This window comes from Macrotis lagotis, chromosome X, assembly GCF_037893015.1.
Source record: "Macrotis lagotis isolate mMagLag1 chromosome X, bilby.v1.9.chrom.fasta, whole genome shotgun sequence".
NCBI classification, from domain to species: domain Eukaryota; kingdom Metazoa; phylum Chordata; class Mammalia; order Peramelemorphia; family Peramelidae; genus Macrotis; species Macrotis lagotis.
In genome coordinates, this window is record NC_133666.1 from 189,067,488 (window position 1) to 189,211,666 (window position 144,179).

General features: G+C 35.0%; 2 protein-coding genes across 2 annotated transcripts in view; both read left to right on the top strand.

The window, feature by feature from the left end:
• Positions 1–9,960: 9,960 nt before the first annotated feature.
• LOC141502949 (stimulated by retinoic acid gene 6 protein-like) lies at positions 9,961–103,790 on the top strand. Its single transcript, XM_074207967.1, has 22 exons — positions 9,961–10,157; positions 37,377–37,452; positions 39,836–39,936; positions 41,627–41,757; positions 43,573–43,693; positions 45,333–45,378; positions 48,554–48,682; positions 52,142–52,212; positions 54,383–54,494; positions 58,414–58,567; positions 61,769–61,844; positions 70,967–71,048; positions 73,124–73,172; positions 74,556–74,673; positions 75,679–75,798; positions 78,187–78,350; positions 79,358–79,504; positions 96,238–96,293; positions 97,849–98,089; positions 98,871–99,070; positions 100,026–100,139; positions 103,385–103,790. Exons 1-22 carry the CDS (start codon positions 10,138–10,140, stop codon positions 103,739–103,741), a joined length of 2,685 nt encoding a protein of 894 aa, XP_074064068.1. The 5' UTR covers positions 9,961–10,137; the 3' UTR covers positions 103,742–103,790.
• Positions 103,791–136,222: 32,432 nt separating this feature from the next.
• Positions 136,223–144,179, top strand: part of LOC141497890 (perilipin-3-like) — an 11,874-nt gene continuing 3,917 nt past the window's right edge. The window contains exons 1-5 of the mRNA XM_074200734.1: positions 136,223–136,240; positions 136,783–136,853; positions 140,797–140,852; positions 142,574–142,814; positions 143,388–143,587. Coding sequence (XP_074056835.1) covers positions 136,850–136,853; positions 140,797–140,852; positions 142,574–142,814; positions 143,388–143,587 — 501 coding nt within the window. The 5' untranslated portion in view covers positions 136,223–136,240; positions 136,783–136,849. The remainder of the gene's footprint in view (positions 136,241–136,782; positions 136,854–140,796; positions 140,853–142,573; positions 142,815–143,387; positions 143,588–144,179) is intronic.

Below are 144,179 nucleotides of genomic sequence, written 5' to 3' on the forward strand. Positions count from 1 at the left end.
TTTAACGATTCTCTACTTTAATGCTGCCAACACCCTGGTGCATGTCCTCCTCACCTCTGGATTATGGCAATAGACTTTTGGTTGGTCTCCCCAGCTCATCTCTCCCCACTCATCAGTTCTTCACTTGACTGTCAAAGTGATCTTCCTAAAGCACAAATCTCCCCTATTGCTTGCAGGCAAATATAAACATAAAATCCTCTGGTTTTAAAAGTCCTTCATAATCTGTAACCTTTTTACCTTTCTAGTCTTCCTGCACCTTCTTCCTGCTCTTCACCTCTTCCCAAGTACTCTGTGATTCAACAACACTGGATTCTTTAGTGTTCTCAGATGAAATACTCCATCTCCTGATTTGGGGCATTTTCTTTTCTTTTCTAAACTGTTATCTTACTTCTTTCAATTACATGCAAAGATAGCTTTTAACATTCATCTTTTTTATAAGCCTTTGAGTTCTACATTTTTCTGTCTCTCTCCTTTCCTTCCCCATGACATCAAGTAATCTGATATAGATTATACATGTATAATCATGATCAGCACATTGCCATATTAGTCATGTTGTAAAGGAAGAATCAGGGGTGGCTAGGTGGCGTAGTGGATAAAGCACCAGCCTTGGAGTCAGGAGTACCTGGATTCAAATCCGGGCTCAGACACTTAATAATTACCTAGCTGTGTGGCCTTGGGCAAGCCACTTAACCCCATTTGCCCTGCCAAAAAACTTAAAAAAAAAAAAAAAGAATCAGATCTAAAAGGAAACAATTAGAAAAAGAAAAAAATCATAAAAAGATTTTTTTAAAAGTGAAAATAGTATGCTTTGGTCATCATTCAAACTCCATAGCTTTTTCCTCTGGATGTAGATGGCTTTTACCATCTCAAGTCCTTTAGAATTGACCTTGCTCACAAAAGGATTGAGAAGAACTAAATCCTTCCTAGTTGATGATCACACAATGCTGTTGATGTGTACAATGTTCTCCTGGTTCTGCTTCCTTCACTCACATCAGTTCTTGCAAAATTTACAGCCTTTTCCAAAGTCCTCTCCATTTTCAATGTCTATTCCCCAAGCCTGGAATAATCTTTCTCATTTCTACCTCCTGACTTCCCTGGCAATCTCCAATTTTCAGTTTCACATTGAAGTAGAAACATATCCTGATACCCTTTAATTCTAGTGTTTTCCTCTCTTATCATTTTGAATTTTATCCTGTAAGAAGCTCTTAACAGGGGCAGCTAGGTGGTGCAGTGGATAGAGTACCAAATCTGGAGTCTGGAAGACTTGAGTTCAAATATGACCTCAGATACTTAATAATTACTGAGCTGTGTGACCTTGGGCAAGTCACTTAACTCTATTATCTTGCCAAAAAAAAGAAGCCCTTAACTTATTTTTCATCCTAGCTTTTTATATGTTATTCTTCCCATTAGATTGCAAGCTCCTTGGGAGCAGGGACTGTCTTTCATCTCTCTTTGCATATCCAAAGCACTCCCCCTAGGGCTGCATATAGCAGACACTTAATAAATGTTTATTGATAGATGGATGGATACTCATAACAACAGGCAAACCAGTCTAACTAAGCATGAAACTTCCCTGAGAGACAAAAGGCAGGATATGCCAGTCAAGTCAAGTAACCACTTCCTTGACCATCCTCCCTCATTCAATGACAAAGAGATTGACCAGGACTCTAAAAAGACAACAGAATCTGGAATAATACTTCTAAACCTCTTCCCATAGCCACAAACCTGAGAAACAGGACCATTTTTAGGGTATGCTGGGCATACCTGGAGAAATATATTTTAGGGGCATGGGGTGTTCCTATCTATATAAATGATTTGGTTAAAATACATTAAAAATAATGGACCCAGGTGAATTATATTGATTTATCAGAATAACTAACTTCCAACATTTACTTTTTCATTTGAAGTTCTGTAACTTAAAACCCTGAACTTTATGGAACTGGAATGATTTGGATTGCCATTGTAGTCCATGGACCACTCCTTATAGTTGTGATATAATAGACACTGAGAGTTTTTGGTTGTTGTTGTTTTTGAAAGGCAATGTGGTTGAGTGGCTTGCCCAAGGTCGCACAGCTAGGCAATTATTAAGCTTCTGAGGCCGGATTTTTGAGCTCAGGTCCTCCTGATTACAGGGTCAGTGCTCTATCCACTGTGCCATATAACTGCCCCAATAACTGAAAATTAAAGAAGGAATCTCCACTCACTGATCCATTATCCCAGCTACTTGAAATACTATTCTTTTGATATTCCCGGAAAGTAGTTTATACTTTAATAGTTTGCCTCACTCTTAAATTGCCAGCAGTCCCCAACTTGCCATAAATATCTGCAATTTTGCATTAGGTGTTCTCATCACCATTGACACCTTTCATTTTTTAGAAGTTCATGACATCATTGAGTGAGGAGGTGCTGTGTTAAGTTACCAACTTCACTTTCTCTTCGAGAGTCAGCTGTCTGGTGGTCAGATATGAATCAGGACAACTGGAAATGACCCTGGATGTGAGGCAGTCAGGGTTAAGTGACTTGCCCAAGAACACAATTGCTAGTAAGTATCCAGGTCTGGATTTGAACTTGGGTTCTCCTGACTTTAGGACTGGCCCTCTACCCACTGAGCCATCTAGTTGTCCTTTCTCTAACCTAGAAGTTAGAATACATCAAACAGACTCTTGTCTCTCTTCAATAATATATATTCCTAGTAAAATTGAAAATCTTGCTCTTTTGCTGACAGTGTAGTGTGTGTATCAACAAATAAAACAAGAATTCTTTTGGTATGTTTTATGTGAAAAAAGGCCCTTTATAGAAGCTCCTAATAGTACTAGTTTCCATGAAAGAGATAATTTTATATATAATTTTTTGAGTCAAAAATTTACATTGTTATTTTAAAATAATTTTATTTTTTGTAGTACAAATAAAGTAGAGAATGTTCTATTGATATAGTGCCCTGTTTTTTGAAATCTCAGACCCAAACATAAAAGTGGTCACATATTAGAAAACTTTGCTCAGCAAACAGAAGGGCAATTATGAACATCACTCAGAGAATTACTACTTGCATCTTATCTCATTGAGACAGTAACCCACTTAAAGAACATAACATCCCACAGGAATTAAACTTTTTTCTAAAATGAATTATCACCTAGAGAAGCTAGGGCAATTCTATTGACTACAGTAACCCCATACATTAAAGGGTTCTTAACCTGGAGTCTATGGATAGATTCCAGTAGTAGGTGTAGGGGGCTTGGGGAGAAAGGGTGTGAACTTAGGTGAGAATTTTTTTTTTATTTTTCATTTATTTACAACTGAAAGTTAGCATTGCCTTTAATTGTGATGGTGGGCAACAAAACATTATCCCAAAAAGGGGTCCATAAGGTTTATCAGACTGCGGCGACACTACCTATCACATATACAAATACACACACACACACACACACACACACACACACACACACACACACACACACACACACACACACAATCTTCCTGTCTATATACAAAGTAAATGAGCCTTGTTGCCTGAAAGAGAGCTCCATCTTGTGGGAAATAGTGGTTTAACACTAGAAAAATTCAACAACATTTCTATGACAACAGTGTAAGTCTAACTAGCACCCTGATGATGGAAATCATCATTGGATTTTCTCATTGTCTACTATTTGACCACTTATTTCTATTATATTTCAGCATTCACTTACCTGGGTTCAGGCCATTATCACCTCTTATAAGAACTAAAACCTATGAATTGTTCTTCTTTTTACTAGTCTCAGTCCTCTCCATTTTGTTCAGTTGATTTTCAGTTCTTTCTATCCCATGTGGAGTTTTCTTGGCAAAGATATTTGATTGGTTTGCCATTTCTTCTCCATTTTACAGATGAGGAAATTGAGTCAAACTGGGTTAAATGACTTGCCGAGGGTCACACAGCTAATAAATGTTTAGGTCAGATTTGAACTTACAAAGACAAGTCTTCCTGACTCCATTCCTGGAACTCTATCCACTGTACTGCTCAGCCACCAGCCCTGCTCACACTGGCACTCAAATACTGAATTACTCCTGTCCTCCATAGTACAGACTGGACTGTTGTCATTATCCAGGGACTTATCAAAGGTAGACCTATTTCCCTTTCCCATTCTGACAGTCCAAGGTTCAGAGGCAGGTTTCAGTGGCTTGTAACTCTTATGTTCAGAGGGCTGGCTAGCTTCAGGCCCCACCTTCATCCTAGTTCATGCCTATCTTTTTTTTTTTCATGTCAATGGGGTTAAGTTTACTAAGATTACTCAGGTAGGTAATTATTAAGATCCTGAGGTCACATTTGAACTCAGGTCCTCAGTGAAATCTTGTAGTATTGGAATATATGTTGATTCAATATGGAAGGTTATTCATGGAATTTCTATACTGGTTTGAATATGGATATTGTCATGCAATCTCCAGTTGTCACAGTTTTTTAAGTCCCTTTCCTTTTTCCTATCAAATGAGCCATTCCTTGTACCAAAGAATAAAAAAGAAAGAAGAAAACTGCAGTTTGGTTAAGATATCTGATGAAAGATAAGATGAACAACTGTATCATTAAATAATATTTATTGTTGCCTTTGAATGTAAGAAAAAACCACTTAACCAATTGCTTTTTATTTGTCTCTCCAAAGCAAATGACCCCATCATTTCATTTATCTATAGGTTTTCCTTTATCATCTGGTTTCTTGTAGCAAAAATATCAGGATTCATACAATTTAATTCCTCCATTTATGTGTTCATGGTTCAATGGGAAAAGATCTCACATTATAGTGCCAATAATTAGGTAAAGTTTATAGTGACCTAAAAACTGCAATTTTCAGCACAAACAAAAGCAATGTATTTAGTATTGGAATGGGAAGAATGACCTGGGGAAATAATCTTTGTGGCAAATTTCTCTCATAAATTTCTCACTTATCTAAGAGATTTAGGGAACTGATACATTGAAACGTACCTATTCCCCCAAAGCCCAGGATCAAAGAATATGTTCAGAGAGTTCTCAAAAGAAGAAATGCAGACTATACCCTATAAAATACTCTAAATCATGATGAATATGTGAAATGTAAATTAAAATGTAATACATCCATCAATTTGCAAGGAAGACAAAAAAAGAAAATGACAATTAATGGAGAGGCTGCAGAAGAACAAGGTATACTAATGCATTATTATTGGCTGAGTTATGTATTAATTCAACCATTCTGGAAATAGCTTGGAACAATGCAGAAAAAGTCAACAAATTGTTCATCCTTTGAGTTTGTAATACAAGAATTAGGTATATATCCCTAAAGACAACAAAAATAGAGGGAAAAGACCTTTCTGTGCCAAAATGCATTTATAGTAGCATCTTCTGTTGTAACAAAGAACTGGAAGCAAAATGGTTGCCTATTAAATATGAAACAACTACACAAAATATAATACATAAATTCAATGAAGTAGTATAAGAAATTATGAAAAGGATTTATTCAGAGAAAAGACCTGTATAAAATGATAAAATAAGCAAAACAAAGAGGATAATTTATACAATGATTACCATGCAACGAAAGAAGATAACTTTCAAAGACTTAAGAATTCTTTTTTTTTTATAGGTTTTTGCAAGGTAAATGGGGTGAAGTGGATTGCCCAAGGCCACACAGCTAGGTGATTATTAAGTGTCTGAGGCCAGATTTGAACTCAGGTAACTCCTGACTCCAGGGCCAGTGCTCTATCCACTGTGCCACCTAGCTGCCCCAAGAATTCTGATCAATGTAGTGATAGTCACAACTCTAGAAGACAAATGATGGGGTATTCTTCCTTCCTCATGATAAAAAAAAGAGGTGGAATGCCAGAGATTCAGATGTCATTTTCAGCCATAATCAACATGTTCCTACATGTGAGTTTGTTTTGTTTCAACATAATTATTTGTTACAATGAAAGGTTTTTATTTGGGAGGAGTTAGGAAGTGGTAGTGTTAGTGATACCCAAAAAAAAAGACTATCAATGAAACATAACCATTATACTTATTTGTTACAAAGGAAGGCTTTTTACTTGGGAGAAGTTAGGAAGTGGTAGTGATAGGATTCCCACTCCCCAAAAAAGATGATCAGATTTATGAATATATATATATATATATATATATATGTATGTATATATAAACTTTTGTTCTTTGGGCCAGCTACAGCTCATATCTGACTTCAGACACTTAATAATTACCTAGCTATATGACCTTGGGTAAATTATTTAACCCCATTGCCTTGCCAAAAAAAATGATCATCATTAATGTATCAATATTTTATTTTAAGGTTTACAAATGTATTTATGCATGTTAAATCATTTCATCTTCACAACAACCTTGTGAGTGAAGTATTATTATCTCCATTTTATAGATAAGGAAACTAAAGTTCTGAGAGGTTAAATGACTTGCTCAGAGTCAACCAACTAAGAAGTATAAAAGGCAGGATTTTAACTCAGGTTTTCCTGACTTTATATCCTGCTCTCTATCAGGTACTTGGCTTCTTGCTATTTACATTTAATTCAATTTAATTTACATTTAATTCAATGAATACATGTACATATACATATATGTATGTATCCTTTTCTCATTTTTCAAGCACAACAACTTAAAAGATAGAATCTTTTAAGAAGGAAGAAAAACATTCTATAACCCTAACATACTACAACTAGGCTAAAATTAATGAAAATAATGAATCCTGTTGTAAAGTGTCTTCATTATCTGAATTCATTATCTGAATTCATTAACTGAATTCCTTTGAGTTGGAACCAACCACCATATTTGACATAATTATAACTTCAAATAGTGCAAACTTAAATTGGGACCAACCTATACATAAATGTGAGTGATGATATTATTGCCCTCAAGGAGAAAATAATTAAAATTTAATTCAGTATTTCAAGGGGTGTGGGAGAAAATAGAACAATTGCACTTTGAAGCTGGTTTCAAATCCTGTAGTCTAGATGTGAGTGTCTAGGAAAGAAGACACTTGTGCAGTCCCTAGAAATGGGAGAAAATTCTTATGAGCAAAAACCAATCCCTGAGCTCAAGAAAAGAGTCAATTATAACTGCAGGAGCTTCAAGAAATACTTGTAATTCAGAGAACTGAGAGAACTGATGGGGTCCTTATTTAAAAGGTCCTAAGTGGACCATCTAGTCCAACTCTCTTATTTTACAGATGCGAAAAAGTGAAATACATAAGGTTTTGGCTATTTGTACAAAGCCATACCAGTAGTGAGCATCAAAGGGATAACTGAAAGTCAGATGCTCTGGTTCTAGAGATAACAGTCTTTCCACTATACTGCAATGCCTCCTAGAGAGAATATCTGGGTCGTTTCTTTTCAGCCAAAAGTACCCTGAATTATGTGGATTACCAGAAGGAAAAATGTCTAGTAGTAGGCACCAGGCCAGTCATTGGAGGCCTGGTGACTTATTTTGGTAGATTTGTGTCAAAATGAGATTTAATGGTACAGTCAAGCTTCAAGTTGTAGTCATGATTGTATAGGATAGGATAGAGATCAAAATTGAGCAAAATCAGAGGCAGAACTGAAGCTAAGGTCTTGTGTATATATGAGGGTCATAACAGGACTGGTCAATACAACAATCTGGATTATTGAATGGGATGAAGACAGAATCAAGAAGTCAGAGCTAGAGCAGCAGACAATGGAATCTTGGACACTGGTTTTTGGAAGTACTCACTGGCATCTCCATTGGGGCTTGTGGCTTTCAGGGATTTTTCTTGGACAGTGCTAGTCCTGATATTCCTCCCTCAAAGTGTTTCTCTTGTAATCGGAGCTATTGAGTTAGCTCCTGATTTCTAAGGAAGAAGCTGCATTCCTTTTCTTCCAGGAAAGCCTAGTATCCATATTAGGTGGAAGTCAATATAAGATTAACCTGATTTTGCCTCTACATTTCAGCTGCTTTCCCCTTTGATCCCTGACCTCTTTTTATTTTGGTTTTTGCAAGGCATGGGGTTAAGTGACTTGCCCAAGGTCGCATAGGTAGGTAATTATTAAATATCTGAGGTAATATTTGAACTTAGTTCCTTCTGACTCCAGGGCCAGTGTTCTATCCACTGCGCACCTAGTTGCCCCCTCTGCCATCCCTTTCTCTCAATGATAACTTGTGTGTGTGTGTGTGTGTGTGTGTGTGTGTGTGTGTGTGTGTGTGTGTGATGGTCTTTATGTTTATCCTCAGCACTCAGCAAAGTGCTTAGCTTATTTTTTTTTTTTTTGCAGTTCAGTCATTTCAGTGCCTTACTCTTCATGATCCTATTTGAGATTTTCTTGGGAAAGACACTGGAGAAATTTTCCATTTTTTTCTCTAGTTCATTTTACATATGGGGAAACTGAGGCAAGCAGAATTAAGTGACTTGCCTAAATTCACACAGCTACTATGTGTCTGAGGTCAAATTTGAACTCAGGTCCTCCTGACTCAAGGTCTGGTATTCTCTCCACTGTGACACCTACCTGCCCTATATTCTATTATATCATACCCTTAAATATAATTTTTTAAAATACTACATACATGATTTCATTGTTATAAGGAGTTCCAGGAAAGAAAATTCCTCTATTCACTTTCCTTCATTTGCTTTGTCTTAGAGATAATCCAGAGTACTAAAAAGTTAAGTTAAAGCATTTACTATCAACTAGACACTGTGATAAGAAGGCAAAATCCCTCAAGTAGCTTACAATAAAAGCAGGATAGTTTAAGTGACTTGCCTCAGGGACACAGAGTTAGTAAATATTTGAGATAGGATTTGAAATCAGAACTTTAGCCCCAGTGGCTCCCACTGAGCCACTTAATAAATTAAGAGTTTATTTGCACGGGGACAGCTAGATGGCGCAGTGGATAGAGCACAGACCAGGAGTCAGGAAAACCTGAGTTCAAATACTTAGCTGTGTGACCATAGGCAAGTCATTTAACCCCATTGTCTTGAAGAAAAAAAAAATAGTTTAATGCTCCACTCGTATGGAAATGTCAACATTATGGAGAATCCAGAAAAAAAAAACATAAGTACCTCTATAAAGCAAAGAGTCCTATCTACAATTTTTGAAGATCCTGAAGGGGAAAAAAACAAACAACTAACAAAAAAAAATAATTACCCTGCCATCATCTTCTCTGGCTTCTCATTTCATTTCCAGGTAGGGTGAGACTATTTCTAAGTATGGCTATTGAGCAAATTTTAGAGAAAGTGTTTTGATCTGAGTCATTGTCTATACTAAGATGGTTCTCAATACTCAGGCTCAGTGTAATAGGTAATTCTCTTTTTTTTTTCATGCCATCCCACGTTTAGAGTTGGCAAGGACTAGAGAGTTCAATTAACTCCACATTCTCATTTCAAAGAGGAGGAAACTGAAGCCCATAGAGGTGTCTATAACTATTAAGTGATAGAATCAAGATTAGAAATGAGGTTCGAGGGGTGGCTAGGTGGTGCAGTGGATAAAGCACCAGCTCTGGAGTCAGGAGTACCTGGGTTCAAATTCGGTCTCAGACACTTAATAATTACCTAACTGTGTGGCCTTGGGCAAGCTACTTAACCCCATTTGCCTTGCAAGAACCTAAAAAAAAATGAGGTTCTAAATCTAGGCTCATTCCCTCACAACAGAAAGGAAATCTTTGGATATCAACCATAGCTTCATTTTGGACTATGTAATAAAGGAGGAGAATCAGTTGAAGTTTCTGATTTTCCAATAGGAAAATGAGGAAAAACCTGAAAAAAAAGTAAGCATTGTTACTTAAGGTACAGCTAGGTGGCACAGAGTACCAGCCCTGTAGTCTGAAGGACCTGAGTTCAAATTCTACCTCAGACACTTAATACGATCTAGCTGTGTGACCTTGGGCAAGTCACTTATTCCTCATTGCCTTGCAAAAACCAAAAAAAAAAAAGCATTGTTACTTAATCAGGAAGAAGTCATATGATCTCATTTCACTGGTAAATGTTTGACTTTATATTTGTCTTTTGTCACTGAAGAGAATATGATTTGAGAGCTGGGTTACTTGGAACACATGGAAACAGTTCTAGCTCACCAAACTGAGAGAGGACCCAGGAAGAGGCAGATGAACTCCCATTTGAGTTGATTTATTCTCAAGGTTGCAGCTAAGGAGTAGCTGCTATTTGAGAGTGGAAAACTCTCTCTTCTTAAGGAATCAAGATGCTTTCCACATATGTATGGTAAGTTCTCATGCAGAACCTGAAATATAATTATTAAGTCTAGTCTCTCACTATTTATGTTTTTGAATTAACTGATTTATGAATATGTGAAGGGGATTATTTGGTCATTATGTTTTTATATAAGTCTTTGGGAAATATTTGAGTATTTTTTTTCTCTTTAACTTCTCACAGCTAAATTCTCTAAATTGAAAGTCTGAAACTAAGTAGTCATTAATCTAAGAAAGAAAACTCTCTTGTAAACTTTATGTTAGGGTGGAAGAATGTGGCTCTTCTTCCTTTCTCAACATACAAAATATACTGTCAAAGTCAAAGAAATAACCTTAAACTATTCCCTTCTATTTCAGAGGAAAGTGGCAGATAATTTTTTTTTTGTAATCAGTCTTAGGCATTCAGAGTAAATAACCTGGGATCCTTTTGTGATTGAGCTAGGAATCTAAAGATTGGAGTTGCTTATATTCTTGAAGTGTCCTTGGGATTTTTTTCTTTGAATTTCTCAAAGACAAATTCTCTGACCTACATGTTCAAGGCTGAGTAGTCCTAAATTGTAAGAGGAAAATACTATGAAGGTTTAAAGAAAGGATTGTCTAAAAGAAAGCTAATCCATTTCTTCAGCATGGTAGAATATTTAGATTAAGATGAATGAAGTACACAAATATAAAAGGAATAGAGTAAATAATTGAATCAATTAAAACTAATGAAACTGTTAATTGTTCATATTCAAATTTTGAGACGATTAGAAGAAAGCAAAAGTAATTTTCACAGGATTAGAGCTGGAGGGGATCTCAGAGAGCATTTTACTCAACCCCTTCCTTTTACAGAGAGAAAAATCAAGGCCAGAGTAAAGTGACTGCTCAACATTACAAAGACCAGATTGGAATTTAGATCCTATGTCTCCAAATGTAGCCTTCTTTCCCCCATAATACCATCATAATGAACCCAGAAAAAGATTCTTAGTTCTTTTCCATCTAATTATTCAAGACAGATCCCTTTATCCTTTTTTTTGGTAATGGAATGGGTTTAAGCAACTTGCCCAAGTTCACACAGCTGATTAAGTATTAAGTGTGTATCTGAGACAGGATTTGAACTTAGGTCCTCCTAACTCCAGGGCCAGTGCTCTATCCAAAGCACCACTTAATTGCCCCAGATCACTTTATACCTTGAAATACTATTGCTGGTCAATGACTTGATTCTAGTCTTACTGGAAATCTATGTTGGTACTGGGTTCCTAAAAATCAACAATTTCCTTATATCTAGAGAAGAAAAATTACATTCGCTTATGATTTTCAATTATCACCAAAAGTCATCAGTGGCAACACAATAAAGATTAAGTGTTTGAGTTTTACAAAGACATTCACATTTCCAGTTTAAATTTTTAAGCAGAATTCAACTTCATCCAACTATAATAATCAAGGCACATTATATTAGCAAATTATTCACCTATAAAGCAGAACTTAACAGAATTAGTTATATTTATTTCCCAGTTATATTTATCTAGAAGTATGTGCATCTTAAGCCACCTGAGCACAGTGGGTAGAGCTCTGGATTCTAAGTCAGGAAGTTAGAGTTCAAATATTGTCTCAAATACTTTTCTAGTGTGTAATCCTAGTTAAACTGCTTAATCTCTCTGAGCCTCAGTTTCCTCAAATACAAAATGAGGAAAAAATTATCTCAGAAAAAGTTTTAAGAACCCAGTGAGAGAGTATGTATGTATGTATGTATGCATGTATGCATGTGTATATATGTATATATATATATATATATATATATAAGTAATCTTTACAAATCTTAAAACTTTTTTTTTATAGGTATGAGAAAGTGTATGCCTAATTTGCATCATGAAATAATCTGTTATTTCCTTCCCTGCTTCCTCTACCCACAATGTTGGTGTTCACTAAGATTCTTGTCCTTAGCTTCACTTTGGGTTCACATCCACCTTCTTCTTCCATCCCATATTTTCAATTTCCTATTAGGCATCTCCAATTTGATATCCTAATCATACCACAAATTCAACAAATCTAAAACCAAATTCCTTTCTCCTCCTCATTCACCAAACCAATTCCTCTTCTTGGCTTCCCAGGATTCTCTGAGTAACTCATGCACTAAACTTCAAATCATCTATTACCCTTTCCTTTTCTTTGTACCCCAAATAAAATCAGTTTCAAAATCCTATGCTCTCTATGAATCTTCTTATTCTGGAAGTGGGGGAAGTGGGGGAGAAGAGAAGGGCTAATGAATTGGACATTGCCAAATCTCAGAATCCATTTCACCAACTGGAGGGCTTTTTTTCAAAGAACTGCCAGTTACCCCCTGGATAGGGTCAAAAAAAGTGATTCAATGACCTATTTGTTCTACAACTGGCTTAACTGGTTGAACTTAGCAGACTTCCACATTGCTTAATTCATTGGTGAAACTGAACTTACTTCCTTCAGTTAAAGGCATAACAATCCTTTGGGGTTCTCGTTTATGTTTATACATACATATATTACATATATACATACACACACATATATATATGTATATATATATACACAAGGTGTTCTAAAAACTTTAGTGAAGTTTTAATCTTTAATTATCATATAGATAAGTTATATTAATATGTAAATATATATTTAGATAGAGATAGAAATAATAATAGAGATATGATATGGATATAGGTATTTTAACACATTTAAAAGGGAGCATGACAGAATGGATAGGCACTGGATTTAAAAGTCAGAAAAACTTGGTCTCGAGTCTTACCTGAGAACTTATTAGCAGTATGACCCTTCTCAATCCAAAGCCATTATCCTATGAAAGTTCTCCAAGAGTAGATGTTAATACAGTGTTGGCCATTCCCAAGTGCAAAGCAAGACTTCCACTAAAGCACTAATGGGTCATGATTTTCCAGTTCTGTAGCTACTGTGAGTAAAAATTGTGAACTTTCAGAGGCCTATCTTATTTCTCTTCTTTAGTTTTTTTGCCTTGCATTGATTGCTTGTCTGGATCCCCAATGAGAACCCATCTCTCAATAAAATCCTTATCCTCTTGGATTCATAATTTTGCAAATTTATATGGCCAATAGAGCACTCTGGAGCTTGAAATAGAGCAATAGTACTCATAAATGCTGATTAAGGAGGCAATGAAACATCTGAGATCAAGAAAGGTTGGGAAATCTAGTAGTGAAATAGAGAGCATTGAAAAATTGCCACAGGCAATATATATATATATATATATATATATATATGATACCATTATAATTAAATCTATTAGCAGGAAGATATCACTAATGTGGAAAATTTCTCATAAAACCTTTATTCACATTTGATAGGAGGTCAGAGGTCCCCAGAATAGTTTGGGAGATGCTGTCCTAATCCTTCAATGCATAAGTCAAAAGAAAATAGTTTAGCTATAGTAAATAACAACAAAAGTAAGGGTCATATATAAGTAAAAGGCAACTTCATTGTTTTACCAAGAAAAATAGGAAATATCCTCATTTTTTTATTAACATCCAAGCCAATACATTGAGCACCCATCAAATATCTACTGTATACAAGGTACTGTGTTTAATTATAAAAAGAGAAAATATAGGACTCCAGTTAATAAAAAATAGCAATTATACTTCAATTCTATATTAGAACTAGTTAAAGGGAAATAGAAGGCAAATGAAGGAAAAACAAGAAAAGGAAGGAGACAGAGAAAAAGAAAAACAAGTGGAATGAGATAGGGATAGACAGAAAATGGAAAAACAAAGATGATGATTTTGATGGTGAGAGAGAGAGAGAGAGAACAGAAAAATATCAAAACAGAGACAAAAAAAGGTTTAAAAAATTATTAGGAAGTGACATACAGATACAGAGAGAAAATGAGAATGACAAATGACTAGAGATGGAGCAAAATAGAGAGAGCCATGGAAAAAAGGGGCACACAGGCAACCTCAGTAATACCCCAAATAAAATCAGATGCAAAATCCTATGCTCTTTGAATCTTCTTATTTTTGAAATGGGGTAAATTGTATCCCTTGGGTTTTGAGTATCGCAGTCTTTACCATGTTGCCACCTTCCACAGCCTTTCTAAAAAGCAAAAGCTTTTGACCTCCAAATTTTATTTTCTGACATAGGCATCTCTTTCACTATGAAATTCTTAAGGTTGTGCAAAGGTATGAACAAAAGATTTAGACTTAAAAATTTCACTTTGAACCTTAAAAATGTTGATTAATTTAAAAGTCTGTGTTTGAAAGTTCCCCTATCTTTATTCTTTCTGTTTGACTATCTCATTCTACCAAACTAGAAAGCTACACTGAAAACAGAATTTCTCTTCACAGATTTTTCAAATGGGAAGGGACATTACATAAAATCTCACCTATAACCTTACTTTAACAAATGAGATAGGGGAATTGGGAAGACTTGCCTAACATCATACAAATTATAAAGAGATTTAGTCAAGACTTGAACCTGGCTAGAACCTAGATTTCTTTGTTCTTCAATCATTATAGTATACAATTATTGATTTATTTCATTATGCTGAACCTTTTTCAAGCAGAATGCAGACTGTTGCCACATCTATCTTCTAGAGGGTGAGGGTGAATAATAGAAGTCCATTCCATTGTGTTGTCTAAATTCTTGAGGGATACAGTGCCCTAAATGTCATAAATGGGTGAGAAAAGAAAAACTAGTGGTGCATAAAAGCATGAAAAGTGAAGTAGAGAGAGGTAGGTTATGTATATAGCATATGAGATCAAAAAGTGACATGGAAAGATTTAAGAGAAGTAAATTTTGTGATGTATGCTCATTTTCTCTATTCTGTTCCCTTGGACTATTGGCATAAGAATGCAAGAAGGGTCAGAAGTATATTCAATCATATTGCTCCCTGCTCAGAAACCTACAAGGTAAACTGATCTGATCTATCAGATATGCTTTCCCCCATGCCTAGAATGATCTTTATCTCCACCTCCTGACTTTCCTTAGCTTCCTTCATGTCCTAAGTAAAATGTTACTTTCTTCTCTCTTCGTTCTACTGTGTTCTCTGTCTGTTCTTTATTCCCTGTTTATCCTAGATATAGCTTATTTATACAATCTGTTTGCTTGGAGTCTCTCCCATTCAACTGAGTCCCTTGAGGGCTGTCTTTTACCTATCTTTGCCACCCCTACACTTGGCACAATTTCAATCACAATAGTAAGCACTTAATAAATGCTCATTGACTTATTGATAACAAAGTGAGAAGATAGAAGGGATTTATATTCCTGACATACCCAACAAAACAACAGAATATGTTAAAGAGAAGGAAAAAAAATCAATAACAATAATAATAGCTAGTATTTATATAGAACTTAAAGCTTTGTAAAGCTTTGTGTTTGTTATATTATTTAATTCAAAGTAATATATTTAAAGTGTTTTGCAAACTTAAAACACTATATAAATGCTATTTTTAGAATCATAATCCAATTATGAGTCCCATCCTACCAGGTCTCAGAGATTACTATGCAACAAGTTTAATTTCTTGTGTTATTATCTCTAGTTAATTCATTTCCTTTGTATAGTTACATGTAGATATTTGAAGCCTTCAGTTTTATTGATTTCTATCTTGTTAGATATTGTCCTTAATATCTACCTCATGGGCAAATCCATAATTAGAGTTGACTAGATGTTTTGAATCAGGGTGCTGAATTTTAATATACACTGAGAGTACTTTTTTAGTACTTAAAAATAATTACATAAAATAGGAAGCTACCAGATGCTGCTGCTTCCTTCTATCATAGACTGTACCCCTGTGACTTTGTGGTATCTCAATTCTATTTTTTAGATAGTAAACTTATCAAATTTATAGCAGACCTACAGTTATCAAAGATAGCAAATTTCCTGAATGACAAAATGATAACAAAAATGCCAACATACTGGAATAGTGAACTAAAACTAACAAAACATAAATAATATATATTCCTTCACTTGAATTCAAAAAAATGAGAGACATAAAAATGTTTGGTAAGAGTTTTATTTGATGATAATGTTAGCATCACATAACTAAAGCAGTATATAGGGGGGGAATGGAAGGAGGAAAATGAGAGCATTAGACCACACCTGCAATATTGGGTTTAGTTCTGGGTATTAATTTTTTTCATTTTAATAGCAATTCCCCAATAATGGCATTCTTCAGATTTCCATACTTAGACACCTCACAGACAATTCTTTACTCATAGGGGACAGTGTCCCTGTGTTTGTTTCCCCTTCAATGAGGGTCTTGGGTCCCAAAGCCTGAAGTCAAGGTTGTTCACAAGTGAAACTGTCTTAAAAAGTTGATTTGAGGCTACATTTTGTCTGTTTTGTGGTGTGTACCCTAAGTGTTATTTGTAATTCTTCTCATGGGATCAAAAGAGATCATATCATATCAAGAGAGATCATAAGATGCTTAATAATGCTTAATAATAATAAAAACCTAGGGGGTGGCTAGGTGGCACAGTGGATAGAGCACCAGCCCTGGAGTCAGGAATACCTGAGTTCAAATCCGGCCTCAGACACTATTTAATAATTACCTAGTTGTGTGGCCTTGGGCAAGCTACTTAACCCCACTGCCTTGCAAAAAAACTAGAAAATAATAATAATAATAAAAACCTTAAAGTACTATATAGGTACAATGAACATTAAGTAATTGTTCATAATTTTTCATCGTTGTGATATCAGATATCACATCTAAAACATAATAAATTTTTTTAAAAATCCACTTATTCATCCATTCATTTAATGTCCATTTAAAAACTAATTACACCTGAAGCCCTCAGGTTCAGAAAGAGATAGTTACTTAAATATTATCATAAATATTTAATTATGTGAATTTTCTCTCTGAGTTTACAGAGAAATCTCTTTAATGTACTAAAAAAAAATCCTATTTCCTCATGACTTTTGTTTGCTATGAAAGGGAAAAAATGTTAGAAAGTTTTTCAGAGTGAAAAGATAAATTATTTTCAATATTTGCTGTCCATGCTACTTTTGGGGACTAAATTCCTCAAGAATATTAATCCAACTATCTGTAACTTTCCTAAACTATAAGATCCATGAAAACAAAAACATCTAAACTATATTTCTCCCCATGTCTACTATAATACTCATATATAGTATTTAATAAATTTGTTTTGGAGGATGGATGAATCTCTTTGGGAAGGAATTAATTCTTACCATTTCAGGTAGTTTAAGAAGGTTATAGTGGGGATGGAAGGGGAAAAGTGAAAGAAAGGAAAGAAGTCACAATGTTGGTATTTAATCATTTGATTTGAATTTCAACATGTTAGAAATTGATTTTTGCTCTTTATTTACTTTTCCCAATTTAAGGAAGATGTCACCAGCTTGTACCACAATTACTTGATTCAAGATAAAATTATATGTGCTTCCTAAGTTTCAGGATGTAACTTTTTACCCATTCTCCCTAGGAATAACAATGAGTTGTATATATAAATAACTAATATATGGAACTTATTTATATTTATAATTTTTAATTAAATTAGTTAAATGTAACCAACCTTAAACCACTGCTATGTTTAGAGAAGATAATTTTCAAACCCAATCAAGTCTTTAGGCATATATTTATATGTATGCATATTTGTGTGTATGTTTGTGCATATGTTTACTCATTGATATCTGATAAATTAATTTTTAATTTCTAATACTTCCTCCCTATCACCCTTTCAACCCTGAATTCAATTCAAAGAAGAAGTCTTTGAATATTAGAATTGGCAAGGCTTTGGGAACAAAGATTACAAAACTTCTCTGAGGTTCCTCAGCTAACTAGTGGAAGAATTAGATTTAGAAGTCAGGTTTCCTGACCAGTCCAGTGTTCTTTTTGCTCTTTTTTCTTTGATTTACACCCATGTAATGAAATTTTTTATATCTTCTTAGAAAATTGCTTTTGAACCTCTGGGCTTTGAACTTGTTCTGAATAAAAACCCCTCCAGTTTTTCTCCTAGCCAAAACTGTGTCTTCTAGTTTTTTCTTTTAGCTACCATAAAGTTGAAAGTCATAAGATTATAACATCATGGATAGAGAAGTGAATGAAAATTTAAAGATAGTATCAAACTCAATATAATAGGAGACCAATAAACTATTATTATTGTTCAGTAGTTCAGTCGTGTTTGAGTCTATGTGCTCCCATGAACTCTGGTCCATGGTAAAGATACTGGAGTGGTTTGCCATTTCCTTCTCCAATGTGGTCCCATTTTACAGATTGAGGAACTGAGGCAAATAGTGATTGAGGATTACACTGCTATTACATGTCTGAGGTCAGATTTAAATTCAAGAAGATGAGTCTTCTTTGTTCCAAGAATGATACTCTATCCATTACACTACCTAACTGCCCCAATAAACCCTGTGAACTACATTTTGAATTAGAAAATCACATGTTAATATTATCTATATTTTATTATATATGTTTTTATTTTGTTAAATACTTCCAAATTATATTTTAATATGGATCAGATTGCCCTGAGGGGTGTTACTGACTGCATTTATGGCATCTGTTAGTCCACCCCCCTCATTTTACAAATGAGGAAACTGAGGACTGTGATTGTTCAAGTTCACTAGGGTAATAAGTATCAGAGTTAAGATTTAAAGTCAAATAGATACTCAAAACAATTTATTTTAGGAACAACTTTGAAAGACTAAGCCATTTGACTATTATAAACACCCAAAATAATTACAAAGGACATAATAAATGAAGATACTTTCTATAAGCAGAGGAAGAACAATTTTACCCACTTGTGTTTAATGGTAACCATTTCTAGGGTGGGGGAGGGAACAAAAATATAATTTACATGATATATTTCATTTATTTATTTATGGTTTTGCAAGGCATTGGGGTTAAGTGACTTGCTCAAGATCACACAGCTAGGTAATTATTAAGTGTCTGTGACTGAATTTGAACTCAGATCCCCCTGTCTCTAGGGCTGATATGCTATCTACTCAACACCTAGCTGACCCTAAAATTTATTATATATTTAAAACAAATAGCAAATTGTAAATAATAGATTTTTCTATTTCATGTGCAATCATTTTTATCATTCTACTATGTTATAGAAATTCTTGTTTTAGTTCATAAATTAAAAATAAAATAAACCAAATGAAAAAGAAATCAAATCCTGTAATACCAGTCACTTTAGAGAGGAAGGCCTCTTTGAAAAGGTGACATTAGAGCTGAATCTTCAAAGAAGAGGTGAGATGAGGGAAGAGAGCACTCTAGGCATGAGAGTGATCCAGGGTAAAAGCCCAGAGATTGCAGAAATGGAATATGATAGGTAAGGAATAACAATGAGACCAATATGGCTAGTTGTGTCCCAGAACGTTTGATCAAAACAAAGTCTAAGAAGATTGGAAAGTCAGGAAGGATCTAAGATGTAGAAAAATTTAAGTGGTCATGGTATTTTAAATTCTACCTTAAGTCTGCTCTCTGACCATTGTCCTTTTTTAGTATCTTTTGTGAAAACATCCATTATTCTGAAAGCATGTTCAGTCATCATCATCATGATCATAGAAGCTAGATTTATATGATACTTGAAGGTTTTTAAAGCACATATATAGATGGATAGAAACAATAGAGATAGCTATAGATAGATATAATTATAGATGATACAGAGACAAAGAGAAAGAAAGATACACACACTCATATATATGGATATACAGATGACAGACATGATAGATAGACAGACAGATAATAGGTATAAGTATTGATGTAAGTTTATATAAGGATAATATAAATATACCTATGACATATATGGACATACAGATGATATTGATATAAATGATATGTACAAAATTCCATTTTTATACTCAAAATAACTCTGTGAAGTGGGTGTTTATTATTAAACTGGTTTTCTCAGGATCATACCAACTAGGAAGTATCTAAGGAAAAATTCAAATTCAAGTTTTTTTAACTCCAAGTCCAGCACTCCATCTACTTGCAGAAGTTAATACCTGAGCCCTCAGAATGACCCATTATGTCAGTCAGAGAGAAGACAAAGTATTACAGGACTGAGGAATGGCTTTTATGAAAGCACATAGAAGGAAGATGAAGCAATAAATCCAAAGAACAAATCCAAGAATTCTGGAAATTTATTGTTAGAAACAGTCCTAGACTAGAATCAAAAGATCTAGATTTTTTTTTTAGATTTTTGCAAGGCAATGATTGGGTTAAGTGGCTTGCCCAAGGCCACACAGCTAGGTAATTGTTAAGTGTCTGAAGCCGGATTTGAACTCAGGTATTCCTGACTCCAGGGCCGGTGCTCTATCCACTGCATCACTTAGCCTCCCCCAAAAGACCTGGATTTTAAAAATCCTTTTTGTGATCCTTAACATTCATCCCTAAGGGTAGGGGATCAATTCAGGAAGTCTGTCAAATCAATCTTTCCCAGATTGTGAGAAGTGAGATGTTAAACTCTAATTCACTGATCAAGTGAGATAATATATTTTCCCTGAATGTGCATCAGATTGAATACCTCCCTAGGTACTACAGGTAGTTTGTTTGGATTAGCTAAGGGTTTCAGAAATACCCTTTGGAGACCTGTGTAAAACCATTATATTAGAACAGGAAATTCCAATAAATAGCAAGCCAAGAGAGAAAATTTTAGCCAAACCCCTGAGAAGGAAACATTTGAGAATGAAGTAAAAGAAAATGACCTCAGACTTGTCCTTGGCCTCCTCGTCCCATCTTGATTGTAGGAAAATTTCATGTTTCCAATGGTCCAGAAGATTTTGAACTTCTCATTGACACCTTAGCAATACTCCCAGAGTAGATTCTACACCAGGAATTAAAGACAATTAGATAAGATGTGTAAAACAGATTCAAGACCCTACAAAATCCCAGCAGAGAAGCTACATCATACCTAAAGGGAATATCTTGAGAACTCTTAAAAATAAAATGATTTCCAGGAGTAATGGTATTATATATTCTCTAAGCTTGAGCTCAATTTTCCCCTGAATGCTCTATGTACTGATGGGAAAGTGTGGCATAGACTTTAGAGGAATGTCTTTTACAGTTTTTGTTATACTACCTCAATAAATACCACATTCAAAAGTGAATTAAATCTGTATCTAATTGATATCAGATAGTATTCATCTGAGGATGTATACCTATAGGGATTTTTGTTGTTGTGGTTGTTGAGTCATTTCTCTTGTGTCTGACTTTTCATGACCCCATTGGAGTTTTCTTAGCAAAGATACTGGAGATGGTTTACCATTTCCTTTTCCAGTTTATTTACTGATGAGGAAACTGGGGTAAGCAGGGTTAAAAGACATGGCCAAAGTCACACAGCTAGTAAGTATCTAAGGTCAAATACTAGTCAGGTCTTTCCTGACTTTGAGCAATTTTACCTTTCTCCCATAAAATCAGGGAGTTGGACTCAATAGCTTCTAACTTCACTTCCAGATCTAAATCTATGGTTATATGAATGTCCTCATGTTGGGGATGAAGAAATTGAGGTCACTTAAGTAACAAGGTCAAACAACAAACATTCATTAAGCACCTGAACATCTACTCCATATGGCATTAGGTGCTATGGTAGATAGTTGTATAGACATGTTATCTAACCTTAGTGAGTTCATAATCCAGTGGAGAAAACAAACTATGTGAAATAATCTTAAATAATAAAAGACAATATTATGGGGGAGAGTGCTTAATTAATTCCAAAGAAGTGATCCATGAGGGCTCAAACAGTAAGAATAGACAAAAGGAAGTCCCTTGAAAAGTGAATAGGATTTAGGGGAGGCTAGGTGATACAGTGGATAGAGCACTGGCCCTGGAGTCAGGAGTACCTGAGTTCAAATCCGACCTCAGACACTTAATAATTACCTAGCTGTGTGGCCTTGGGCAAGCCACTTTATTCCATTTGCCTTGCAAAAAACCTAAAAAAAGTGAATAGGATTTGAGTAGAACAAGAGAAGGAAGTACATTCAAAATGAGAACAACAAGGTGCTTGGCTATCTTGTCCTTAGTAACTGGTTTTTATTACAAACTGTAACAGAAGGTATATATCCATCAGATACTGATAGATTGTTTTGAATAGAAAAATAATAGTAAATAAAAACTCCTTTGGATTTAACCATGAATTAAAATTAAGCCTTTTTTAAAAAAAGTGAGTTCTTTTAGAACTGGAATTAGTGCTTTTTTTATCGTTACATGCCAATTTGACATATACTTATGCAAAATAAAATTCTTAATAAATATTTGTTGAATTGAAATAGGGAAGAAAGGATACAGTAAAATGATCAAAAGGGTATGTGGAAAGAATTGGCAGTCCCTGGAAAGACTAAGTTGAGAGTAATCTTACAAAGAGCTGCTGAGTGGAACTAGGGGTAGGAGGAGGGCAAAGAGGCAAAGAGCAATATTGTTTTTTATACCTGATCTTTTGTTTTATTTTAAGGTAGAAGAATAATGTGACTAGCCATCCTCAAAAACTTAATTGGCTATGTGTATCAGGGAGAAGAAAAGACAAAGTGAAAATAATAAAGTATAATATATTACAGTATTTAAAGGGCAATTAATTGGAAGAATAATTAAACTTACTCTGCTTGGGAGAAAAACAGGAAAAAAGAGGAAGATGCCATCAATCCAACTCTAGTACTATAAGTCACCTGAGGTAGATTAACACAATTGTACACAATTAAGGTTCTTACAATTCTCACTATCCCAAATGAGTGAATTTCCAGATACTGGAAGTATTCTACCAGCGACTTAATGACTATCTATCTCTCAGGGTTTTTGTAACTGGATCCATGCTTTCAGCAGGATTTGATCAAATGACCTCTAACGTACCCAGCTACTTCTGAGATTCTGTGAGGCTGCAAAAATAGTATCTTTTTTTGGAATGTTATTTTATTTTGTTTTTTTCCCAATTTCTTGCAAAGATAGTCTTCAACATTCATCATTTTGTAAAGTTTTGAGTTCCACATTTTCCTACCTCCCTCCTTTCTCTCCTCCCTCCCCATGACAATGAATAATCTGATATAGTTTACACATGTACAATCATATTTAACATATTACCATAATAGTCATTTTGTCAAAGAAGAATTAAAACTAAGGGAAAAAGCCATGAGAAAGAAAAAAACTTAAAAGATTTAAAAAGTGAAAACAGTTGCTTTCATCTGCATTCAGACTCCATAGTTTTTCCTCTGGTTATGGATAGCATTTTCCATCACAAGTCTTTCCATCACAAGTATCCTAAGATACTCTTACATTTGCGTTAAGTGGGAAAATTTTTTAAAAGAGGTTTTCCATTAAATTACAGGAAATAAGGGAAACTCTAAACAAAGAAATACTGTATTCTTTCTGATAAGATGCAAACACAGGTCTGATAACAAACTCAGGAGATTAAAGGGACATGAGCCTGACCTTTGTTTCTGTGGTTGGCTATTAATTAACTAGAGTTATGTTGATGAGTAATGAATACTGTTGCAAGAAAAAAAATCCACTTAAGAAAAAAATATATTCTCTGCAACTTTAGATTGACTTATGACATCATGGCTTGGCATTCCCAGGAATAATAACCAGAAATTAGTCTTCTAGTTAACCTGCCTGATACATCAGTCTCTGTGCTATTCACTTCTAGCTCCTAAAAGTTTTCCCCTAGGTACCTCAGCCTCTTTGGTGGCAAGAATCACCCAAGGCAGGAAAAAAAGATAATGTATATATTCTATTCAAGTCTTCTTGCCCTCAGAGCAATGACAACCTGAAAATGCCCCTAATATTTGACATATATCAAACAATGTGAAACTAGCAATGTGGAAATAATTCCTTTGGTTAGTGCTTGAACATCAGCCTATCACAAAGCTGGAAAAGTAACTGTATATCTTACCATGCCAGTAAGTCATTCATACTGAGGGAAATAAGTGTTAGTTTATAGTTATATACCAGACTGAAAAACTTGTATTTTATATTAAAGAGTCCCTCAAAAAATAACTAAGGTAAATAGAGGTTAACTGACTTATCCAAGGTCATATGGCTTGCAAGTATCTGTGGGAAGATTTGAACTTAAGTTTTTCTGACTCCAGATCCACTGCTCTATCCACTGTACCACTTAGCTGTCTCTTGTGTTCAGTTCTGGGTGCCATATTTTAGAAAGGCCACTAACAAAAAGAGGTGTGCCCCAGTCAGAATGACTAGACTCTTAGAACCTGGGGATCGTGAACCTTCAGAGATCATGTAATCTAACCCTTACCTAGCTAGAAAGTCACTCTTGGGTGGTCAGCTGGTTACTGATAGGAAACCCACTCCCTATCAAGGAAATCAATATCACTTTAGAATAGTTAAAACCAATAACTAATAATTAATAATTATTTGAAAGGGATTTTTTTGCTTTTGTTGTAGCAAACTGCATTATGCTTGGAGACCATTGTTCCTCTTTTGTCCTTGTTGCTTGGTCATGTCTGACTTTTTATGACTTCATTTGAGGTTTATTAACAAGGGTAATGGAATGGTTTTCTACTTCTTTCTCCAATTTATTATATCAAGGAGAAATTGAGGCAAACAGGGCTAAGTGACTCGCCCAAGGTCAGACAGCTATTAAGTGTCTAAGACTAGATTTAAACTAAAGAGGGTAAGTTTTCCTGATTCCAAGCCCAGTGCTCTGTCCACTGTACGCTGCCCCAAATAATCTGTTAACTAACTGGTTTATTTGTTGTCCCTCACTTATTTCATTCCATTTCCTGACTACATTTGCAATGGTCATCCCCCTTGCCTTGAATGTTCACCAATCTTATCTCTGACCCCTAGTTTCCCTGCTTTCTTTCAAAGACCCCCTCAAATTTCACCTTCTGTAAGAGGCCTTTTCCAGTCCATTTCACTCATCAGTTCCCAATCTCTGAGATTTCCTTCCATTTATACTGTATATCCTATGTAAGATACATGTTGTTTCATGCCACAAGATATATATACAACTTTGCACAATTTTGTGTAACTGTCTCATTTCTACCTCATTTCAAGCTTGAGCACATCATCCTATGATATCATTGGTCTACTTTGAAAACATTATTATATATCTTATAATTATATCTTATAATCTTATCTTAACATGGTTATTTGTATGTTGTCTGCTCATTAAAATAAAGCTCCTTGAGATCTGGAAACTTGGTTCCCCCCCTTTCCTGTATCCCACCCCCCACAATGTTCCACACAATATTTAACATACCATAAATGCTAGTTAACTGATTGAAACATACATTTCTAAACTAGTTCATAATTGCCAGCTAGTATTCACCACTGTCCTGCTGTTGGCTTTAAAAGTTCCAATAGTTGGTTATACATCATCACAGTAATATTAGAATTTCTACTAAGATGTGATACCTAGAATTGAGTATAATGTTCAAAATGTGATCTGACCAAAGAAGAATACCATAGAACTATTACCTTCTCCTTGATAACATCATTCCTCTATTAATTCAGTCCAAATCAATTTGTAGTTTTTTGAGCTATTAGGTAACAGTTTATCCTGAAGTCCAATAAACCCTGTTAACTTTAATGCAGATTGTTTTCTTTTTTTTTTTTGCAAGGCAATGGGGTTAAGTGGCTTACCCAAGGCCACACAGCTAGGTAATTATTAAATGTCCGAACTCAGGTACTCCTGACTCCAGGGCCAGTGCTCTATCCACTGATCCACCTAGCTACCCCAATGCAGATTGTTTTCTATCCATAGTACTCCATCTAGCACTTGTGTAAATAATTTCTAGATCTCAAATCTATATTATCATTCGATGTCATGTTGTGAGATTTGCCTCATTTTTCTACCTTTTGGATTCTGACTCTATAATTTAATATATTTGGTATCTTCAACTTTGTGTCATTTCAAAAATTGCTAAGTATGACATCTCTGCTTTCATCCAAATCATTAAAAAAAAAAAGTTAAACCATCTAGCACCATGGACAGATTCCCAGGGTCTTAACTTGCTCCTAAGACATCAGTCAAATATTAATTAAGCACCTACTTTGTGCTTAGCACTGTGTGCTGGAGATACCAAAAAAAGGCAAAAAGATATTCCTTGCCCTCAAGGACCTATGAACCTAATAGAAATTAGAAGAAAAGATACAGATAAAGAGTAATATTTGCATTAAATATTTCTAAATAAAGTCTTAGATACAATATTTGTAGGGAGTTGCCATATAAAATTAAGAATCATTCCCCTATAGATGAATTGTGAAAAGATATGAACAAAAATAAAAATACAAGCTGCCAATAATAACCTGAAAAAATATTCACAATCACTATAGTCCAAAACAAGGGGAAATGCACATTGTAATAAATAAAAAGTATCACTTTATATCTAACAAGTTAGTAAAGATTGGAAAAGATGGGGCTGCAGGAAAACAGACACACTAATTCACTTTTGGTAGAGCTGTGAATTGATTCAACTATTTGAGGAAACAATTTGGAATTATGCAAGTAAGAAAAGTAACTAAGATTCCCCTATTATGTACCAACAATAGCTATATACTAAGAATGTTTTTATCAGCAGGAAAAAACTACATAAACAAAAGACATCTTGTAATACTAAAACACAATTGTTTGTGATATCAAAAAAGGTAGAAATAAAACTTGTAATCAACAACTAGAAAATGATATAATAATTATAGTAAATTAATATAATGGAAGACTATACCATAAGTGATTATAAATGCAAAGAATTCAAAACAAATAAAATGACGCAGATTGAAGAAAATGGAGCTTAAAAAACAATATACACAATGACTATAAGTCAATATGGAGAGAATAAATCTCTGGTCAAATACAATAGACATTGTTAAAACCCAAAATGTCAAAGTTGAAGGACACATCTTTCTTTTCTTTTAACAATTTATAAGCTAACTTTTCCACAATATGTCCTAGGGAAAAGGAAGTAGAAAGACTTTCATTTTTGTCTTTGTACCCACAGTGCAGTGTCTTGCAAATGGAAGGCACTTATACTATTGTTCATTTCTGTTAGACAGATGACCATTAAACATTCCTCAATGAGTCACTATCTCCTCTCATCTTTATTACTTCAAACAATATTGCAAAACAGCGTGTTGGTGATGGCTCTGGGATCCACATCACCATTTCTTAGAGCAGAAGAAATTATTTCCCCCTGAGAGTACTCTAGGAGTGCTACGTTTAACGTCCATGGGAAGATCACTATGCCTACTATAGAGCTCCAAAAATCCAATGGTTTTCCCTTCTGTTTCACATTGTTTTATCAAAACTCCAATCTTCAGTCATTCTATCCTGAGATGGAGTCCCCTATAAATAAAACCTGAAAGTCAACTTTCAGTTCTTAGGAGTAACTAAAAAGTAGTTCAACACTGGAGTGGAAAAAGCCTTGAAACTCCAGGAAATAGGGAGGGTAAGGGTAATTTTGTAGTGATCTGTGGAGATTAAGCTAAATTTATGACTCTATTAAGGCCAAGTAACAACTATGTGGGAACATGACAACCATCTTCAAGTACATAAGAGCAGACATATGGAAGAGTGATTAGATTAATTTTGTTTGTCTCTGAGAGACAGAAATAAGAATAAGGAGAAACTAAAGAGGGGAAGATTTTGGCTCATTCATTTATTTAACAAGCATTTATTAGGCTCCTGATGAAGTAAATTGCAGGCTCTGATCTGGACAATGGGGTTTAAAAAATCAAGTCCTACAGAAAAAGGAGCTAATACTTTATTAGGGAAAATAACATAAATGCAGATAAATAAAATCAAAAAATACATAACAAATACAAAATCATTCCCCCTAGGAACTGAGGTCATCAAGATAGGTTCATGTAAAAGATGGCACATTAATTCAAACTGAAAGAAACTAGATAAATTACTATAAGGCAGAGGAAAGAAGAATTAGAATATAGTCATGGGGACAACTTGCATCAAATTATGAAAAAGGAAATGGAGTGTTGGGTTTGGAATGTTGTGCACAAGAAACAGAAAATAGATCACTTTGTATAGAATTTAGGACTAGTGAAAAAAGAATGACGTGTGGTATGCCTAGAAAGATTGGCTTGAAGAAGGTTGAGAAGTATTTTAAGTGTCAGTGCAATTTGCCAATGTGTGACTGATGAGTAAAATTACAAGTCATGGGAACAGAATAGGCTGATAAACTAAGAGGATAGGATGTTTGAAGGGAAATTATTCCTTCAATATTCCCATTTCTGAGGTTCCAATGTATAAAGTGGGGATGGATCAAAAGAGTAGAGGAGCTATGGTGAGTGCTTAACTCATTAAGAAAGGAGAATGAATGATCTGGGGTTAAAGGATCTCTGCCAACAGGTTCTGGAAGGGGCAGTATATCTAGATGAAATGAGCTTTGAGGGATGAAAGGTTTCTGAGTGGTGGCAGAAGAAGGAAGATCTGAAAGAGGTAATGGGAAATAAGAAATATGCCCACTCCTACACTAAAGTTGGGGTAGAATATGAGAGAAAGTACATTCAGTACTTGGGGGTAATTGGAAGTTTGAGGAGGCCTTGAGTGCCAGAAAGTGGAAGAAATTGAAAAGAAAAGACAATCAAAGATAAAGGGAAGTTTGTTGACAATAGAATAGAAGCTCCAGAGAGTACAATGATAGTGAGTCAGATCTAGATTGAGACTTAGGAGGGGTGAGGCTTTAGTTGGATGGAGGAAGATGAGAAAACAAGAAGTGGTGGCAGAGAAAGGAAGTGGTTTTTTGCTTAAACTGTCAGTCATTCTAGAATGCCAAGATTAGAAAAACAAGGAGGTGAGCGATTCCTAGTCATAGTTTCCTGGTCAATAGAATATAGCAATTTGTACATCACCCCCAAGAGTCCTATGAATGTCATATCAAGCCATCAGATCTCCTTAAACATGAGAGGGGGTTGGTGGGGAGAGAAGAAAGATTTGGTCTGGTTTCAAGAACTCTTATCAGAGTTGAGACCCTCGTGGTAAGAGGTCTAGAACTTAAGTTTCATATACTGGGTTGCTTCCTGAAGGTGACTGAGATTGAGCCTCTCTTCCTGGGTTAGGTTCAAACTAACAACCAGTTTTCATGAGGAAAAATTTTTCTAAAAACAAGTTTTAAAGTAGAATAGACTAACTTTGCAGAGTGTGAGGGAGAATGATTATAAAGTACTGTTCATTGAAGGTACTTCAAATAGAAACTAAATGACAACTCCTCAGTAATATTAGGGAGGAAAATCTGATCTGAAATAAATTGAACCAAATAGACTCTCAAATCTTAAGATAGATTCTGAGATAATAATTGCATATTTCCCTTAAAGGATTGTGGTAAGAAAAGCACTTTATAGCTGTAAATCATCATATATGTATATTCTTATTATTGTTATTGGAAATTTTTTGATATATCATGAGATGTAACATGGTATAGTGGATAAAGAATTCTCAAAACCTGTACTGCACTATAATGCATGAGATAAAGATGAAGAAACTGTAATAACTTAGAATGAGGGAATATCGAGGATCAAATATTGCTTCTGACACAGAATGGCTATACAACCCAAAGCAAGTCACTTAATCTCTCAATGTCCCTAGGCAACTCTATAAGAATATGTTACAGTTAATTGCCAGTGTTCATTAATTCATTTCTGAGAAGCAGCCAATTTTGTCCTCCTCCCAACTAACAAGATTATTTTCTCTTCTGCCATTTAGACAGTATTTTAATTCCTAGAATTTATCATCCCATTTCTACAAAGAGAATAAATAGCTTTGACATAAAAGCAAAGTTATTGCTAATAATTAGTAACTTTTGTCAATCTTGTCCCTTTCATTGCATAAATTGGGCCTCTTTGACATCTGCCTCTATACCTACAGGGCAGGACTCTGGGAAGTTATTGTGAGCTTTCCCTGGAAAAACTTCATACATTTGACAGAGGGAAAATAGATTTGAATGGGAATTTAAAAAAACAAAACAGCTCTGGGGCATTGCTAAAGGCACACACATTGACACACACCTCTTTCCTCTTCCTTAACCATAAGTATTGATTTATAAAAAGCATCTAGTTTTTCCTCTTTTCTCTAAAGCAAATTTTCCCTTCTTACTAAATCTGTAGATGTCTTACCAATGAATACTTTGGACCCAAAATGAAATCAGAACAGCAAATACCTTCACCTCTAAGCTTTTTCCTGTACTTTCCCAATTAAGAGTAATAAAAACAAAACTCTTGAGTTTATAGATATTATGATCTCTTGGTTCCCTTCTAATTCTAAAATACTATCATCCTTGGGGTGAAACCAAGATGGCACAGTAAAGGCAGGGACTCTCCTGAGCTCTCCTCAAACCATTCTAAAAAACCTTTAAATAATGATTCTAACCAAATTCAGAGTGGCGAAACCCACAAAAAAGACTGAGTGAAACAATTTTCCAGCCCAAGATAACTGGGAAGATCTGGGGAAGGATCTGTTACACTGCAGTTTGTGAAAGAACCTGCAGTGAAGCCCACCACAAAGTGAACCTGCCCCAGTCATCCAGGAATAGATCATGGTGTACCAGGTTAGTGGCAGCAGTGATGGTTTCTAGACATCTCAGCCCAAGGACTGCCAAAGACAACTTGGAAAGTTAGTAGCAAAACTCTGCTGAACCCAGGTGAGATTAGAACACAGTCCAGCATAGAACTCAGCAGCAGAGAGCTCTTGGACTGTCTCTTTGTTATCCCTGAGATAGGACTCCATTATTTTGCCATACTCAGGTCCAGGTTGTAGCCTGGGACCCCAGTCTCAATAAAGGAGTAGAAGTACAACAGAGCTTACTGCCTTAGGTTGATCAGGGGTTCTCATACTTCCAGGGAAGAGGGGAGTGCTTGTGGTCACTCATGGACCAGACGCAGGCCTGAAGAGTAGTCAGAGCCTCTCATAAGACCCGAGAGGAATTGAGAACTTGCAGGTCTGTGGGGGTATCTCTGAACACAGCTGCAAAAATTCTCAAAAGTTTGGAACATTGTGTCTTCCACCCTGGAAGCAGAGTCCCATCTTAACAAAGAATTAAAATCACATCATAGGTTGGGGGAATGAGTAAGCACAGAAGAAGAAAAAAATCTGACCATAGACAACTACTTTGGTCCTATGGAAGATCAAAATACACACTCAGAAGATGATAAGAAAGTCAAAGTTTCTGCACCTAAAGCCTCCAAGAAAAATATGAATTGGTCTCAAGTCATGGAATAGCCCCCAAAATATTTTGAAATTCAAATAAGGGCAGTGGAAGAAAAATTGGGAAGAGAAATGAGTGATGTGGAAAACCATGAAAACCAAGGCAGCAGCTTGGTGAAGGAGATACCAAAAAATACTGAAGAAAATAACATCTTAAAAACTAGATTTGGTCAAATGGAAAAAGTGGTCCAAAAGGTCATTGAGAAGAAGAATGCCTCAAAAAAGCAAATTGAAAAGTTATTCGTATTGACTATAATCAAATGAGCAAAATCTAGAACCAGATCTCTCTTGTACTCAAATAATAGATGTTTTGAGGCAGCAATATTAATCATCCTAAATATATATATATATATATATATATATATATATTAACTTGTAAGCCAATAAATATTAAATGATCCATTAAAAAAAAGCAGAATTGGTCAAATGGAAAAAGAGATACAAAAATTCAATGAAGTAAATAATTCCTTAAAATATAAAATGGTGCAGAGGGAAGCTGATGACTTTGTGAAAAATCAAGAAACAATAAAACAAAACCAAAAGAATGAAAAACTAGAAGAAAATGGGTAATATCTCTTTGGAAAACCAACTGACCTCGAAAAACAGATGCAGTAAAGATAATTTTAAAGTTATTGGAGTACCTGAAAGACATGACCAAATATAAAACCTAAACATTATTTTTCAAGACATTATTCAAGAAAACTGCTCTAATATTCCAGAAGCAGAGGGCAAAAATAGATATTGAAAAAAAATCTACCAATCACTACCTTAAAGAGATTCCAAAATGAAACCTACCAGGAATATAATAGCCAAATTTCATAACTTCCAAATTAAGGAGAAAATTCAAGAAGCCTGAAAGAAACAATTCAAATATTGCAGAGCCAAGGTAAGGATAAAACAAGATTTAGCAACTTCTACATTAAGGGATCATAAGGCTTGGAATATGATATTCTGGAAGGCAAAGGAGCTTTTGTTACAATCAAGAATCAACTACCCAGCAAAACTGAACATACTCTTTCAGGGGAAAAGGAGGCCATTCAATGAAATAGGGGACTTTCAAATTTTCCTTATGAAACAACCACAGCTGAACAGAAAATTTGACCTTCAAATATAATACTCAAGTGAAGCATAAAAAAGGAAAACAGGAAAGACAAATCATAAAGGACTTAATGATGTTGAACTACTTATATTCCTGCATGGGAAAATGATATTGATAAATCTTAAGAACTTTATAATTTAGTAGGGCAGTTAGAAGGAACATATAGAGACTTGGCACAGGTGGGAGTTGAATTTAAAGGTATGGAATTAATAATGGAGTCAATGGGCGAGAGAGAAATGTACTAGGAGAAAGGAAATGCAGAGCTGGAATGGGATAAGTTATTCCACATAAAAGAGGCAAGAAAAAGCTTTGCAATGGAGTGAAAGAAGGGGAAGATGAGAGGGAGTGAGTAAGCCTTACTCTCACTGGAAGTGACTCAGAGAGGGAATAATACACACACTCAATTGGGTATAGAAATCTCTCTTATCCTAGAGGAAAGGAGAAAAGGAAAAGGGTGGGAGAAGGGGGTGAGGGAAAGTAAGTAATAGGAGGCAGGGAAGATTGTGGAGGGGGTAGTCTGATGCAAAACACTTTTGAGGAGGTAAAGGGTGAAGGAGAGAAAATAGAATAAATTAGAGTGGAGAAATAGAATGGAGGGAAATACAGTTAGCAATAGTAACTGTGGGAAAAAAATATTGAAACAAGTTTCTATGATAAAGACCTCATTTCTCAAACATAGAAAAATGAGTCAAATTTATAAAAAATAAGAACCATTCCCCAATTGATAAATGATCAAGAGATATGAACAGTTTTCAGATGAGGTTATCAATGCAATATACTTAAATCAGTTTTTTTTAAATGTCCTAATACTATTGATAGGAAAAATGCAGTGTGGAACACTTCTGAGATACAACATTATACTCATTGCTAATAGGGCAAAAGGAGAAAATGACAAATATTGGAAGGGAAATTGAGACATTGATGCACTAGATTGGAGAAGTTGTAAAAGGATTCAACAATTCTGTAAACCATTCGAAACCATGCCCAAAGGGCTATGAAATCATGCCTACCTCTTAGCCTAGCCATGCTACTACTAGGTCTATATTCCAAAAGAAAAAAACAAGAAGGAAAATGATCTATATGTATAGGGATATTTATTACCTTTTAGGCATCTTGAATTGGATGCTCTATAGTCATCTTAAATCCAGTGCTTCCAAAATAGAACTCATTATCTTTCCTGCCCTAAAATTTCTCATTTCTCATTTTCCTGAACTCTGTATCACTGTCTGGAGAACCATCATCCTCCCAAACTCACACCCAAGAAGTCGCCTTCAACTCACATCCAATATTTTGCCAAGTCTTATTGGTTCTACCTTTGCAACATCTCTTGTATCATTTCCTCTTCTGATATTACCTCTATCCTGACAAAGGCTCTCAACATCTTATACCCAAACTTCTGTAATAACTTCAGTTCATCTTCCTGCTACAAGTCTCTCTTAACTCTTCTCTATCCTCTACTTAGCTGTCATAGGAACCTTTCTAAACATCTGACCATGTCATTCCCCTTATTCAAAAAATTTCAGTGGCTCACTCTTACCTCTAAGATCAAATATTCAATCTTCTGTTTAACTTTTAAAGCCCTTAATAAATTGGTCCTTTCCTAATTTACCAGTATTCTTATACTTTATTCTCCTCTACATACTCTCCAATCCAGTGACTTTGGCCTTCTTGTTGGTCCTAATGAAAAATGTTCCATGTCACAAATCCGTGATTTTCCCTGGCTGTCCTTCTGTCTTCCCCCTAGCCTCAAACCTGGAATGTCCTTCTTCATCTCCATTTCCTTGCTTCCCAGAAGTTTTAGTTAAAAACTAACCTTTTACCAGGAGCCTTTCCCCAGTCTCCATAAACAAGAAGGAAGTTAAGGAGGTAAATAGAATGTTAGAAAACCTAAACATGATAGACTTTTGGAGAAAGTTGAATGGCAATAGCAAGGAATGTACTTTTTTTCCTGCAGTACATGGCATTTACACAAAACTTGACCATGTACTAGGGCATAAAAACCTTATAATCAAATGCAGAAAGGCAGAAATAGTGAATACATCCTTCTCAGATCATAATGCAATAAAAATCACATGCAATATTGGGCCAGGGAGAGATAGACCTAAAACTAATTGGAAACTAAACTAAACCTCAAATTGAGTAAATGTCCATCAATTGGGGAATGGTTGAACAAAATTGTGGTATATGTATGTTGTGGAACACTACTATTCTATTAGAAACCAGGAAGGATGGGAATTCAGAGAAGCCTGGAAATATGAACTGATGAACTGATGCTGAGCTAGATGAGCAGAACCAGAAGAACATTGTACACTCTGACAGCAACAAAAGGGTGATGGTCAACCTTAATGGACTTGCTCATTTCATCAGTGGAACAATCAGGGACAATTTTAGGGTATCTGTGATACAGAATACCTTCTGTCTCCAAAGAAAGAATTGTGGAATGTAAACAAAGACCAAGGACAATTACCTTTAATTTACAAAAATGTAACTTATTTATGTAATTTTACTATCTCTTATATTTTATTTTTTCCTTCAGGATATGATTTCTCTAAACATTCAATTTTGATCAATGTATATATTGTGGAAACAATGTAAAGACTATCTGCCTTCTGTGGGGGTGGGAAGAAGGAAGCAAGGTTTGGGGGAAAATTTTAAAATTAAAAATGTTTTTTTAAATGGTCTTACATTTCAGCCCTTATTAAGTGGAAATCCAATCACCCAACTACTTCTACAGAAATAATCAAAACATCAGGTTTAAAATTTAAAAAAGGAAAAAGAAAGTTTCCAAAATTTCACCATTGTAAATAATTCTAGCTTTTAATTTTAGATACATTTTAGCTAAAATTTTTTATCATTATAAATGGTCTTTCTCTGCTTATTAAGTGTGATTTGCATTTATTGATTTAATTATTTGGAGTTTGGTATACTTTTATTTTTAATATAGGTTAATGGTATCATAGAATCATAGAATTGGAGCTTGAAGGGATCTAAGAAGCCATATTGTCAAACTCCAACATCTTGAAGGTGAATGATTTGAGGCAAAGAGAAATTAAATAACTTGCATATATCCCTTCAGGTAGTAAGTGTGAGAGACAAGATTTGAACCTAGGTCTTTTAATGCCCAAGACTGTATGCCTTCCATTATATCATATCATCCTGATATTATTCCAGCTTGGTGATAATAAAAAGTTCCAGTTTGATCATATAAATGTATGATCCTCTCACTAAAATTTTATTTAAAAATTTAGCTCATTATTTACTAGTGATATTGATCAAAAGTTTTCTTTCTTTGTTTTATCCTTCTGTAGTTGGATATTATTTTTGTCTCCTACATTGAGTTTGGTATTTTCCTTTGTAATTTTGGAGAATATTTTGTGTAGGCCTTTATGAATAGATAGTATTTTTATAGTGCTTTAAGTTTCCCCAAAGGTCCATAAATTCTACTTTATTTTACCCTCACAACAACCTTGAGGGAGATAGGTAGTAATATTACTTCTGTTTTATACACAAGGAAACTAAGGTTGTGAGAGGTAAGTACCTTGTTCACAAAAGTAACAATTGGAAGAATTTGTTTTTGCAGTGTCTTTAGATTCCAAATCCAGTATGCTTTCCATTGTACAACATTGCCTATTGCACATAATGAGCACTTTAAAATCTTTTGTTGAATGTACAAGATGGAAATAAAGTAAAGACTAACAGATTGCTTTTTGTGGGGGGTGGGGTGGGGGGAGGGAAGTAAGATTGAGGGAAAAATTGTAAAACTCAAATAAAATCTTTAATAAAAGAAAAAAAGAAAAAAATATCATTTGTTGAATTAGACAAACTTGGTCAAATCACTTAATCTTTGAGGTCTCAATTTCCTCATTTTTTTTAAATGAGGAGATTATACTAGATGATCTCTAAGGTTAATTCCTCTCTAAAACTGTAATTCTGTAGGGATAACAATATGTGTAGGGTTATTATGAAGTTCAAATAAGGTCCATAAAAATTTTTCAAATCAGGGTGGCTAGGTGGCACAGTAGATAGAGGACCAGCCCTGGAGTCAGGAGTACCTGAGTTCAAATCCAGTCTCAGACACTTTATAATTACCTAGTTTTGTGGCCTTGGGCAAGGCACTTAACCCCATTGCCTTGCAAAAACCTAAAAAAAAATTTCAAATCTTAATGTACCATATAATAATTATTGCTAAAATTGTTGAATACATCTCTCATATGATAATCGGGAGGAGGGTGTCAGTGTTAGGGCATGGACAGCTGGGATTTCCTGGGCAAGGTGAGAAACAGAGGAGCCCAGAGAAGCCAGAGGTTAGCAGTTAGCACAATTTCATTAAAAAAATGATATTGAAGCAGAGGGATCACATGATGAACAATAATATTCTCAAACCCAAACTAGGGAATCTTTAAAATAACAACAGCAAGCTCAAAAATCTGTTAATAGCGTGATTTATTTACTGTCTATTCTGCTCTGCATCTGGGCTTCTCTCTGGTACTTGTAGGACAGATGTCAACAGCAGCTGGTATGGGCACTATATGTTAGGCTAGGCAATTGGTGGAACTTGAACTTAGAGCAAAGTGTCAGCTCCAGTTCCTAGTATATATGTAAAAGCTAATAATAGCTAGTATTTATATAGCCCCTACAAATATGCTTTACAAATATCTCATTTGATCCTCACTTTGATAGGATAGGAAATTGAAGCATACAGAGGTTACATGACTTGACCAAAGTCACACAATGTCTCTAGCTGTCCAAGATCATCCTACAAGGAAAACACAAAAGGAAAAGAATAGTCTATCAAACCTTAGAGTCTTGGGCAATGACCTTCTTGGAACTGTCAGGTTAAGGCAGAATAAAGTTACCTAAATGAGAGGCAAGGGAACTCGGTCAGGGTATCCTTTGATAGAGAACCACATTTTGTCATAAGCAGATAGGATAAGAATTAAGACAAATTCACTAAAAATTATAGGAGTCTTAGTAATAAACTAAGTATCAGATAATTACAAAGGTTAATGAATGCATGGGTTTTTTTTCCAGGACTGTACAACCAAACAGCACTTGTATAACCTCCATTGACATGGAACTCTTCCTGCACTATTCACTCATTCCATCAGTAAGTAAACTCAGAAAAAATAGTAAACTTCTGTAATTATAAAAAGCAGAATCATAAAAATGTCTGAAATTGTTCACACTGATTTCCAATTTTTCAGTTTCTCAACCATGCCCTCAAATCCAATAACCCAGTGCTTCCCACAATTTATATAATTATTTTCCCCTTTTCATAAAATCAGATTTGTAAATAATTTTCTTAGTTTTCATTTTATTTTTAAAAGTAAGTTTATAATTGATTAAAATGTTTATGGCAACACATAAATGAATCTCAAACAAAGCCTAATAAAACAAAATAATAAAAGACATGAATATATTGATGAAACAATAATACTGATGTGATACCTGGGCTTGATTTGGGGGGCAGAGTTTCTACAGTCATTGAATATATTGTTCATAATTATTTTTCAACCACTCATCAATATTTTATCTTTGTTAATAACTAAATTAGTATATAAATAAGATGTCACAAATGGTAGTGAAACTGGTATTACTTTGTAAATTAAAATAACTCTGAGGTGTAACCCAAAGGGCTATGTATATTCTTTGGTGTAGGAATACTGCTACTAGGTCTATACCTCAGAAAGAACAAACAAAGAAGGAAATAACCCAGATGTACAAAAATATTTATAGCAGCTTTTTTGTAGTGGAAAAAATTGGAAACTCTCAATTGAGAAATGGTTGAAGAAGCTGTAGTATATGATTGTAACAAAATATTATTGTGCTGTGAGACATGACAAAGGAGATGGTTTCAGGCAAACTGGAAAAATTTACATGAAATGATACAAAGTAAAGTGAGCAGAACAAGGAGCTGTAAGGATAATTTACTGTTAAAGACTTAGCAACTCTGATCAATATGATCCATGCCAATTCAAAAGAGTCATGATAAAAACTGCTATCCATCTTCAGATAGAGAATTGATAAAAATCTAAGTACACATTGAAGCATATTTTAATCCTTATTTTGCTTGTTTTTTGGGCAACATGATTAATATGGAAATATATTGTACATGACAATATCTATAATGATACATTTATTATCTTCTCAAAAGGGATAAGGGTAGAGAGAATTTGAAACTGAAAATAAAATAAAAATAAATTTTAAAAAATAAAATAAAATAAAATACTTATTTTAAATACAATCTTTGCAATCAAATCCTTCTCAAGGTCCTAAAATATAGATCAAACTTTTCAATGATATCTTTTTGGTTAAAAACTATCTTTCTAACTGGACTTTACTCTTCTAGCTCTATCTATTACTACTATAACTCAAGTTTCAAGGCAAGTCTAAGTCATTTTGTGTGCTACATATGTGTGATTCTGGATTGGTATATAGAGAGAAAGCATACTAACCAAATATTACATAAAGATTACAGTTAGTTTAAGAGTTTTAAAGCGGAATGACATTATTTTGGTTGAATTGAAACTTGGGGAATGACCTAGATATAGAGAGACAGACAGACAGACAGAAACAAAGACATAAAGAAAAATAGACAGACAGATCTTAGAAATGACAAGCATATAAGAGAAGGTAGCATAATTTGTCTCTAATTTCTGGCTTACCTCCTTAATCTTTGAGGACTTTCTGCTCGACTAAAATCAGGGGCTCTCTCATTTAAGCTGATTTCTCAACTCACTGTCATCCAAAGAACTCATTTATTCTGCATACTTTCTGATATTCCTTTCAGTATGCTTCACTAATATCTGCTATAGCCTTTTTATGTAATTAGTATTTGTTAGGAAGAAATTAACAATTTTAATTTCAACTTTTTTATTGGCTTTTTTAAATTCTGGGGTCACAAACTATGAACAGAGAGACAAGAGGAATTAAAGGAGAAAATAAAGCTATCCTTTTTTCTGATGGGCTACAGTCTCAGTAATTGAAGGGGTTAGGGGAAGAAAGGAGGAGAAGAAGAAAGGGAGGGAAATGAAGAGAAGAAGGGGACATGGATAAAAGGAAGGAGAAGAAAGTAAAGGGGGAAGGAGGGAAAAGGGGTTTCTTTTTTTTTTTAAATATTTTTGGCAAGGCAAATGGGGTTAAGTGGCTTGCCTAAGGCCACACAGCTAGGTAATTATTATTAAGTGTCTGAGACCAGATTTGAACCCAGGTACTCCTGACTCCAGGGCCGGTGCTTTATCTACTGCGCCACCTAGCCACCCCAAAGGGCTTTCTTTCTTGAAGATGAAAGGAGAAAGCAAATGGTAGAAATAACTGCTATCTCTAGTACTTTGCACATACTCAGAATAAATTTTCATTTCTTCCCAGTTAGGTAACAAAATAATTGAGGAGTTTTATGTACAATGCATTACCTCCAAAATGGGACAGAACATGATTTTCTCTGCTCTGAAAGTAAGCATTACCAATGCTGTCTTTTTTTGGCCCTGCAGTTTTTCATAATTATGGTTCTCTCCTTCCTTGAAAGAAGAGTTCATCACAAGCAGCTAGATGACAAGTCATACCTACTTGGTAGCCGTTTTGGGATTGTAATGTAAGTTGTGGCACTTTAGATTTCTAATTTATTTTTCCCTAAGAGTTTGTTAGTTGTTAAGTGATAACATTTACCCAGAAGCCATAGATGAAACAATTCAAAATGGGAGATTATATGTTCCATATGTTGGCCTAATATTTATCACTGCAACTAAAGATAAAGGGAGGAGAAGAAAAAACATAACTTGAACTACAATTTATTAAATTAACAAGAATAATTGTCTATCTCTTGGACAGCCACTCCTCTTATCCACACTGCCTTTCTGAGTGCTATTTGAGTTGAATTAAATCACATAGAATGAATCAGAGATTATTAACAGACAGCCTGTGATCCAATAGTATCATACAGATGTCAAAAGAAATCAAGGAAGCTCCCTAATTAGGTGGATCATCTATGGAAAATTTAGGGGAGACATGGACAAAAGTGATACAGAAATGATAGACTGGGATCCCAAAACTGGGATCATCTCCACAGATGAAATCAGAGATCCATTAGAGTATCCTGTGTGGCCAAAATATCCCTCCCCCCATAAAAAAATTAGCCAAAACAAGGAGTAATTTCAGGCAATTATCCAATATTTTTCACCATAATAGAAATGTCTTGGTTTTCATGTGGTATAGGATGCTCGCCTAACTATTACAGTAAATAGCATGAATCTACCTTTAAGGAACTCACATTCACTTCCAAATCTACTTGTTGTTTTTTGGGGAGGTTTTTTTTTTACGATTTTGCAAGGCAAATGGGGTAAAGTGGCTTGCCCAAGGCCACAAAATTAGGTAATTATAAAGTGTCTGAGACCGGATTTGAATCCAGGTCCTCCTGACTCCAGGGCCGATGCTTTATCCACTGAGCCACCTAGCCACCCCCCAAATCTATTTGTTATTTAGTCTATCATGTATGACTCTTCAGGACCCTATTTGGAAGTTTCTTGGCAGAGATACTGGAATGGTTTGCTATTTCCTTCCCTACCTTATTTTATAGATGTGGAAACTGAGGCAAATAGGGTTAAATGTCTGTCACACGGCAGAAGTGTCTGAGACTAGATTTGAAGTCAGATCCTCCTACCTCCAGACCCAGCACTCCTTCACTGTGCTACTTCACTGCCCAAGTCTACTTTACTCTGCATCCTGATAGAATAACCAACAAGCAATTATTTTTGTTGTTGTTGCTACTCAAATCTTGCTCTCTATAACTCTACAAGTCCAGAGTTTCATAGATGTTCTAGTGGCACTTGGTTATTGTCCATCAACTGAGTCAAGGGAACATTTCTGCCAATTTTGTCATTTTTAGTGTCAGAGAGCTTGACTAGGGAGTCTCTGATCAATAATAAATATTTACAAATAAAAATTGTTAACATAAAATTCATTTGACTTTATTAAACATTCTCAATGTGTTTCAGCATTTTGGGGACTCCAAATCCAAAACTTTCCTCTTGGGAAAAACATCAAATTTCAAGGATAGTTTCTAACAAAAATGGTAGTCTAGAAACAGTTTTTCTACCTCCTCAGTCTTAGCTTTTTCTAATACAAGATTATGGAGGCATTGAGACATCAGTTAAAACAACAGATTTGAGCTTCTTATTGAAGTCTTTAGTCAACAGTTTTGTCCTGGGGGTAGAGGGGGATTGCTACATTCGATGCTAAACATTAAAAGGCACAGTAATTTATCGTGGGTTTTTTTTTTTTGGCAGACCTCTGGATTTCATTGGAACATTCAATAATCGATGGTCATATGGAATTGCCTTTGGAGCTACAGCAAATAAAGTCATGTTTTTATTTTCTGAAGGCTACCAGCCCCTGCAAGTACCACAATGGGCACAAGGTAGTAAAAAGGTTTTCTTTTTTTCTTTTGTTCTTAACTCATTTTGATTTCTTCTCCATTCAGCAAAATGTTGCTACTCTTCTCTAATGACCTTCAGAAATAGATCTATCCTCATTAGTTGGGAAAGGTTTACTTAGATAATATGAAAAATGAAGTCTCTTCAGAAGCTATTCCTGAGTCTATGAAACAATGAAAACAAGTTTTCTTAGACTTCATGCTATTTTGCCTGACATGACTATGTCTTCCTTACTAGAGTAATTTAAAGAAGGCATTGAGTTGCTGAATTCCTTCCCATTAACAATTTATTTTATCTATCAGCATTGGTTGGCCTTGATTTCACCAACTTACAAATGACCCATTATAGAGAACTGGGATGGGTGAGCATATAACTTACCATACACGTTGCCATCCCTGTCTCCATTACTATGCAAACCATGGGAAAGAAATTGGAGATTTTTAGAGACTGTGGATTCAAAAATGGATTGTGGGACTACCCTGGCTATCCTGTCTCTAGATATCCATCCATGAGCTGTTGGAATTTGTAGTTTGTCACATGGTCTGACTTTCTACCAACAAGAGAATAGCAGCTACTACAACTTATAATTATATAAACTTTTAAAATTTTCAAAGTTATTTTATATACATTTTCTCATTTGATTGAATAAGCCTCCTCTTCTAAAATGAGGCAGCTGAGTATGGGGCAGAGGGCAAGAATACTGAACTTTGAGTTGGGAAGACATGAGTTCATATCCTGCCTCACATACTTAGTAGTAGTGTGACCTAGGTCACTTAATCTTTCTTAGACTCAGTTATCTCAACGTAAAATGGGGATAATAATAGCACTTACTTCCCAGCGATGTTGTGAAGATCACATGAGGAAAAAAACTGTTTAGGATAGTGTTGACACATGGTAAGTTCTATGTAAATGCTTTTTATTATTGCTATTTATTGTTATTGTTTGGTCAGTGAGTCATGTCTCAGTCTATGAAACCCCATTTAGGGATTTCTTGGCAGTGATACAGAAGAGATTTGCCATTTCTTTCTCCACTTCATTTTATAGATGAAGGAATTAAAGGAGTTAAATTCCTTGCATGCAGCTAGTTAAATGTCTGAGGTCATATTTTAACTCAGGAAGAAGAGCCTTCCTGATTCCATGTCCAGCCTTCTGTCCATCGTACCACCTAACTACCCTATTATTTTTATTAAATGTCACTTTGCAACACCTCAAGCTTTTGATAATGTCTATTGTACAAGGCAGATTGTGAGGCTGCTTACAGCACTAAATGCCCTTTGCCTTCATCTGGAAAAGAAGATAGAGAAGCATTCATTCATAAGTCCATCCATGGAAACCATTGCCTGGGTTCTTTCAGGTCACTGTCAAGACTACTTTTAGAAATTTAGAAATGATTGTCTTTCTTGTGATGGAAAATACCATCCATATCCAGAAAAGGAACTATAGAGTCCAAATGTAGACCAAAGCATACTACTTTCAATTTTTAAAATTTGATTTATGCTTTGTTTTTTCCTCTCATTTTTCCCTTTTGTTCTGATTTTTCTTTCATTATATAGCTAATATGGAAATATGGTTAATATTGTTATACATGTATAATCTATATTAAATTACTGTCAAGGATAGAGAGGACAGAGAAGGGAGGGAGGAAGAAAAAGGTAGAACTCAAAATCTTAGAAAAATAAATGTTGAAAAGTATCTTTGCATGTAGTTGAAAAATAAATTTATTATAATAAAAAAGATTGTCTTCACTCTCAAAATAATATTATTTAGTCATCAACACCATTTACCCTTTCTCTTCCCAGCTATCGTGCTCCTAATAGGAGGCATTGAAGTTGGACTCTCACATTTTCCATTTTTTGCCTGTCTTTCATCAGATTTTCGACTAATCAGTTCCATCCTTGGATTTGCATACTCTTTAATTTGGTAAGAAGTCTGATGTTCATACATGATTCCTTTTAAAAGTCCTTGCAGCAATACTAGCCATAATTTTTTTAAAAAATTTGATAATAATTGAGTAACCACCCTCTTGGGAAATCAGGATACTGAGAAAATATAAATACATTTCGGCCCTTATTTGAATATTTCAACAATATCCCATTTTTTAGCATTTCTCACTGACTTTTTAGGTAGAGTTGTTTAAAACAATCAGTCGGTAATCTATTATGTCCAAACAATATATCACTCTCCTTCATGCATTCTCTACATTGTAGTCAAACCATGCTATTATTTTCTGACTTTAATATGCCATCTCTAACTTCTATACATTCTCACAAATTATGCCCTTTTCCTAGAATATACTCCTTCCTCATTCCTGACATTCAAATTCCATCTTTTCATTTAAGGTAAGGGTTTTAAGTCTTTTATTGTGTTATGGACTCTTTTAACAGTCTGCTAAAACCTATGGATCGAGGCACCTAGGGGGCGCAGTGGATAGAGTACTGGCCCTGGAGCCAGGAGGACCTGATTTCAAATACGGCCTCAGACACTTTATAATTACCTAATTTTGTGGCCTTGGGCAAGCCACTTTACCTTGAGCACCTTGGGTGCCTTGTAAAATAAAATAAAGCTATGGACCTCTCTCTGAAAAAAAAAAAACGTTCAAAGACATAGAATTTAAAAAATCAATTATATTGAAATACAATTGTCAAAAATATTCTTTTAAACAAGTTCATGGACTCTAGGTCAGAAACCTCTGCTATAAAGTTTGTCAGCTGATACCTCTTTTGTATAATCTTCTCACTCCTCTTCCTTCCCACCCTCAAAGAAACATTACTAGAACACTTTGTCTAGTTCATTCCTCTTTCCCCAAAACCTTCTATTTTTGTCTTTGTAAGTGCCACATCATACTTCCCCCAATGTCACCCCCATCTCAGCCTGGGATTTTTCTCAACTATTTAATTCTGAAATCAAAAGAATATAATTATGACAATAAAATTCCTAATAAGAGCAATGAAATATAAAGCAGAAGAAAACATCCCTGGTCCATGACCTACAGTAGTTATAAGACTCAAGCTGTTTGAAAATACAGGATAGGAGCTGAACCTACACTTTCATTCATATAGAAACCTTCTAAGGAAGGAAATTACTTCTTTCAATTCAGGTTGTGAAAGTAGAATATTAGAGGGTTGCTCGGAGCATTGAAAGGTAAAGTAATTTGCTAGTGTCTCGCAGCCACTAAATGTTAGAAGCAGGATTTAAATCCAGGTCTTTCTAGCTTTTGAGACCAACTTTCTCACTATTATGCCAGGCTACCTCTACATTTTCCAGGATAGGGGTGAAGGAAGTGGAAGAAGTAGGATGCATATATAATTGTAGTGCTGGTATTTGATTATTTTTTAAAAAACTAGATATTTTAGTCCTGCTCTTTGTCCTATTTGGGAGAAATACATTATTTCCTTTCTCTAGACCTCAGAATCTAGAAAATGTGGAGACTGGACAAGGTGGTCTTCAAAGTCTCTTTCTGTCCGAACATTCTGTGATGCTGTGAATCATTCTTTCCACAAACAGGTGCTAAGCAATTGAGGGCAGTGTAATAACAAACCAAAATTGTTGGTTTTTTCAGGTTTGCCATCACAGTGTTGCATATTGTGCAGTGTCCACATGGACAGGTAAGTTAGTCCAGGGAAGAACAAGATTTTAATACATTCATTTGCCATCTAAGTATTAATTTGCTCAATTGGTCTTGAATGAATAAAAGAATGAAAAATCAACTGTTTTCCCTGTGTACATATGCCCAATTCCTAGAAAAGTATTCAAAGTAAAACCTGTATTAATCAATAAACTAAGATCAAAACATGTTTCTCTAAGCCTAGTCAGAGCTGAACAATGAATAGAAGGTTAGATTCAAGAAGATAAAAGTTCAAAGTTTGCTTCTGACTATGTGATTAGGGTGAAGCCACCTCAGTTTCCTCATCTTTAAAATGAAGATAATACCTTTAGTACAAGTGTACAGTAGTGGAAATTCATCACTTTTAACCCTGTCCATAAACTTCTTTTTTAAAAAAAAATTATTTCAATATAATTGATTTTCTATCTTATTTTATATATTTTATTTTTGTATTTTAAAATATTATTTTGTAGTAGCTATAGATTTCATTACACTCCCAAATGTGTCCATAATATAAAAACACTTAAGAACTCTTGGCTCTAATACTTACCTTGAAGAATTGTATGAGCCTCAAATGAGAAGATGAATAAGTATAAAATACTTGGTAAACTTTAAAGCACTAAAAAAGAAAATGAAAACCCAAGTGGGGTTCTTCCAAGTGGGAAACCTTGAAGTGCAGGGACTTGCTGATGAAAAAGAGGAAAGTGATAGTATGTGACACAGATTCAGAGCTAGAAGGTCCCTTGGAAATCATCTAGTTCAACCCCTTTATTTTTCATATAATGGAACTGAGATCAGAGAAAATTAAATGACCAAAAGTGACATAGTAAGTATCTGAGACTGGATTTGAAAGTAGGTTTTTCTTTATATATCCATACTTTCCCACTGCATTACTTGGGCAAAACAGCCACACTGTGGCAATAAACCTTGGTGTCCTCCTTTTCCATATCATAGAACTAACATTGATATTTGTAATAGTCACCTACAGGTGCCAGGTGGTATAGTAGATAGAGTGCCGAATCTGGAATGTGGAAGATCTGAGTTCAAATCCAACCTCATTCATCAATTAGCTGTCTGATGTTGGACAAATCAGTTACTCTTAGTTTCCTCAACTGTAAAATGGGGGTACTAACAGAACCTACCTCCTAAGATTGTTGTGGGAATCAAATGGGAGAATATTTGTAAAACCTATAGTATTTGTAAAGCATATAGTATAGCGATCCCCATTCCCTTCTCTCTCTCTCTCTCTCTCTCTCTCTCTCTCTCTCTCTCTCTCTCTCTCTCTCTCTCTCTCTCTCACACACACACACACACACACACACACACACACACACACACACACACACACTTAGACATTAATGAAAACAGAGACTAGGAGATTGAAGTATTTGCTCATCCATCATTCAGACTCTGGTGCTGAACTTGTTTTGAAATATCACAAAAGAACACCAGATGCTGTTCATTTCCCAAAGTAATCTGACCATAGGATTAAATGTAAACTGCTACAAAGAGAAGATGTAAACTGCTGCAAAGAGAAGACCTGGAATAAAAATGAAAAATGCAAAACCTTTTCTTAACAATTAATAAATCAGGAAGCTGTCAACAAAGTTTTTTTCAGGCATTAATATATAATAAGAATGAAATGGAGTATGGAAAAACAGTCACCTTGTGATCAAAACTGAAAGAAAAATGAGATATTTGAGCAGGACCATCCTTAAGAATAAAAAGACTAGGGTGCTGAGCAAGTCTCTAGACCAAAATATTTCCTCATCACCTATCATGGTGCCTGAATTGCATCATTAGAGCTTAACACCTTTTAATTATTCAGATTTTTCCATCTTCAGAAATGATCTTTGAAAAACAAAGTATGGCCTCAGACACTTAATAAATGGCCTCAGACACTTAATAATTACCTAGCTGTATGGCCTTGGGCAAGACATTTAACCCCACTGCCTTGAAAAATCTCAAAAAAAAAGAAAAGAAAAACAAAGTAACTATGGATTAATAGATAAGATTAGACAATTTGAAATAGATAAATTAAATAATTAGAAATAGATAAAATTTCAAGTTCTTATCAACTAACAACGTGCTGAATACAAAGTAGTCTGGGAAAGTAGTCAAAATATTGCTCTTGGAACTGTGAGTAAACTCAAGTGTTTACTAGCTCTCTAACTATGGTCAAATCACCTAACATATTTGAGTCTCAGACAGCACTCTAAGATTATAAATATTAGAAGGCTGCAGTTTGTGTCAAATGACAGGTATTAGATCAATAATGAATTACTAATCCAGAGCTGTGATTTCATTAGGATAAAGAACTCTCAGTGGAAAAACTTCTTTCACTTATGCAAATCAATCACTTCTCGGTAATTCATAACATTAGGAGATTGTCTTTGTCACTTAGAGGTCAAGTGATTTGCCCATGGCCACATAGCTAATATGTATCGGAGTCAGGATTGGAACTCAGGACCAGAACCAGAAAGAATGTGTCTTCCTGACTTAAAGGCCAATCCACTATCCACTACATTAAACTGCCTCTCAAGGAAATAACACTAATGATACTATCTCACATCTGGAAATCAAGTTATCCTTTACAAGGCACTTTCACATACACTGTCCTATTTGTTCCTTGAATCAAGTCCGTGTCTCAAGATGAGAGAGAAATGAAAAGCATATAGTATATGTGGAAGGGGAAGGGGAAAAGCAAGTATGTACTAGAGCCTATGCTAAAAACTTTTCAAACATTATCTCATTCAATCCTCACAACACCCTAGGAGGTAACTGAGATGGACAGAGATTAAGTGATCCCCAGGCTTCCACAGGTAATTAGTATCTTGAGGGCAGATTTGTACTCAGTTCTTCCTTGACAACAGACCAATCCAAATTGTTAGTATCAGGAATCCTCAGTTCTTGTACCAATTCTAGTACCACAGAATAGCAGTGTGACCCTGAACAAATTTCTCCACCTCTCTATGGCTCATTTTTGTTCATATAAAATGGTACTGGGTACAGAATTAGATGAAAAAATCTCCAAAAATCCTTTTCCTTTTGAAGGGTCATATCCAAATTTGGATCAGATACTTCCACTAAATTTAGATCAGATATTCCTTTATTCCCTTCTTCCTGTATGTAGATTTCTGAAGTCCAATATTTATCTGTTTTGGTTTCTATTGCAGCTAATTGGGGCATATGAAACAGTTATTTTCTATTGGCCCTCCTTGATGTGTCTGGCTTTCCTCTTAGGCCGTTTTGTGTACATGTTTGTAAAAGCTCTGAAGATTCATCTAGGTTTGGAGGTTCAAAATGTAAGTACTACCCATCTTCACACCCATGCCATTTTTAAACAATAATCAGCTTTATGATTATCTCTTTATGAAATCTGTAAAGAAACTATCACAAGACCCATTTTGTGTCTCATGAAATAGGCTCTCTTTCTTTCCGCTCACTGGAAGCTTCCTGCTTCCACACACCTGTAGCTGCTTTATGATGATCAGGGCAGCTATCACTGCCACCTCCTACTTTACTTTCCAATTGTTTCCCCCAAGTACATAAATTATTAGTTATAGATTTGGTCCCAACTGATAGTTAAATATATTCCTCCTGTGTTTTATGAAAAAAGGTGAATTTTGATTTAATACATAAGACTTAAGCTTAATGTAATGAAAAAAAGGCTGAGGTTGAATTCTGAAGCCTAAATTTGAATTCTACTCCAAAATTTTCTAGGCTTGGACACCATGGTCACTTAAATGATCAAATCTTTAGTTTCTTCCTCAATAAAGTATAAATAATAATGCTTGTTCCTATGAACCAACTCACAGAATTGCTGGAAGGAAAATATCATAAAAAATCTCAAAGCATTATATCCATAGGAATAAGGACAAGACTTGTGATTTCAGTCACAGGGAGAACCCCTAGGTGAGGCAATTCTCTTTTCCAGTGCAAGTTTGCCACTTTTTCTATAAGTTAAAGACAGGGTTGCCTGAAAGTTAGGTAACTTGCCCAGGTACACATGGCCAGTATGCGTCAGAGATGTCACTCAAAACCAAATCTTCCTGGCTTCAAGACTGGCTTTCTCTCCACTGTGCAACTCTACCTATTATTATATCAGCATTTATATCAATGTGAGCTATTGTTTCAGGATAACCAGATGCTCTGGAGAATAGAATTTCTGGCATTAAAAAAATCATATTTATTAGTTTTCCCTTATTGTTCATCCCGGTCTTTCCTTACACTCAGAGGGTTTTCGTTCCTGGAAGCTCCCATAAAAGGACCATGGGAATAGAAAGTAGGTCTTCAGATTTCTTTTTTTATATACAGAAAATGGTTCCATCTCTGTGATAGTAACTCACACTGACACAAATGTTGAATATTTCAATTGTTCAGTTCCAAGGTGGATATTAGGGAAATTTAGATAGAAAAGCAGACATAAGTCTAGAGCATTTTATTTTCTTATTTCTGCATAGGGTATAGAAACCTACTGCCAACAGAAAATAGGGAGCTATAAAATTACTGTAATATCCAATATCCAATCCTTCATTTGGATATTACAATAAATTTTAGTATTAGGAAGAAATCTCAGCAGTTTATGGATATAAGGTAAAAGTAACAAAACAATAAACTGCACAGGTAAGCAGTTTCTGAAGACACAGCTAGGTAGCATAGCAAATAGGGTGTGGGGTCTGGAATCAAAAAGATTGAATCAAAATATGACCTCAAATCCTTATTAGCTATATGAGTAAGTCATTCGATCAGTCTGCCTCAGTTTACTCAACTGGAAAAAGGAAGAAATAATGGCACCTTTTTCCTCAGGTACATACAAAGTTATTTTTTAGAATAGATGGAAGGTAATCTAAGTGGGGGTGGGGTGGGTAAGGGGGATATAACTAGATAGTTCAGTGGATAGAGCTCTGGGCTTAGAGTTAAGAAGACCTGAGTTCAAATCTGATTTCAGACATTTACTAGTTGTGTGACCTTAACCTCTGTTTGCCTAGGAGTTACCATATTTCTCAAGTATAAGATACTCCCATGTATAAAATGCACTTCGGTTTTGGGGCCAAAATTGAAAAAAATAAATGTATTACATAAAGTGATTGAATTTAAGTTTTATTCATCATAAAATTCATTCAACTCCTCATCACTGTCAAAACACCCATCCATTAGCTCATCCTCATTTCTATTTGATGATGAATCCCTGTCTTAGGAAAAGCTCTGATGCTCTCCTGCCTGTGCTCTGGTCTGTAGTTGACCACAAGCACTCCCTGGGCAAGTCTGATGCATGGACACATGCTTAGTTCATTCCGTTTCATGAACCTGAAGCACCAATTGTGTTCTCCTTTGTAATCAGTCATTTCTATCCCATCATCAATTCTTCTGATCTCCTGATGAATCATCTTTGTGAACATAGGAATTCTACTTGTCCTTTGCTCTTCAATCCATCTCTTCAATCCCCTCTAACTCAGGCCGCTTTGCTTCCTTGTCTCTCATGGCTTTCTGGCGGGAAATTTTCAATGGGGTTTCTTCTTCTCATATCCAGTCTCAGATTGTTTTCTCAGTTGAAGGAGGATCAAACTTACCTTCAGCAGCACGATTTCCTTCCTTTTTTTTACAAACTGTATCATTTTGTTTTTTTAATTAATTAGTTTATTTTCATCCATATGTACATGTTATTTTTAAGTTACAAAATTTCCTTCCACTCTCCCTTCCCACTTCCCTCCCCTCAGTGGTTAGCATTGTATATACATATTTTTGATAAACATCTTTACAGATTATTCATTTTCAATATCAGGAATTAGGATTAAGGGAAAGAGACACGTAAGAGATCATTTTTATAAAGTGTTCATCAGATTCTGAAGGGTTGGTTTTTCTTTCTTTTTTGTTTTGTTTTGCTTTTTCTTCCTCTGGATGAAGATAACATGGTCCATAGCCAGTCTAATTCGGTTGTCCTGACTCTCTGAACTGCTGAGAGGAGCTGTTTACATTAAGGTGGAACACCTCACAGTGTTTTTGTTAATGTGTACATTGTTCTCTTGGTTCTACTCCCTTTGCTCAGCATCAAACTGGATTACTTTGAACTTGAATTCAGCACTGAAGGGAAATCTTTTCCAAGCCATTTCTGGGCAGAGTGTGGCAAAACATAAACAGTGAGCACAAAGACAACAGACATGAAAAAGTGGGAAATGCAAGTAAAAAAATTCTACAACCACTATATAAGATGATCTCTATTTTTAGACCCCAAATTTTTCAAAAAAGATTTATCTTATACATGGGGAAATATGGTAGCTTAGTGGCTAGAGTGCTACAGCCAGGAAGACCTGAGTTAAAATACTACCTGCATGACCCTGGCCAAGTCTTTAACCTCTGTTTGCTTTTATCTACTGGAGAAAAAAAAAATGGTAAAGCACTCCAATATCTTTTCCAAGAAAGCTCTATGGACAATATTGGTGTGCTATGGTCCCTGGAATACATAAGAGTTGAACACGACTAAACAACAACCACATCAATCTGAAGGGAAAGGCATTAGCTACAAGGACACCTTGTAAGGACTAAGAAAGGACTATTGTAAATTATGGGTTTTGAGATGAGTATGAAGAAAGTCAATTATTTGATTGGAAGTGAAGAAAGAAAGCTTTCCAAGAATGAGAGACTGTCAGTAACAAAGTCTAGAGATGAAGATGAAGTGTTATAGGTGAGAAATAGCAAGTAAGTGTACTTGGATCATAGAGCACATAGAAGAGAATCAGATCAAAATCCTTCTCTTCTCATAGGAAAAAAGATCTTTTCTGGAAGCTCATCAAGCAGAGCATGTGAAACAACTCATGAGGAAACCACCAGAACAGTAAGTAAGACTCAGTTATTATCCCCCCACTTTAAGTAAGTCATTTTACTTCTGATGTCCCTCATCATTCCTCCCTATGATTCTTTGGAGTTGGGTTGGCTGTTATATCATCCCATTCTCCTCAACTGCCCTTTATAGACTCTCTTCCTCTTTTCTTCTCAATGATAATGGACAGCTCCCTTAAACTAAAATGGCAGGACTCAGACATTTTCTTGCTTACTTTATTACAAAGTCAGACATGACTGATTAACTACTTAACATCAACAATCTACAGGGCTCCTGGGAATGGAAAAGGAAATGAGAGAAATCACATCCTAACCCTTCTCTACCTCCATTTTTTTTCATCTCCATTTTTCTCCAGGGAATTTAGAAGCTGGTCTCTTGTAGCAGAGTTTAAAAATGACCATTTAAACTCATATATTTTTGCAACATGAAGATTATATAGAGTAATTAGATATATTATAAATATCAGTTATGACATTCAATGAAAACTCAGTTCAATAAGCTTTTATTTTTTTATTTTTAGATTTTTTTTTGCAAGGCAATGGAGGTAAGTGGCTTGCCCAAGGCCACACAGCTAGGTAATTATTAAGTGTCTGAAGTCAGATTTGAACTCAGGTACTCCTGACTCCAGGGCTGGTGCTCTATCCACTTAGCCACCTAGCCACCCTCAATAATGTTTTAAAAAATGATACAACTGCTACAGATCAAAAAGTCAAAATAGTTCTTACTTTCAAGTAACTTATATTTTACTAGAGAAAAAAGTTATATCCAAATAAGTAAACATATGTATGAGTGTATATGTATGTATATATAAATTAAGGGGGAGCACTAATAGCAGTGGAGGAACAAGAATGAAGGAGAAACAAGACAAAATTCATTTAACTGTACTTTATATACTAGCCAGCACTTTGAGGAGAACAGGGATAAGGGAGCATAAAAATATAATCAAACTTTGATAACATATAACAACTCAAAACATGTTTCATGGAATAAATATGAGCCCATAATAAGCCTTTGATAAATATTTAATATATAAATAAACCCTGCTAGAATTAGAATACTGTGCCTTACAATCCATCAAGTACTTTTCTATCCAAGGACACTGACCTCTTTACTGTTCCATGAACAAGACACTCCATCTCCCCACTGCAGGAATTTTCTCTGACTGTTCCCCATGTCTGGAATGTTCTCCCTCCTCATCCTCCCTTTCTGACTTCCTAGTTGAAATCCTATCTTCTATAGGAAGCCTTTCCCAAATTCCTCTTCTTCTTCTTTTAGTGCCTTTCCTCTATTGATTATTTCCTATTTATCCTGGTTATAGAGTTTTTAAAACCTCTTTGTTTACTTGTCTCCCTATTTACTTGTCTTTTGCTTTTCTTTGATGCTTTCCCCACCCCACTTAGCATAGTGTCTGAAATGAAGTAGGCACTTAATAAATATTTTATTAATTGAAATTGTCCTCTGAAGTTTCATATTTCTAAACCATCACTGTCATACAAGTTAACAAACAAAAACACCATTTGACTTCCTATGAAGCTGCTAGTAAGGTGGGTGAGCTTATGACAACTGCACAGGCATAATGATAACTTTTATTTTATAGCAACTTAAAATTTTCAAAGCATATAACTCATTTGTAATTTCACAAGCATCATAGAATTCTAAGTATCCCTCTGTGACTTGCTATTGTTGTGTTGTTTAGTCGTTTCAGTTATGTCAACCCTATTTGGAGGGTTTTCTTGGCAAAGATAATGGAGTGATTTACCATTTCCCTCTCCAGTTCATTTTAAAAATGAGGGACTGAGACAAGATTAAAAGATTTGCCTAGAGCCACACAGCTAGTAAGTATCTAAGGTTGGATTTTGAACTCAGGTAGATGACTCCAGGCCTAGCACTTTATCACTCCATCACCTAACTCCTACACTTGCATTTCCTAAATAAGCTTCCAACAACCTATGTGCAATGAGAGTATTGAGGTAGCCTAGAATAGAAATTATTATGTGTAGGTAACAAGCACAGAGAAATAACATGACTTCACAGAAATTTCCCTGCAAAGTTAACACAGGAAACAGAGTCTGACATTCATATAATGAGGAAGAAGGGCAAATTTTTTGAATAATTTATGATTCAGTCATCTACTTTAGATCTATTTGGGTTTATTTACTTACAGAGAAGAAGAGAAATCCTGGTTCCAACGTAGGATCTATAAATGGGATCCATATTTTCAGTTCCCAAGTCGAATGATTGGTGCTACTGTGTTAGCCTTCATCTGCTTATATCTTGTAAGTAAATCAAATTCTTTTCTAGTTCACAAATATGGGATGATATGATCATTTTACACAGTAGGCTTGTTCTTGTTCTTGTTCACTATACAAGGTGAATTTTTAAAATACATTTGTTTTAAGTTCCTTAAGGGGAATTCACTAGTTAATCCAATTCTATAACATTTTTTTCCCCTAAAGAATCCTTTTCATGATTTTATTACCCTCAGAGGGTAGTCAGAGCAGGGTGGGAAGGGTTAGGACTAACCTGCCCTTTCAGTGATTTTCAAAAGATAGGGAGGAAATGAAAGCCCAAGACCTTAGGAAGCTCATCTACTAGCCTAGAAAGATTTCATCTAATTTTGTGGAACAAATTCAAACCAGTATATGCATGTTACAAGTCCTTGTTTGGGCTCAGTGGCAGGAAGGTGTTTGCAATATCTTGTGCTTCTGACATTTTCTAATTGTGTGCCCTTAGTAAATCATTTAACTTTTATTTCCTTAAAACTACCACCTAGTCATAGAGGTTGAACTTGCAATATTAGAGTTTCCACACTGCTAGGGATCACAAATCTTTCAGATTTTTACATATAAGTCTTTAGAATTTCAATTCAAGCTATGAAATTAAATGTAGTTATCTCTAAGTATCTAACCAAGTAAATGATACAATTAATCTCATTTTATTCTCAAACATAAATATTCTACTTTGCTTAAATCCTTGTAATATCAATATATCAGAGTAATACTTGACTGTCATGATCATATTGAAAAAGATTTGGGGATTTTCACGAACAACAAGTTCAATAAGGAAGCCCATGAAGTCTCGGGATAAATTGAGAGCATAGCTTCCTGCTAGTGTTCGTTCTGTGTATTCTCTGCTGTTTTATCATCCAAATTATGTCCCTTAGTTCTGGGGATCCCCAATGTTCTATTCTAGGCCCCTTCATCTTATTTCTATACTCTCACATTATGTCCTTATCACTTCCTATAAGTTTAATTAATTATCATTCCTATACAGATGACCCCCATATGTATATATATCTAGGCCCTGTTTTCCTCCTGAACTTCAATCTTGTATCACCAATTACAAATTGGACATTTCAAACCAGATGGTTCAGAAACATCTCAAATTCAACATCTCAAATGTCTAAAACAAAATTCATTATCTTTCTCCTCATCCAAACATTTCAGTTTCTGTCAAAAGTACAACCATTGTCTAATCTGATAGTATTTTTTTTTTAGGATTTTGCAAGGCAAATGGGGTTAAGTGGCTTGCCCAAGGCCACACAGCTAGGTAATTATTAAGTGTCTGAGCCCGGATTTGAACCCAGGAACTCCTGACTCCAGGGCAAGTGCTTTATCCACTACGCCACCTAGCCACCCCCTTCTGACAGTATTTTTAAGGCCAAATGTATCATCCTTAATTCATTTATTCATTCGCTCATTCTCTCAGCTTCATAACTTTGGCTTTAATCTTTAACTCCTCACCAGGGCAGCTATGTGGAGCAGTGAATAGAGCACTGACCTTGGAGTCAGGAGATTGGAAATTTGAATGCAAGCTCAGACACTTAACTCTTCCTAGATGTGTGACCTTGAGCAAGTCACTTAACCCCGATTGCCTTGCATCCAGGACCATCTCCAGTCATCCCGATTCATATGTGGTCACTGGACTCAGATGACTCTGGAGAAGAAAGTGAGGCTGGTGACTTAGCTCAGCACCCCCTCACTTCAATTCATGTGCTTGTCACAGAATCAACTCCCTGTCCCTCGAAAATGAAGGATAAACATTATTATTTTTTATTATTATTATTATTACTCTCTTTCACCTCAAATAGCAATGCCCAGATCTTCGTCCTTCACATTTCTCACCTGAATCCCATTTTCTCAACTCCCCACTTCAGATCAAATCCTCATCAGTCTTCTTATCTTATCTCCTCACTTCAGTTTCCAAACTCTAATTTTACTGTTACAGTAGCTCTGACCAACTTATTCCCCTACTTAATCAATTATAATGTCTTCCTTTTGCATCTAGAATAAAATATAAATTCTTCTGGTTAGTTTTTAAAGTTCTTTACAACCAGGCCCAGCCCTATCTTCCCAATCTCAGTGAACATTACACCTCCTACATTTTGTAATCCAGTCAAACTGGCCTATTATCTCACACATCTTTGAGCCCTTGCATAGACTTTCCATGAGAACTGTAATATATTTCCTCCTTTATTCTGCTTCATAGACTCCCTGTCTTCCTTATGTGGTGACTAAAAAGATTCGAGAGACATAATTTCTGGGTAATTTTTATCATATTATTGATAAGGTCAGTATATTTATTAATAAAAGGATGGTCATTTGGCATCTCTCTGAGACCAAAGATAACCATGGTGGAGTGAATTCATGGCATATATATACATATATATATATATATATATATATATATATATATATGTATATATATATATATATATAATGTCCTTTTGGAAAAGGAATATTCAAAAGAATGACAATCAACTCTGATTAGTTAATAATTAATGAGAAAATAAATATTACAATGAGGGACTGAATCTGAATTTTGATTATGGATTCTGATTAAGTTCTTCCCAGCTTTGTGCAGGTGGGTGATGGAGTAGATAGCACACTTTCCTGGAGACAGGAAGACAGGGAGTTCAGATTTGTCTCAGACAATTGACACTTAGCAGCTATTGACCTAGGGCAAGTCACTTAAGCCTGATTCCCCATATCTAGGACCATCTCCACTCATCCTGATTTATATCTGGTTACTGGACCCAGATGACTCTGTAGTGAAAAGTGAGGTTGATGACAGCACAGTCCCCCATCATTCAAATCCAATTCATGTGCTCTCATGGTATCACCTCCCTGAAGTCAAGCTCTTCTTCAAGAATGAAAAGATAAACATTATCATCATCATCAACATCACATAATATTTGTTGTCTCTTCCATTAGATGTAAGTACCTTATGAGTTTGGATTGCTTCATTTATTTGTATTTATGTCCCCAGTACCTAGAATTATGCCTGCTTAATAAATTTTTATTGAGTGATCAATTGATAAGATGAAGAAATACAAGGGAGGCCAACCAGAATGATTCAAGGCCTCATGAACATGCCTAATAAAAATTAGCACAAATAATGTTAGCATCTATATAGTGCTTTAAGGTTTGCTAAGCACTTTACAAATATCCCATTTTATTTTTGGAACAACAGGAGATCAGTGCTATTTGGTCTTCATTTTACAGATGAGAACACCAAAATTGATAGAGGTTAAATGACTTGTCAAAGGTCACTCAGCTTTTAACTGTCTATGGACACATTTGAAATCAGGTCTTTTAGACTCTAAGTCTAGAACTTTAGATTTGTACCCCTAGTTACAGGTATACCACCCCTGCACCACCCAGGACTGAATAAAATAACTGGACATACTTAACCTAAGGAAGAGAAGATTCAGAGAAGATGTAATAGCTGTGGTCATTAAAAGTCACGTTCTTGCTTGATTGCTTGTGTAATATCAGCTATAACACCATAGAATGCAGTGTAAAAAAGAGATGATTTTATTGTTTTTGCCTGGATCATTCCCAAAGTCACGCTGAAACTTTCCTTTTATTTTTCAATGGAAATATGACCTTGGATTACTTATAACAATTTGATTCAATTTAATGAGTTCCCATCTGGATATCTGGGCCCATACTTATTTGATGTTCTAACAAGGAAGAGATACAGAATATTTCTTACCTTTCAATGTCATTCAAATAATAAGAACCACATAGAGACTAGAGAGAATTTTTAAAAGAGATAAAGGGTCCATATGTCCTAAAAGAAACAGTCTCCAGACTAACATTGGGTTTTGGGTGTGTTGGGCTATGGCATGAATAATGACAATTATTCAATAATAATGACAAACTAAAAACCTTTCTTCTATTTCTCCTGCAGTTCATTATAATTGAATTTTGCATGTACACATACATTGTACAAGAGTTAGATATGTTTGAGGAGGGATTAGAGACCTACATTGCTTCAGTTAATGAGACAGGAGTACTGACACCAGCTATGCTACGGATAAAGGAGCTGATTAATGTGGCAAAAGGTAAACCAGTCTCTTTACAGTTATTGTGTTATGGGTGGCTAAGATTGAATTGAGAAATAATCATTGCTCAAAACTTATTTTGCAGCTTGGCCCTTTCTTTTAAACCAACTGACAAAATAAAACAAAACCACTTTTACAGAACAATTTAGAAATAAGATTATCCAAAAACATGAATTTTGAGAAAGAAAAAAATTAGAGAAATGGAGAAAAGGGAATTTTATCTTTTGAAAATTACTTTCTACTTGACTAATGAAGGAATAAACCATTCTAGAATGTTTATTTTCCCCTTTTCTTATCTCCTTAATATTTAAGATTATTTATGATCATTAAGGACCTATGATTTTGTCCAAATAGGCTTTCCTTCCCATTGTACCTCAGATCACATCATAACTAAGTGTGATCTTTTTTTGAGGCAGAGTAAAGTGACTTGCCCAGGGTCACACAGCTAGAAAGTTCAAACTCACATCCTCCTAATTTCAGGGTCACTGCTCTATCCACTGTGCCACCTAGCTGCCTCTATATGGGATCTTAATGAACTTCTATAACCAAAGACAATCCATCACTACATATCCTGCCTTTTGACAAGAAGCCTCTCCAAATTTAATTAAGTTGGTCCTTTGATAACTAACATTACCATTACCAGTCCTATATTCAAAGCCTTTCCAATTTGGCATAAACTGTTAAAGCATTAATCATTTTCAAAAACCCATAATTTCCATATCAACATGAAGCAATAAAGTAGGATTTCAGTGGATATAGCCATTTATTTATGAATTAAAAAGCATGTAAACAAAAGGGTGATTCTATAAAAGGCTCATAAACTTCTGAATTTTCAATTAATTTCTTGCTGTCATTAGCTCCTTGTTGTTGAAGTATTAGTAGAAATGTTCCTAGACTGAGGAGTCCAAGCAATAAGTCAGCATTGTATAGTAGAAGGAGCCCTAGATTTTGAAGACTTAGGTTGAATTCCAGTTCTGGGAAACTTATATAATTTCTCTGTAATGAAGGAAAAAATGTTTTAAGGTGGTCTAGGGCAGGGTTTGAGAATGTGTGAATGAATTCACCTAAAAGGCCAACTCTTGACCAAGATGTATTTAGGGACTGAAAAAAGGTTTATTTGATTAAGGTATCAAATGGTTTGAAAGTAATGGAGGAGGAAAAAAGGAGGCTCTAGGTGGTGCAGTGGATAAAGCATCAGCCCTTGAGTCAGAAGGACCTAATAATTACTTAGCTGTGTGACCTTGCACAAGTCATTTAATCCCATTGCCTTGCCAAAAAAAAGTAATGGAGGTTTAGTAAAGTAATTAGAATTAGCAAGGAATAAGTGGTATCAAGAGAGCACAACATACAGAAATAAATTAGGGACTTTTGCAAGATGATTGTAGAAGTTAAAGGCAGGGTTTACATAGGGAAGCATTGCATGATGTATGTGCTGGGAATGGGGTAAGGGAGGAGTTAGGGTATTTACATTTCAGAACCCCTTTTTGATGGGATAGCTTTTGGGGTACCAACTTCAAGTATCTTTATCTGAATATCAAAATATTCTAGATGGGAGCACCAATATCCCCCTCTAATAAGATAGCTTTCAGTGCATAGGTTCCATGTGATCCAACAATGGGAGTTATTTATCTAGATATAAATGATATGGAAATCAGATGCACACAAGATATGCAAGGCTAGTACAGAAGGAAATAATATTTGGCGTAACATTTTTCTCAGTCTAATATTTTCTCTATTATATCCTCCCCTGAGATTTTTTTTTTAGTTTGTACTGAACCTAAACCTGCCTCTCTGAAATTACCAACTTTTGCTCCAAAGTCTAACCTCTTGGGCCCAGCTGAACAGGTCTAATCCATCTTCCATGCAACTTTTCAAATACAGTTTCTTTTCCTTCCGTATATTCTTTTACATGGCAGGTAGGTGGCCTCCTCTTCCTGAGTTCAAGTCTAGCCTCATACTTACAAGCTGAGTGACCCTGGACAAGTCACTGAACCTTGTTTGTCTTAGTTTCCTCATCTGTAATATGAGTTGGAGAAGGAAATGACAAACCACTCCTGTATCTTTGCTAAGAAAACCTTAAAATGAAATCATAAAGAATCAGACCTGACTGAAACAATGGACTAAATTCTTCTATCAGGTGACTAGGTGGCACAGTTGCTAGAATACTGACCCTGAAATCTGGAAAACTTGAGTTCAAAATTCAGTCTCAGAATTCAGTCTAGTTATCTGTACTTGAACAAGTCACTTAAACTCTGTCTCAGTTTCCTCTCTGTATAAATAGGAATAATAATAGCTTCCTAGGGTTGGTGTGAGGATTCAATTAGGAAATATTTGTAATAAGATTTGCAAACTTTCATATACTATGTAAATGCAACAACAATGTTACTGTTGTTGTATTGTTATATCAGCCTCCATGTCTTGCATCATTAAAGTCTTATTCCTGGGAATATGTTTTAATTTGTCAATGTGCTTCTATATCCAGAATTAAGCACTGAATTTTAAATGAAACCCAGAGCAGAGTACAACAAAACTATCATTTAGCAACAGAGACAGAGAGAGAGAGAGAGAGAGAGAGAGAGAGAGAGAGAGAGAGAGAGAGAGATACAGAGACAGACATAAAGAAACAGGGAGAAAGACAGAGAAAGTGGCAGAGACAGAGAGAGAGATGAATTCAACCTAAGATCACATGACTGCTTCAATGCATTGTTAACTGAAACCCCTAGATCTTTTTTTTTAATAGAAATTCTCACCCAGTCATGCTTCCTACACCTCATTTGCTATGAAATGTTTGGATAATCATTCTTCTTTAATAAATTAAAAACCTTAAAGATTAAGGGAATGCTCCCCAAGTGGCAGATGACAGTTTAGTTTTTCAAAATATTTTTTCCTCTCTATTTTAGAATGAGAATGTTGAGAAGGAAGAAAAATAAAAGTTACTATAGATAGAGAGAGAGAGAGAGAGAGAATATGGAACGTGGTACTCCGAAAGACTTTAGTAAAAACTTTATTAAATGAAAATAATAATAATTCATACCAGGAATCAAAATAGATTCTTTCCAAGTCTTTTTCATACATATGATACAGAATATTGTGGTATGTGATACAGAACATCAAGTTTTAAGGAGCTGTCTGAGTATTTGAAGTGGGTATTTTGTTTCATATATATACAACACTAAGATGCCTTTTTGGTTTTTATTACAGGCGTTTGGATGCTGACCATTTTTTCTGCCTCCCTCACTTGTATAAGCTATTTATTTCACATTTTAGCCTGCTATAGGTAAGAATATTTAATGAGTCAATGTACCTCCCAATACCCCTTCCCTGTGCTCCAATATTGTTAACAAACATCATTAATTCATTCTCTTTTACATTTTAATACATGACATTCATAGACTCATTTAGGTAAAAAGAAATGAAATCTAGACACCTCAAGAAATTCAGAAGTAAAAGTAACCACTGATTATTTAGAACAATATTTGCTCAGCATTTTATTGATAATGAAAGAATTAAAGACAAACTTGTGAACCAATGAGAAAAAGAGTCAAAAGATAGTGAAATCTGTTTTAGATATGTCAAATTTAAGTTACCTGTGGGACATTCTACCCCACCAGCTCACTACCCTACCAATTCACTAGACCCTCCAAAATTTATCATTTCTGACAGGTGTGATGTGGTACCTCAGAATTATTTTAATTTGCCTTTCTTAAATTAATAACAATTTAAAGCATTTTGTATGTCTAGAAATAACTTTGATTTCTTCTGAATTTCTTCTTATTTGGTAATGTTAGACTAGAGTTCAGAAGAGAGATGAGGGCTGCATGAATCCATCTGAAAATATTCCAAATTGAGATCATTGAATTCAAGAAAGTTGATAATATTACCAAGAGAGTATGGAGAAAAGAATTATTATCCTAACAGGAACTTGGATATTTATAAAATGGAAAATTAATACACTTCAACTTTAAATCTTCAAAAATTATCAAACTGAAGACCTCATTTAGATCTTATCCACAATATTAAAAAAAAACTAGTCGTATTATTCAGTCACACACATACACACATTTTAGGGTTTTAAAAGTGCATGTGCATCTGTGTGTGTGTGTGTGTGTGTGTGTGTGTGTGTACAGGATGGAAGCAAAGAGTAATAAGAGGGAAAGGAAGAAAATAATCATTAATATAGCATCTACTATATGCTAGGCACTGTGCTAACCATTTTACAAATATCTCATCTGATCCTCACAACAATATCATTTTTGATCATAAGTAATAGGGGTAAGAACCAAAACACAGATCAGGAGGGTAGTGATCATACATCTACCTTGACCATAACACTTTGGAAGCACTGAAAACTTCCAAATTCCCAGAACTAGTTATGAATATAGGAGTGGGGAAAAAACCTGAAACTTGAAACCGGCCCCTCCTATCCCATACTGCCAACAGAGCCCAAAATTAACATAAAGTTCAAAATCAAGATATAGGATGAAAAAGTGAGCAAAAGAATTGACCATAAAAAGCTACAATTGTGACAGGGAAGATCAAGACACAAATTCAGAAGAAGACAATGAAATAAAAACAACTGCAAGCAAAACCTCAAAGAAAAATATGATACAAGTCCAACAAGAATTCCTAGAAGTGTTAAAATATGGTTTTCAACATCCAATAAAAGTGGTAGAGGAAAAATTAAGGCAAAGAAATGAGACCAACTTGTTATTTCTTAAACTTTTTGTCTCTTCCTTAAGGATATGATTTCTCTCTCATCACACTTAATTTGGATCAATGTACAACATGGAAACAAAGTAAAGACTGGCAGATTGCTTTCAGTGGAGGGGGGTGGGGGAGGGAAGTAAGATTGGGGGAAATTGTAAAACTCAAATAATAACTTTAATAAAAATAAATTAAAAAAAGAAATGAGATCAAATGAAGGAAATTATGAAAAACATTATCAACTTGGTAAAAGAAGCACAAATAATTCCTTAAAAAAACAGAATTGACTAATAGAAAAAGGTACAAAATCTCACAGAAGAAAAACATTCCTTAAAAATAAAAATCAGGCAAGTAGAAGCTAATGATTCCATGAGACATCAAAAAATAATACAACAAAATCAAAAGAACAATAAAAGAAGAAAATATAACTATCTCATTGAAGAAAAACAACTGACCTACAAAAGACATCAGAGAGCAAATTTAGTAATTATCAATCTGCCTTGATCAAAGAAAGAGCCTATAAGAAGATACCCCAAGCATCCATAAATAAATCATTCAAATATCATAGAGTCATAGTCAGGAATGCACAAGATTTAGCAGCTTCCACATTTAAAAAGCAGAGGACTTGGAATATGATATTTGGGAAGGCAAAGTAGCTAGTATTATAACCAAAAAATAACCTACCCAGCAAAACTGAATCTAGTCCTTCAGCAGGAAATGGGGGCTATATAGATATTTAATGAAATAGTGGACTTTCAAACATTGCTGATAAATTTTTTGAAGAAGACCATGACATAGTGAGGTGATGTCATGATATGCAAGCGAATTGGATTTAAATAAAGGAGGGATATGCAAAGTCATTTTAAAAAAATTTTTAAATGAACAAAGTAAGAAAATTATACTTAAATTTGCATTTAGATTTCATCAGTTCTCTCTCTGGAAGTAGACAGTATTTTTTCATCATGAGTCTTTTGGAATAATCTTGGATCACTTTATTGATATGAGTTATCAAGTATTTCACAGTTGATCATCTTTACAATTACAACTATGGACAAGCTTCTTATAATATGTGTTGCTGTTTTCAGAGTTAGTTCTGTAGGTCTGCCAGTTTTGGGTGCTTCCATGGTGGTGTTATGCTGGGAGAGGTGTGGTCACTGTTCTCCTGGTCTACATTATGGTCTTTAGCCAGGAAGGGCCTCTCATCCCCTGTAGACAGAAGTGCTAAAGTCTCTTTAATTTGGAGCTGTGACTAGTTAACTCTGTTCCTTTATGACTGACTCCTCAACACCCCCTTCTGGCCTGAAATTTTGACCCAGAACTGAGTATGAGTAATAAAGTTGCCAATCAGCATCAACTGTACCCAGTATCAGCAAGGAATTCCCTGTAATCTCTTTCTGACTGGTTTTCCAATCTTCTTATCATCTTTTGGCTGAGAATATTAACCAAAGCTAATATTGTTGCAGCAACTATTCTTTTCACCCAGTGTGTGGACTTAAGACAGGTTTCCACACAGGTGCCACAAACTGCTCATACCAATCTCCTAAATTTTATTAGGTAAAAAAAAAATGTCTTAATCTGACCTTATATTGGCTTTACTGCTCCAAAACTTGATTTGAGGTATTACCTTAAAATTGTTTGGAGGAAAGTGTTGAGAAAGTTCATCAAGTTACTTCTGCTATCTTTAAAGATTAAAAATAAACTAAATAATCTTATCTTTTTTTCTTTAATTAGCTTTTGTGTTTCCTTTTCCAGTCGGTTAATTTTACTTTTTGCTGAGTTGCATTTTCTTTCCAATTGGTTGAATTGAGTTTGGATGAGTTGTATTCCTTTTCCAATTAGTTGGTTTAATTTTTTGAAGTATTACATTCTTTTACCAGTTGGTTACTTTTACTTTTAAAGGAGTTGATTTCTTTAGTCAATTTTTCGTTATTTTCCTCCATGGCTCTCATTTCTTTTTTCCATTTTTCTTCTTCTTCCCTTCTTTGGTTTTTTTAATTCTTTTTTAACCTCTTCTATGAGGTTTTGGATTCGAACCCAATTCATAGATTACTTTCTGATTTCAGATGTAGAAAAATTTTCACTGCTTTCTTCTTCTGAGGTGGCATTTATCATCTCTATCTGTCTAACAGCTTTCTAAAGTTAATGCTTTTAGTTTTTTCACTCACTTTGATTGTTTGAGCTGAGCTCCTGGGGTATTGAGAATATAGATCCAAGTTTTTTGTTCTGGGGCTGGGGTCTAATCCTTGATTTATCACTGGCTAAGATGCTGTCTATGCAACTCAGGGGTTGCCTATGCAGAGGTTTGTTTCCTCCTTTATATTCAGGTTCTGCCTAAGCAGTGGTTTGTTCCCAAGCATCTGTGCCCAGATGTTCCCAGGGTTCAGACTTTGTTTGGGGTTGGGACTTACCTGTTGCTTCGCTATCTAGCTGCCAAGACCTGTGCTGTTGTTTAACTACGGGGACCTGGAATGCACTGTGGCTTAATGCACTCCCCGCCATGACTTTCCTGCTCTCTTGCCTAGTTGGGTTTTACTTCCCCTTCCTCCCCCCCCCCCAATTCCAGCCAAGAGACAGACCTTTACTCAAGATCCTCCATAATGTTTATGTTGAAAACTTGTTTCAATCTTGTCTTTTATGGGAGATCTGTATATTTAATATTTGTGTAGGGGCTTCATTTAAGTTGACTAGGAAAAAAGCTCTAGGAACATGCTAACTTCATGTAGTCAATCTTGGCTCCACCCAGAAGTCCCTAAATAATCTAATCCTTAAAAAAGAACAAATCATAGAAACAATAATTTCCTTAATGAGAAAGACAACAATAAAGCAACATTCCAAAATTTGTTGGTTGCTGCCAAAGCAGTACTTAGGGGAAAATTTATATCTCTATATACTTACATCAAGAAAATGAAAAAGAAAGCACTTTATTGAATTGGGCATGCAACTAAAAAATGGGTAAAAGACAAATCAAAACTCCTCAATTATTTTTTATCTTTTTAAAAGATAAATCATCTTGGTTCATTTCATTTTTTAAATTAGAAAACCAAATTACCAGAATCAAAAAGGAAAGTGAAGGTACCACCAATAAAGATAAAATTTAAGCAATTATTACTAATTTTAACTAGTTATTTGTTAGTAAAACTGATGATCTAAATGAAATGGATGAATAATTTCAAAATTATAAACTGACCAGATCAACAGAAGAGAAAAATAGAATACGTAAATAACCCTGTCTCAGAAAGAGAATTGAACAAGCCATCAATGAGATGATTAAGAAAAAATCTATGGGACCATGGGATTTATAACTAAATTCTACCAAATATTTAAGAAATAATTAATCCCAATACTATAAAATCTATTTGGAAAAAATAAAGGAGTTCTAACAAATTCCTATTATGACACAAATATGGTTTTGATACATAAATCATGGAGAGCAAAAACAGAGAAAAGAAACTATAGCTCAATTTCATTAATTAATATCAATACAAAATTTTTAAATAAAATACCAGCAAAGAGGTTACAGCAATTATATACCAAAGATCATAACATTATGACCAGGTGGGATTCATACCAGGAATACAGGTCTGGTTCAAAATTGGGGAAACAAACAGCCTAACTAATATATAATAAAACAAAAAAAAAACATATATTATCACAATAGATGAAGAAAAAAACCTGTGATAAAATATAATATAGGATATAATATATAATATATAGTAAATATATAATATAATAGGGATAGCCCTATTAAAAACACTAGGAATCAATGAAATTTTCCTTAAAATGATAAGTAGTATCAATCTATAATCAAGAGCAAGCATTATTTGTATTAGGGATAGACTAGAAATCTTTCCACTAAGATCAGAGGGTGAGTTAAGGATGTCTATTATGACCACTATTATTTAATATTGTACTAGAAATGCTAGCTATAGCAATAAGACAAAAAGAAATTGAAGAAATAAAAATAGAAAATGAAGAAACAAAACTATCATTCTTTGCAAATTATATGATGCTATACTTAGAGAATCTTAGAGACTCAACAAAAAAAACAGTTGAAACAAAAGTTATAATATATAAAATAAATCATTTAAATCATCAATATCTCTATACCAAAGGAAGATATGGAAAGAGAAATTCTATTTTAAAAACTACAGATTATACAAAATACTCAGGAGTCTGCCTGCCAAGACAAACCTAGAGATATATAATCACAAAATACTTCACACAAACAAAGATGAATCTAAACAATTGGAAACATATCAATTGTTTATGGGTAGTCTGAGTCAATGACAGTTCCATCTAAGTAAATTTATTTATTCTAAGCCATTCCAATTCAAAGAATTATTTTACAGAGCTGGAAAAAATAATAATAAAATTCATCTGGAAGAACAAAAGGTCAAAATTATTAAAAGAATTTTAAAAAAAGTTAGAAAGGGAGACTAATAGTTCAAGATTTCAAACTATATTATAAAGCAATAATCATCATACAATTTGGTACTAATTAAGAAATAGAGTTGTGGAATAGATTAGGTATATGATAGTAGTAGTAGTAGTAGATGATTATAGTAATCTAGTGTTTGATTAATCCAAAGATCCAAGGTTTTGGAATAAGAACTCACCATTTGGCAAAAATTTATGGAAAAACTAAAAAGCAGATTAGCAGAAATTACACATACACCAATATCTCACACCATATCCCAAGTTAAGGTCAGCATGACTAAATGATTTAGCCAAAAGGGTGATATATTATAAGTAAATTAGGAGTGCATAAACCAATGTATCTGTAAGATATATGGAGAAGGGAAGAAATTTATGACCAAACAAGAGATAGGGGGATCAGAGGAAACAAAATGGAAAACTTTGATTACAAGAAATTAAAAGGTTTTTGCACAAAGAGAAACTAATGCAGACAAAATTAGAAGGAAAACAGGAACCTGGAGAGAGTGGATTTCATGGAAAGTTTCTCTGATAAAGGATTCACTTCTCAAATATATAGGGAACTGAGCCAAATTTATAAAAATAAGTCATTCCCTGGTTAATAGTCAAAGTATATGAATAAGCAGTATTCACAAGAAGTCAAACTATCAATAGTCACATGAAAAATGCACTACTGATTAGAGAAATAAAAACTAAAACAATTCTAATATACCAGTTTACACCTATGAGATTGACAGACATGACAAATGCCAGAAGGATGTGGAAAAATTGGAGTACCAAGGGAGTTGTGAACCAGTTCGATCATTCTGGAGAACAATTTGGAACTTCCCAAAGGGCTAAAAAACTGTGCATAATTTTTGAACTAGCAATGTTTCTATTAGGTCTGTATCCCAAAGCAATCACAGAAAAAGAAAAAAAACCTAATTGACTCCATATGTGGTGGCAAAGATTTGGAAATCAAAAGAATACCCATCAACTGGGGAATGACTGAATAAATTGTGGTACTTGTGATGGAATACTATTATGCTATAAAAAATGAAGAGCAGGATGGTTTCAGAAAAACCTAGGAAGACTTACATGAACTCATGTGAGGTGAACTTAGTGGAACCAGGAGAACATTGTACACAGTACAATATTGTAAAGATGATAAATTTTGAAAGATTAGCTACTCTAATCAAGACAATTAATTATTCAAGACAATTTTAAAGAATCCATGATGAAAAATACTAACCACCTTTGAAGAATCAGAACTGATGATCTCTGAATACAAAATGAAGCTTAATGCTTTACTTTGTTTTTCTCCTTTTTTTTGTTTGTGTTTTCTTTTATAACATGGCTAACATGGAAATATGTTTTGCATGACTTCACATGTATAAATATCAAATTACTTGCCTTGTCAATGAGGAGAGAGGGCACGAGGGAGTAATTGTTCCCTAATTACTGATACTCCTTCACCTGTGTGGCAATATTAGGGGTTTCAGAAAATTGTAAGTTCAATATGAGACAAAGTGTTGCTGCAGTCAAAAAATCTAGTACAATATCAAACCACAATCATAAATGCACATGAGAAAGGTTATTGAACTCTGCCTTGGTCAAATCAACCCTGGAGTATTTTGTTCAATTTCAGTGTCATTTTTTGGAAAGATTTGGAAATTTACTAGCTAGAACTCATCCACATCAATATGATCACAATGGTGAGGCAAATTGAAACCACATAAAACAAGTATCAATTGATGAAATTAGAAATGTTTACTTAAGACTCAAAGAATCTGAGACCTGCCTTCAAGTATCTGAATAGATTTCATGAGGATGAGAGTTTTGAATTTTCTTTTCCTTCCCAAAGAGGAAAACTAAAAGAATGGGCGGAATTGCAAAGAGGCAGATTTACATTGGATGTGAAGAAAAACTTCAAGCAATTAAAGCTCTACAAAAATGGAAGATACTGAGTTTACTCAGCAATGGAATTATTTGAGTATGAGCCATTGGGCAGGAGTAGAATCAATTAATTTCTTTCTAATTTAGAGATTCCATCACTGGATTAAATCCAATGACATATCATGCAATTATGAGCAAAACAGAAAAATTATCAGTGTAAATGCCTTGGGCTACCTTATTATTAATATAAAAATCTCACTTTTTTTCAGCCAGTATATGTTGGTATATTAGATGCCACTGTGTATACTGGGTTTTGTTTTGTTTTAGCAACTGAATATTCAAAAATGGCTGTGATATTACAAAAGACATACACCTATTGTTTTAAAAGCATTTGATTAGATAGAACAAAACAACCCCTCTATGTTTCAATCTAAGTATATATCAAACGTGGGTTAAAATTATGAAACCTGACATTAAATTAGATATAAAACCATAGATACATAGGCAGACAAGGAGTTTGAGAGTCTTGTGTATACTTCAAGCCAAAGAAGTATTCCCTAACAATGGCAAGGTATTCTTCAAATGTTTTTGGCTCATAGATAATATTGTTACTACTTGTACCAGACCCTGGAGTTCCATTTTCTCTGTAAAGTCTGAGATGGGGTCCTTTGGGGAGAATCATGCTGAACACTGTACAAAGAACTGTTCAAAATATATTATGGTGTATTGGTGCATTATGACATCATATATATACATATATATGGTATATTGTATTATGATATTGGACATATTTGTTCCAGATGTCAAAAGATGCTAACAATTGGAAATCTCAGGACCAAGATATTAATAAAATTAAACAATTTTCTTTAAACCTCATAAGAACTCTTTACAACTGATAATTTGATTAAGCAGTTAAGTGGCCTAGTAAATAATATCAGACCTGAAATCAGGAAGGTCTAAGTTCAGACTGCACCTCTGAGACTTTTGACCTGGACAAGTCACTTAACTGCTCTATACCTCAGTTTCCTCATTTGTAAAACAGGGATAAAAATAGCACCTATCTCCTAGGCTTGTTTTTAGGATCTTATGAAATTTTATTTGTAAAATTTTTTGCAAACCTTATGATACCTATGATTGTTGTTGTTGTTATAATTATAAGAGATTGGGAAAAACAGAGGCTAAGGGAAGTTAGTTGACTTTCCTAAGCCTCATAATCAGTTGGTGGAAAAATCTAGTAGTCTTTCTAATCATATCATACTTTTCTATCATCTCTAAAAGCATTAATTACTGTAATATTTATTATTTATTCCCTCTTTACATGTTTTTCTTGTCAAAAGAGGTCATATTTTTAATTATATTTAATAATAATCTTCTACTTTTATCTAGAAAACATATAAAAAGGCTGTGGTTAGGTGAGAAAAACTTTATTCCTTTGAAGTTTCACAATCCTTCTTCTTACAATAGTGTGGTAAGTTCCTAGAGCTTGCTTGTCTCCATTCTTTATTTGAATAAATTATTGAATCTAAATATAATTAGTATCCAGGTTTGGAGGAAGGACTCCTATGGGTCCAATCACCCTACTATATCATATTTCCTAGCTACCCCCAAATCCCTAGATCCATAGGCATGGTTATCAACCAAGATGATATTGAAATACTTGAAAGTTTGATGATTTTAATCAATAAATATTAATTAAGCTTCTACTATATGCCAAATACTATCCTCAGTGCTGAAGATACAAAGAAAGGTAAAAGACTACCCTCAAGGAGCTTTCAATAAAATGAAGGAACACAACATGAAAAAGGAAGAAGAAAGTGAGAAAAGGGAGAGGGTACCCAGAACTTAACCATAAAATATAGAACTATAAAAATAAGAGCTTTGCTTCTAAGGAACTACTGGCTCTACAATAAGACAAGAAACAATATTGAATAATCAAATATGAGGCTTAGAGCTGGATTCTTTAACAAAGTCATAATAGTTCACATTTCTATAGCACTTTATAAATTAAATTGCCTTCTTTACAACAAATGTATGAGATAGGTAAAGCAACTAAGATGCATGAAGGTTAAATGACTTCCCCAAATCATGTATACAGAAAGTGGCAGAGTTAGTATTTGAATCCAGGTCTACTAACTTCAAATCAAGCATTTTCCCCAATGTATCATATGATCTCTAGGGCATGAGATTGGAGGAGCTCAGATTTGGGGTACATGAAGAGAAGAGCAAAGGGTCAAGTTTAGAATCTTGAATAATACACCCAAGAAGGAAAGTCCAGGAAAGAGAAAGAATAGTAAGAAATGGAACTAAATAAATGTAATGTCATGGAAGCTACTGGACTTTGCAAGAATGAGAGGACAATGTAAAATGCTACCAAAAGGTATATAAGAGAATTAGGATTGAAAGTCTATTGGATTTGATCATTGGTGATCTCCAAGATAGCATTTTCATTAATACAGTGAAAATGAAACACACTTATAGTAATTTGTCCTGATTTTGAAAGAAGGCATGTGGGGTAGAAAACATGTTATTACAGTACTATTGAGAATCAGCTTGAATATCTAGAAGAATTTCAGAGAAAAGGGAGGTTATGTTGGTACTATATATACATATATAAATATAATTACATGTAAACATGTATGTAATTTAAAATTTGTGTGAATTTAATTCAAACTATCTCATTCAATTTTTTTATCTTTACTGAGTGGGAATTTTTAAGAGGGCTATTCATTTTTTTTTAGAAAGTACTTTGAGGTCCATTCCATATGAACAGAAACAGAATTTCTTTTTACTGTTTCATTCAACTTAATGAATATTTATTTAGTTCTAGTTATATGTTCAGAACTATGGCATTTTCTCCTTTTACTGATTCTCCATCAAAAAGATCAGGTCTTTAAAACAGTCACCTGGATACCCAGCTAGAGTAGGACCCAAGTTTTCTTGGCTTTGGTTTTTTTAATGAAGATTTTCAGGTATTGAAAAAATCATCAAGACCATATTGTCATTTCTATTTAAGCAATCTGTGAAGATATTCAAAGGGTAGTTTTCTTATCAGAATTATCCTTACCAGAATTTACAAACACCAATTCGAATACCTTATTTTTATGTAATACTTAAAATACATTCTCATTTACCCTCATAACAACCTTGTGAGGTAGATGGTTAAAGTATCATCTTCATTTTACAGATAGGGAAATGGAGGCCAACTGACTTGTTCAGGGTCATACTTAACCAGCAGTTGAATAATCATCTTCTGATTCCCAAATGGCACATTATTTCCTGGCTCATTTTTTAAAAATCTCCTTACCCATGATCAGATTTCCAATTGCATAATAATCTTGAATATAAACAGTCCCTTAACCCATAGGGAACTTTAAAAACATGTTTTTCATGTATAATTTGCTTGAAAGAGAAGTCCTTTTTGTATACATTTGCAGAAACTTTTGTTATCTAGATTATGATAATCTACAATATTGTTATCACAATAAACTGACAAGGATTTGTTTTTTATATTTGTTTTATTTTTGTTTTTGTCTTTTGCTTCAGGTGGCCATAGCAAGATATTCAGGTTGGCAAATTGCATATATTTTGTGGGGTAAGTTCTACCCTTCTATATTAATGGGAAATTGCTTTGTTTCAAATTGAAAACAAGGTTAATGAAATGAATAATTCATCCTCCATTACTCAATTCTATCCCTACCTCCCTTATTAATAATATGCCTCTCAAAATTCCCTTTCTGCTTCCTTAAATATTATTATTCAAAACTCTCAATGCAGGTACAAACCATTCTCTCAGCTTTTATTTCTCAGTCCTATCCCTTCCCAGATCCTGTCCATTCCTCCCCTCACTACTACTGACCTTTTCTCCCATGCTCTTTGGAACTCCTTTTTTGTTGTAATTTAAAACTTCTAGAGCATATATTTTTTCTTCTTGAATTCTTTCCTCCTGAATTAACTGAAAACTGTCTTTTCCTCTGAGGGCACCCCATCCCTAGAAACTTATTTTCCCATTCCCTGTGACTCATCATTGCCACTTCTAGACATCATCTGCCATCACTCAGTCTCTCCCCCTTTGAGGTTCTTATCTTTATATGCTTTGTCCCCACCTTAACTCTTCTACCTCTCCCACTTCCTTCCTTCTGATTGAAACTGCTCTTTGCCTTTATCATGACTTCTTATCCTTTCAGTCCATTACACCCAGTGCTACTTCACTTGACTTTCTCTGTTAACTTGGTTCCATGATCAACCATTTTAGGTATTTACTGGCTACCAGTCTAGAATCTTTGCTACTGTTTTCACCCTATTATTATTAAATCATTGGTATAAACCCATATCATCCACCTTCTTTCCTTCTGTTTCCAGGACATAGAGCATCACTCCCTCCACCACCACCCCATTCATCAAACCATACTGATTGAACCCACTACAAATACATGTTAAATTCACCTCAGTTTCATGACAATCAGGTTATCTCTCTGTGATTGATCATTTCTCTTTTGCCTTTCTTACAGTGGTTGTTCCAAAATTATTCCACTCTCTTCAACCTTCTTCAAGACCTTCAAACTCTCAAAAGTTGATTCCAACTCCTGAGGATATTGAGGTCTTCTGAAGTGAATTTGCTCAGTTTCCCTAAAACTTGTGTGACTTTACTCATCTTCTCTTTTTCTACTATCTTAGTAGAAGAGATTACTCTTATTCTGGATAATTCAATTTAATTGATCTAATTAAAGGCTAATTCATTTAGTTGTATCTTAATTCCACTTTTTATCTTCTTTTTTACATTCATTAGATTGTAAACAGCTTAAAGGCAGAGATTGACTATTGCCTCTTTTTCTCCTCCCCAAACTTAGAACAGCATCACAGAAGTCAGTTAATAAGTGTTTTTATCAATTGATTGATATTGTCAAACATAGTACCTTACACATAATACATAACAAATGTTTGTTGAATTTCATTTGTTTTTTATTTTGGCTTTCAGGCTATCTCATCATTCATGTGGTCCAATGTCTTTTTGGTGTGATGATCATGTATGCTTTGGTTTTACCAGTAATTCACAATCAAGGACTAGAAATGATGAAAGGTTTGGGCATTGGACTGTAAGTTACTGAAGTTTCTTCTTAACACACTGACATGAGTGATTTCATTTTTATATTCTTTCTTTTGAAGTACTTCAGCATGTTGGGCATTGTTCTTGGCTCTAACTCAATGATTAGAGTATGAGATAAGATACAGAAATTATCCAAGTCATTTTGTCAATCTGTTTATCAAGATTTGGATAATTTCCCTTAGCTTATTTTAGTGGGTGAGGTATATTTGCATAACCATAGGAAGCTAGCTAGAGGCCCCCCAATCTTGTTTTTTCTTGTCTTAGTGACCAAATCCAATGTGGCAATGGTGACTCAATTACATGGAAAGTCCTCAATTTATTTTTGTACCTCTGGACCATTCTTTCTTGTCCAACATGAGCAAATGACTTTCAGTGGAGATGCCCCATGCTTCACCCAACCCATGACCCTGCTATCATATCATTTTGCTTATTCTAGCTCATGTTTCATATGTCAACCAATGGAATTATTCTTTATTTGATATAGCTATTCTTAAATGCCAAGATATCAGGTCTACAAAAATAGGGCCCTGGAAATAAAGAACATCTCAGATTGAAAGATCTGAGGTCCACTTCATTATAAAGAATCATGGACCTTTTTTAAAGAGCACCATTGTCTCAGAACTCTGCCTCGGTCTCTTTTATTGTGGAAGGGACAATTTTAATTCCATCATCATCATCATCACTAGCATTTATATGGCACCTCTGTGTCAGGCACTGTACTGCCTAGATTTTCTATTATCTTTGGTTTTCTGTGGTACAATGGTTTACTATAATTTTTTTTCCCTGATTGCCTCTTCTTACGATGTTGTTTGTTGTTGTTTTCGTTTTTAGATTTAATGCATTTTTCACTCCATAACCTTTGTAAATCCAAAGAGGTCTCTCAGGATAGTGGATCAAATAGACCTTAGTCTTGTACACAGCATGACTGAGAATATGACCCATTAAACATCAAGTTGCATCTTAAAGCCATGATCTCTCATTTTCTATCTTTCAGACTCACCATTTCTATTGTTGTGGGACTCATGGTTTTACAACTAAAGATAGCAGCCAGGTTTTTCCTTCAGCCAAAAATTAAACCTGGAGATAAGCAAAAACCATTAGCTCTAAATAATAGGTAAGTAGAAGAAATTGATTCACATTTTTAGTCAACCCAATGTTTTTAATTTTTTTCAGTAATATGAATAAATTATTTTCATAGGACAACTGTAAGACAATTCTACTTAGAATAGAAGTAAATGAGTTTAAATTTTAAGAGAATAAATATAAATAAACTATGAGGAACCATGGCATAAAAGATTGGTATTCAACACAGGAGATTTACAAATGTTTATTACTTACTTGCCACATGAAAGGTAAGGATGAAAAGTTTAGAAGTGCCAGAGTTCATACCCTTGAGGAGTTTACAATATTATACAGGAGATAAGATTTATTTGTACAAAGTATTATACAAAGAATACTGTGATAAGGACAAAGGAAGATCTAAGCATGATAGTCTATGAGAATAAGAAGGAAAAGCATTTTCAGTGGAAAATCTGACTTCCCTCAAGACTCAACTCAAATCTCATCTTCAGTGGTTGGCTCATCCTGGCCCCCCAGCTACTTCAGTCAATGAATCAATTAGCTTATTTTAAATGATTACTATGTGCAGGCACTGTCCTAGGTGCTAGGAATATAAATACAAATAATAAAACTTCCTTTTCATAAGAAATTGACATTTTTATTTAAGATTATTTTGCATCTATTCTCTGTATAGTATGTAGTATAGCATGTAGTGCATGTGTATTTATGTACTGTTGTCTCCCCTATTAGATTGTTAGCTCAAAGATCAAAGTATACTGTTTCATTTTTTGTTTTTTCTTTCTTATGGTTTTCCCCTTTTTTTCTGATTCTTCCTTCCCAACATGATGAATGTGAAGATATACTTAATATGATTGTACCTGTATAACCTATATAAGATTGTTTGCTGGCTTGGGGAGGGAGGTATAGAAAAATTGAAATTCAAAATCTCATAAAAATGAAGGTTGAAAACTATCTTTACATGTAATTGGAAAAAATTAAATACTATTAAAAATAATCTGCATGCCCAAATTCTCCAAAAGAGAAAAGAAAGAAAGAGAAATAGGAAGGAAGGAAGGAAGGAAGGAAGGAAGGAAGGAAGGAAGGAAGAGAAAAATTCAGGGTATGGTTAGGGTTTTTGTTCTAACTTGTTTGGTTTAAATGAATAAATAAATAACAATAAACAAAGGAAAAATGAAAGGAAAATGCTAGCTCATGGGTAGAGGGTTTTTTTTTTTGCTTTTTCTTTGTATTTCTAGTGCTTAACATAAAACCTGGAACATAGCATCACTTAATCAGTTTTCAGATTAATTGATCCTGATGACCAAGATAATATGGACAGTAAATGAAGGAAGCAAGATTTGAACTCAAGACATCTGAGTCCAAAACCAGTGACTTTTCCAGTGGGTCAACCTCCTCCTCTTTTTTTTCTTTCCCTTTATCTTCTTCATTTATTTAATGCTTTATAATTTGCAAAATACTTTACTTATATAATCTCATTCTATCCTTAAAACAACACCCTTGACAACTTGGCATTATTATTCCTCCCATTTTATAGAGGATGAAACAGAAGCAGATAGTAGTTAATATTCAACATGCAATGTCAATGCTCAAAAATGTCTTTTCTATATAGAGTACAATGCAAATTCTTCAGTCTAAAAATTAAAGTCCTTCACAATCTGACTTCACCTTACTGTTCACCTACTTTTATTTCACATTATTCTCTTTCACACTTTTTTATGTTAGTTGTTATTTTGTTGTTTTAGTCATTTCTGACATTTCATGATTCAATTGGGATTTTCTTAGCAAAGATTCAGGAATGGGTTGTCATTTCCTTCTCAAGTTCATTTTACATATGAGGTAACTGATGAAAACATAGTGAAGTGACTTGCCTAGGGTCCCACCATTAGTGTCTGGTCAGATTTGAACTCCGGAAAAGGAGTCTTCTTGACTTCAGGTTGAGCTCTTTATCTGCTACACTAGCTACTCCTAGTATGTTGGTATGTCTTGACAAACTGCCCTTCCCCAAATTCAGTATTCCATTCCCTATTGTATCTTCTCAGGGATTTTTCCTTCATGAATAGAATGTTCTCAGTTCTCACTCTTCTGCTTCTTAGAATTCTATTTCAAGGATCAATTTAGGTGTTATGTCCTTTTGCAAGTTATAAATTACCTTCTCCAGTTATTAGTGCTCTCAAGTTCCCTTGCACTTACTTCTATGTGTTCATATTGTAGTTCCTTGCTCATCCTCAAGTAAAATGGAATTTTCTTTGGAGTAGGGACTGGGGTTTTTTTGGTAATTTTTGTAATCAAATTCCTTTAAACACTTATTACGTTTAATGAATATTAGTTGAATCGAATAAACTGAGGTTTCTTGTATATAAAGATAAATAGCAGATAATTATAAAACATAATAAGATTCACTTTCAAACCCTCTTATTTTCAGGAAAGCATTTCACAACTTCAATTATTTTCTGTTTTTCTACAATGTGCTTCTGGGCCTCGGAGCTTGTTTGTTCAGATTATTTGTCAGTTGTATCCTGGGAACCTGGTTAATAGCACGCATAGACAGAACTATCATGCAGAATGGTTATGAAGCTGCAGACATGGGTAAGTGTCCTTTGCCCCATGCTTGCAATAATACAATAACAGCAATATCATGTAAATGATCAACTGTGAAGGATTTAGTTATTTTGATAACAACAATGATCCAAGAAAATTCTAAAGGACTCATAATAAAAAAATAAGAGAGAGCTGATGAATTTTGAGTACAAATTGAACCTTCATTTTTCTTATTTGTATATGTATATGTGCATTTTCTTTTGTGACATGACTATTATGGAGATATGTTTTACATGACTTCACATATATAATTAGTATTATAGCTTGCTTTCTCAAGGGGTGGGGAGGGAAAAAACTTGAAACTCAAAATTTTTTTAAATGAATGTTGAAAAAATTCAAAATTATAATTGTAATTTTTTGAAAGATATAAATTTTCAAAATTATATACATGTATATATACAAATATTAATTTGAAAAATAATTTTTAAAAATTTAGGTAACAAACACATGGTTACAAAATTTATTCAAATCTATATTTTGAAAACTAGTTACAAGGTTATAATCATTGCTAGTGAAGAAGTGGATTATCTGAAAATGTATCTGTGAATGATTTTGAAAACAAAACTACATCAGAAAGGACTTGGAATTAGTTCAGCTAGCAGCTAGTCAAAGCAAAGACTTGAGATCCATCTGGAGGCATTAAAAGGGAACTGCAGGTACATAGAAGTTAAGCTACTTTGGAATTTTCTTGGCAAAAAAAGGTTTCCCATTTCCTTCTCCAACTCATTTTACAAATGAGCAAACTGAGGTAGAGTTAAGAGACTTTCCCAGATCGCACAGTTAGTTCTTATCTGAACATCTGAGGCCAGATTTGAGATCACAAGGTTTAGTCTTCCTAATATCAGCACTCCATCTATCACACTACCCTAGTATGTTACCCTAGTAGTTCCTTACAAATTAATCTTTCCTCATCATTCTATTTCCCATTGTCAAGCAAAGAGTAGACAAACTTCTGAGGTTTGAGATGTTCTTATTTTGGATCCTTTTGACTCTAGGATTCCAAGCCTGGATTGGTATGTTGTTTGTGGACCATTATCATACCAACCCTGTACTGGTTGGTTTCTGCCATATTTTGCTGATGAACAACAATGAGAGAAAACTAGAGAAGTCCATCCCTTACTGGCACTTAAATCATTCAGATGGTAAATAGTTTTTTTCTTTAATAAGTAGGGAATGAAATTTCCAACAATTGGGCCATTATTCTTGCCACAATGGTTTCTGACAATAAATAGGGGTTGTTTTTTGGCAAATGAAAAAGACCTCTTTCTATTTATTTTTATTGTAGGTCCTAGAGTTTCAATAAAGTCCAGAACAAGATGGTTCTTGCTGTATACTCTTTTAAAAAACCCCAGGCTTACTTTATTCAGAAAACCTAAATCAACCTTGGGTAGCAGGAGTGCTACACAGACAAATTCTGTTGACATTCTATAAAACTGGAGCTGGCTCTGGAATTATTGGAAAGAGGACAACACTTCAGCTTTTCGGAGTTTTCGAATGATGGGATGCTACAAAACCACAAGTAACCAGATTATCTCTAATGAGAAAGCAATGGCTGCAATTGACTATAATAATTTTTTGACAGAGTGGTTAAGAAACTCAGTAGGATTTCATAACATTAAAAATCTAAAGGAATTTTGAGGTTAAAACCTGTCTTAAAATTACTTTGACTATGTGGACCATGATGTAGCTTTGAGTGCTCAAACAATATCAGGAATTTTTTTTGTCAGTGAGTATTAACAATGAAAGTCTCCTAAGTTGGGAGACTCTCCTTTAATTGGGATGAATTCTTCTCTGAGAAGTTCAACCATTTCCCATGACAGAGTCAAGGGGTCACCTGACAAAATTCCATGAAACCCAAAGATTCTATTTCTCTATTTTTAAAGAAATGTGCCTGGCACAGACACACGATAGTTATTCTGTTCCCATATCTCTCATAGAATCTACATACTCAGATGGTGATTTGCATATTTTGCTCTTAAAATAATTAGTTTGGGAGCTGCTAAAATGTTGCTCTAGAGAAGGAAATGTCATATTTTTGTTACTATCACAATTAATAGACAAAACAATCACTCTTTGGGACAAGAAATTAGTAGTTATTGAATAGCCTGATAAAGGCACCAGCCTCTCTCCACCTCTATGGCTGCTATAAAAAATAAACAGAAAGGGGTGGCTAAGTGGCGCAGTGAATAGAGCACCGGCCTTGGAGTCAGGAGTACCTGTGTTCAAATCTTACCTCAGACACTTAATAATTACCTAGCCATGTGGCCTTGGGCAAGCCACTTAACCCCATTGCCTTGACAAATCTAAAAAAATAAAAAATAAATAAATAAGAAGAAGAAACAGAAAGAAGCAAGAAAGCCTCAGTTCTCTGGGCTGGAATATTGAAAGGGGTAGTGGTATGTGGGTGTGTGTGTGTGTGTGTGTGTGTGTGTGTGTGTGTATATATTATATATATATAATATATGTATATATATTATATATACATATATTATATATATATATTATATATATATATACATATATATATGTATATGTAGCTGTGATGTTCCTGGATGGCCTTCCTTGTACTCCTTCTTCCCCTGAGTTATATATGTCTCTGGGAGAAATCAGACTGAAAATCCCCTAGGGGTTTTCCATCTTTGAAAAATACTGAGAAATACTGGGGATGGGAAATCCTTGCTTGTAGGAAGTGTCTGAAACTAGGAAGAAGTAACTTATAGTTGAACTCTAAAGAACAAAGCTGATTTCTTATTGTAATATCTTATCAATACTTGATTTTCATTGATTAATTTTGTCAATTAAGGAAAAAAAATTACCCTGCTCATATATTTCTAAAGTTTTGGAATCTCACTACCATAATTGCTTTTATGCCTACTTGCAAAAAGTCCAGATCACTGTGATACAACAAATACAAAATTGAATGCTATGTGGTAGACATTTTAAATAAAAATCATTAACCTGTAACATTAAATGTTCTTCAAACAATGAATGTAAATGTAAAACTATTTTTTATTTTTTCTCAAATGTTCAAAGAAAACATAAAGATGGGAGGGAGGAAGGGAGGGAAGTAAGGGAAGGAAATTCCTTGTCTTGAGCACATAAAATGTCAAAGGATATGGGCTATGACTCGTCATGAGGTCAATTGTTAACATCTTCTATACTCTTTCCTAAAATCTATTCTTTGCCTCTATTGAGTGCAACTCTGCTTTTTAAAAAAATAAAAAACCCTTGATTAACTAGAATATTTACACAGGGTTCAGTGGTCTCAAAATCTAGCTGAGTAGGGAAATCTAATCAAAATCTTAGATCTATATAGGAATAAAAGGATAAATTCTATTCCAAGAAAGTCAGTGAAAAATGGGAAGACTCAAAGGGGAACTACAGGTAAAGTCAAACTGTTCACTTTCCTTTTTTATATTGATGAGAAGCAGGCAAATATTAAAAATAACTTATATTTGGAAGAGTGACTAGGTTTATTCTGTTTGGTCATATTGGTTAGAACTAAGAGCAATGAGTAAATATTCAAGCAGGAGGGTTTTAGGAGAAACTTAATGAATTATGAAAATGAAAACATTTTATAAATAGTTATATAAAAGAGGAAAACTTTACAAAGTCCTATTTTTCTGATGGAAAATCAAAGATTTGGCAGGTTCTACTCTGTTGGAAGAACTTCAGATAAAAGCCCCAAACAATAGCTTATGGATGGTTCCTTAGGACATAATTAGCTAAAAAAAGGAAAAGACTCATTCCCAGACAGCTGGTCAATTACTTATGAATTCTTTAGTTATGGGAATTAATAAGACAAAGAAAAATATAAGATGATTTTCAGGTCTGTCCAGATCTTTTGTGAAAAGATGGTGGCAGTGGCAGAAAGAGATGCAAAGGATGCCCCAAAAATGTTGCACAATGATCAGACAATCTATAAAAATTAACTATTGCTACTCTAAATGTAAGATCCTTCCAATGGCTAATGAATTAACATACTTTCAGAAGAACTGAATCAATGTTAATTTTCTTAATATAAATGAAATCAGAAAACACAATGGTATATCTGGTAAATCAAACGTTGGCTTGTATACTTTCATCTTAAAGAGAAAAAAAAGAGTAGATGGGTTGGGTTCATTATATATTCAAAAAAATAGGAAACATAGTTGCATTGAAAAATGTCATTTTGGGGGGCGGCTAGGTGGTGCAGTGAATAGAGCACTGGCCTTGGAGTCAGGAGTACCTGAGTTCAAATCTGACCTCAGACACTTAATAATTACCTAGCTGTGTGGCCTTGGGCAAGCCACTTAACCCCATTGCCTTGCAAAAACTTAAAAAAAAACAAAAAAAATGTCCTTTTTGTAACAACTGGCTCAAGTTCTGCATAAGTTTGCTCAAGTTTTCATAAGATAGTGGGGAGAATAATTACTTAATGTTGTATCTGTTTGAGGGGTGGAGTTAGCAAGAGCTTCTAAAGTAAAAATCCTAATTCTTCTGGTTTTCAATTTCAAGAGAAGACTTGTGGTTCTAGACTCCCTTCAAAGAGTGGTTTCTGAAGCTGACACCAGGAGGAAATCAACAGGCCAAACTTCTCAAATATCTCTAGTTGAAGATGATATTGTTTCTATTTTTCAAAGTAATAAAAACATTGATCAAAACAAGACCAGCAAAATATGAAGATATATCATAAACCCACAAAAAATATACTTATCCAGTAAAATGAACTTTTCTCATGTACCTTGTGCTGTTACAGCTCCTACTTTGCCAAACTTCCACTATCTGCTGTTTTATTCCTTCTTATATCATTACTGAATGCCACTGGAGAAATCATACCACCATGAAAACTAAATCTACTACAACAACACATTATATCTAATGTCAACTAAAGTTATCTGCTGCATGGAAAGACTTTTATCCTTTCCAAATTGATCATCACATATCCCATAGCCACCATTTAAAATTTTGTCTCTTTTCAATACCATCCTTCTTCCCTCAATCTCAACAAGATATTGCACTTCCTACTTTAATCAGAAAATAGTGGCTTTGTATTGAGTTTCATCTTCTCCTTGTTTGATACCCTGAAATCCCTTGACACAGTCCTTTACCTTTGCCTCCTTTCCTTTGGTATCTAATAAAAAATTGTGTCTTCATCCAGACTAGCCTTTCTACTTGACCCCATGCTTTCATATGTCCAGCAGGAGCTTCTCCTTCAATCATCCTTCCTATAACTTTTAATCACTATCTTTTGGCTCCTACTCTGCCTGTCTACAAACATTCCCATATTTCTCTCAACCATTAAAAACTTAAATTTGACTCTGCCAGTGCCTTAAATTATCATCCTATGTCTTATTTCAGCAACCTACTAAGGAAGAAAAGACTTTTTATTTTTTCCCCTCCTTCTTCTACTCCTATTCACTTCTTACAACTACTCTTAATAGATATTGCTCTCTTCAAGATTACTGGTGATTTCATAAAATTATAAGGTAATCAACTTAAAGTGGAAGGCAGCAGCTTAGAAGTTGAATAATAGTTAATGGCAAAAACTAGGATTCAAATCTAATCCCTGATTCTAAATGCAGAACTCTTTCCACTGTGTCTCCACCAGATGTCCTTATCTTCTTTGACCATCCCCCTACTTTTGGATATTCTCCCTTTCCATGTGTGCATGTTTACATGTGTGTGTGTGTGTGTGTGTGATAGACAGAAACAGACAGAAACATTGCTCCTTCCTGGTGTTCTTTTTGTGTCTTTGTACTGAGTTCTTTGGTGGATATTGAAATAATGAGGAAGATACAGGCAGATCTTTTGCTGTCTGTGCTAAACCTTATTTAAACAAAGATACATAATTAGAGTAAGGATAGTCACACAGATGTGCTCACGGCAGCATCCCAGCAGGTAGTTGATGTGCAATTTTCCAGGTCATGTGTCTTCTGTCTCATGGACCACACACAGCCATGGTGAGGTCTAATCAGGTCTGAGAAGCCACTGGGTCTTTCCACAGGTATCTTTTATTAGTTTATATCACTTGTTCTTGAGCTAAGCCTGACCATTGTAGTTGCTTTTAAGACCAGCAGCTTAGTTTGAAAACATGGATCATGAAAGTCTGCTTCCTAGAAGGTTTACATAAGCATATTTAATAAGAGGGAAAGTTTATGAATGGGGACAGCTAGGGAACATCTCTGAGTGACCCCTACTTAGGCCTTCTACACTGTGGGATTACTCAAACTCAGCCTCCTTGGAGGAATCATTATTCAAGTCCTGCCCCTTGCCCCCATAACCAAAGTGCTGTTCTAGACTCTACCCTTTCTCTCTCTCTGTCTCTGACTCTCTCATCCCTCTGTCTCTCATTTGGTCTCTTATGAACTCAACATTTACATCAAGAGCAAATGGGAGGAGAGAGTGAGGCTGATGATTCTGCAACTCTGCCTCATTTATACCCAATTTACATTCAAATCAAGACATCACCCTCATAATGTCATTGGGCCTCTTTTGAGACAGATAATCTTTGACACATATAATAAAATGATTCCTGATTGGATAAGAACCAGATAACCAATAATTGAACATCAGCAGAGAGAAATAGAGACAGTATGGGACCCCAAACATACTAAGCTATACCAGAGTACAAGGGTCATGACTAGAGAGCTGGTGGATTCCCAGGTGGTGGAACAACCTTGTCTGAAGATACTTTTTTAAGAGTCTAGATCCAACCCTGAAGAAATGAACTAAATCCACCAGAAGATATTCCACACAAGTATTCAAAAGTTGAACAACACAAATTTGTAGACAAGTGGCAAGTTAAAAAGAGCATTTTAGGTGCTGTGTAAGACTAGACATTTTTTAATACTGGAAAGTGAGCAGAGGAAGAGAAATGAACAACGTACTTTTTCAGGACTATAAACATTTAGAAACGAAATATTGTTCTAGAGAACAAAATCTATTTGAAATGGAACCATAAAAAAGGAAAAAAGAAGAATGGAAGCTCACTGAGGGCAAGGACTGCTTTACTTTAGTATTTGTATTCCCAGAACTTGGCAGAATTTTCCACACATGGCAATCACTTAATGAATGCCCTTTCATTCAAACATGTCCAATGATTACTGGTAGAATTTGGCCCATAAGTAGACCAAAATATTATGTCACCATCTGGCTCTTCTACTGTACACTCTTACAGAGACATAGCAGGTATACCTGAGAGTAACCAGGAAAGTGTTTAATCAATCTGTTAGGTATAAGGAATTCAGCATCATAGTACAATGCTGATTCTTCTAGACAAGGATGTATTTTAATTCACTTAGAAAAACACTTATTTTTTTTAATTGACCCAGTTATTCATTCAAAGAGGAGTAGAAATCAGTATTTATCAAAAGGCATTTTTTCAGAATCCTGCAGTGTCCTGGAGTTTTGTGTGATTTACTTCAAATCAACATTATTATTTAATTTAGTATTTAATAGGGATCAGGTGCTATGCTAGAAATGGCATTTTAAAAACAAATACAATTCCTACCCTTATGGTTTTATGAGAACATTTCAGTTCTAGCAGTGTTATCTAGATAATTGTGATGTGAGAGAGAAGACACAAAAACAGGACTAATTCTCTTTTACTCCAATATTTCCTTGATACCCTTTTATTGAAAAAATATGATACATGCTGCAAAAATATTTATGAGTTCATCAATGCTTTCAGGCAAAATAGTGTTCTGTAGCTAAATTAAGATGGGGGAATTCTGAAATAAACATTGAAAGACACCTCCATTTATGCAAAAGTTTGTTTGAAGTTCTTCAGCCTCACCTAGAAAACTCTTAGAATATTATGACTAATCATAATTTTTCCTGGACACTTTTTACAACAACCCATAACTCCTAAAGCTATTATCTAGAATGCCTCTATGGAAGCTAGGTGCAACAGTGAATAGGGAGCCAGGCCTGGATCAGGAAGACCCATCTGCCTGGGTGACCCTGAGCAAGTCATTTAACCCTCTGAGCCTCGGTTTCCTCATCTGTAAAATGAGTTGAAGAAAATGGCAAACTACTCTACCAATTGTTCCAAGAAAATCCTATAATAGGTCATTAAAAGTTAGATACAACTGAAAAAAGAGTAAGCAACTCAACAACAATAACAAGGAATCCCTATACATAGTACTTTCCAATCCATTCCCCAGCTCTCCATTTTTGTACTTTCTGTCCCCCATACTTAGAAAGCATTCTTTCCTCTCTGCAACCTCTTCATATTCCTGATTTCACTTCAGAGTCAGCCTCTTCATGAAATCTTTCCCAGTTCCCACAAGACACTAAGGCACCCTGCTCACAAAACTATTTTGCCCTTTTATTCATTTGTGCACAGAGATCCAGCCCCACACAATAGCCTGTAACTAGTGATAGGTGTAGATATAGATGATGTAGATGTGGAGATGTGGGTGTGGATGTGGAGATGTGGGTGTGAAGATGTGGATGCAGAAAGAGATGTGGGTGCAGATGCTGCAGATGTAGATGTGGATGGTGGAGATACAGATGATGTAGATGATGATGTGGATGACGATGTGGATGGAGAGATGTAAATGTTGATGTAGATGATGTAGATATAGATATAGATATACTACTAGGTGTATATATATGTATGTGGATATTATTCATATATGTGTATGTGTGTAAATATATATATATATATTGGGGAGGCATGGCAACCTATGAAACAAAGAAAAATAAGAAATGGTCATTAGTTCTGATAGCGCCTCCTACTTCTGTTTATTGGTGAAAAGTAGTGAGAAAAGAGAAAAAGGAAGCTAAGTATCAGTTTTGAGACTATCTATATGAAAAGTTCAGTATTTTTATGTAACTTTGACTACTGTTACTCTATATGTAAGATCTTCATACAATTACCAAAAAAAAGCATAGAGCTGAAGAAGCTAAATTTTATCAATCTTGATATTCTTGCTATAACTGAAATCAGAAGAAAAGAATTTGTAAAATGTTAAGGATGGGTCACAGGTACCCTTTGGGGAGGAAAAGAAAGGAATAAACAAGTGAATTTTAAAGTATACCCAAAGGTAACTAGAAACATTGTTATGGGATATTTGATCACTATTTATTACAATCATATATTGATCAATAATATATTGTAAGAAGTATTAGCAGAAAGAACATCATGAAAATAATAATGACTTTCATGCAAATAGTCACTGAGGACAAAGAGGTAAGAAGATCTGTGATGAACTTTATGAGAACCTTCAAATGAAATTATCATATACTCTGATTTGTTTTTGTTATCATTGCAAAGGTAAAAAAATGAAGATAGAGATAGATGTGGATGTAGATAAATATAAATATGAAAGTATGGTATCAGGAAGAAGAATGAGAAAACTCAAAGACATGGAGGTTATAAAGAAGTCTCATGCTTCTGTAACTTCAACATTGTTTTGATAAAAAAAAAAAAAGAATTGCCAGATACCAGACATGGCAAGCTAATACAATAACATGACATGGTTAACAAGATAAGAAAAGACTTCTGATGTAGGAATTTTTCCCTGAGTTAAGTGTCTGTGAACAGTTAGACCATTAATTTATTGAGACTAAGATCAGAATATGATTTAAAAAAAATAAGTGAAAAAATGGAAGATAATTGAAATAATCCTGAGCTATTTAAATCAATTGCTCTTAAAATATGAGAAATTGACAACAAAGATATCAATGACACTAATTGTAATAATTTAGACAGAAGTTTATAATCTATACAGATTGATGGTCTCAAAGAAGAGAAAAGATCCCAAAAACTGCCTTAAGCCTATTTATCTGTCACAAGGATAAAGATGCTATCAAGGGCAACATCGGATTATAATATAAATTCACTTGTAGGATTTTATTAAGAGAATAATAAATGATTATCAAAAACACAAGGAAGAAGTGGCATTTAAGGATGAAAACTGAAAGAAGACTATAGAATAAAAGATGAAGATATTTGTAAAAATAACTATTGTATTTGAATCATACTGCTATAATACTAGATGCACTTATAGAAGAGGTAGTATGTTATTAAAAGGAACAAAAATTTAAAAAGTAATTGGATTGGACAAAACTATTTAAATGTGATCTATGTTAAAGGTGACAGTTATGAAAGCATTGAAAGAATGATATACATAGTATCTGAAGAGAGGAAACATTCTAAAGTTGCATAAAAAGAATTGGATCTTATTATTAATATAGAAAAAGGCAACCAACACATCAATAACTCCAGACCTATTATTCTCTACTCTCCCCTCTATACAAAATCTTTATGAGTCATTTATACACAAATCAAAGGAATTCTCAATGAGGTTCTTCATAAGAAATAAGGAAGCTTTTCCAAGTGATATTCAACAATGAATGGGACCACACCTTTGCCAATGTTGATAATATTAACAACATACTGTGTTTATTGATTGTTGATTATAGGAAAAGTATTTGATAAAAAAATAAAACACCATATTATAGGTTTCCATCTACACATCAGCCCTATTCAAGTTTTCTTGAATATATATTTTTAAAAAACCTGTTCAGGGGATGCTAGTTGGAGCAATAGATAAAGCAGTTGCCCTGGAGTCCTCATGACTGACTTCAAATCCATTCTTAGATACTTACAAACTGTATATGCCCTTGGGCAAAGGTGTCTAAAATATATAAATATAAATATAAAAATATATAAATATAAAAATAAAAAATATATAAATAAAAAATAAAATCCTGTTTAACATTTCTCTAATGAAAAACATAAGACAAGACAAAAGCTAGGGAAAGGTATGCTTCCCAAAATTGTTCTAGACTATGTTAGAACAGATCCTATGTTACAACAGAGTCCTGTGGATAGTGAGCTCCTTCATATAGCTTCTTTTTTGTGAATAACATTGTGTTATCTGAATTGGAAAGCCTCTTGGAAGAGATCTGTATTCACTCAAAAGAGTCTGGGTGGACAAATGTTGATGTTTCAGTATTGATTGTCCAGATTACAACATGATTTTGGATGAACATTAGTAAGTTTATCTAAGACAGATAGTACAGAAGGACAGTGAATTGAGTCCAAAGTTCTACCTCAGGGAAGTAAGGGCACATGGGAAACCGCAATCCCCTTTTACTGAGGTAAATCTTCCTATGAAAACAAAAGCCATTTTTTAATGTCAACATTTCTATTTGACCCTAATGCATGGACTGTGGCTATATCCAAATAATTGAAAACAAATATCACACAGATGACAATAACTATGAAGTGGTTGTGTGCAAATTATCACATATAACCAATGAGGCCCTCCAAAAAAAATATGAATAAAAGGAACTGTATGATGCAAAGAGGATATGGGCTTCTCACAACATGAGAACATAAGAGACAAACAATGGACAACCAGAGAAACCTACTGGAAACATGACCTAGAAATGTCAGAAGAAAGTGAAAAATGTCTTTGGGGTGGTGGATAGTCTATGACAAACTTATGGGAGGAGTTGGACAAAAATAATACAAGATGGACAAGTTGCAATCAGAACTGTTTGTGAAGACGTTGGAATAGATGAAATTATAGCACCTGGATAGTTAAACTCAATCTATCACACTTAGGTCAGAAGTTCCTAGTTTTCAAACATATCACAAGCTGTCAATATGGCTCTCAAAAGAATCTTTTTTTCAATCAATGTTCCTAAGGCCACAAGGAAACATAGATTTCATCTGAACACCTAGCTAGACTCTTTGGTACCATCATACTAGTACTTTCTGGTATAAAACAATCAGGAAAAGCCTGGTATTCCAAAGTAAATGCTCCATTGAATTCAGTATAGCATTTATTTTGGAATTATTGTGTTTTAAGTATGTCATGTATTTATGTATATCTGTATATTATTGCATTATATTATATATATATATATATATTATATTTTAAATATGTATGTATATTAAATATACACATGAATACATATAGATAATTGTCCTTCATTCTCAAAGAAGGCCATGACATCAAGGAGATGATGCTATGACAAACACATGAATTTGATTTGAGTGAGAGGTTACTGTGCTAGGTCAATAGCCTCATTTTCTCCTCCAGGGACATCTGGTCCAGTGGTCAGATATGAATCAGGACAACTGGAGATGGCCCTGGAGAAGATGGTAATCAGGATTAAGTGACTTGCCTAAGGTCACACAGCTAGTGAATATCAAGTGTCTGAGGCTGGATTTGAACTCCCGTCTTCTAGACGTCAAGGCCAGTGCTCTATCCACTGTGTTACCTAGCTGCTCTATGTATATGTATATGTGTATGTGTGTATAATTTTTTTACCTTGCCAGATGACTTTTGAAGAGAGAATATTTTCCCTTCCACTATGCAGATCAAATGATTTCTTTCACTATATGAAAACTCTTAGTTTTAAATTCTAGCACAATCTAGATAACTGGTCAACTCTCATGGCTTGCTGAGAAACTATTTCATATGGCATATAACTAATTTCATAATTAATAATAATAATTCATAATTCTTAAAACTACTTTTGGCAAATCATTTTTCTGAGTTTCCTTATCTATAAAAAAGAATCATAATAATAACTGCCCTACTTCATAACTATTATGATGGTCAGACATGATAATTTATATGAAGCAATTTATAAGCCATAATGTGATATAAATGTCAAATCTTATTGTTATAGTCTCATTAAACCAAAGTATTCTCTTTAATACACATTTATGATCTTGAAAAACTTCCAAATTTAATCTCCTATCCATTGATGGCGACACATAACTAGAGACCAATGTAACTCAACAGCTCCCAAAGGTTTAATGATCATGTCTCTCTCTCGATAACTCCCAGATCTATACATGATTTATTGCTTCTCTCTCTGCTAAGTTCCAATTCTGTTATCACCAGCTTCCTAAGGAACATTTCAAACTGATTATTCTAAAGGCACCTCCCCATGTCCCAAAACAGAACTCATTATCTTCTTGCCAGAGTCTAACACTTCAGAACTTTCTTATTTGTACTGAGGGCATCACCATCTTTGGATAGCTTGCATGTCTCCCCTCCTCTCTAGGCACACTGTAACAGCTCTCGTTCAAGCCTTCAACCCTTGTCACTTGTGTTATTTCAGCAAACATCCTAATTAGACCCACAGCATTCCGTCTCTCCTCTCTCCAATCATCCAAATAATTGCCAAAATTATTTTCCTAAAACAGAAGATGCTATTTCCCAACTCAATAAACTCTAATGGCTTCTTCCTGTAATCCATAGGATCAAATAGAAACTCCTCAGTCTAGCAATTAAAAGCAACTCACTCCTTGGCTCCAGCCTACCTTTCTGGACTTATACATTATTCCCTTCACACATTCAGTGTTTCAGATAGATGTTTCTCTTTATGATTCCTCACCTGTAACATAGCACACCCATCTGCTTTTTCACTCAATTACCTCCAACCTGAAAAGCTCCTTATATACACTCCTTTAAAATATCTACGAACACTAATTTCCAGCACCACTCTGAACATTAGACCTTTCTCAATTTTCCTCCCAACTACAAGTAATTCCCCATATTCCCTTACACATATTCTACATAGTTACTTATATAAATATATACAGCATTCTGTCTTCTACAAGTGAACTTCCAGACTTCCAGACACCAATCTAGTTTCTCTTAACCTTTCTCATTTCAATTACTTTTCTACCATCATTATGCAGAGACCAACTTTTGCCATAATATATGAATGATGGAAAAAAATCACTTTAATTAGTAAGGTAGATAGAGGAGACCATCAATCAGGCAGAACTTTCTAAGGGCAGATGGACCACCTGTCTGACCAGATCCTTACAGAAAGAAAGAAGAAAGGATCATTAATTCTAATGAAATCCCCCCTGACCTTATTATCTTTCCTTATTTCTTCACCTCTTTGCCCCCAGAGCATTGTACCTAATAAACATCTGTTTTTCTATGCTTAATTAAAATAGGCCTATTTTCCAGAGGACTGTTTGTAAAGAAAGAAACATTTGGAAATCTTTTAAGCTTCTACTTACTTGTATGGTAATAAAATAAAGTATCCCAAAGAAAAATATAAAAATGGAAGATAAAGAAATGTTTAAAAAAACAGATTGAAAAGTAAGAAAAGTTTCTGAAATTCTGTCAGTACAAATAATTACAGGTGTGAGAACTAATGTAAACCCTTTCAAGTCACTGACTCAGGTTTCCTAATTCTTCCACCCACCTCATAGCCTTCATTGGCACCTAGATTTGAAATTCATTTGGTAATTGTTTATTTGCCTCATCTGCCAATGATAAAGGTTCAGCTCCCACTCACCACCAAAGTGTATATATGATGAGAAAGTCAAAGTAAGCCCCTGTGGCTGTATTATTAGAGATTGTCACTAGGTAAGTGGGAAGAATGAGAGATGTTGTGTGGAACCATTTAGTTCTTTAATTCAATGGGAGTGCCCCCCCAAACAGGAATACTAGCTTCCTTTTAAAGAAGTATATAATGGAAAAACATCCTGCAAGAGTTTCATGTGGTTATCATACTATAGCTGAGTAGAGAACCTTTGAGGTTATCTGAAATTGTCTATTTGAAGTTCAGTGAAGGGTTTTTATTGTATGTCCAAAAAAGGATTAGAACCAAAATATAAGAAAAAGAAGCTTCAATTATGCTTATTAATAAGAAAAATTAATAATAACAATTGAATGCTTCTCATAAATGAGCACCCTTTCCTTGAAGGAAAAGGTCTTGTAACTTGATCTCAAACTGAATGAGTAGTTTACAGAGAAGACAATAAACAATAAACTCTTTTGTATCAAACTGATTTCCACCTAAATCTTTCTCTATAGCAAGCATCATTTTGAATCAGTTAATTTTCTGTTACATCTATTTTAGTTTGTGGATTGTGGGGGGAAGCATGCTTTAAAGAAGATGACTGAGAATGTCCCTAAAACTGAAGGGGAAAAATCTGAAGTACTTTTCAATAATCCCAAAGTCACTGGGAAAGGAAAATAGACATAGATCAAGGGTGTACTTGGGATTAAATATTGCATATCTTGGTGCAGATAATGACAGAAACCAGCAAGTTCTCTCATTATGTAATCATAATTGCATACTATTTAAGACATAGAGACCCCTGTACTTTGATTCTCTCTCTTTACCCTTCTGGACCTCTCCCCCTCAATTAGATGTGGTAGAGGAAGCAGATAATGATAATAACATGTTATCCTTATAACCCCCATGAGCCTGGTGATGGTTTCCATTTTTCAGATGGGGAAATAGAGGCTGAAAGGTGTTAATTTCTTAATTTTCCTGGGGAAAAAGTCAATTCTTCAACTTGGTTTTTTTAAGTAACTTAGACTAAAAAAAAATCTCAGCTAACAACTTTGGGGGGTGGCTGTATTTACACCTTTGACTTGAATTTGAGTGAAAATAAGCAGTTCTTAGTTGACTATTGACTCTCCTCATGAGTTCACAGAAGGAAAAGTAAGATCTGATTGTAAGTGGTCTATGGGACTACAAATTCCTTTGGAAAGGAACTAACCTTCTAAAATGTGAAGTGGAAACATGGAAGTACACAATCTCTAGAATGGTAGTAGATACAGGGCTTTCCCCCTTTCAAGCCTGCCATATCACCAGACTTGATTTAATACAGCACTTCCATACAGTCACTATAACATTTCTGGTAACCCTTTGTTGGTCTTCTTCATCCTCACACAAGCTCTGAACTGCTGCCCTCTTTTCTTGCAAAACTTTTGAAAGTCAAACTATTGCTCAGGACTATTTGCACCATCAGATCACATTCGTATTATTTTTGCATTGCTATTTCGGGCAAGGTGGAATAATTCTTGGACTTGGAATGAGGAAAGGTTTCCTTGTACTCTACTATGTCAATATGAACTTTCCTTTTTTTCTTTCTCTGACCACCAAATAACCACCCTCAGACCCCAAGTTGCAATATTATGGCACCTAATACTGTTATGAACATGTAGAAATGCAGAATAAAAGGGCTAGGGAAATAATGAGGAGGGGTTTGGGAAGGTAAATCTCAAAGGATACAGGGTTAGCAGTTGATATTGTATCCCTCTTGGATATTGAATATTCCTCCATTTTGACCAAGGCACAAAATTTTGGGATCATTTGTTCACACTTTTGGATAGATTGAATAATTTGCTTGATTTTCACATTTAATTTCTCCTATGGCTAGATAGAACAAGTATTTATCTTCCATCTTACAGATAAGAAACAAATTTTTAGGCATTTTCAGACCATGTCTGATTCTTGTTACCCTATTTGGAGTTTTCTTGGCAAAGATGCTAGAATGGCTTGCCATTTCTGTCTCCAACTCATTTTACAAATGAGAAAACTGACTTGGGTAAAGTGACTTCTCCAGAATCACACAGGTAGTAAGCAACTGAGGACAGATTTGAATTGTTTTTCTGACTCCAGGTCTGGTTCTCTAATCACTGTAATGCCTAGAAACAAACCAAGTTCTTAAAAGTACCTGTCCAACATGACAGCTATGGCAGAATTCAAAATCAAACCCAGTATTTTAAGTCCTAGTTAAGTGTTCTTTACATTACTGTATATAATGGAAAGAACATGTATACTTATGCTAAGATGGAATTCCCCAGAGTATTTCTATCCAATATAATATAAAGTCTCTTTGAGACTCGTGTGATTAGTCATATTTTCCTCTTAGATTGGAATAGGAAGGAAAAAATATGTGGATATAGCTCTGGACTACTGGTATATGGAAGGGTTGCCTGGACCATACAACTGCTATTGGCAAAAAGAACCTCTGTTTTTCAGGAACTAGAACAAGCCCATTACAGATGGAGAAGTCTGTCTCTGATTTACTTAATGATGCAAAACGGATTGTGGAAAAGCTCAGTTCCAAAAGTAAGTGAACATTGCTTTGAGTGGAAGTGGCTCTGATGCACTTACAGATTCTTGAAAGAAGAGATAGTCATGAAAATACTGGCTATATAATGAGTTTAAACTTGAATTTGACTCTAACAAAATTTGCCTACTAAATTAAAGAAAATTCCTTCTTGTTGACCAGGAATGAAGTAAAATTAAAATAATCTCACTCAGTAACTCTTGATGACTTTCAAAACTGAGCCAAAACAGTTTTTTTTGATTGTTGAAAACTAAAGTCCCTCACCACCATATTGACATAACCTAGGAACCCTGATGTCTAGGAATACAGGAGAAACAATTTTCTAAGTACTAGACTTGGGTAATATAAATGTTATAATAAAATAAAACATTTTCTTTTATTAGAAATATTAGTGTACTGTTCTTCCCAGGAAAAAATAGTCTACAAATAATCTAATTTTACAGGAGCTTTCAGACTTTTTATTATATTTGTGCTCGAACTAAGGCTGGAAAATAATCATGGTATTTGGATCTGGAAGGGATTTGAAGGATCATCTCATCTAGCCCCTCCATTTTACAAATGAATTCTCTGAGTCCAGAGAAAGGGAAAGTCGTTGTTTAAGTTCACAAGGGAAGTAATTAGTAGAGCAGAATTTTAGTCTTTCAATGCCCTTTCTATAATAGCATGATGGAACACATTTTTATTTGTAACAATCAATAAAAAAAAAAGATGCATTAAAGAATAGCATCAAATTGAGTTCCAGAATGGAGAATTATTGCTGTAAATCACCTAAACAGAATAGAATGATTAAATATCTTAATGATAAATTTTAGAGTAATCAATCTCTGAATTCATTGTAATCATTTCTTGTAAAAAAACAGGGCACTTCCCTTGAATTTATCATTTTTAAAGGCAGAAGGAAAAATTAGATGTGGTAGTTTAATTGGTTGACTCGAAGACTTGTTGCTACTGGTACTAGTTTACCTTATTGGAGACTATGCTCATTAACAACTTCTAGTTTTTAACTAATAATGCTTTTATTTTCAGCTTCAAGTGAGCCTACCAGCCAAGAGAGAATGAGCGAACTGCAGGTACCAGAGGAGGTAAGTTTTACTAAATCTAAATTCAGATTCTTCTATGAAAATAATCCCATCCTGGGTCTAATATCTCAAAAATGTCTTAGTTTATAGCTTGACAATGAGTTCATTATAAGAAATAAGTATTTAGAAAACCTAGGTATGTTGAACACAGTCCATAATGACCTTTTACAGGCTTTCCAGTAGATGTAGCCCTCCTAACACTTGAAATTAAATTTTCTTTTAAATTCGAGGCTGAATTCAAGAGCTAAGATGGTCTCTATACAAATTCCTTCTTTTTTAAAGTGAGTATTGAATCAGAGCAATCTTGAATATATTTGTTGTGTCTACACTAAACAAGGGCAGAAAATTGAAGAAGATAAATAACAGAGAAGCTAACAGAAAAAGAATAAACTTGGACCTGGTATAACATCTAGGGAGTGAACTATTACTGGTGAAATAGTTCATTAATTAAAATGAAAACTACTCAGGAAGGTTAAATCTGGTTAATATAAGTAAAATATCAAGACCTCTTCATTTACCAGAGAGGGAAGTCCATACCCTGTCCTCAGTAGTAACTGACCACAACATTCAAGTCAATTTTGGAAAAGGAATAGAGTTATCATTAATAAGTGAATATTATATACCATGGTATTTTCTATTATCTTTATAAAAACTTATTAGGTAGATATTATTTTTCATCCTCATTTTACAACTGAGGAAACTGGGTTTGAGTATGCCTGTATGAAGCAAATTGCTAGTAAAGGGGCAGATACCCCATTTTTGCGAGGAAAGGTCACAACAAACTTCATGAACCTTGAACTCTTTTGTGGAACCTCTTCTATTCCACCTATCCTATGTGTTCATAATTCTAGGTTTCCCTTGGTTTCTGTTCTTTATGGCTAGCATCTTATAAACCACCCATCCTTAGTCTAACCTGAACTTTTGGGTTTTTTCCATATAATTGGATTCTTATCTACTTTCTCTGACTCTCCTCTCTCAGAACTAAATATGCCTCTATTCTCTCATTTTCTAAATGGGTAGTTTCAAAGAACTTCTTCATTTTTTTGTGCTATTAAACTTTGCCCTTCATGTTAACAATGTTAAAAGACAAACAAAATTAATTTATGACCACAACTTCTAAGTAGTGTTAGGTAAGAGGGTGCTGCAAAATTACTGAAAGAAACTTGAGAAAGCTAAATATTTATAAGGGTATAAATAAGGCAATTTACTTGTCTAAGAAGCTTGAATAAGAAGGCATGTGATTGGGAACTTTATAGAAAAACCACTGCTAGAGATAAAAATATGGGAACATTTCCTGACCTTTTTTCAGGTTGATCCTGTCGGTACTTCTCAATTCCTAGGAATTCTGTGAAGGCATTTCTAAATTTTAGATTAGACTTCCCTACAAGCATCAAAAAAGTTGAAATAATGGAACATGTAGATCCCCAAAACTAGTTTGCATTGAAACACAGCATGTACCAGAACTTATTTGGGGAAATGAAAAAGCTAAAACACTGGATGGTACCAAGCAAAAGGATGTTAAGAGCCTAAGGCATTATCAATTTGTTTATCTTTCCAGAAAGAAGATTCACCTAAAGAGATCATACTTGACAAAACTCAACCATTGAAAGAAACTGATTCACTAACAAAAACCAATAATGATTCCCCAAACAAGGACAATGCCACAAATATCAGTGGTATTAGCACAGAATCTGTGTCTGAAAAAGAGAAAATTTTGACTGAAATCGAAGAAGAGGAACAAGCTCTGGAAGAATTAAAAGCAATCATGGACAAATACCTCCCAAGCTTCCCAGACCTGGGTCAGTGATTATCAAGCCAGATACAATTTGGCAATTCTTCTCCCTTATCCAATCCCTGCATTTGAATGTAAAATAGTCTAATTCCTGACTAGTTCTTGATGTAGTCTATGACTAAGTCATTTAGCTTCCTTTAAATATAAATATAATATTAGAAGCACCTAGGCGATGAGTAGATAGAGCACTGGCCCTGAAGTCAGGAGGACCTGAGTTCAAATCCAATCTCAGACACTAATAATTGCCTAGCTGTGTGACCTTGGGGGGAAAATCACTTAACCCCATTGCCTTAAATAATATTTTTTAAAATATTATTCATTTGTATGTAAGTTTAAGAGTACAGTCTCATAGCTGTTACATATTCAGCCTTGAATGAGAATCTGTTTTGTGATTCTAGTGCTTAAAGTCTTGGTGTAAGGAAAACTGGTTGTCCTTATGGGTTTGGTCATGTAGCACAGCTAACTTTCCTTCCAATAGAAGCAAAAGAACTATATCCTATGGATTATCAAGGTCCCTAAGATAGGCTCACTCTTCATTTCAGTGCTTTCCCTCTGAAAAGCTCTATTTACCATACATATTGCTTTGCATATATTTATTTGCCTATTGTCTCCTATTGTCTTGTAAGATCCTGGAGGGGAAGGGGGGGGAAGGGATTCTCTTGCTGCCTCTTGTTACCCCACCCCCAAGCTCATAGCACAGGTACCTAATAGATGATTAATAAATTTTTATTCATTTAAATATGTTATTCTAAGAGAATTATTAATGCTTTCCAAAACTTTCAATATAGCTAATCTCGAGGACTTTTCAGAGGAAGAAATAGATCGTTTTGCAGAAGATATCTCAAGAAACGAAGGCTATTACACATCACTAGGTTCTCTGCCAAGCAACCTCCAGCCCCAGGCATATAAGAATGCTATGGAAATTATTAGAGGTTCCAAGAACAACATCAGAAAACTCTTGTATCACCTCTATGAAGTAATTTATTTGGTAAGGATTTTCTATGTTTTAACCAACTTTTAAAACCAACCAGTCTTTAATAGAATCTGAGTTAGAAGGGTAGAGGGCATCTAGCATTCAAAGTCATATAGAGTCATAAAAACTTCTATATAACAATCATTTTATAAGCAGTTTCCCCAACCTTCTGTTTAAAAACCTAATTCATTATTTCTCACCAGTCATTATTCCACCCCCCAACACACACACATTCACACATAATTCCCTTTTATACAAACTAAAGCTATCTTTGGCCATAGCTTCTACATTTCCTACCTCCCACCCCTCAGTTCTTCCTACTGGCAGCAAAGGATTAAAAAAAAGAAATCTAAACTCTTGCTCACATTTAGGTCATGTAAGTGCTTGAAGTTGGCTATCATATTAACATCCTGCCTTAAAGTTTTCTCTTCTCCAGACTAAATATTAATTGTCTGTTCATCTGACATGAGTCTTAAGGCCTTTCAACATTCTGAATGTTCTTTTGATCTCTACTAAATCAATGATGTTCTTAAATATCTAATGCCCAGAATTGATCATATTAGAAACCTTTGGCTCTGGTCAGAGCTTATACCCTATGTTAGAGAAATTGGCTCTCAATGCTGCCTAAGAGTGTCTAAGTTTTGATTGCTATTTACCTTATTAGTTAAGTCCCACTTGCTAGAAATAGCAAGATAGACCAGGAGGAACAGGGGTGGCTGTATCTGTGGGTGATGGGGGTGATGTTAAAAGGGCAGAAGCAAGTCGTCTTCTACATTCCATTTAGCCATAATATAGTCTTGCCACTATGGCAATTATCTTTTTATGGCATGTATTAGAGCCTGGCTTTAACTACAAAGAAGGAATTATACATTTCTGATTCATTGATAAATCTAGCATAGCTCCATTCTGAGGATCAGCATTATAAGGCAGATCTGTATCTTCAAGTTTTCCAAATGCTTTGTTCCACCAGACTTATCAAAGCAAGCAAGAATCTGAGGATCAACAGAATTACCGTAAGGCACTATCTGAGCTATGGATCAGGTGGAGTACAAGCCGGTCACAAAATTTGAAAGATGATACACAGGTATCTGATTTATAGACAGGTGTAATGTTAATGTCAAATTTATCTGTTTGGATATTGGATGAATAACCACATGAACATTTGTTTAATGTTGTTCCTATGTATTACAAATGGCCAAGTAGTTTCAAACTTCAAGGAACATTCAATGAGGCAGAACTTAACATATAAATGTTGAAAGATGGAGAGAACTTACAGTTGGGGGATCAGGAAAAGTCTACCATAGGAGAATACAAGAATTAAACCTTGAAATAAAGCAGGGGATTCTCATGCCATAGAGATATAAGGGTATTTTCTAGGCATGTAAGTATTGTATCTAGTTTGAAGGTAAGAATCCCAGCTCTAGGGGAATATCACATAGGTAACTTGGCTGGAATTGAACATATAAAGGGGGAAAGGAAAAGTAAAATAAACCTAGAGAGGTAAATGGAAAATGGATTATGAAAAATTCCAGAGGCAACAGGAAACCATGGAAAGATTCCAAGTTAAGGACAAGCTTCTAATTTAGGAAGATTATTTTGATTGTCTTGTGAAAACATCAGAAAAAGAAATGAGAGATCAAGAATCTAAATGAGAGGTTGTCATGATAGTCTGTTTAAGGCACTAAAAGTCTGATTCAGGATGGGAGCCCCAGAAGTAGAAAGAAGGGAATAGTTGAGAAATGTAGAATCTTATAGATTCCATAAGTGCCTATGGGGTGTAGTGGAAATGAAGTAGGCTGAAAACTAAGGGGGAAAATACAAAAATGAGTGTTGGGCATTATGTAAGACCTGAAGTTGATGTATATTCACAATGAGGATGATAAGACTAGATTAACATGAATTAGTGGATAATATGGTATATTCCTAACATAACATATTAAACATGTTAAAAGCTCTTCTAAGGAAGTCTTAGATTACAGAGCTATTTTAAATGATATTCTAGAAAACCCTATAGACTATAGATCTGACTTACTGTAATAAATGGGGTTAATTGTGTCCAATGATTCATAACAGACTAAGAAAAGAGCACAAAATGTACTCTTAGAATTCAAGGTAAATTCATAATCCTGAGACCTCAACACTGCTAATAGCATATTAGTTACCAATTACTTATTCATTTACTTACCCCACTTGACTTGGAAACTTTCTTGATCCTTCAGAAGCTCTAGTGAATGTTCTCTTAGAAATGTCAACAGAAAAGTAGTATAAATTTGTAAGCATATCTGTGATTCACTTGAGGATAGATACTCATAACTTCTGTAGTCTTCATAGGTATGTAGTATAGTATATAAAAATAAACTGGTAAAAATATAACAAAAGATTTTTAAGATTAATCAGGGAAGATTTCATGGAGGACAGGGACCTCTGCTAGTCCTAAAAAAGGGGTAATTTTAGAAGAGGAAGGAAAGGTAATCCCCAGCATAGTGAAAAGTACTGAAATTTTTCAGTATCATTCAGGCACTTGGGATTATGACAGTTTTAATCAGGTGAGAACAATTCTATAATTTGTGGATGGGAAGTATCAGAAAGCTAGCTTTTACAATGTACCTTTGGAAGAAGGTACATGCCTTGCCTTCTTGCTTTTTTTGAGATGAGAAGGGAAAATTAGAGAGAGTGTCAGATTGGGAATAAGGGAAGATATTCCAGAGATAAATCTATCAAGGTTCTTGGGAAACTTGTGAGGCTTTTATTTCTTTCTTCTTAAAAAAATTTTCTATGGTATAAGAAGCTATAGCTAAATGACTACTCTTTAATATGCAGGAGAAATAATTATTAAATCAACATTACTTGAACCTTGGTGATGATGATCATGAATCTGGAATCTAGAAGGCCAGGATATTTGAAGGAAGCAGAAATTGGGATAAGACTGAGGCAAGCAGTCTTGTTTGGGATGGGGGTTAATCTTCAGATATGACAAGTAAATAGATATCAAGGAGTGAATTTCAAAAGACAAATTGCTTGTTGAATTGCAGTACTTGTATCAGAAAGAGAGCAAAGAAGTAGTATCCCAGTTTTTCCTTCCTAGCATTTCCTTCTCAGCATTGGGTGTTTGAGACAAGGAACTTTCAGTCTAGAGGAGCCATCAAGGAGAAAGCTAGACTTCCATAAATAGCAGAACCTACTGACTGAAAGACTATACTCAAAAGATCATAGATACAGAGTTAAAAGGAGTCTTAGAGGCATCCCTTTCATCTAGTAAAAGGAAGAAACTAGAGCCTAAAGAAGTTCTGACCTTTCAAATGAAGCAGGATTCAAACTTGGTTCTTGTGACTCAATATGTAATCTTCCTTACTATGATACAAAAAGAACTTCAGGAGGAACAGGAAGACAGGGGTAGATAGGGCTTTAGGGGTCTGAGGGATCTCAGATCTAAGTCATCTTTGCTGATCCTTTAGAAAAATGACTCAAGAGAAGGACCTGACTTCAACAGAACCCTCAGACACAGCCCAAAGAAAATGAGGAAGACAATAAACATATAGCTGGTAATGGGAGGGAATATAGAAGCAGGATGTCAACATCTGAGGCCCAGTCTCATTGACATCATTTTTAGTTCTTGCTATGGATCAGAAGTACATCAAGAAACCTTAGGGGCAACTACCTGTCACAGTGGATAGAACACTGATCCTGGAGTCAAGAGGATCTGAGTTCAAATCTGCCCTCAGGCACTTGCTGGTAGTGTGACCCTGGTCAAGTCAAATAGCCTCCAAAAATGACTTGTCCTTGCTGTAATGTCTGAAATAAAGAAATCAGTCAGAGATGAGGCTATTGAAATAGTCTAGCTAACAAGTTATGAAGATAGGATGACAACAGGGAGATCCTTTTAATCAATAGACCTTGGAAATTGATTTTTTCCCTTTTGCTATCACTTCCCCCCACCCCAATCCAAAGATGACTTTTGAACCTGAATGACTAGAAGAATGTGGAACTATTAATAGGAAAGTTAGGTTAAATAAGTTTTTACAATTAGCAAAATTTTTACAATTAATTTATTTTGCAGCTGGGAGAGACAAAGCATCCTGCCCACAATCCCTTAGGAAATAAGTAAAAGATTAGGAATTTTTAAAATGTGCTACTATTTCTAATTGCCTACTCGGTATCTTTGTATACATGTGTATATATTGCTTCTAAATCTACATAAAAGCAATTAAAGAGGTATTAGGCTAAGGACATTATTAATTAAGCCTTTTTTTCAGAAATTTGGAATTTGTACTAGAATGAACAATAATTATATCTTACTAAAGTTCTTTCCGTCCTCCCTTTTTCTTGCAGCTCCTGGAAATCTGCATTCTGGGCATGACCCGTAGCCTTTCCCTTAAATTACAGTCAGCCTTCAACAACCTCATACCTAAAGTCCAAAGTTTCCCAATCAGCCTCCAAGCCAAGCTCCAACAGTCCTGTTATGACATGCAGGAACTTTATAATACCTTTTCTCTAAGTAATGGGTTTGATGATCTAGATAAGCATTATCTGACCCAGAGTCAGCTTAAGCTGACCCAAGCCCAGACAAATTTAGAAGAATTACTTTGTTTCTTACAAGATAATTTTCCTCCTGAATATCCATTTTCCCCCTCTGAATGTCCATTTTCCCTCTCTGAATGCTCTTTCCCCAAGAATAACACTCCCTAAGGGGGGAAAAAAAATTGAATTGAGATATGGAATCAGAATGCTACTTTTAGATTCTTGTCAAGTAGTCTTATATTAGTTTATGGTTAATAACTATAATTGTAAAACTTCCTGATTGTGCAAATAAAGTTGCATTGAAAATTAATTTTATTCAGTCTTTGTGTTAGTTAAATGCAAAATAGGAGATTATAGTTCATAAATTTGGGGCATTTAGGGATAGAGTGCAGGGCCTAGAATCAAAAAGACCCAAATTCAAATATGACCTCAAAGACTCAAGAGCTATGAGACCCTGGGCAGGTGATTTGACTTAGTGATGTGTGGTGGGGTCCATGACTGAAAAGGCACTAACAGTATTGGAGTCAGGGTTTGCATTGTGAGAATCGAGTAGAGGTAGCACAGGCTATTATGTGCAATCCTCACAAACTGGGTTGAACACAATCTGAGGTGAGGCACAGCTCCACCTCCTCTGCTTCCCTCACTACAAATCCCTGCATTTTACCCTATTTGCTTCAGTTTCCTATCCCCACGACTGGAAGAAGCAAGAATTAGTTGTACTTAGCACAGTCCCTGGTATAGTGTGATGGAATATTGTTCTGTAAGAAATGATGAGCAGGTGAATTTTGGAAAAACATGGAAAGATATGCATGAACTGATGCTGAGTGAACTAAGTAGAACCAGATCACCATACACAGTAACAATGTGTGATGATCAACTATGCTCTTCTCAGCAATCCATTGCTCAAAGACAATTGTGAAGAACATGATAGAAGATGCCATCCACATCCAGAAAAAAGACCTTGAAGTCTGAATGTAGATCAAAGCAAACTCTTTTCACTTTTGTTTCTTTTCTTGGGGTTTTCCTCTTTTTGTTCTGATTCTTTTACAATGTGCCTAATATGGAAATATTCTAACATGATTATGCATGTAAGACATATCAGATTGCTTAGTGTCAGAGGGAGGGGGGAAAATGAAGGGGAAAAAACTTTACAAAAATGAATGGTACCACATAATGCCCCAGCATTTCTATATATTACTATTAAGATAGAGCCACACAAGATAGAAAGAAATCCTATTTAAAATAACTGCAGACAACAAAGTATTTGGGAGTCTACCTGCCAAGGCAGACTCGGATTCTATTCTAATATTCTATAAAACACTTTTCAATCAAATAAAATCAGATCTAAGTAACTAGACAAATGTCAATTGTTCATGGGTAGGCAGAGCTAATATAATAAAAATGACAATTCTCCCTAAATTGTTCCTTTATTTAATGCCATACCAATCAAACTTCCAAAAAATTAGTGAACTAGAAAATATAATAAATTCATGTGGAAGAATAAAAGGTTAATAATATCAAGGGGATTAATGGGAAAAAATCCAAAGGAAGGTGACCTAGCCATATCATATTTAAAATTATATTATAAAGCATCAGTTATTAAAACTGGCACTGGCTAAGAAAAAGAGCAGTGGATAAATGGAATAGATTAGGTGCAAAGGAGACGAGGTAAATGACTATAGTAGTACTCTACTGTTTGATAAACTCCAAGATTCCAGTTTCTGGGATAAAAACTCATTCTTAGATTAAAAACTACTAGGAAATGATATGACAGAAACTAGGCATGAACCAACATCTTATACTCTATACCAAGATAAGATCAAAATTGGTGCAGGATTTAGCTATAAAAGTTAATGTTATATGTCAATTAGGAGAACAAGGAATAGTATATCAGATCTATAGAAAGGGGAGGAGTTTGTGACCAAAGAAGAGATAGAGAACATTATAAAAAACAAACTGGATTACTCTGATTATATTAAAAAGCTTTTGCACAAACAAAACTACTACAACCAAGATTGAAAAGAATGTATTAAGTTGGGAAACAACTTTTACAACTGGTGTTTCTGACAAAGGATTCTTTTCTAAAATATAGAGAGAATTGAGTCAAATTCATTTTTAAAAAAAGCCATTCCCCAATTGATAAATGATCAAAGGATATAGAAAGACAATTCTCAGATGGCAACATCAAAGCTATCTATAGTCATATGAAATTTGCTCTAGATCATTGCTTATTAGAGAAATGCAAATTAAAGCAGCTCTGAGGTACCACTTCACACCTCTCAGATTGATCAACATGATCAGAAAGAGAAATGATCGATGCTGGAAGGGATGTGGGAAAACTGGGATGCATTGTTGGTGGAGCTGTGAACTGATCCAACCTTTTTAGAGAACAATTTGGAATTATGGCCAAAGGGCAATAAAAATGTGCATACCCTTTGACTCAGCAATACCAGTACTGGGACTATATCCTGAAGAGACCATTAAAAAAGGGTAAACATCACTTGTATAAAAATATTCATAACAGCCCTGTTTATGGTGGCAAAGAATTGGAAATCAAGGGGATGTCCTTCAACTGGGGAATGACTGAACAAATTGTGGTATATGTATGTTATGGACACTTGTTCTATTAGAAATCAGGAGGGATGGGAATTCAGAGAAGCCTGGTAAGGCTTGCATGAACTGATGCTGAGCAAGATGAGGAGAACCAGAAGAACAATGTATACCCTAACAGCAACATGGGGGTGATGATCAACCTTGATGGGCATGTTCATTTCAGAGGAACAATAATCAAATACAATTTTAAAAGACTTATGATGGAAAACACCATCCATATCCAGAGAAGGAACTGCAGGGTTTAAATGAAGATCAAAGCTTACTATCTTCAATTTTAGAAAGTTGTCTCATGGATTGTCTTTTTTCCTCTCTAATGTTTTCTTTCTTCCATTTGGATTTGATTCTTCTCTCACAAGGTGATCGGTATGGATCCATTGTTTAGCATGGTTATAAATGTAGAGCCTATATCAGATTGCTTTCTGTCAGGGCAGAGGGAGAAAAACTGTGAAACTCAAAACCTTGCAAAAAATTGATAAAAACTACCATTGCATGTAGTTAGAAAAACAAATAAATAAAATATTACCCAAAAAATTGTTGAAAACTAACTCAACAAGCAATTGGGAAAAAATAAAATACTATTCAGATAAAAAAGATATGAGAAAAGAGACATTTCCATAGACTGCAAACCAATTGCAGTGTTTTAGAGTTCAAAATAATCTGCGAATGGTGTGAAGCAACTTTATTCTCAATCTCTGTTCTCTGAAGGCAAACTTTTCTGCTGCCATACAATTCAGTCAGAATTTAAAAGAGTTGGGGTCTTACACATTTGTTTGTTGGATAAATAATGAAGGCTCCAAGACATAATTATATATACCAAGTGGCTAGTTCTATCCACATATAAAAAACTGGGAGTGGTTTATTCCTTTTTTTTTTAATAGAACTTGTAATTTTATTTTGGGTTGAGGTTTTTTTTACAAGACATTGGGGTTAAGTGATTTGCCCAAGGTCACACAGATAGGTAATTATTAAGTGTGTGAGGTCACATCTGAAGCAGGTCCTCCTGTATCTAGGACCAGTGCTCTATCCACTGTACCACCTAGTTGTCCAGAGTGGTTTATTCTTTTTTTTTTAGGTTTTTCTTTTAAGTTTTTTTTGCAAGGCAGATGGGGTTAAGTGACTTGCCCAAGGCCACACAGCTAGGTGATTATTAAGTGTCTGAGGTCAGATTTGAACTCAGGTACTTCTGACTCCAGGGCCGGTGCTCTAACCACTGCACCACCTAGCCTCCCCTAGTTTATTCTTTTAAATAATCTCTAGCTATAAATCAGCAACTAGATGGCACTGATGATACAGGGCAGAATCTTCATTCAGGAAGTTTGAAATCCAAACCTGCCTCAGACACTAGCTATGTGACCTTGGGCAAGTCACTTCACCATTAGTATTAGTTTCTCAATTGTAACATGAGAGAAGGAATATGGCAAACCAGTCTAGTGTCTTGGTCAAGAAAATGAGATCACCAAAAGTTAAATGTGACTGAAATGACACTGAAAAACAAACTATAAACCGCACATATACAATTTAAAGTAAAGCTGAGGGGGCAACTAGGTGGAGCAGTGGATAAAGCACCGGCCCTGGAGTCAGGAGTACATGGGTTCAAATCTTGTCTCAGACACTTAATAATCACCTAGCTGTGTGGCCTTGGGCAAGCCACTTAACCCCATTTGCCTTGCAAAAACCTAAAAAATAAAAAAATAAATGAATGAATAAATAAATAAAGTAAAGCTGAAAGATCATGGTTGCACTACAGCAATTAAAAAATAATGACAATATATAAGTAATAAAGAAAAACCCACCAATAAGAAATAAAATATTATGGAATTCAATTTTGTCCTCAGAGAAGAAATGAGAAATGGAACCTGTATGCAAAATGCTGCATATTCTATCATACTTGATACATCATTGTTTTTTCTTAACTATTTTTCTTTGTTACAGAAGAAGAATAGGGAAAGAGGAGGTTATCCAGAAATGATTGTTAGATTAAAAATTAAAGCCACCATTAAAACTTTTTTAAAAGGAAGAAAAATTCAAACCACTAATCTCATACCTTATTAAACTTTGCCCATTATTTTGAAAGATTTCAGATCTCTAATCATTATAATAACAAACTACAAGTCCAGAATACTAAAGAGGAAATATACCACTCACCTTCTGACAGAGGTGATGAATTTAAAATGCAGAAAGATATACATTTTCAGGCTTGACCAATATAGAAATTTGTTTTGCTGGACTCTGCATATTCGTAATGAGGATTTCATTTATTCATTGTTTTGTTCAACTGGGGGAAAGGTAGGGACAGATAAAAGCATATTTTAATTTTGTATTATTAATTGTTATAAAAATTATCTAACCTTAATTTGTACCAGCTGGACATTTATCATTCTTTCCCTACCCTGACTCTTTGTGGACTGGGCTTTTGTAGTTAGGCAATCCTGAACCTAGTTCCTTGGATCACTTAAATCCAGAGGATGATCTCTTGCCTTTTTGGGAATATCTAGCTTAGATTATGGGTCAAATCCTTAGTAGATGTTACTTCTATCATACTAATTTAAGCAATCCCTTCCTCTTACAATATCCACAGCATTACAAATGACCTCTTCAGCGCAATTCATCATATTCAAACTTGACTTTTAGATATATATGTACACTTTTCCTCATCCCTCAAGTAGGCAGGTATTATTTCTTTTTTGTTGTTGTTTGTTTTTTGCAAGGGAATGGGGTTGTGACTTGCCCCAGGTCACAATTAGGTAATTATTAAGTGTCTGAGGCTTGATTTAAACATGGGTCCTCCTGAGTACAGGGTCAGTGCTTCATCCACTGCGCCACCTAGTGGCTCCTCAGATATCATTTCTTAAGAAAAAAATTATCTTTCAGTGTTTAGCACATTATCTTCAATAGAGTGAGCAACAATTTAATACATATTAGTTGATTTGCTCCAGAAGGCTTATAGAAATTTAAACTTTAAACAATATAAATTCATGCTGCTTCACCTGCCTCACTGCAGTCCAACAATTTCTTTATTAATATACCAATTCCCCCTCTGCAGGTATTTTAAATTTCCTCTCTTCTCAAGCCTCCAACCCCAAGCCCATTTCCTATTGGTAGCTGACTTCAGGACCTACTTAACTTACATTTGACCCTACCAGTCCCTTAAACTATCATCCTATGTCTTATTCAAGCAAACTCTTAGGGAAGAAAAGACTGTTCCTATTCATTTTTTTTTTTCATTTTCAAATGAGAACTTTGAAGGCTAAGTGAGGAAGAGTTTCATGTGAACAGCAATTAAACATGGGTCATTCAACCCCAAGAGATAGGTGATAAAGAGGCAGGTGATAGCCTCCATTGCCCTCAGTGAATTGAAAGGGAGTTAGGTTCAGATCCCTAGACCCCGAGTGGTAGAGCCAGACACCAAGAGGCATCCAGTGAGATAGGGTAACTGATCCAGAGAAATCAATGGGAGCCCCAGGGAGAGTTCTCTTTTTTGTGAAGGAAGGGCCACTCTGGAATAGGTTCTCCCCAAGAAAGTGGTTCATGCCTTGGAAAGCAATGAGAGTTCGAGCTTTGGGGAATGTACTAGAAGAACAGAGCAGCACAGACGTACAAGTGGCAAGCTGACATTGTCTTGTTGCTTGAAGGTCTGAGAGGAAAGACCATAATGATGATCAGTCCATCAAATGACAAGACTGGAATTAACCACAATGTGACAGTGTCATGCTACAACATTGTTGTGCCTCATATGTTATGAGTCTCTAGATTGTCCCCAGATATCACACACTGGCACTTTGCCCCAAGTTGCTAGAGTGTCAAAGAGTTATCAAAAAAAATCATACTCAGGGGTCAAGCATCCAGACCATCATTAAAAGTCCTGTTTCCTATCAAGTCAGGTAATGGAGTGAAATGGTTGTGGTAAAGGCAAGATGTCTTTGCAAAACACTTCCCTCACCATAATAAACATAATTGTGTCAGTCATGTCATCATGGATACAAAGACATGGTCCTCTTCTATTAAGAAAGACAAACATCATCATCATCATCACCACCATTTCTTCTACTCCTACTCATTACTATCACTATCTGTCTACCTTTACAACTACTCTCAACTGACATAACACTCACCAAGATTATCAATGATTTCATAAGATTGTAGGATAATCAACTTAAGAGTGGAAGGCAGCTTAGAAGCCAGCTAACTTAACAGAAAAGCAAACAGAGAAGTGAAGGTATTTGCCCAAGAATACTTAGCCAGCTGTTGACAGAGCTGAGATTCAATCTAATTCCTAATTCCAAATCCAGAACCCTTTTCACTGTGCCTCCATCCAAAATACTTTTTTAGTCCTTTTGCTTTGTGACCAGCCCTTACTTCTGGAAATTCTCTACTGCTCACTTTTGTTTCTGTGTGTGTGTGTGTATGTGTGTGTGTGTGTGTGTGTGTGTGTGTGTGTGTGTGTGTGATAGGAAGGAGCTAGATAGCAAATGGGTAGAACACTGGCCCTGAAGACAAGAGGACCTGAATTCAAATCCAGCCTCAGACACTTGACCCTTGCTAACTGTATGAATTTGGCAAGTCACTTAACTCTGATTGTCTTGCATCCTGGGCCATCTCCAGTCATCCTGATTCATATCTAGCTACCAGACCCAGATGGTTGTGGAGGAGAAAATGAGGCTGCCCCTGACTCAAATCCAATTCAAGTGCTTCTCATGACATCATCTCCATGTTCTTATGGTCTTCTTCTAGAATGAAGGACAAACATCATGAAGAGAGAATGCAACAAAGGCAGACAAAGAGAAACACTGCTTTTCCTTGGTGTTCTTGTTTTGCTGTTCTGAGTTCTTTGGGTGATGTTGAAATAATGAAGATATGGGCAGGTCTTTTGTTTTCTAATGCTAAAACTTATTTAAACAAGGATTTATAATCAGAGTAAGAATAGTTACACAATATTTCATGGTAGCATCTCAGCAAATGGTTGATGTGCAATTTTCCAATTCATGGGTCTTCTGTCCCATGAAGCACATAGTCATGAGGTCTAATCAGGTCTCAGAAGCCACTGGGTCTTTCCACAGGCATCTTTTCTTGGTTTGTGTGACTTGTTCTTAAGCTAAAGCTGACCATTTATAGTTGCTTCTGAGGTCAGCAACTTAGTTTTGGGTCCTAAATCATGATAATCTGCTTCCTGGAAGGTTTACAAAAGCAATTTTAATACCAAGAGAGGAAGTTTATGAAATGAGACAGCTAGGAACATCTCTGAAGTAAGTCATACTTTGACCTTCTACACTGCAGGATCACTCAAACTCAGCCTCCTTGAAGAGATCATCATTCAGTTCCTGCCCCCCTCATCCTGGGTTATAACCAAGGACTCCTCCCCCACTCTCTGTCTCTGTCTTTCTTCCTTCCTCTTTCATGCAACATCTCATGAACTCAACATTTCTATCAAGACCAATTATGTTGTTGGTTCTCTTTGAGAACAGAGAACAAACATTAAAAACAAGGATTCTGTGTAAAGTCATTGCACATAGAGAGGGACTTATAGAGCAGGAATGTGAGTTAGACCTGGTCACCCAGACCATCATGGGCAATTCAGAGTCAAAGAGCTTTCCTCACATGAATCAACTTGAGCTGTCCTCAATACATATTTTTGTTGAATATTAACCTTCTGCTATGGTTAAGGAAATCTCTTTTATAACTGTTAAATGACCTACCAGTTATTTTCATTTCACTTCAATATTGACCATAAAATCTCAGGGAAGTAGTCTGAATCAGTTCCAGCTCAGAACAATTAGCTTACATAGTAAAGTTGTCTCCCTCCCTTGGTACATAAGAAAATCCAAAGCAAAATTAGTGATGAAGACCAGAGGAGTCAAACACACTCTCATAGCAGATTAAAATATAATTGGTAAATATTTAACATGATAAGTAAAAATGCAATAAAACAAATATTGTGTAAATATGAGTATTTCTAGGTCAAAATAAGTTCTAAAGGGATCCTTATGTTTGGTTTTGAGGCCCCCAATTTCTATTTGACTTTGATACCACTGAAGACAGGTGATCCTTGACAAATGTAACAAAATAATTAAATTATTAGGTAAGTACCAGACACCAAGAATTTGAGAGATTTGCAGCAGAGGCCCATGTAGTTCTGGCTCAGACAGTCAAAAGCACAACAGGTCAGCTGGGAGAGCTCCAACACAGGTACTCCTGACACCCTGTTTGTCCAACTCAACTGGGCTGAACTGCCCAGCCCAGTGAGCAAATTACAACTTTTGCCAACATGGTAGGTCTGAGAGTAGGCTCCTCCCCAACATAAGAAGCTTGGAACAGTGTCCAGGAACAAAACTCAGCCAAAGAAATGTCAAAGAGAAGCCAGGACTATAGAAAATTATCTGGGAGATAAGAACAAAACACCATCCCAAAAGAGGATCACAAAAAAGTACTACAGGTGAAGCTGCAGAGGAGAATATGAATTGATCTCCAACACAAAAAGACTACTTGGGGTGGCTAGGTGGCGCAGTAGATAGAGTACCGGCCTTAGAGTCAGGAGTACCTGAGTTCAAATCTGACCTCAGACACTTAATAATTACCTAGCTGTGTGGCCTTGGGCAAGCCACTTAACCCCATTTGCCTTGAAAAAAATCTAAAAAAAAAAAAAAGACTTCTTGGAAGAGCTCAAAAAAGGATTTTAAAAATCAAGTAAAAAGTTGGGGGGGGGATTGAACATCTTACAAAAGGAAGGACAAAAATTGACTGAAGAAAATAATTCCTTCAAACATGCAATTAGGCAAATGGAAAAAGTTGACAGTTCCTATAAAAATAGAATGGACTAAATGGAAAAAGAAATGCAAAAGTTAAATAAAATAATTTCTTGAAGAATAGACTTAGGCAAGTGGAGGCTAATGACTCTATGAACATCAGACATCAGTCAAGCAAAATTTTTTAAAAAATGAAAAAAATAGAAGTCAATGTGAAATATTTCACTGGAAAAACAACTGACCTGGATCCAGGAGAGGTAAAAGAATTATTGTACTACCTGAAAGCCATGATCTAAAAAAGAACCTGGATAACATCTTTCAAGAAATCATCAAGGAAAACTTCCCTGATATCCTAGAACCAGAGGGTAAAATAGACATTGAAAGAATCCATCAATCAGCTCCTGAAAGGGATCCTAAAATGACACCAAGGAATATTAGAGCCAAATTCCAGAATTATCAGATCAAGAAGAAAATCCTATAGGAAGTCAGAACAAAGCAATTCAAATATCAAGAAGACAGTCAGGATTAGGAAGGACTTGAAAATAGCAACATTAAAGGAAAAAAAAGGTCTGGTATATGATATTCCAGAGGGCAAAGTAGGATTATAACCAAGAATCAACTACCCAGAAAAATTGAGCACACTTTTTTCAGGGGAAAAGTGGACATTCATTAAATTATTTCATTAAAATAAATGACTTTCAAGGGGTGGCTAGGTGGCATAGTGGATAAAGCACCAGCCGTGGAGTCAGGAGTACCTGGGTTCAAATCCGGTCTCAGACACTTAATAATTACCTAGCTGTGTGGCCTTGGGCAAGCCACTTAACCCCATTTGCCTTGCAAAAAAACAAATAAATAAATAAATGACTTTCAAATTTTCCTGATTTAAAAAAAAACACCAGAGCTGAACAGAAAATTTGATCTTCAAATATAAGACTCAAGAGATACATAAAATGGTAAATGGGGGAGGAGTGGGGGGAGAATGTTATTCAATAAGATTAATCTGATTACATCCCAATGTAAGAGGATGATACTTCTAACTCTTGAGAACTGTTATCTCTGTTAGGGGGAATTAGAGGTAAATATACTATGATCAGTTAGGATTTATACCAGGAATACAGGGTTGGTTCAATAAAAGAAAACTATCAGCATAACTGACCATTAGAGGGAAGGTATGAACCTAAGTTAATTTTGATGGGATGATTTAAAACAAAATTAAGACATTAAAATAAGGAATTGTACTAGGATGGGAGGAAAGGGGAGGTAGAATGGGGTAAATTACATCATATGAATAGACACAAAGGGCCTATTATAGTAGACAAAAAAAGGCAAGGGAGGAGAAATGTTTGAATCTTACTTTCATTGGATTTGGCTCAAAGAGGGAATAACACATATTCTCATTTGGATTTAGAAATTTATATTATCCTCCAGGCATTAGATGGAAAAGTGGGGGGGAGAAGGGAGAGAGGGAAGGAAGTAGAGGAAAAGCAAAGGGGAAAGGGGAAAGGGAAAAGTGAAGGCTGAGAAGAGGGCAGATTGAAGGAGGAAGTATTGAGAAGCAAAATACTCAGAGTAAAAGGAGAAAGAACTGGAGGGGAGATGGGATGGAGAGTAATAAAAAATTAGTAATTATAATTGTGAATGTTAATAAGATTATTTCTCCCATAAAACAGAAGTGGATAGCAGAGTGGATGTTATTTACAAGAAATACATTTGAATCAGAAAGATACACAAAAGTAAAGGTAAAAGGCTGAGATAAAATATATAGACAATGAAATAATATCAATACTAAGCATTTATGTACCAAGCAGTAAAGCAGCCAAACTTAGTGGTGAAACTAAATGAGTTACAAGAAAACACAGACAGCAAAATTATACTGGTGAGGATCTCAAACCTCCTCTTAGAATTAGATAAATCTAACCACAAAATAAACAATAAATAACTTAAGGAGGTGAATAGAAATTTATAATAGACCTCTGGAGAAAATTTAATGGGGATAGAAAGGAATATATATTTTTCTCAGCAGTACATGGCACTTACACAAAAATTGACCATGTACTAGGGCATAAAAATCTCACAATCAAGTGCAGAAAGGCAGAAATATTAAATGCATCATTTTCAGATCATGATGTAATAAAAATCACATGTAATAAAGGATCATGGAAAGACAGAGTAAAACTTCATTGGAAACTAGATAACCTATTTTTAAAGAATGAGTATAGGGGGCGGCTGGGCGGCTGGGTGGCGTAGTGGATAAAGCACCGGCCCTGGAGTCAGGAGAACCTGGGTTCAAATCCGGTCTCAGACACTTACTAATTACCTAGCTGTGTGGTCTTGGGCAAGCCACTTAACCCTATTTGCCTTGCAAAAACCTAAAAATATTGAGTATATTGATCAAACAACAAATCATAAAAATAATAATTTAATCCAAGACAATGACAATAATGAGACAATATACCAAACCTTTTGAGATAGAGTCAAAGCAGTTATTAGGGGAAATTTTCTATCTTTAAATGCTAACATGAATAAATAGAAAAAGAGGAGATAAATGAATTGGGCATGCAACTAACAGAGCTAGAAAAAAGAAGAAATTAAAAATTCCCAATTAAATTCCAAATTAGAAATTCTGAAAATCAAGAGAGAGATTAATAAAATTGAAAGAAAATTATTGAACTGACAAATAAGACTAAGAGTTTATTTTATGAAAATACCAATAAAATAGATAAACCTAAAAAATCTGATTTTAAAAAAAGAAGAAAACCAAATTACCAGTATCAAAAATGAAAAGAGTGAATTTGCTGCCAAAGAGGAGGAAATTAAAGCAATATTTTGGAGCTATTTAGGCCATCTGTATGCCAATACATTTGACAATCTAAATTAAATGGATGAATATTTACAAAAATATAAATTTCTTAGATTAACAGAAGAGGAAATCAAATACTTAAATAACCCCATTTCAGAAAAAGACTTGAACAAGCCATCAATGAACTCCCTTGGAAAAAATCTTCAGGGCCAGATGGATTCACAAGTGAATTCTACAGAACATTTAAAGAACAATTAATTACAATTCTATATAAATTATAGCAAATAATCACTAGGTTAATATACTATGATCAGTTAGGATTTATACCAGGAATATAGGGATTCAATAAAAAGAAAACTATCAGCATAATTGACCATATCAATAACAAAACTAACAAAAATCATTTCATTAGATGTTGAAAAAGCTTTTGACAAAATACAGCACACACATTCCTAATAAAAACACTAGAGTATAGAAATAAATGAAGTTGTCCTTAAAATGATAAGCAGTATACCTAAAATTAACAGTAAGCATTATATGCAATGGAGATAGGCTAGAAGCATTCTCAGTAAGATCAAAGATGATACAAGGATACCCATTATCACCACTATTATTCAATATTGTATTAGTTTTAGCAATAAGAAACAAAAATAGAAATTGAAGGAATTAGAATAGGCAATGAGGAAGCAAAACTCATTTTTTTGTAAATAATATGATGGTATATTTAGAGAACCCTAGAAAATAAACTAAAACCTACTTGAAACAATTAGCAACTTTATCAAAGTTGCAGGATATAAAATAAACTCACATAAATCATCAGAATTTCTTTATATTACAAAAAATATTTTAGGTATAGAGCAACATCCCAAACCCTAAGGATGAAATGGATACAGGATTTAGACATAAAAGGTGATACCACAAGGCAGTTAGGAGAACAAGAAATAATTTATGTGTCAGATCTATGGAAAGGGGAAGAATTTATGACTAAAGAAGAGATAGAGAGCATTAGAAAATGCAAAATGGCTAACTTTGATTACCTTAAATTAAAAAAAGGTGTTGCACAAATAAAATCAATGCAATAAAGATTTAAAAGACTGCAGTAAGTTGGAAAACAAATTTTGCAATTATTGTTTCTGACAAAGAACACATTTCTAGAATATAGAGAAAACTGAGTCAAATTTATAAGTTTACAAGTCATTCTCCAATTGATAAAATAATCAAAGGATATGCCCAGGCATTTATCAGATGAAGAAATTAAAGCAAACTACAGTCACATGAAAAAATGTTCTGAAACATAATTTATTAGAGAAACACAACTTAAAACAACTCTGAGGTACCACCTTACTCTTATCAGATTGGCCAATATGACTATAAAAAAGGAAAATAATCAAAGTTGGAGGGGATATGGGAAAACTAGGACACTAATGCTGGTGGAGTTGTAAACTGATTCAACCTTTCTAGAAAGCAATTTGGAACTCTGCCCAAGGGCAATAAAATTGTACAAACCTTTTGATGGAGCAATACCATTACTAGATCTGTATTCGAAAGAGAACACAAGAAATGTACAAAAATATTTAAAGCAGCTCTTTTTCTAGTGGCAAAGAATTTGAAATTGAAAAGAGGATATCCATCAATTGAGGAATGACTGAAAAAAATTGTAGTATATGAATAGGTTGGTGTAATACAGTTCTGTAAGAAATCATGAGCAGGGGCAGCTAGGTGGCGCAGTAGGGGCAGCTAAGTGGCGCAGTGGATAGAGCACCAGTCCTGAAGTCAGGAGTACCTGAATTCAAATCCAGCCTCAGATATTTAATAATTACCTAGCTGTATGGTCTTGGGCAAGCCACTTTACCCCATTTACCTTGCAAAAACCTAAAAAAAAAAATCATGAGCAGTTGGACTTCATAAAAGCCTGGAAAGATTTGCATGAACTGATGCTGAGTGAAATGAGCAGAACCAGAGCATTGTCCACATAAACAGCAACATTGTGTAATGATCAACTATGATAGACTTATTCTTCTCAACAGTACAATAATCAGAGACAATTCTAAAAGATTTGTGATGAAAAATACCATCTACATCCAGAGAAGGAACCATGAAGTCTGAAAGCAGACCAAAGCTTACTCTTTCCAATTTTTAAAATTTTCAGGGCAGCTAGGTGGCACAGTGGATAGAGCACTGGCCTTGGAGTCAGGAGTACCTGAGTTCAAATCCGGCCTCAAACACTTAATAATTACCTAGCTGTGTGACCTTGGGCAAGCCACTTAACCCCATTGCCTTCAAGAATCTAAAAAAAATTTTTTTCTATGTTTTATGGGGCTTTTCCCCCCTCTCGTTGTTTCCCCCTCTCTTTTTGTTCTGATTTTTTTCTTTTGCAACATGATTAATATGGAAATATGTTTAACATAGTTATATATGTATCACTTATATTAAATTGCCCTCTTTCAGAGAGAGGGGGAAAGGAATAATATGGAACTCAAAACTTCACAAACAATGATTGTGGAAAACTTTAGTTGCATATATACTTGGAAAAATAAATAAAATTTAAAAATAAAAAATAAATGAAAAGAGCATTTAAGGTGCTGTGTAAGACTAGGTATTCTAAATACTGGAAAAAGAGAAGATGAAAAGAAGTGAACAATATCATACTTTCCCAGTGCTGTAAGCATGTGGAAATGCAATACTTGTTCGGGAGAACACAATCTATTTGATATGGACCCCACAGGAAAAAAAAAAGAATGAATGAAAAGAGAAGAATAGAAGCTCACTGAAGGGAGGGGATGTCTTACATTGGTATTTGTATTACCAAAACTTGGCAGAATTTTCCACACATAGAAATCAATGTCCTTTCATCCAAATGTGTCCAAGAATTACTGGCAGAGTTTGGCCCATAAGGAGATCTAAAGTATTTTGTTACCTTTTGACTCTTCCACTGTATACTGCTACAGAGAGATATAACAGGTAAACCTCAAAGTATCAAGGAAAGTATTTACTTTGTTAGGTATAAGGAATCCAACATCATAGTAAAATCCTGATTCTTCCAGACAATATATTTTAATACATTTCAAATCAAATACATTTTTTTAAATTGACCCAGTATTCATTCCAAGAGGAGTAGAAATCAGTATTTTTCAAAATGCAGTTTGCAGGATCTTGCAATGACCTAGAGTTCTGTATGATTTATTTCAGTTCAATAATAAGTATTTAATATATATCAGGAAATATAAAAACAAACACAGTTCCTGCTGTTATACCCTTATAGAACATTTTAGTTCTAGCAGTGTTATTTGGATAATTGGGGTGAGAAAGAAGATATGAAAATAGATCTAATTCTATTTTGCTCCAAAATTCCCTTGGTATCTTTTTATTGAAAAATATATGATATATCTAGCAATAACATTTATGGGTTCTATCAATGCATTAAATGTATGTTTAGGGGCGGCTAGGTGGTCCAGTGAATAGAGCACCGGCCCTAAAGTCAGGAGTACCTGAGTTCAAATCCAGCCTCAGATACTTAATAATTACCTAGCTGTGTGGCCTTGGGCAAGCCACTTAACCCCATTTGCCTTGCAAAAAAACTAAAAAAATATGTATGTTTAAAGTTTTTCATCCTCACGTAGACAGTTCTTACAATATTGTGATTAATCACAATTTTTCCACATGGCCCTTCCCACAAGAACCCATAACTCTTAACACTGTTAGCTAGATTTCATTGAGAGAAGCCAGGTACAACAGTGGATAGGGTGCCCAGATTCACCTTACTGAATTCAAATCCAGCCTCAGACACTGACAAGCTGAGCAACCTGTGTCTCCGGTTCCTCATCTGTGAAATGAACTGAAGAAGAAGAAAATGGCAAATCACTATTCCAACTGTTCCAAGAAAACCCTAAGTTGAGTCATGATGAGTTGGACACAAGTGAAAAAAAAGTATATAATTCAACAGCAATTACAAAGAATCCTTTTACATAGTACTATCCAATCCATTCCCTAACTCTTCTTTTTCTACTTTTTCCCCCAATGGCTAGAATGCACTCCTTCCTCACTTCTACCTCTTCAAATTCCTAGTTTCATTTCAGACTCAGCTCAAACTCAACCTTTTCATAAAATCTTTCCCAGTGCCCCCCAAGACACTAAGGCACCTCCACCCCAAACCATCTTATCCTCATATTGTATATACTCACCTGTGCACAGGTTTTCAACTGCAGTAAAAATGATGTCCCCCAAGGGCTCTTAGAACAGTGCTTGATAAATGCTTTGCCAACTGAAAGTTTTGTCAGCAGAGTGACAAATAAACCTCTGCCAGGTTCTATGTACTGGAAAAGATTTGAGGATGATCCCAGGAAACAGCTAAGAGAGTTTTCTAAGGATAATATCTAATTTTGGAGAAAAGACACAACACAATAACCCAAATTCCGAATGATAATTTTTTTTTGGCCATGGAAACCTATAAACAAAGAAAAATAAGAAATGGTCATTAGTCCTAATAACCCCTCCTACTTCTCTGTGTTGGTGAAAAAAAGTGGTGAGAAAAGAGGTAGAGGAAGCCAAGTATCAGAGTTTTTAGATTATCAATAAGTAAAACTAAATATCTTTATGTAACTTTGACTACTCTTATTCTAAATGCAAGATCTTTATATAATTTCCAAAAAATTAAGCATAGAGCTGGAAAAGCTAAATTTTAACAGTCTTGATATAAATTAAATTAGAAGAAAGGAAGTTGTAAAATGTTAAGGATGGGTCATAGGTACTCTTTGGGGAAGCAAAGAAAGGAGTTAGCAAAGCAAATTTTATGGTATACCCAAAGGCAAGTAGAAACACTATGTCATAGGATATTTGATCACCATGTATTACGATAATTTATTGATCAATAATATATTATAACAAGTAGTAGCAGAGAGAATATCATGAAAATAATTATGATTTACACACTATTCATTATGGAAGACAAAGAGGTTAAAAAGTTCTGTAATGACCTGTATGAAACCCTGAATATACTCTGATTATCAAACAATCTAATATTTTGTGATTTCATTGCAAAGGTGGAAAAAATGAATATCAGATAGCATGAAATAGAAAGATGTAGCTGTAGATAGATTTAGAAATAAAAGCTTGGTACAGGAAGAAGAGTGAGAAAGCCCAAAGACATAAAGATCCTACAGGAGCTTCATTCTTTATGAGCACCATTTTTCATAAAAAGAATTGATAGATGCCAGACAATGGCAAGCACCAGCTAATACAACAAAACAAGAAATAACTTCTGATAAGAAAAGACTTCTGATGAAGAAATTTTCCCTTAGTTAAGAGACTGTGTACAGTTAGATCATCAATTTATTGAAGCTAAGATCAGAATGTGATTTTTAAAAAAGAAAGAGTATTTGGAAGATATTTGAAACAAACCTGAGCTATTTAAACAATAAATTACCCTTAAAATGTGGAAAACTGACTGTATACACACACACACACACACACACACACACACACACACACACACCAAATTATAGTAATTTTATACAGAACTTTAAAATGTTGATGACCACAAAGAGGAGACTAAAAGATCCCAAAAATTGCCTTAGCCAGTCACCTGATTTATTTGTTTCAGGGATAGAAATGCTACCAAAGGTAATGCCAGATTATAATATAAACTCATTTGAAAACTCTTAGTAGGAGGATAATGAATAATCACCAAAAGCCTAGGAAAACCTCCTGAATGGCATTTAAGGATGAAAACTGAAGGAAGACTATAGAAAAAATAGAAAATATTTTCAAAAATCATTATAATAAACTGTTTTCTTGGGGGGTAGTTAGGTGTGCAGTTGATAGAGCACTGGCCCTGGAGTAAAGAGGATCTGAGTTCAAATCCTGCCTTAGACACTCAATAATTACCTAGCTGTGTGACCTTGGTCAAGTCACTTAACCCCATTGCCTTGTTAAAAAAAAAGAAAAGAAAAGAAAGAAAGAAACTGTTTTATTCATCAAGTATAATGCAATCACCACATTTGAATCCTAACACTGCAATCCTAGATGTGCTTATAGCAGAGGTAGAAATGGTACTAAATGGAACAAAAATAGAAAAAGTAATTGAATTGGACAAAATTGTTTAAAGGTGATCCTTGTTGGAAGTGACACAATTATGAAAGCATTGAGGGAATGATACAAAAAGTATTATTGTTAATATGGAAAAAGGCAACCAACACATCATTAAATCCAGACCTATTCCCTATTATTCAATCTTTACAAAATCTTTAAAATTCCATTTATACATCAATCAAGGAAAATATCTATGAGAGTACTGGTAAGAAACAAGGAGGCTTTCACAAGAGATATTCAACAATGGACCACTTCTTTGCCAATGGGGATAATAACATCATCACCCAGTGTTTATTGTTTGTTGACTATGAAAAAGTATTTGATTCAACAAAAGAAAACAATCTGCTACATGCTTTCATCTATACATCAGCATTATTCAATATTTCTTGAAAATAATTTTTTCAAAACCCTGTTCAGGGGATACTAGATGGAACAATGGATAAAGTCTTGAGGACCTGAGTTCAAATCCAGTCTCAGACACTTACAAACTGTGTGTCCCTGGGCAAGTCACTTAACTCCAGTTGTCTTGAAAATATAAAAATAAAATTAAAAAAAATAAAATCCTGTTTAACACTTCTCTAATGATAAACAGTAGGCAAGACACAAGCTAGGGGAATGCTTCCCAAAGTTGCTCTAGATCCATCAAAGTCCTGTGGATGGTGAGCTCCCTATAGTTTCTTTTTTGTGGATAACATTGTGTTATCTGAATATTAGAAAGCCTCATGGAAGAGATCTACATTCATTCAAAAGTATCTAGGTGGACCAAATGTTGACATTTTAAAGTTGATTTTACAGATCACAGCATGCATTTGGATGAAGAACTTACTCAGCTTGTCCATTAGTATGTATATCTAAGACAATATAAAAGGACTTTAGGGAAGGAAAGGCCTTTGGGAAACTTCAGTGCCCAAGGTAAATCTTCCATGAAAGCAAAGGCCCATCTTTTTTAATTCCAACATTCTACTGGCATTGCTATCTGACACTAAAACATGGACTGTGGCTATCATTATTCAAGATGAATATCCTACAGATGACAACAAAGAGATTCATAGTGGATGTGTGTGTGTGTGGACTAATAAGGAACTCCAAAAAGGATAGGAATAAAAGGAATAGTATGAATTAAAGAGAATATGGGCTTGTCACAGGGTGAGAGAAAAGGAGTCACACAGATCGACAGTCACAGAAACCTGCTAAAGCTATGACTTTGAAATGACAGGAGAAATTGCAAAAGGTCTCTGAGATGGTGGGAAGAGCATCTGTGACAAACATATGGGAGGAGATGGACAAAAATAATACAAGATGGATCAGCCTGGATAAGTAGTAATCAAAAGTGTCTGAGAGGACTTTGGAATATATGAGATCATAGATCCACTTCAGTCTCTGGATAGTTGGAATCAGTCTGCCACACTTAGTTTAGAAGTCTAATTTTCTCTCAGAAGGATCATTTTCTCAGCCAGCCTCCATGAGTCACAAAGAAACATGGATTTCAGCTGAATGCCCAGCTAGGCTTTTTGGTACCCTTACACAAATGCCTTCTGATGTGAAACAATCAGGAAAAACCTGGTATTTCAAAAGTAAATGTTGATATGATATGACTGGCCGTGGCAGCGCAGCCCCAGCCCCAGCCCCAGTAAACCAGGAGCAGACCTTGGGAGGCACTGGATTGGCAGTGGCAGCACTGCATCCAGAACTCTTAGCCCACAGATGATAAGGGGTTTCGAAGGAGATTATAGGGGTCTCTTTGCCAGTACAGAGGCAGGACTCTGCTGCTTTGCCCATACTTGGATATGGATCATTGTCTTGGGTGGCAAACCCAGGCAGAGGAGAAGCAGGATCACATCAGAGATTGGGGTTACAGGGTAGCAGAGCCCCTCCTCATGGTATGGGGGGGGAGGAGAGATGGGGTGGGGTAGGGGGTGGGAGGGGGCAGGGGGCAGGGCAAGTGCTTGTGGTCACTCACAGAGCAGTGCACAGACCAGGAGAGTAGTAAACACTTCTCCTCAGTTCATTCCACCTTGAAAGAACTGGAAATTTGCAGGTCCCCAGGTTTATCTCTGAAAACAGCTGCACAAAACCCCCCAAAATAGCTTGGACCAGTGTGCCCTGGAAGCAGAGACTTACTTTAACAAACAGTTAAAATTAAGTCATAGGCTGGGAAAAGGAGAAAAGAACAGAACAAAAAATCCAACCATGGAGTTACTGTGGCAACAAGAAAGATCAAAACACATACTCAGATGAAGACAGAAAAGTCAAAGCTCTTATACATCCAAAGCCTACAAGAAAAATATGAATTGGCCTCAGGTCATGGAAGAGCTCAAAAAGGATCTTAAAAATCAAGTAATAGAAGTAGAGGAGAAATTGGGAAGGGAAGTGATGGAAGAAAATCATGAAAATTGAGTCAGCAGTTTGGTAAAGGAGACACCAAAACATAGTGAAGAAAATGACTTAAAAAACAGTCTGGGGTGGGGGAGAGCAGCTAAGTGGTGCAGTGGTTAGGGTCCGGAGGACCTGAATTCAAATCCTGCCTCAGACACTTAATAATTGCCTAGCTGTGTGACCTTGGGCAAGTCATTTAACCCCATTACCTTGCAAAAAATATACTTTAGAGGTAAGTAAGTAGCATAGTGGACAGAATATAGACCCTGGAGTTGGGAGAACCTGAATTCAAATCTAGTCTAAACACCTGATACTTACTAGCTGTGTGACCTTGGATAAGTAACTTAATCCCATTGCCTCACAAAAACCAAATTTAAAAAAAAAGGAAAGAAAAGAAAGAAAAAAAAACAGACTATGCCAAATGGTAAAAGAGGTCCAAAAAGCCAAGGAGGAGGAAAATGCTTTAAAAAGCAGAATTGGCCAAATGGGAAAAAAGAACAAAAATTCGCTGAAGAAAAAATTACTTAAAAAATAAAATTAGTCAAATGGAAAAGGAGGTACAAACTCACTGAAGGCAAGGAATTGGAATTTGAGAGTATGCCCATCCACTGAGGAATGGCTGAAAAAGTTACGGCATATTAATTTGATGGAGTTCTATTGTTCTATTCACATGTAGCCAGACTTCAGAAAAACCTTGGAAAGACTTGCATGAACTGATGATTAGTGAAGTGAGCAGAACCAGGAAAACACTGTATATTAATAACACCATTGTGAGATAATCAACCATGATAGACTCAACTCCTCTCAGCAGTTCAGTGATCAAGGACAATCCTGAGAGACCTGTTATGAAAAATGTCATCTACATCCAGAGTAAAAAAATGGAGTCTGAATGCAGAGCAAAGCATAATATGTTCATTTTTGGTTTTATTTTTAATTTTTATTAAAGATATTATTTGAGTTTTACAGTTTTCTCCCAATCTTGCTTCCCTCCCTGCACCCCCACCCCACAGATAGCACTCCGTCAGTCTTTACTTTGTTTCCATGTTGTACCTCGATCCAAATTGGGTGTGATGAGAGAGAAATCATATCCTTAAAGAGAACAGAATTCTCAGAGGTAACCAGATCAAACCATAAGACATCTGGGTTTTTTTTCCGAATTAAAGGGAATAGTCCTTGTACTTTGTTCAAACTCCACAGCTCCTTATCTGGATACAGACGGTACTCTCCTTTGCAGACAGCCAAAAATTGTTCCCAATTGTTGCGCTGATGGAATGAGCAAATCCTTCAAGGTTGAACATCACTCCCATGTGGCTGTTAGGGTGTGCAGTGTTTTTCTGGTTCTGCTCATCTCACTCAGCATCAGTTCATGCAAATCCCTCTAGGTTTCTCTTAAATCCCGTCCCTCCTGATTTCTAATAGAACAATAGTATTCCATGACATACATATACCACAGTTTGCTAAACCATTCCCCAATTGAAGGACATTTACTGGATTTCCAATTCTTTGCCACCACAAACAGGGCTGCTATAAATATTTTTGTACAAGTAATGTTTTTACCCTTTTTCCTCATCTCTTCAGGGTATAGACCCAGTAGTGGTATTGCTGGGTCAAAGGGTATGCACATTTTTGTTGCCCTTTGGGCATAGTTCCAAATAGCTCTCCAGAAGGGTTGGATGAGTTCACAGCTCCACCAACAGTGTAATAGTGTCCCAGATTTCCCACATCCCTTCCAACAATGATCATTATCCTTCCTGGTCATACTGGCCAATCTGAGAGGTGTGAGGTGGTACCTCAACGAAGCTTTAATTTGCATTTCTCTAATAATTAATGATTTAGAGCATTTTTCATATGGCTATGGATTGCTTTGATCTCCTCATCTGTAAATTGCCTTTGCATATCCTTTGACCATTTGTCAACTGGGAATGGCTTTTTGTTTTAAAAATATGACTCAGTTCTCTGCATATTTTAGAAATGAGTCCCTTGTCAGAATCATTAGTTGTAAAGATTGTTTCCCAATTTACTACTTTTCTTTTGATTTTGATTACATTGGTTTTACCTGTGCAAAAACTTTTTAATTTAATGTAATCAAAATCATCTAATTGGTTTTTAGTGATGTTCTCCAACTCTTCCTTAGTCATAAACTGTTCCCCTTTCCATAGATCTGACAGGTAGACTAGTCCTTGATCTTCTAATTTGCTTATAGTATTGTTTTTTATGTCTATGTCCTGTAACCATTTGGATCTTATCTTGGTAAAGGGTGTGAGGTGTTGGTCTAATCTAAGTTTCTTCCATACTAACTTCCAATTATCCCAGGAGTTTTTATCAAAGATGGAGTTTTTATCCTGGTGGCCTGACTCTTTGGGTTTATCAAACAGCAGATTACTATAATCCTCTCCTGCTTTTATACCTAGTCTATTCCACTGGTCCACCACTCTATTTCTTAGCCAATACCAAACAGTTTTGATGACTGATGCTTTATAATATAATTTTAGATCAGGTAGTGCTAAGCCACCTTGTTTGCATTTTTTTCATTAAGCTCCTGGCAATTCTTGACTTTTTATTTCTCCATATGAATTTACTTACAATTTTTTCTAGCTCATTAAAGTAATTTTTTGGAATTTTGATTGGTAGGGCACTAAACAGATAGTTTAGTTTTGGTAGAATTGTCATTTTTATCATATTAGCTCTACCTATCCATGAGCAGTTGATATTTGCCCAGTTATTTAAATCTGATTTAATTTGTGTGAGAAGTGTTTTATAATTGTTTTCAAAAAGATTCTGAGTCTGTCTTGGCAAATAGACTCCCAAGTATTTTACACTGTCTGAGGTTACTTTGAATGGAATTTCTCTTTCTAGCTCTTCCTGCTGTTTCTTGCTAGTCATATATAGGAAAGTTGAGGATTTATGGGGGGTTATTTTATAACATGCAACTTTGCTAAAATTGCTAATTCTTTCCAGTAGTTTTTTAGATGATTTCTTGGTATTCTCTAGGTAGACCATCATGTCATCTGCGAATAGTGAGAGTTTTGTCTCTTGCTTCCCAATTCTAATTCCTTTAATTTCTTTTTCTTCTCTAATTGCTGATGCTAACATTTCTAATACAATATTGAATAGTAGTGGTGATAATGGGCACCCTTGTTTAACCCCTGATCTTACTGGGAATGCCTCTGGCCTCTCCCCATTGAGTATAATGCTTGTTGATGGTTTCAGATAGATACTGCTCATTATTTTAAGGAACAGTCCATTTATTCCCACACTCTCTAGTGTTTTTAATAGGAATGGATGCTGTATTTTGCCAAAAGCTTTTTCAGCAAAAGCTTTTTCAGCATCTATTGATATGATCATATGGTTTCTGATAGGTTTGTTATTGATATGATTGAGTATATTAACAGTTTTCCTAATATTGAACCAACCCTGCATTCCTGGAATAAATCCTACTTGATCATAATGTATTATCCTAGTGATGACTTGTTGTAGTCATTTTGCTAAGATTTTATTTAGGATTTTTGCATCTATATTCATCAGGGAAATAGGTCTATAATTTTCTTTCTCTGTTTTAACTCTTCCTGGTTTAGGTAGCCGTACCATATTGGTTTCATAGAAAAAGTTAGGCAGAGTTCCATCTTTCCCTATTTTTCCAAAGAGTTTATATAGGATTGAAACCAATTGTTCCTTAAATGTTTGGTAGAATTCACTTGTGAATCCATCAGGCCCTGGAGATTTTTTTTTAGGGAGTTCACTAATGGCTTGTTGAATTTCTTTTTTCTGAGATAGGGTTGTTCAGGTATTTAATCTCTTCTTCATTTAACCTGGGCAACTTATATTTTTGTAAATATTCATCCATTTCACTTAGATTACCAAATTTATTGGCATAAAGTTGGGCAAAATAATTTCAAATTATTACTTTAATTTCTTCCTCATTGGTGGTGAGTTCACCTTTTTCATTTATAATACTAGCAATTTGGTTTTCTTCTTTTTTTTAATCAAATTGACCAGAGGTTTATCAATTTTATTGGTTTTTTCATAATACCAACTTTTGGTTTTATTTATTAATTCAATAGTTTTTTGCCTTCAATTTTATTAATTTCTCCTTTGATTTTTAAAATTTCTAATTTGGTATTTGATTGGGGATTTTTGATTTGTTCTTTCTCTAATTTTTTTAGTTGCATGTTTAGTTCATTGATTTCCTCTTTCTCCAATTTATTCATATAAGCATTTAGAGCTATAATATATCCCCTGAGAGTTGCTTTGAATGAGTCCCATAGGTTTTGGTATGTTGTTGCATTATTATCATTATCTAGGATAAAATGGTTAATTCTTTCTATAATTTGCTTTTTGGTCCACTCATTTTTTAAGATGAGGTTATTCAGTTTCCAATTTGCTCTGGGTCTATATCTCCTTGGCCCAGTATTGCATATGACTTTTATTGCATTGTGATCTGAGAAAGATGTATTCACTATTTCTGCCTTTCTGTAGTTGATCATTAGGTTTTTATGTCCTAGTACATGGTCAATTTTTGTATAAGTTCCATGTACTGCAGAGAAAAAGGTATATTCCTTCCTATCCCCATTCAGTTTCCTCCATAAGTCTACCATATCTAATTTTTCTAACAATCTATTTACCTCCCTAATTTCTTTCTTGTTTGTTTTATGATTTGATTTATCTAGATCTGATAGCAGGAGGTTGAGGTCACCTACTAGTAGAGTTTTGCTGTCTATGTCTTCCTGTAATTCTTTCAGCTTCTCCTCTAAGAATTTGGGTGCTGTCCCACTGGGTGCATATATATTCAATATTGAAATGACTGTATTGTCTATGGTACCTTTTAGGAGGATAAAGTTTCCTTCCTTATCTCTTTTAATGCTATCTATTTTTGCTGCTGCTTTGTCTGAGATAAGGATTGCTACCCCTGCTTTTTTTACTTCAGCTGAAGCAAAATATATTTTGCTCCAACCTTTTACCTTTACTCTATATGTATCTCTCTGCTTTAAATGAGTTTCTTGTATGCAGCATATTGTAGGATTCTGGTTTTTAATCCACTCTGCTATTTGCTTATGTTTTAAGGGAGAGTTCATCCCATTCACATTTAAGGTTATGATTACTAATTCTTTATTGCCCTCTGTGCTATAATATGTTCATTTTTAAAAACTTTTTTATGTTTCCTCTTAGTGCTGATTCTTCTTTCACAACATGACTAATATGGGGATATATTAAACATGGTTATACATATAAAACCTATATTCAATTGCTTACTGCCATGGGTATATGGAAGGGGAAGGAGGATGGTAAAAAAATGTGGAACTCAAAAGCATGCAAAAGGATATGTGTTGAAAACTATCTTTGCATGTAATTGTTCAAAAACAAAATTTTTTAAAAGCTCCCTAAAAAACAATTCCTTAAAAATTAGAATTGAACAAATGGAAGCTAATAACTTTATGAAAAATTAAGAAACAATCAAACAAAACCAAAAGAATGAAAAAAATTAGAGCTATGAAATATCTCTTTGGAAAAACAAGTGACCTGGAAATTAGATTCAGAAGAGATAATTTAAAAATTATTGTACTTACCTGTAAGCCATGATCAACAAAAGAGCCTAGACATCATCTTTCAAGAAATTATCAAGGATATTCTCAAGCCAGAGAGTAAAAGAGAACTTAAAAGAATCCACCATCACCTCCTGAAAGAGATACCCAAATGAAAACTCCCAGGAATATTGTAGCCAAAATCCAGGGTTTCCAAGTCAAGAAGAAAATTCTGCAAGCAGCCAGAGAAAAACATTTCAAATATCATGTAGTCACAGTCAGAATAACAAAATATTTAGCAGCTTCAATATTAAAGGACTGTAGGACTTAGAATATGATACTCTGGAAGTTAAAGGAACTTGGGTTATAACCAAGAATCAACTACCCAGTAAAATTGAGTATACTCTTTCAGGGGAAAAGATGGACATTCAATGAAATCGGGGACTTTCAAATTTTTCTGATAAAAAGAACAGAACTAAACAGAAAATTTGATATTAAAATACAAGACTCAAGAGAAAGATAAAAAGCTAAACAAAAAGAGAAACCCTAATGGACTTAATGATGTTGAACTGTTTATATGCCTATATAGGAAGATGATACTGATTACTCATATGGATAGATCTCATTATTTGGACAGTTAGACAAAATAGGTATAGACACAGGACACAGGTGTGAGATGAATATGAAAGGATGATATCTAAAAAATGTATTAAAGAGTGAAAAAGGGATGTACTGGGAGAAAGGGGAAGGGGAGATAGAATGAGGTAAATTATCTCACATAAAAGAGGCAAGAAAAAGCTTTTACCGTGGAATGGAAGAAAGGGGAAGTACAGGGGGGAGATAATGAACTGTCATCAGAATTAGCTCAAAGAGGAAATAATATAAACATTCATTGTGTATAGAAATATATCTTAGTCTACAGGAAAATAGGATGGGAAGAAGATAAAAGAAAGGGGGAGGGATGATAGAAGGGAGGGCAATCTGGGAGGGAATAGTCAGAAGCAGAACACTTTTGAGGAAGGACAGGGTGAAAGGAGAGAGAGAATAGAATAAATGGGTGGCAGGGGAATAGAATGGAGGGAAATATGTTAGGAATTGTAAGTATGAAAAAATTTGAAGCAAATTTCTCAGATATAGATCTCATTTCTAAACATAGAAATGAGCCAAATTTATAAAATAAAACTCATTTCCCTACTGATAAATGACCAAAAGAAATGAACGGTTTTCTGATGAGTTATTAATGCTATCTATAGCCATATTAAAAATGTTTTAATTCACTATAGAGTGGAGAAATGCAAATCAAAACAATTCTTTTTTTTTAAATTTTCTTACTTATTTAAGGCAATGGGGTTTTTAAGTGACTAGCCCAAGGTCACACAGCTAGGCAATTATTAAGTGTCTGAGGCCAAATTTGAACTCAAATCCTCCTGACTCCAGGGCTGGTTCTCTCTCTGCTGCACCAGCTAGCTGCCTCTAAATTCATAGAATTCTAAGGTACTACTTTATAACTAGAAGATTGACTAATAGGATAGAAAGGGATAATGACAAATGTGGCAGGGGATGTAGGGGAAAATGAGACATTGATGCACTGTTGGTGGAATTGTGAACTGATTCAACCAATCTGTACAACAATTTGGAACGATGCCTAATGGGCTATAAAACCATGCTTACCCTTAGACCTAGCAAAGCCATTCCAAAAGGGATGAAAATCAAAAAAGGAAAAGGATCTATATGTCTAAGGATTTTTATAGCAACTCTTTTTTGGTGGCAAGGAAATGGAAATTGAGGGGATACCCATCAGTTGGGGAATAGCTGAACTAATTGTGGTATGGGATTATGATGGAATTCTATTCTGCTATAAAGCAGAATGCTCTCATAAAAATCTGGAAAGATTGTATAAGCTGATGCAAAGTGAAATGTACTGTATACAAAGTAACAGCAATATTATAGGATGATTAGCTTTGAATGACTTAGCTCTTCTCAGCAATGAGACCCAGGACAACTCTGAAGGATTTATGATTAAAAAATGTAATCCAACCTCAGAGAAAATAGATTCTTTTTTTTTACTTTATTTTTCTTGAAGCTTCTTTTGGGGGGAGGTGTATATTTTCTTTCGTAACATAATTATTGCATGATCTCACATTTATAAATATATCAAATTGCTTGCTTTCTCAAAGAAGGATGGAGTGGGTTAGGAGGAAGAGAGAGAATTTGGAACTCAAAGGTTTAAAAGCAAATGTTAAAAATTGGTTTTGGGTAGCTAGGTGGAGTAGTGGATAAAGCACTGGCCTTAGAGTTCAGGAGTACCTGGGTTCAAATCCGGTCTCAGACACTTAATAATTACCTAGCTGTGTGGCCTTGGCAAGCCACTTGACCCCATTTACCTTGCAAAACCCTAAAAAAATGGTTTTACTAGTAGCTGAGAGAAAATAAAATACTAAATAAATTTTTAAAATTAAAAAAACACTGTAAGTGTTCAGTTCATCTCCCTAGGATCATGTCCTTGTCACTAATCAATATGACTTTATCAGCACTGAGTTCGTGAATATGTAACATGCATTTTGGGCCCATAAATAGCCTTCAAGCATCATAAAAGTGTTTTAGATTATTACTCTAAGCATAAAACTGAATTTCATTAGCCTTTTTACTGAACCAAGAATCCTGCTTCTCTCTAAATTTTGCTAGTACTTTCTTTTGAGGAAATTAAATGTTGCCTTCTTAGAGAGGGGTGGACTATCCTGCTGGTAAATTCTATGGAGTCTTCATTTTTCTTTTAAGAGCTTTTGTATTTCCTCTTCCACACCCCACTCACATTTTCATCAAAGCAGTTTTGATGTTTGTTCATGTTCGGGCCGAGATACGCAAATGCAGTGCTTTATACCAGATCTCTGAAAACTGCCCACTCCTTTTCTGCTCCACTGTTGCCAAATGTGCACTGGTTCAACTTTCCTTCCAAGTGAGCAATTGTTCCAGTCTCTTGACATTAATTCTTCTGGTAGTTATTTTGCCTTGGAGTCACCACTTCCTTTGAATGCAAATAGTTTCCTTGGAGAGAATAAGCCTATGATCAGTCCATTACTCTGCATCACACATTGCCTGCCTCATTCTCACATCCTGTATGTCTCTTTTCCTTATGATAATCTATTAAATTGAAATGCTTGCTGCTAGGAAGCATCCAGAATTTTTTATTTGCATTTAAGTAAACAGAAGACAAATGAGAAGGTCTTGAGATGCACAATATTCAGGAGAAAGTGATCACTGTTGTTGTCATTTCCAACTCCATTCCTCCCAAGGATTCTTAGCCATGTCTAGTAGTCTGAGCCTCCTCTAGCATTAAAGTCACCCAGAATTATAAGTTTGTCTCTTCTTTTGGTACATTAATAATAAGAGTCTTTAGGTTCTCATAAAATTTTTCTTTGACCTCACCAGGTGGGACCATAGGCACTGATGATGATGGCCAGGCATTTTCCTACAAGTGGTCATGAGCTTGTTGTTCACTCCTTTTGGTAGGCATACAAATCTGTTAACTAGATTACTTTTGATTGCAAAACCCATGTCAGCTTCATGATGTCCCCCTTCACTGCAGCCACTCCAGAAAAATGTGTGTCCACCTCTGACTTCAGTAAACTGGCCTTATTTGCTAGCTTTATCTCACTAGGGGCCACTATTTGGATGAGATACCAGCTGAGCTCTCTCACACAAGAGAGAACTATACATATTTCAGGTCTACCGGATTTGTGACTATAGCTCCCAGTGTATCTGCACATGCTTCTTTGTCACTTGCCTGTCTTCACAGAACCTTGAGATAGGTAAAAATAGTAATATGGTATGGATGATGTCTTTCGATTTGTGAATAAATTGGGTTTAAGTGAGGCAGAGCTGCACTCTTCCAGAGTCATCACAGTCCAGTGGCAAGAGAGAGACAAGACAACTGGTGATGGTACAAGATGCAATGGACCTTGGCATCTTGGGGTCTAATCAAGCTCTAAGCACTCCACTTAGCCTGCTTCAGTCACCTTCGCAGTTATTGGAAGAAATTGTTCTTATCCTTCCATTCACCAGAAGAATGTTACTAGGCATAGACACTCACTGATTAGTTTGAGAGCCCTGGTTACCCTCAATGTGATTTAGCGCCCACTACCACTGTGCATATTGCATCTTCTTGGAGTCACAGGTGAGAGGTGGATCAGGTGGACACCAAAAGTGGAAAGGAACCTTGGAAAGGGCTGGCAGCCCTCACACCAGAGATATCAATCTTCCCTGAATGTACCTACACCACCCTGTATGTGTATATGTATTATGTATATTTATAAGCACACAGTGATATATGAATTATTAAATATATCACATATACATTCATGTATATATATATATATATATATATGTATACATATATATATATATATATATATATATGATTTGTTTATCTTGCCAGATGGGGTTTGGAGAGAGAATATTTTCCCCCCTCCACGATGTTCAGCTCCATGCAGGTCAAGTGTTCATTACCACCATATGAAAACTCTCAGTGCTGGATTCTCATACAATCTAAATAACTGACCAACTCTCATGATATTGCTTCAAATGACTTGCTGAGAAACTAGCTTACTTTATATGTCATAAAACAACTACTTTGGACAAGTCACTTTGTCCCTCTGAAATTGTTTTCTCACCTCTAAAAAGTCATAATGATGACTGACTTCATAATTATTATGATGATCACACAAGATAATTTATATAAAGTTATAAGTCACACTATGATACATAAATGTCAAATCTTATTATAGTCTCCTTTAACCAAAGTGTTCTCTTTAATAAACATTTATGATCTTCACAAAGTTCCAAATTACATCTCCTATCCACTGATGGGGATTATATAACTAAAGACCAATGTATCTCACCAGCTCCCAAAGTTTTAATGATCATCTCTCTCTAGGTGACTCCCAGATCAATACATTATTTATTGCTTATCTCTCTCCTAAGCATCAATCTTATTATATCACCAACTTAAAGGACACTTTAAACAAATAATTCTATAGGCACCTCCACATACCCTAAAACAACACTAATCATCTTTTCCCCAGAACCTAATACTTCTGAATTTTCTTATTTCCACTGAGGGTATCACCATCTTTGGATAGGTTACATTTATTTATCCCCTCCTCCAGGCACACTGCTATAACCCTAGGTCAGACACTTAACCCTTGTCACCTGTTCTATTACAGTAACAACCTAATTTGACTTCCAGACTCCTCTCTCCAATCCTTCAAATAACTACCAAATAACTGCCTAAAGCAGAGGCATGCCATTTCCCAATTCAATAAATTATAGTGATTTCTTCCTAATGATCCAAATGATCAAAGAGAAACTCCTTTGCCTAGTATTTAAAACCCTTCACTCCTTGATTTCAATCTACTTTTCCAGACTTAGTATACATTACTCCCTTCATATACTCAACATTTCAGATAGATTGACTTCCTTATGACTCCTTACATTTAGCATAGCATACTTCAATGCCTTTTCACTGACTGCCCCTATAGTTTGGCATGCCTTCACTCCTTATTTACTCCCTTTAAAATCTCTGGTAACACTTAATTCCAGAAGCACCCTAAATATTAGGTCTTTCTTAATTTCCCTCCCAAGCTGCAAATAATCACCACCACCCTTCCATATTCCCTTATACTTATTCTGCATAGACATTTATATAAATATAGACAACATGCTATCTTTTACAATTGAACACATACACACACACACACACACACACACACACATCTAGTTTCCCTCACCTTGTCTCATTTCAATTGCTTTTCTACCATCATTTACTTAGAAATACTTTGCAGCACTAATTTTTGCCATACCATATTAAATGACAGGGAAAACACACTTTAGTTAACAATGTAGATACAGGAAAACATCAAACAGGCAGAGCTGGCTAAGCTTCTTAGATCACTTGACTGATTGGATCTTTACAGGAAAAAAGAAGGCATCATTAATCCTAGTGAAATCCCCTTGACTTTATTATTCTTCCTTATTTCATCTGTTCCATGTTTCCACAGAATTGCATCTACTAAACAACAGGATGAACTTGTAAGCATATATTCTATCTGTTTTAAGTGAAATAGTCTTGTTCTCCAGGGAGGTTGTTTTAAGGAAAGAATACTTGGAAATCTTTTAAATTTCCAAGTTTATATAGTAATAAAAATAGTTCAGCTAGATCTAAAAAGATTAAATAAAAACAAAAAGGAGAAATTAATGTGTTTTTAAGAAGTATATACTAAAAATTCAGTAAGACGATGAAGCTCTGTCAGTAAGAATTACAGGTGTGAAAACTCTTTCAAGTTAATGACTCTTTCCTAATTCTGCCATCCACCTCACAGCCTTCATTGACAGCAGGACTTGGAACTAATTTGGTGATTGCTTATTTGCTTCATCTGGTGATATAGGTTTGACTCCCACTCATCACCAAAATGTATATATATGATGAGAGTGCCAAGATAACTTCCGCGGCTGAATCCTCAGGGATTGTTGCTAGGTGAGTAGGGAGAATGAGTGATGCTAACGCAATTTAGCCCTTTGATTCGGTGGAGGTATTCTCTCCTATGCAAGAAAAACAATTTTCTTAGGGAAACATAAAGGGGAAAACATTTCTAGTTGTAAGTGTCTATCATAATATAGCTATGTAGAGAACTTTTAAGATAATTTGAAGTAACATATTTATTACTCAGGGAAGGGATTTTATTGTATGTCTAAGAAAAGACTAGAACCAGAGAGAATTTCCAGGTCAGAATATAAGAAATAGATAGCAAACAAATCAAAGGTGGTGGTGATTGATTGCATTTCAGAGCTTGGGGGTTGAAAACACTTCAAAGCTCATGTAGTCCAAATCTCTTATCGATGAGAAAAATTAAATCCCTGAGAGTTAATTTACTTACTAAAAGGTCTTTTTATAAAAACTAAATCAGGATTTGAACTGAAGTCTTCTGATCTCCAAATCCAAAACTGTTTCCCCCATCCTCACCACGATATCTTGGAAGAGATTATCAAACCATGTTATTTCAATGATTTCTCTCCTAGTGCTATGTATAAAGAAGACATTTAACCAACATTGGTTGAAGTAATTTTAACAAGTTAATTGGTTGTGATGTGTAAGTATAATAAGTGTAAGTATAATTAAATAAATGCTTCTCAGAAATGAGCTCCTTTCCTTGAAGGAAAAGAGTTTGTAACTTGGCCTCAAACTCTGAATAGACTATGCAGAAAATAAGGTCTCTTGTATCAAACTGATTTTCAATTAAAAGTTTCTCTAGACCCATTGTTTTGAATCGGTTAATTTTCTGTTCGGTTTGTTTGGATTTTTAATGGAGCATGCTTTATCAAAGATGACTGAGAAGCCCTAAAGATGTAAAAGTTGATTGAGGAAAATCTCAAGCACTTTTCAGTAATCTCAAATCACTGGGAAATGAACATAGTCATAGACCAAAAGGAGTATTTAGGATTAAATATTGCATGTCTTGGTGCAGATAGTGACAGTTCTGTCAATATGTAATCAGTTCTACTTGCTACCTTAGGCCTAGAGACCCATGTACTTTGATTCTATCTCTTCCCTCTCCAAACATCTCCCTCAATTAGATGTAGAGGAAGGAGATGAAAATGATAATAATGTCACACATATAGCTCTTTTGTGGTTTTGCAAATTACATAGATCATGATTTAAAAAAAATTTATATAAGGCAATGGGGTTAAGTGACTTGCCCAAGGTCATACAGCTAGGCAACTATTAAGTGTCTGAGGTCAGATTTGAACTCAGATACCCCTGACTCCAGGGACAGCACTCTATCCACTGGGTCACCTAGCTGCACCAGATCATGACTTTTGAACTTCAAAAATAACCCCATGAGCTTAATGATATTATCTCCATTTTATAGATGGGAAAGAGGCTGAGAGATGCCAACATCGTAACTTCTTTCCTGGGATAAAATCAGTTCTTCAACTTGGTTTTGTTTGGTGATTTTTCTTATTTTTTAGTATAAAATTCAAGCAACTTAGATCTCAGCTAAGAATTCTTATTTGATTTTTAGAAGGTATTTACACTTTTGAATTGAATATGACTGCTCATAAAACTAGGAAATTGAGGGTCAGCTAGGTGGTGCAGTGGATGAGCACCGGCCCTGGAGTCAGGAGGACCTGAGTTCAAATGGGACCTCAGACACTTAAAAATCATGACCTTGAGCAAGTCACTTTAACCCCATTGCCTTAAATGAAATAAAATAAATTTTAAGAAAAGACAAGGAATTTGGGTGAAAATAGGAAGTTTTAAGTTGACCCTTCAACTCTCCTTAATGTATTTCAAAGAGGTAAAGCAAGATCCAATTTATAAGTGGTCTGTGAGAATATGAATTACTTTGGAAAGGAACTAAACATCTAAAATGCTAATGTTGCCCAAGTGAAGGGGGTTACACAATTTCTAGTATGGTAGTAGGTTCAGGCCTCTTCCCTTTCAAGTTTGCCATCTCACTAATACAATACAACACTAACCTCCTTACAATCCCTAAAATGTATCTGGTAACCTTTTGCTAGTCTTCTCTGGCCTCCTTCCTCACAGGTCTCTTGAAAGTCAAACTGCTGTTGGTCAGGACCATTTACATCTTTAGATGACATTCATATTATTTTTGCATTGCTATTTCAGACAAGGTGGAAGAATTATGGAACTTGAAGTAGGGAAAGATTTCCTTGTTCCTTTTTGTGTCCAGATAAACTTTCCCTCTTTTCTTCTTCTGACCCCCAAATAATCACCCTCAGACCCAAAATGCAATGTTGTGTGTGGCACCTAATGCTGTTATACACATTTATGAAAGCAGAATCAAAGGGCTGGGGAGATATTGGAGAGGAATGGGGAGAGGATGTAAATTCTTCCTGAGAAACAAGGTTCAAAGGATATGGGGATACCAACTGGAATTGTGTCCTTAAATATTGGCAGGCTTTGTCCCTACTTACCTCTTTTTGGTCAAAACACAAAGTTTGGATCATTTGTTCATACTTTTGGATGGACTGGGTAACTTATTCTTTGCATATGTTAATTTTAATTGGTTCCCAGTGATCCTGTGTACTAAACAGTATGAGCATTTATTCCCCCATCTTATAGAGAAGCAATTTTGTTGCTTAGTCATTTTTTCCAGCATGTACAATTCTGTGACCCCATTTGGAATTTTCTTGGAAAAAATAATTGGAGTGGTTTTTCCATTTCCTTCTCCAGTTCATTTTTACAGATGAGGCCAATAGGGTGAAATAACTTCTCCAGAATCACACAGCTAGTAAGCATACCAGGACAGATTTGAACTTGGGTCTTCCAGATGCCAGGCCTGGTGGTGATAGTGGTGATGACGACGATGTTTGTTCTTCCCCCCCCTCAAAGAAAACCATGGGAGGTTGATGCCATGATAAACACATGAATTATATTTAAATGAGGGGTGTTCTAACCACTGAAACACCTAGAAACAAATTAAGTTCTTAAAAATACCTGTCCAACATGACAGCTCTCACAGGATTCAAACTCAAACCCAAATATTCTAAGTCCTAATCAAATGTTCTTTCTATTATCATGCTGGGTCACATGTGTTTTTCTGCTAAAATGGAATTCACCAGAGTATTTCCATCCAATACAATGTAAAGTCTTTTTGATACTGGTATGATTAAACATACTTCCCTTTTAGATTGGAATGGAAAGAAAAACAACCAGATATCACATCTGATATTCAGGAGGCTGAGTTCAAAGCCAGCCTGTATGACTTCGGACAAGTCACTTAATCCCATTGCCTTGAAAAAATAAAAAACCCAAGTATAGCTTTAGCCCTATAACTACTACTGGCACATGGGAGGCTTGCATGGAGTATATAGATATTATTTAGTGAAAAAAAGACTTTTGCAGGAACTGGAAGGAACCCATCACAGGTGGAGGATATTTTCTCTGATAAGTTTAATGATGCAAAAGGATTGTTGATGGGTTCAATTCCAAAACTAAGTGAACATTGCTTTGAGTAGGTGTGGCTCTGGTATACTTAGTAGAGACTCTTAAAAGAGAAGTCTGGTTGCTGGCCTATTTTAAATTGACCAAGTAAAATGGTACTGTCTACTTAATAGTTTAAAATCTGAATTTGACATTTGCCTACTAATTCAAGCAAAATACCCTCTTGTTGGCCAGGAATGAAGTAAGATGAAAATATTACATTCAGTAGCTCTAGATCTCATGTTTATGAACCAGGGTTAGTTGAGAGCTCTGATAACTTTCAAAATTGGGCCAAAATAGCTTTTTTTTTTGACTATTGGGTTTTCCTTAGCTCTCATTGATATAGCCTAGGAAGACCAATATCTGGGAATACAGAAGAAACGATCTCTAAGTACTAACCCTAGGTAATAGAAATATTTCCTTTTCTTAGCAATATTGATGTAGGGTTCTTCCCAAAAACTACAGACAATATTCTAATCTTACAGAAAAATTTCAGCTGGAGCTTTCAAACCTTTTGTTGTCAAACTTAAGGTGTTGGAGAATAATCATGGTATTTGTATCTGGAAAGGATTTGTAGGATCATCTCCTAGTCCCTCCATTTTACAAATGAATTATCTGAGTTCAGAGAAAGGGAAAGTCATTATCTAAGGTCACAGGGGTAGTAATTAGCTGAGCAGGATTTTAGTCCAATTTCTGACTCCAAATTCAATATTCTTTCTATCATAGCATGCTAGCTCAGAACACATATTTGTATTTGCAATGATCAGTAAAAAGTAAAGATGCCTTAAAGAATAGCATTGAATTGATATCCTGAATGTTGGATTCTTGCTGTAAATCACCTAAATGGAATAGAATTATTAGTCATTTTAATGAAAAAATATTTTAGAATAACAAGTCTTGGGATTTAATGTAGTCACTTTTTGTGAAATAGACACCTCCCTTGAATTTATCATTTTTTTTTAATGGCAGAAGGGGAAAATTAGATGTGGTAGTCTTGACTCAAAGACTTGTCACTACTGGTACTATTAGAGACTATACCCTTTTAACAACTTACAATTTTTAACCGAAAATGCTTTCTTTTTAAGCTTCAGGTGAGTCTATCATCCAAGAGAGAATGAGTGAACCACAGCTACCAGAGGAGGTAATTTTTACTAAGCCTGAGCCAATTCAAATTCCACTATGAAAACCCTTTGTCTTAATTTATAGCATCCTATTAGAGTTTGGCACTGAGTTCATTATAAGAAAGAAGTAATAAGAAAGTTTAGGCATGTTAAACATGATCCATAGTGATTCTTATAGACTTTCCAGGAGATATAGCCCTTCCAAACATTTAAAGCATTCAAGGTTGAATTCAAAAGTTTGTATTTATTTGTAACCCTGGTGAACTAAACAAGGGTTCTATACAAATTCCTTTTCTTAAAAGACTATTTGAATTGGAGCTAACTTGAATATATTAGTGGTGTCTATATAATCAAAGGCAGAAAACTGAAGAGGACAGAGTAAAGAGTCTGTGAAACTATAATATTAAAAAGAATTAATATGGATAAAAATGAGTTTGAACCTAGTATAAAATCAAGGGAGTGAGGCATGATTAACAGTAACACTATTAAAAGTAATATAAGTAAAATTTCAAGTTTTCCTCATCTACCAGAGAGGGAGGTCCATACCCTGGTCTTCAGTAACTGACTAAAATATTCAAATCAATTTTAGAGGGGGAATGGAGTTATCATTTATTAAATGAATATTATATACTAGGTGCTTTTCTATTATCTTTACAAAAACCTATGAGGTGAATACTATTTTCATCCCCATTTTACAGTTGTGGAAACTGAGGCAGGCAGAGGTTATGCCTTGCTCAAAATCACAAATCTAGTAAATACCTTAAGTCACATTTGAATTCAAATCTTCTGACTACAGGCTTAGAACCACCCAGCTGTATCTATAAGGATCAAAAGCATGTGAAAAACCAACTAGTTTCTTCCTACCAAGAATGGGAGAATTCCTTCAAAAGGACTTGTACCTTGTATCTGCCCCTTTAACTAGCCATTTGCTTCAAAAAAGACTTCTCCAAACCCCATTTCTATAATGAGAGATCACAGTAAACTTCATGAGTCTGAACCTTAGCCTGCTACTTTTATGTAGAGCCTCCTCTTCTATTATCAAACCCATGTTTTCAAAGGTTTCCCTTGATTTCTAATTCTTTATGGCTATCATCTGATAAACCACTAACATATTTAACCTGGATTTTTTTTTGGGGGGGGGTTGCCCATAATTGGATTCTTATCTACTTTTCCTATATCTCTTCTCTCAGAACTAAATATGCCTCTACTCTTTCATTTTCTAAATGGGTAGTTTCAAGCAACTTGCCCTTTCATTTTTTTGACACTAAACTTTGAACCTTCATGTTAACAACAATAAAAGAAAAGCAAAATTTACCTATAAAAACAAATTCTAAGTAGTATTAGATAAGAGGCAACTCTGAAATTACTCAAAGAAACTTGAGAGCTAAAATATTTAAAAGGGTATAAATAAGATCATTATTGAGAAGCTTGTACAAGAAGGAATGTGATTGGGCTAGAGATACAAAGATAGGAACATTTCCTGACCTTTATTCAGGTAGATCCAGTCAGCATTTTTCAATTCCTAGGAATTTTGGAAAGGTATTTCTAAACTTTAGGATAGGTTAGATTTCCCCCTGGTACCAATGGTCACAAGCATCAAGAAAAATGAGATAATAGAATATGTAGATCAAAAAATCTAGTTTGAGTGAAAGATACAATATTTGATATGAAAAAGCTAAAAAGTAATATAGTACCAAGATATTAAGAGTCTAAGGTATCATAAATTTGTTTCTCTTTCTAGAAACCACATTCATCTGAAGAGATCATACTTGACAAAACTGAACCACTGGAAAAAACTGATTCATTAATCAATACCAATAATGGTCACTCTGGCAAGGAGGATGCTGCAAATATCAGTGATATTAGCTCAAGATCTATGTGCAATGAAGAGCAATCTTCCTCTGAAAATCAAGAGGAAGAACAAGCACAAGAAGAATTAAAAATGAACATAGATAAATACTTCCCAAATTCACAGGACATGGGTCAGCAACTATAAAGCTATATATAACTTAACTATTCTTCTCCCTTATCCAGTCCTGCATTTGAATGAAAAATTAGTCTGATTAATTTCTGATTAGACTGATTCCTTATATAATCTATGGCTTAGTCATCTAGCTTCCTTTAAACATAAAGATACTATTAATCATACAAGCTTAAGAGTACAGTATTATAGCTGTAATATATTCAGCCTTGAATAAGAATATGATACTGTTTTAAGTTCCTCACATTTTGGTGTAAGGAAAATTGGATGTCCTTGTGGATTTGATCTTGTAACATAATTAACTTTCCTCACAATGGAAGCAAAAGGAATATCCTCTAGATTGTCAAGGTCTCTCTTAATCAGTCCTCCCTCTGTTAATTATGTACTCTTTATCATAACATAGCTTGTTTTACATGTGTTTATTTGCACGTTGACTCCCCCATTAGACCTTAAGATCCTCGGGGGTGGGGGGGACTATCTTTTGCTGCCTCTTGTACTTCTAACCCTAAGATACATAGGTACATAGTAAATTTTTACTTGTTTAAGTGGTATTACTAATTTTTAAATAATATAGCTGACATCCAAGAATCTTCAGAGGAAGACAAAGATGATTTTAATGAAGACCCTTCAAGAGATAAAGGCTGTTTCACTGCATTAGGTTCTCTGCCAAGCAACCTCCAGCCCCAATCATATAAGAATGCTATGGAAATCATTAGAGGTGCCAAGAACAGCATCAGACAACTCTTGTGCCAACTGTATGAAACAATTGATCTGGTAGGATTTTTTTTATGCTCTAATCTACTTCTAAATCCAACTAGTTCCTTCCTGACTTTTTTTTATAGAATGTGAGTTAAAGAACCTTATAGTATTTAACATAGAAACTCATATAGATTCATCAAGACTTTCTATGTTTAGGACTCATTTCCCACAAACAGTCCCCCAACTTCTGTTTAAAAACCTAGTCTATTCATTATTCTTAATGCAGGCTATTAAATATTGGTAGGTTCCCCCTCCCTCACTCCCTATACATAATTTCCTTTGTATAACCTAAAGCTAACTTTGATCATAGCTTCTACATTTCCTACCCCCACCTAGTTTCATACTAGCAGCAAAGAATTAAAAAAAGGAATCTAAACTCTTGCTAGCAGAAGTGCTTGAAGTTGGCTATCATATTAATGACTTGTCTAGACTAAAATATTGTCTATTCATCTGACAGGGTCTAAAGGTCTCTCAACATTCTGAATATTCTTTTGATCTTTACTAAATTATTAAATTAGATAGCACTTCTTATAGGAGTTAAAAAAAAATCTGAAAAGTGTCCTGAGACTTGATAGTCTTTACTATTTTACTACTTAGCACTTTACTA

Excerpts from the sequence above, each read along its gene's own strand:
- LOC141502949 (XM_074207967.1), top strand. The coding sequence starts at position 10,138 with ATGCTTTCCACATATGTATG. Across the intron at positions 10,158-37,376 it reads ATGCTTTCCACATATGTATG|GACTGTACAACCAAACAGCA; the intron begins GTAAGTTCTCAT and ends TTTTTTTTCCAG. Across the intron at positions 78,351-79,357 it reads TTATGAAGCTGCAGACATGG|GATTCCAAGCCTGGATTGGT; the intron begins GTAAGTGTCCTT and ends TTTTGACTCTAG.